Below are 115,406 nucleotides of genomic sequence, written 5' to 3'. Positions count from 1 at the left end.
ATCTTTAATCAGAGAATTTTGGCTGAGGAATTTTAAATTGAGTAATAGCTTTTAAAGGGGGCGTGGTCTAAGTCGCTAACGGGCGGGACTTATTCACTCAACTGAAAATCATTTTCCTAAAAAAATGAAATTTTAACATGGCTTTCCAAGAGATCGCAAACCCAAAAATGTTTTTAAGACTCAATCAAAAAATCCCTAAAGAAAAATAAAAAAAATAAGCTTTTAAAAGGGGCGGGGTCTATTTTACTTTTGGTACGTACTGTAAGGTCCTCGATAGATTGATACTGTGAAAGATAAATTTTTCATCAGAGAATTTTTGCTGAGGAATTTTAAATTGAGTAATAGCTTCTAAAGGGGGCGTGGCCTAAGTCGCTAAGGGGCGGGACTTATTCAGTCAACTAAATATCATTTTCCTAGACAAAAATTTTATCATGACTTTCCAAGAGATCGCAAACACAAAAATGCTTTTAAACTCAATCAAAAAAATCCCTGAAAAAAACTTTAAAAAATTTTGTCAAAAGTTGCGACAGAGTCAAGCTCCTCCCTAGCCATTCAGCAGTTTTTTTTATGTTAAATAATTATGCACGACTCCTTATGTAAATATTTTTACGGTATAGATTTTTCCTTTATTTCTGCCTTTTTTATCAAGTAATACTAAGAATATCTCTTGTTTATTATTATAGTTTTTTTTTAGAACTTATCACATCTAGAAAATTTCACATAATAAACTTAACTCGATAGTACCAACATTTTGTCAAAAAAAAGTAAAATCACAAGAAAAATCTGTTACATATTTTGTAAAAAAAAGAAGTTAAAATAAATAAATTGATTTTTTTTGTTCCTCGTTTCACATTATGTTCTATCTCTTATGTAATTTTCCATTTAAATCTTTTTTTTTCCTTAATTTACAAACACTTCATAGATTTTTTCCATTCTTTTCTTTTTGCTACCTCAAAAAAGTAACATGCATAGCTTTCTTTTCAAAAACAATTATTTGTAAAAAAAAAAATATTTATAGAGTCAAAAACGCTAATACAACGAAAATTACACAAGGAAGTATTGGGTTAATTTAATAATATAAAAAATATCTACTCATTGTCAAAAAATCCATTTGACTTACTAGCCCACGTTTTTCTCCTTCTCCTTTTCTCCTAAAATTAATTAAGCAATTTCCAATGATTTTGCTTTTGCTTGTTTTTTTCTTTTCTTTTTTTAAAAATGCACAAGGTCTTATCAATGTGTAAAATCCTATGTGTTAAAGAAATGGATGATAATGGCGTGCTCAATAGAAAGTTGCAATCTCATTCGCCTTCGTCCGTAAGTGCTTCATCGTGCTACTGCTCCTCCCCCTTCTCCTGATCCAGGTCCACAGAATCCCCTAATAACAGCCCCCTTTTGTCCCCTCACACTACCCGGCGCGCCCTCTACAGGTGAATATATCAGTCATCTCTACCTTTGCACAGAATCTTCCTGGCTAGGCCTACGGCCTGATCTCAGAGAATTTCACAGCAGCGACAGTATCGTGGGCGTGGGCCTCCGGTTGTTGGGGGCGGAGTCACTGGGGCAAAGTAGGCGTGCACCTTAATATTGGGCAAATGATTCTGCAAAGACAAAAAGCACAGACAAACACCCATTGAGCCATGCAACAAACCCCCAAAACAGCAAATTCTCATAAATACTTTCAATCGCCCTATTGCACTTCTCGTTATCAATTGGCAATCGTAGAGTTCTATCCTCTGCAGATTGTGGCACGAGATCAAATGATCGAGTGTCGCATCCGTTATCAATGGACAATTGTCCAATTCCAGCACAGAGAGACTTTCGGCAGCACAACTTCCAGCAGCCAATTGCCTTATTCCATCGTCAGTAATCAGTTCGCAATGCGACAGAGTCTAGGGAAAACATTTGCAAATTGTAAAACAGGCACGAAAGAAAAAAGTTCATATTGTTGCCCGAGTCAAAACCATTCAACGTTCAAGCTAAGACACACACTAAAAAATATTGAACAATGAAGCGGAGGCGCAAACCATTCACGAAAATCAAAAAGAGGATTTAGGGCTTAAAATCGTAACCGTCAATTTCTTGCTTATTAAAGACTTAGCACAATCTTGATCGAATTTTCATTATCAAGATTAATCTAAAAAATTGACAATGTACTCGAATTCATAAATCACTCAAGAGATCCCCCAAAATAGTTTCAAGAGTAATAAATATAAAATTGATTTCCGTACAAAAATTACTCATCGCTACATAACCGGTTCATTACCGATTTAAAACCGATTTGGACAAATTTATAAACCACTCAAAATATTTCTCTAAATACACCTCAGGGGTAATTTAATTAAACGTCGTACTGAAATTAGTTATCGATTATGAACCGGTTTATTACCGGTTTAAAACCAATTGGAATCTATTCAGTTTTGTAGGAAATTCCAAGACCTTTCCAACGAGCCCAAATATGACTGCATTCAGTTGATAAATGCGCTCCCTAGAGCCTTTTCAAATTCCTAAATAATTACTAAGCTAATCCTTTCTACAGTTTCTTCAGGGGCCCATCAAGCCTAACAAAAAGTGAAGATATTTTTCACTTTTCCTTGTAAAAATTTTGCAGGTATTGCACCGCGACTTAAACAAATTTTCTTGTATTATTTCGGCGAACATTATGAAATATGTATTTTTAGATAGCTTTTAATGCACGATTTCGAAATATATCAGACACCTTAGTTAATTCTCTTTAGGAAAAAATTAGCCAATAGTCTTCAGTGCCTCTATGCAAAAACGTATGGAAAAATGCAATGTCGAGAGGCCCCTGGTTTCTTATTGCGACATTTTCACAACATTGTTCGAAATATTTGTTCGAAAATTCGAAATTTAATCTATATTCTAGGAGCAAGAAAAACGTTTTGTGCATATAAAGTCCATTTTTATTTCGCAAATTTATTTATTTTCAGCCTATAGGTGGACATTTCGTCCATATACATCTATCACCGAAAAAAAATCGACATCGAATTTCCGAAGGTCAAAATTTAATTATTCTGGACGGCCTATTTTAACCGATTTGTTTAAATTTGAATTTTTTTCTGGAAAGGTCTTAAAATTTGCAATCGGGATGCATCGGTTTTTGTCGGTAATGAATCGGCTAATCGGACTTATCTTTCTTTAATATTTTATTTTTATTTTTTCGAAACTTTGTTACCGGGCTGGAGGTCAAACTATAAGAGATATCGACTTTCGATCTTCAGTGACCCCTCCCCCCCATAAGAGGACATTATCTCCAGACATTTCCTCCCTATTTCCACCAACCAAAAGCCACGATTTCTTTTATATTTGAATATTATTGAATTCACTAGGGAAAAAACCGTGCAATACCGGGAAAATTCGTGACCGCGGCTTAAGTTGCCAACTCTCGACTACACGACACTATCATGCCACCCAAACTGACGTGACAGCTACAGCCACACATCGGGTGGGAATTCAGTAACACCCCCAAGATTTTCCACCGAAATTTCGACAATTATGTCAGAAATTTTCCCCCTAAAATCCTCGATGATTTCAACCACGGAAATTAGGATGGAATCGCTGGGCAAATTACCCCGTTAAGGTATTAACATTTTCCAAAGAGTAGGGGAGACTGGGGCAAAAAGTCACAAAACGGATATTTTATTTTTTTTACAAGCTACTCGAGCTCCTCAAAAAATTTCTAATTAGCACAGTTTTATAGGAAATTTACCGCTCTACAACTCTGTGAAAGTCATTTTATTCTATTTTGTAAGGAAATATATTTAACGAGCCGTTTTGTAAAAAGTAATATTGTGATCATTCTCAAAAATTCTGGGGCAAATAGTATCAGGCATGAGATACTATCACATTTTGTTTCGCTTTTTTACGGGATTCCGTAAATTTAAGTAAAATACCTAGATTAAATATTTTCATAGGAAATTTATTCCTCTACACCTTTGTAAAACACCGTTTTCTATATCTGAAGAAAGCGCATTTTAAGCTATTTTACAAAAAACACACAAAAGACTGCAAATTGTTTGACCATTGCAAACAATAAGCGGCGACACATAGCATTGACGTTTCTTTTCACCGTGGGACATCAGAAATTGTTTCGGTTTTTGTTACTTTTTGGTCCATAGCTTTTGTTACTTTTTACCCCAAGTGGTCGTTTTTAATAAAAGGATTTCTGGAGAAAAGAATCTTTGTAAAATTCTAAAATAGATAGCGGTTTCGTATTCAAAGAATATCCAGATAATTTGGGAAATATTCACCAGTGCATCAATTTTGGAAAATAAGTAGGTAATAATTGTTATCTTCTGCAAGGAAAATATTTCAAAAATAGGGCTAAAAATTTCGATATTTTTTGTTTTCTAAATTTCTTGTTCAAATTCTAACAAACTTACGACATTAAAGAAGACCTATAGAGGCTATCTATGGAAAAAATTTTAAGCCGCTATCTTATTTATCTTGGAAGATTTGAATTTTAAATTTTTCGATGTGTAACTTTTTGCCCCAGTCTCCCCTACCCTTTGAATTCCCTAGGAAGATTTCTCTGAAAAATTCACTCGGAAAATTTAACTGGCTTCCAGTGAATTCTCTATGATTCAAGGAAAAATTTCATAGGGAAATTTCTAACGGCAATTCCTGGAGATTTAAAAAGGAAATTTCCTTGGGCATTACTGGAAGATTTCTCTACATTTTCCGAGGAAAAGTCTCCAAATTTTCCAGACTATTCCCAAAGATTTTCCAGGGAAATCGAGGGGAAAATTCTTTCCAGAGGTACATAAAATTACCGTGGCGAATTTAGGAAGAATTCTAGGGGAAATTCTGTGACAGTTAAGCTCATACTTCGGGCGAGGTGTATGTTTCATAAAAAAATATATTTTTGAAAAAAAAAAAAATAATACAAATGTAGTTAAATAAAATATAGTGCAAAAAATATTGCCTTCATTTTTTTCTTTTTTGTGCCAGGCATGAAATTCAAGAATTTCTTTCTCAATTAATACGAAAGGAAAAATGTCTTAAATATTAAAAAAAAAAAGTTTTTAAATGAAAGAAAAAATATTCAAAACTAAATGAAAATTTCAAAACTTTCCAAAAATTCATTAAAAATTTCATAAATTTCCAAAACTTCATTAAAAATTTTATAAATATCCAAAATTGCATGAAAATTTCACTTTTATCAAAAATTCAAATAATAAAACAAATTTTACAACAAATATCAGGCAAAAAAATGGTTTTAAAAATATAATTTGTCCATAAAATTCATGTGAAAACTTACCAATTTTTCGAGGCTTGGACATCCTGTCGCCAAATGAGCCAGCGTCAAGTCAGTAATTTGATTGCATTCCTCGAGATCCATCCTCTCGAGATATTTACAGTTTTTACCCAAAGCCTGAAATCCCAGATCTGTAAATTGGTGACATCCAGCCACCTCCAGCGTATTCAGCAGGGGATTGTGCTGAGCTAAGGCGATGAGTGTCTGATCGGTCAACTGTGCACATTTGGACACGCACAGTTGGCGCAAGTTGAGACATTTTTCCGAAATTTTCTGAATCGAAATGTCTGTTATGGACTGCAAGAAGCAAAACAAAAATATTCCTTTTTTTTCTCCCCTTTCTGATACCCATTTCTTTTTTAGCGAATTCCAAAAATGTTTCTGGCACAAGATTAGCTTTTGGTCACACTTTGATGTCATGAATTTGGAGGAAAGACGATTAAACTATCTCAAGCTGAGATTTAATCTATTAATAGGAACTATTACAAGTTTGAGAGAATGATCATTTAAACCAACAAAATGGCAATTAAAAAATCAAGAGAAAAAAATCTAAGATAATTTTCAAAATGACGCTTCTGTCTTTTTGTCTATTAATTCGCATATCAAAATCAAACTATAAATAATCCACTCGGTGCGACAAAACAGCGTTCGCACGTTTTAATTAAGCGGGGAAAATTCATCAAAATAAACACAAACTTCTGCATAACGCGTCGCAGAAAAACAACAACAGAATATTTGATCGAAAATAGCTGGTAAAAAAAAAACCTGGCGATATTTTTTAAGGAAAGAAATATTTACAGTGCGCCACAGATTGCTACGGACTGGATAATTTCATAAAACTATTGTAAAAATTAAGTTGGGCGTCTTTTCAATTGGATAGTTCAGATCATTTTAATGCAATTACACAATTCGTTGCTTAAATTAGCAATTATCACAACTTACTCATTGCTGATTGCTGATATAAGGGATAAAAAAACTATGACAATTGCTGATCCAAGCGACGAAGTGTCGCTTCGGTCGCTTCTATCACCAAGTGTCGTATAACATTTCTTTTTCATTTTTATATTTATATTTGAAATCAATTTATTTAAAATAATTATAAATGATAATGTAGATATTAAACAAAGTAGGAGCCAGGACACTACCTTTCGGTAGGTTATTTTTTGCAATCTGAACTTGCTTTTCTGACCACGAAACTTAACAAAGAATGTGTGGTTCTCTAAGAGAACCGCAATCATCTGAGCGAGACCGTAACCATTTGAGAGATTGCAGATTTATGAGAGGATCTATGATTTACTGTGTCAAAAGCTGCCAAGGGATCGACAAAGACTTCTCCTGTAATTTTGCCTTCCTTGAAACTATCCTCAATAAATTGAGTAAATGTTCAAAACTTAACCGGATCCGGATTTTCCGGAGTAGTATCTAGCTTGTTCTCTGATCAGCCTGTCCTCTACGACAAGTGAAATCCTTTGCACTTTCAAATATTTTGAATGGGTCCCGGTCAAAATCCGGAAAGCCAAAATCCCGAAAGCCAAAATCCCGAACGCCAAAATCCCAAAAGCCAAAATCCCGAATTCTTAACTCTTTCGTCTCTTTTGGGACTCTGGGTACCCATGGAAAAAAGAATTTTTTTGGACTATTTAGAATCGATAAAAATCCGATTCTTCTGGATAATTACAAACTATAAGGATGTCCAAATTTAGGATATTTTTTGCAGGATCCCAATTAATTCCTGAGCTTAGATATTTTTGGCCAAAAATCGTGAATTTTCGATTTTCTGGTTCCTTGCAGATATTGTGACTTTTTTGATATTTCTAGATCAGAATAAGGAAGAACCTCTCGGGGCCAATAAGTATAATAACTAACAATTACAGATTACATAAATTCGAAAAACAATTTTTTGGCTTGGTAGTGCTCTATTGAAATATCACTAAAAGGACCCTCTTCAAAAGCTTGATAGTACTCCGACGTGAAATTAGATGTCTCACAAGGCTCACAAGGCAGACCAGGGTAGGAATTCTGTAACTCTGTGAACGCTTCACTCGTGAACGATTAACTAGTAAAAGGTTCACGAGCTTCCCTTAATGACTGCTAGAAAAGTTATTCTGTAACTTGGCGTGAAGCGAGAGGGGAAGTGTGTTGAAATTTTCGGTAAATTTAAGATTTTCACCAATATTTCAACTTTTGGTAAGCGACAAAGTCTCAAGTTTGAAATGTAAAATTTTTAAAACAAATTGAATTTTTTTTTTTACTTTTTTTATAAGGAGTGTTGCTTGGAGCCTTTGAACAGTTTATCGTCTTTATTTTCTCTAAAATCATTCTTAATACATTTTAAAATGAATAAAAATGTAGACATAGCTTTGGTGCCCTATTTCGGCCACCTTCATTCTTTTAGTTCCTTGCCCTTCCGGAATTCTTCCAATGCCTTTTTCAGATCATTTTGCTCATCGAAGCGATATTTTAGTGTTATTTTTTGCATTGTATAATATCTAGAGTATGTAAAAACTAAAAATTCCTTGAAATTTGAGAAACAAAAAATGTGGCCGGAATTGCAATCTGGACGGAATTTTGCACACTTATTCTGTGTATTCTGTGTAGACCTAAATAATTATGAAAAGTACTAGAATTGAGTGTTACAAAGGATGTAGTGTTGGTTTTTAAGTTGAATATGGAAACATTTTTCACTGGTTTCACCAAGTGGTAACATTTTCACCAAAAAATTGTCAAGTGAAACACATAACCTCAAAGTGATCGTTTCACCGTGAAGCTATTGCAAGTTATAAAATCTCTTTTGCCATTACTTCAGTAAAGAATTCACCAATTTTGACAAGTGATCACTTTACAGAGTTACAGAATTCCCCCCAGAGATGTAGGCTAGTTAGTAGCTAGTTCGACAACCCCTTGGAATGCACAAAAAATTGACAGTTTTTTCTGAATGTCCTGATCGTCCTGATTTTTGTCCTTTCGAATTTTGAGATTTTCTATTTCAGATGATCAAAGAGAAAAAGAAAACCACGAAGAAGTACAAGACTTTACATTCGAGAGTACTTCATCATTGTTTTCTTCTTTTGACATCTAAAACTGTTAGGAAATCTCAAAGTTCCAAATTACACATGATTCCAAATTACCCTATCTTAGCTTAAAAGACGAGTAGGAACTTTAATGCACTTTTTCCATTTTTTTTTTCACTAATTTTAAAACTAAATGATTTCCGAAAATTAAATGACACTTAAAATTTTTTCTTCCGCATGAGGGCGCTGTTTTCTTCCACAAGTGGCGCTGCTAACTGTTCTCAAAGTTCCCAATTATTTTTTTTAATTCTAAATATTTTAGAAACTACATAAAAAATCATGAAAATTATCTTAGCTCACATGCTTTTTCGTTAATATTTTTTCTAGTGGATCTTTTCCATTCATTTGCATAATAACCAAAGTGTCACCAAAATCATCAAGTTTTGCAAGTTTTAACCTCAAAAGCGATGTAAAAAAAATATTACATTGATTTAATTGAAAGATAAAGACATGAATAAACCGTGGTTAAACGCAAAATAGCATAGAATTATGAGAATTACACTGAAAATCAATAAAAATCTCTTTAATTTAACATTACACTGAAAGCAATCAATAAAACGACTCCATGAGTTTATTATATCGTCTTTTGATTGCTTTTTCTCTCTCTCTACCAAAAATAAAATATTTTGCGCCTAAATGTTCTGCAAGTTTTACTTCAAAGAATAATTTATTTAGGGGAAGACTTTCAGGCTTCGGACAGACTCTGCCTTCGGACAATTTAGATTTTTCACAGATATTGTAATTTGTCAGAGATGGGTCAGATTCATTGAAGGAATATGGGGAAAATTTGAAGTGTGCGAAGCTAGAGTATGTGCGAAGCCTGAAACATCTGCATTATATTTTGTGAAAAAATGTACTTACATCACAGCTGTGTAGATTTAAGACCTCAATGTTGGGGCAGTAAGTAGCTAGACAAATAACTGCACGATCGTTAACTTGCTTACAACCTTTACTGCTGAACTTCTTGATTTTGGGACATCCACGAGCAAGGGCTTCAACCCCATTCTCCGTCACCAAGTCACACCACGATATATTTATTTCCGTCAAGCTCTGATTTTTTTTGTTCGTTCGTTCGTTCGTTTAGGGAGAAAAAGGAAACACAATTCCAATTACATTTCTGACTGACATGCAAAGAGTGGAGAAGAATATGCCAGAGGAGAAAATAAACCTACCGGGCAACCATCTGAAATTGCCTTAAGACTGCAATCGGAAATATTGACGCATGACTCTAAATAAACTATGGACAATTTTGGACAGTGTTTACTTAGCGACTGTATCGCTAAATCTGTGATTTTCTTGCAGTCAGACAAATCCAGATACTCTATATTGTGGCAGTGCTGAGCCAGAGTCCGAATTGATTGATCACCGACCGATTGGCATCCTTTCAGTGACAGTAACTTGAGAAATCCACCACATCTTTGGGAAATATTTTCAATCACTGGGCCCTTTAAGAAAAATACCCAAAGAATATTTTCTCACCAAATTAAAAACCAAAAAAAAACAAGAAAAACCCCTCCCTCTCACCTCAATATCTCGTTGAAAGTCAAACAGATCAATCTTCTGCCAATTAGAACCATCCAGAGCGAGTAAATTCCAGTATTTGCTCACCTGAGCACAACGACACAGCGACACAACATCCAAGTAGGAAAATATTCGAAAGAGAATCTCTTTGGGCAGCTTCTTTGATATTTCATCTTCGGGATCCAAGAAGTAGTTCTGCAAGGAAAACAATGATAACGACAACAACAAAAAAAAACCACCCAGAAACCCAAAATACATCGCATTGAATATAAAAGAAGTACATAATAATCTCAAGTTTCAAGTAAATGCATGGAGAAAAAAAAACCTAAAAACTCTACTTCAATGTCTCCCCAACAACAAAAAAATAACAACTAAAAAAAAAGAAGAAAAAAAAAACAATATTGCGAAACACTGAAGAAGTCAAAGACACGAGAAGAAAAGTAAACCTTCTGAATTGGCACTTTGCTGGGAGTTTGATTTACACAGAGAATTTCATTCGGAGAAAAAAACAAACGCGACGCCAGGTGAAAACGACTTGGCAGAATGCTCGAATTCATGCGCTTCATTTTATTACAATTTCTCTATCTTTCAAATAATTTTTACTTTTGTTTATATAAATAAAAATCCCACTGAAATGGATGAATTTTAAAGACAGAATTACACAGAAAAATAAACGTCCGCCGCCGTCTTATTAACCCTCTAACGGGTAAGATCGCCTCCAGGCGGTATTCACAAAAATCACATTTACAGCGACAATAAAGGTTTTATTTATTTGAAAGTGCTATAGTGTCCTCGGTAATAGTCTTATAAACATCTCGTGAAAGTTTGAACTCATTTTGACTCTTCGTTTTGTTGCTATTCCCAGTTTTGTGTGACAGGTCAGAGAAAAAGCAACAAAAAATATTTATGCAAAAAAACTCATTTCCAATTTCAAAATTTTGCGAAATGCGTGAAATCGTCACTGTTAGATCAAAGGTGTGCAAGATCCGTTTGAAATCGAACAAACGTCAAATGAAACTTGTACGTCAATGGTCAAAACGCTACACGAAAAAACTTAATTTGACGTTTATTTGGTTTCAACGGTTTTTGCACACCTCTGGTTAGATGCTTCGAAACAGGCGTGATTTTCGATTGACTTTTAGTTCTAAGTAAAAAATGTGCAAAAAATCATTTTAAATGCTCTAATAATCGTCTAGTATCGGTAAATAACAAAAGTATTGTGCAGTCCAGATTTTTCAGTTTTCAGAAGGTCTAAGTTTCTTAAAAAAGCCTTATGCAATGGCGAAAAAGTGTTTACAAAGTAGCGAAAAATACTAAAACACGCATTGTTGCAGGAAATGTATTTTCCCTACTAGATACCCAAAAATTCCCGGGAAGTCATCTGGTTCAATGAAGAGACAATGCTTCAAAGTATCTGTACATGAAATTTCATTTTATTTCGACAAAAATTATCAGAACTATAAGGGGATCAAATCTTAAAGTGTGGTATAGCCTATACCTCAAAAGTACTTTCGCATCATTTATCGTTTACCGGTTCTCAGCCGATTTAAACCGATTCATAAATCACTCAAAATATTCCACAAAATAGTTTTAAGAGTAATAAAATTGATTTTCGGACAAAAATTGCTTAACGGTTCATAATAAATTTGAACCTATTTATAAATTACTCAAAAAACATTACTGAAAATAGCTTAGGAATAACACAATTGATTTTTTGATAAAAAGGGGTGGCAAAGCGTCCCATGCTTTGCGAAATGCTCGAACTCTAAATTCTAAAGGGTGGCTGAAGATAGAAACTTTAGATTCTAAAGGGTGGCTAAAAAAATGCAACAACTTTCAGAGCGCATAGCTGTCAAACCGCTGGTGACAGCGGTTTTATATTTTGCATAGTGGTAGTTCATTTTATCGGTTAAAAGCCTACAAAAGCATTTTCGATAATATTTTGCAAAACGTTTTTTAAACCGTAATAGAACTCAAACGTGACAATTTAATGTCGGTATATTTTGCAGGAAATGCGGAAACAGCTATCGTTAGGGCTCTTCAAAACCCTGAATGCAAATAAACTTTCCATTTTCCGAAACATAACTTGGTACGGGGATACTAGTAGTATTTTAAAATGCTTTGGTGGAGGTCTAAAAAAATTGCTTCATTGCTAGTCATCGTTCATAAAATGATGAAGCAAATTGAACAAAATCTGCGTCACATCTGCAAACAAACGATCTGTGAGACGCATAGATCGCAAATAACAATGAAATAAATATTGTTAAAGGACCTCTATATGTAGCCTTAAAAATCCTGAAAAGGAAGAGATTTCATCGATCCTCAAAAAAAAGTTATGCTCGATCGACGAAGGAGTAAATTCGCTTGCACGTTCATGGTCAGTTCGAGAATGTCATTTTTTCTAATGAGAAAAATTTTCAATTGCGCAATTGATGTGCAAGCAAAATGATTGTGTCTATCTGAGGGAAAGATCATACGATAATTCAGTCGTTCGAATGACCAATGGAAGTCAAAGACCACCTTATTTGAAGGTCTAGACTTCCTTGACGACAAATTATCACTTTTCAAAACGAATGCCAATGTGTTTCTGGAAATTGTCCTGAAAGGAGTGTTGGAGTCGTGGACAAACCAAATTCTAAGAAGTAATGGAAGTTCGATCAAGACTCGACAACGTCGCGGAAATCACGCTCCAAACAAGATTTAGCTAACAAAAATGTTTCGCAGTTCATTTTGAGAGCACAATGACCTCAACGATTTTAGGATGCAAGATCGTTTGACTTCTCCAAAGAGGAACAATTTGTTGGTCAAGGTTAGGACTAAAAAGTAGCAAAGTGTCGATGAGCTGAAGGCAGCCCTTCCTCGTGAATAGCAGATGTCTGACATTCGTGCAAACTGCGATAGCACTTCCAACAGACTTAAGACCATAATTAAGTCAAAATAAGATCGTATTGAACAAAACCGATAATATTCTAAAATTTTGATGTATATATCATTTCTTCTTTAATATATAATGGAACTGGTGTGATGAGTTGATTATAAAAATTCCGGTGATCAGCAGTGAGAATTTCTTCACCTCAAGACTAAAAACACCTTTTTAATCTTGCCCAGAGCTTTCGGTCCGGATATGGACCTTCTTCAGTGGCTATAAAGGATATTTTATTAACATTTATATTATATACAAGGTCGTTATTTGGACAATTTCAAATTCACTCACTCGACTAAGACTATGTTTTTGTGATTTCTTGAGGATTCGTTCACTTTGTGGGAATTAAGGGTAAACATCACAGCAGGAAAAATCAGTTGGGAAAGTTTTTCCTGCTGTGATGTTTACCCTTAATTCCCACAAAGTGAACGAATCCTCAAGAAATCACAAAAACATAGTCTTAGTCGAGTGAGTGAATTTGAAATTGTCCAAATAACGACCTTGTATATAATATAAATGTTAATAAAATATCCTTTATAGCCACTGAAGAAGGTCCATATCCGGACCGAAAGCTCTGGGCAAGATTAAAAAGGTGTTTTTAGTCTTGAGGTGAAGAAATTCTCACTGCTGATCACCGGAATTTTTATAATCAATTTCTTCTTTATTTCAAAAAAGTTGAACAAAAAATGATGATAATATAGCGCTTTAGTTTGTTGCATTTTTTTCAGCCACCCTATATATACCTCAGAAGTGCTTTCGCATCATTTACCATATAGCGGTTCTCAACTGATTTGAACCGATTCATATATCATTCAAAAGATCCTCCAAAATTGTTTTAAAAGTATCGATTTTTGAATAAAAATTAGTTATCGGCTATGAATCGGTTAATTACCGGTTCAGAACCCTATTGGAACCGGTTCAGTTTTGTCGGAAATTCCAAGACCTTTCCAACGAGCCCAAACATGACCCCATTCGCTTGATAAATGCGTTCTGTAGTGTCTTTTTGACTTTTGACCTTGAAAAACCGTTATTAGGAATGATTCAACGCTATTTTCGTCTCAGGACGAAATGACCACCTGGATAATCTCTAAAACATATCCAAAAATGAAAAAAAAATCGTACGACGCGTTTTCGAGCAATCCCAAAAAACATGGTTTTGAAGGGGTAGGGGAGGGGTGGGGGAAAATGAGGGGCATGTTAACAATCCTTGGGTCGACTTATGAGGGATCCTCCTTAGGTCCCAAGTCGCTATCTCTTACCGTTTGGCCTCTAGAGCTGGCGACAGCCGGACGGACAGACGGACAAACAGCGTGACGATATTTCTCAGAAATTGTCTGAAACATGAAGATTTGTTGACAAAAGCGGTCTCCGGGGGGTGGAAGGTGGAAATTTTGGGGGGTGAAAAAATCGAGGGATTATATACTGGTCTCTCCCTGGAGTTCGAGCAGTAAAATATCGTTTATGAATCGGTTCATTACCGGTTCATAACAGATTGGAACCGGTTCTGACTTGTCAGAAATTCCAAGATCTTTCCAATGAGCGCAAATATGATACCATTCATTTGAGTAATACACTCTATAGGGCCTTTTTAACCTTTGAATTAAAAAAAAAAAAACACGTTATTATTAATGATTCAAGAGGATTTTCGTGTAAGGACGACATGTCTATCTAGACAACCCCTAAAACATATTATTTCAAATTATTTATTGATTTTCGTATACTGCTTTTGAGCTAAAGCTCTTGAAAGCAAAAATTTTGATAGATATCGGTGTTCCAGGAATTCAATGTTTGTGTGATAGCGGCCACCGCCGTCTTAGCGTTGGTACCCAACCTAATCAAACATATCCGAAAAACCACCATATAACCAAAAAACCAACATATCTAATAATAATAATAATTTATTGATTGATGTCCAGGTTACATAATATAACAAGCATGACTATACAATACATATTTTAACATAATGATTATCTTTGAAAATAATAAAGAAAAGCGCGGAGCATAAGAGTTGTTTAAACACAGGAAAGCTTATTTCATTATTTCAGTTACAAGTTTTTTAAAAGCATTTAATTCTTTAACATCATTTAGTTTAGGATTTTTTATTAGAGACTTATTGTAAGCATTGATTGCAGAAAACTTTATTGATTTCAATCGATATTTTGTTGTATTTATTTTAATGTTTTGTAAACTATTAATGTTTTAAAATTTAAAAAAATCTCACGACGCATTTTCTAGAAATCCAAAAAAATGATTTTGAAGAAAGAGAAGGTTAGGTACGAAAATGAGGGGCATATTAATGATTCTTGGGTGGACTTATGGGAGTAGGGGTCCCCTGAAGGTCCTAAGTTGCTATCTCTTACCAGTTCTAGAGCTGGCGGCAGCCGAACGGACAGACGGACAAATATCGTATCGTCCATAGAGCCAAAACGGATAGGATACGTTAAAATATTTTTTAAGGAGAAAGTGAAGCGACTTCAAATATTGAAATGTAATCGAATTTCCACAATGCATGTGTTTTTTATTTATTCACCGGAATGTAAATAAAATTTGGTGAACAGTTCTTAAGGCCCAGGATGATCTTTTTGACGAAGGACTGGAGTAAATAGTGTTTAGTGATGAAATACAGTGCTAGGGAGTGAAAAAATAAATTTCCATGATCAGCGAAAAACTCGAATCTTAGGGTTTCTTTTAATGAGTACATCTTGAACTTTCTTCTTAGATGTCCAACACCGAAATTGTCTGTGAAAAATGCGTGAAACTGTCAAAAATATGTAAAAAAAAATGAGATTTTCGACGAAACTCGTTCCCAATTTGTAGAGACCTTAAGAAAAAGGTCCCAGAAGCCCTTTCTATATCGGTACCTTTAACTTTTGAAATATCTCAAAGCCTGAGATCAATTACATATTGCTATCGCTTGAGAGTTCGAGCAACAAAATCCATAATAAAATTTTCTACAAAAGGAAAAGACTTGTCTGATAAAATATGTTCTTATTGGTTGATGTCTCGAAACGCATCATACTTTGCATATCAAAAAGGAAAAATTATTTTTCAATTTATCTTTCTGCTCTTCTCTCCCTTATTATTCCCCCGAAAAAAAAATTGTTTCGCACTGAAAATCTTTTCTGTACACCAAATAAAGTCAACAAACTTTGCATTTTCATCCACCAAACCCACTAATTTTCAGTATAATTCTATATATTCAATGGAATAGTTAATTTGGATGGAAGATTATGTAAAGCATGAAAAAGTTCTATGCACTGTATCCGTTTTGTTCACACAAATTTTCACTGTAGAAAACTTTTAATTGAACCACAGGGAAAATTGTTTGGCTTAGAAAATGGAATATTTAATTGAATTACATACTGAATCTTTTTTTCTTCAACTTGAACTCAATATTGAGTCAACTAAAGTAATTTAGATGTGTGATTTTGACGGAGAAATAAATTTTGTACAGAGGGATGCTATTATTTTAACGACCTTAATTTTATGTGATTAATTATTTTGGTTGATCTAATTGAAATGCCGCATATATTTAAATTTCAAAGATCAGCTGGTTTTTCATGGAAAATTTAGGAAAATTTGAAATTTAAAAAGCATACAGAACAAAGAATGTTATCGAGATCCCTCAAACGAGGATATCTGAAGACTTGGAAACATATTAATTTCCCAATTAAAAGCCTGTCAAATGTTATAAATCTTATTTTGTAAACAACTTGTCAAAATACGACATTTGACCGTTCAATTTAATTGAATTGTGCATATTCTCTAAAATATTTGTATTGAGGTACATTACCCTCAAAGTGTCTACAAAAAATCACGCTTAGTATAAACATTTCAAGATTTATCAAGGGTTAAAATTGTTTATTTGCCCTTTCTGTATTGATGATGTTTGATGACCTCTTGTATATATTTTTAATACGGCCTACAATAAATTTTTCTGTATTTTATTGCGAAAAGTTTCAACAAATGCTTCTGAAAAATAAATAAATTTGACAGATAGGATCGACGGGACGTTTCGTTAAGTATGGAAAATCTTGGAATCTTAGTTCTAAGCTAACACATTTTAAGTCCCACAAATGCATCGCGCATTTGAAAATTTTGGTATACCGAAATCAAAAAATCAAGATGGAGATGTCAAATCTGTCAAATGTCATGGAATTTTGAAATCCAAGACACAAACCATTTGGACTTCAAAATTTTTTAATTCCGAAATCAATATTTCAAGACGTCAAAATTCTTGTTTTCTAGAAATAATTTCAAGGACCTCTCGATGGCGTATCAAGATACTAGCAATTTCAATAGTTATTTTTGCAATAGATTGTTTATGTTTGAACGATATTTGGATGTTCAATTTAATAGAAACGTAGCATAAGAAGAAACATGCAAAAAAATCACGCTTAGAATAAACATTTCAAGATTTATAAAAAGTTAAAAAAAATTATTTGCCCCATTTGCTCTTTCTGTATTAATGATTATGACCTTTCGTATATATTTAAAACAGTCTATAAACAATTTTCCTAATTTGTATTGCAAAATTTTGACAAATGCTACTGAAAAATAAATAATTTTGACAGATAGGATCGACGGAACTTTTAAGTGTGGAAAATCTTGGAATTTTGCTCCTAAACTAAAGATATTTTAAGTTCCACAACTAATGCATAGCCTCAAAATATGAAAACTTGATTTTGGAAATATTTTACAGCTTGAAATTTTCAAGATTAAAAAAAAAATCGAGGATTTTGGTATTCTGAAACCAAAGAACCGAGATCAAGATGTATATCGAATCAGTCAAATGTCATGGAATTTTGAAATCCAAGACACGAACCATATGGATTTCAAGATTTTGAATTCTGAAAGTCTGAAATCAATATTTCATTATTTCGAAACGTTAAATTTCTTGTTTTTTTGTAATAATTTTAGGATATCTCGGAGGTGCTTAGAATTCCCAAGATACTAAAAATTTTAAGAGAAAACAACACCCCGAGGATACTTGCAAAAGAATCACATCTTGCATAAACATTTCAAGGTTTATCAAAGGGTCAAAATTTTTATTTGCGCCTATACTTTTAAAATATATTTCAAACTCAAATATTTAATACAGTCTTATAATAATTTTTCTATTTTTTGTAACAAAATTTAAACAAATTCTGCAAAGAATTTTTGTTAAATATGACGTTTCGTTAAGTGTGGAAAATCTTGAAGTATTCTTATCAAAGACATTGTTTCAGAATGTCTTTTCGGAAGTGTATTTGACAACTTGAAATTTTGAGTTTGATCTTGGCATCAGAATTGAGGCCATTATTGTTTAATTTATGATTTTTTACTGCTCGAATTAAAGAGATAGCAGTTATATAATCGACTTTTTCTTTTAACTTGTCACCGTCCTAGAGCTTAAACGGTAAGAGATATCAACTTACGGTCTTCGGCGACCACCAATAAAAATAAACGATATCTCTAGACGTTTTTTTTATTTTCTTTTATTTACAAATTCTTTTATTTTTGGATATGTTTTGGAGGTGGTTCAGGCAAACATTTCGTCCAAACATACCTATGTCCTAAAAAATCGCCATCTTGGATTTTGAAAGTCAAAGGACAAAAAACTATGGAGGGCATATTTTTCAACCGATTTGGTTAAATTTGTATTTTTTTGGATAGGTCTTGGAATTTCCAATCCGATTGCATCGGTCGCAATCGGTAATCAATCAGTTAAGTACCCGTAAATGACTAAAATTTTTAAATATTCCTTTTTTCTGTCCATAACATTGTTACCCTCTACAGGCGAAACGGTAACGGTTGACCGAAGGAACATTATTATTATTTTTATATCCCCCCACCCCCTCCACCCGTCCAAAACCATGTTTTTTTGGTTTTTCTCAAAAACGGCTCCAACGATTTCTTTTATTTTTGGATATGTTTTGAAGGTGGTCCAGGCGAACATTTCGTCTAAACGACCTAAAGAAATCGCCATCTTATATTTTCGAAAGTCTAACTGATCTTGAAATCAGTATAATGAATCGGTTGAATATCCGTGAGTGACTTATATTTCTCGTATTTATATTTATATTTCTATATTGTATATATTGTATAGTCCTACATGTTACTTTCTGTATCCTGGGCATGAACCAATAAACTTATTATTATTATTATTATTATTATTATTATTATTATTATTATATGCTTGTAACTCATGCCAGAACATTCTAAAATGATCACTTATTTATCAATATTTGATTTTAAACTTGCTTTCGTTATTTTTGAATCAATTTGATTTCTAGTAAGATCAGCAAGCACCAAAAGATCATGTGAAAAATTAATTCACGGAGACCTCATCTCGTGAGTTCGAGCATACCGCAAAACTAGGACGCTTTGCCATTTTTTTTTTAAATACAGTAGCCTTTCAATCGGGCACACGGTAAAAACTTTTGGACACTGACCAAAATATTGGAACAACTTTTCCTTGGAATAATTTTTTTTTGGAATCGATTTGCACCTTGAAAAGGTATTTTTTTTTGTTCCAAAAAGTTTTCTTTATAGTTTTGTTATGAAATGGAGTTACAATTTTGTTAGAGTTTTCCTTTGGAACCGTTTTGATACGATGGAATGTCTACAAATTTGAGTTGATTTCGTTTTATACAAATTTGTTCCTGAAATTTGGAACAGAATTTGTTGCACTCGGCTGTTTTGTTCCCACTGTCAGGAACAAATTGGTACATATTTTTTATAACAATTTATTCCTACATTTGTAACATATTTGTTCCAAAAATTTTCGGTGTCCGTGGACGAGGTAATTTTTTGGAACGAAATTGTTACTCATATGGGGAATCTTTTTGTTCCCATTGTCGGGAACAAATTCGTGTAAGAAATTTCATCTTACAGTTAAGGCCTATACTTCAGTCGAGATGGATTTCGGTGGCGAAAGTTCATAAGGAACATCAAATAAGAATCAACTTAAGAGTGTTTTATACAGACGCGTGCATGACGAAATCATATACGAGTGCTGGTAGCAGGAGGGGAAAGAAATCTCGAATTAAATAAGTGAAACCATGTAGCATGCAAATTGCCACAGATTTGGCGTTCTTCTCGCTTCGGTGACGGGTGACTGAGTGTGAGAGTAGGGATACGATTTTATACTAGACGAGCTATTTATAGGAACAAATTCGTTACTAATATTGGGTATCTTTTTGTTCCTCCTAGAAGGTACAAATTTGTTCCAAAAATTTTCGGTGACTATGGACGAGCTAATTTTTGGAACAAATATGTGCCGAAATTTTTTACCGTGCATATGGGCAAAATGTCATCCAAATTATCGATAGATTTGGACGTCAAATCCATTGTTATTTCCACAAAAAGCGCTCAATTATAAAGAATCATTATAAAATAAGAGGAACTTCAGCGAATTTTAGCAAATTTGCTTCATAATTAAACGTGAAAACTGTCAACAAAATTGTTCGCCTGATTGAAAAAGAACCGATTGAGTGAGAGTCTACTGTAATGTTTGTGCCCTGCCTATCAAAAAATCTTTTCAAACAACCGAACGCTTATATCGATTTTGTATCGTTCTGATGTTGTGTGGACGATGGATGGTGTCTGGACTAGAATAGGCCTTTATCATTCGGTTTTAAGTAATGTGTCTTGACTAAAAATCCCTCAAGATAATAAAATAAATAAATAAATAAAATGTTTTCGCCTAATTCACAATAATGGGACATTTTTTCCATACTGTTGTTCATAATAAAAAAAATTATTAATTACAATGCGATTCCAATAGTGCAAAGGAATTCAAACAAGGACACAATTTCGAGTTTGAAGAAAGGGGCTCAATTTAATAAATAATAGTTTGTCGTCTTTTCAGGTGGACAAACCTTCGTGTGGAGTTTTCATTTGGGTCAATATCACCCAAAAAACTACCCCCAAAAATCCCTCACGCAAATTTTCGTGTGTGAAAGGCGAGAAAATTGTTCAGGATTCCGCTGAAAAGTTAAATGATTTCCAAGAGATTAGGCTGGCGCAACATTAATGAAAATTTCATTGGATTTTCCCCATCGAGCAATCATTTCGTCGACTGGGTTTTTGGGGCCAGCAGCATCCCTGGGAAATGCGTCTGGAAGGATGGTGCTAATTGCTATTCCTTCCTCCCTTCAAGTCCGTAATTGAGTGATTAAAATGGAAATTTCTCTGTTCAAGAGACAACACACAAAATGGAATGTCCTCGGATTGCTGATAAAATAAAAGAGAGAGAAGAGCTTTTTGGCCCAAAAGACAAAGGATACCCCCCTCAAACGCATTGATTCATTCTCAAGCCACCCACACTCTCCAGGAATGCAAGAGAGAGCGAGTCTTGTCGTGCTTTTATTGCCTGTCTGGATGGCTTTGAGAAAATTCCCCAACTTCTCGTTTTTCCTTCCCCACCCCCACTCCCCCACGGCCATATAACATTTTCATTGCATTCCCTTTTTCTTTCGTTTGCAAGATTGGCCAATTTTTGCTGTCTGGACGAGCAAGTAGCATTTTTTTCTGGGTTCAAATACCCGAGAAAAGGTCAGAAATTGTGGGGATTCAGACAGCTGGGGCCACTGGGAATGAACCACAGGAGCCCCAGGCGAGAAAAATTCGGGGAAAAATGTGAGATTTCATCGGGAGAATTGCGTTCTTCAGTAATTTTCTTTGTTGTCGTTTGATAAACACCCCCCCGAATCAGCTGTCTTCATCGAAAGTCCCCACAGAACTCTGCGAGGAAAAGAGACCCATTTTTCCAACGGCTTTTTCACCCCAAATCACTAACCTCATATCTATGTCGATTGGTATAGCTCATCTTAAGCCCTCTTGCTATCACTTTTGGACACCACAGGTGTGCTGGGATGTTGCAATTGTTCACCAAAAACGATTTTTATTTCCTCAACAAACACACTCGCGATGGCTCTTTATTTTCTCTTGACATTTGCCTTTCGTTTCACTTTCTCTCCCTGGCGCTGCCGTCGCCAAAGAGTTTCCGCCTTCCCTGACATTTCCGCACATTTCGCCCTATAACCAAACAATGTACATAGGTGAGTCTCAGCGGAAGGCTCCTCGGAATTTGATCGCACTTCAATTTTTGAACCTTGAGAAAAATGACTAAAACCGAAATTGATTATACTAATATTTTTAGTTTTACAGAGCGATGCAACTTTATTTTGGTATCTTAAAGTAAGATTTCAAATTTTGAATTATAAGAATTTTGTATGAAAGATTAAGTTCCATATGGTGAGTTTATTTGTACGAGACTGCCATGCAAGCTAGGAGTGTTATGCCGAAAATAGACACAGGCTGATCCTAGAGAATACTCAGCTCGTAAAATTTGGCGGTAAAGGATCAGCCCAAACTTATCATACACTGAGGATTTTGGATCAAGGATTAGCATTTACAACGTAAATTTCTATTAAAATCTCCACAATTTAATTGCTGATAAATTTCTTAAGTGCAAAATCAATAGATTTTTTGTGCAGAAAGGTGCACTCTGACCTTCCCATTACTCCAATCTTAATGCATTTTAAGATTTTGCGACATTACGTACCATTACTCTTTATGTTTTTTCACCAAATTGACATTTCTAAAAGCACCCAAAAACACCCAAAGTGTAGCTTTTTATTTTCAGCATTGGGGCTGATGTCGCCTAATCCCCGTAATTTCACTAGACCTCACGATTTTAGAAGATCAGTCTAATCCTCCAAATTATGGGCTGTTCCGTGAGTGTATCGATACCAATCCTAATTTTTCGGGCTGATCCCTAAGCCGATCCCTGTGTCTATTTTGGGCTTTAGGGTGGAGTAAGTACTTTTGGCCACTTTAAGGTTTCATGTGATTATAATTTTTATAATCTTTATTTAAATAAAATGAAATTTTGTGCAAAGATACCTTAAAGCCGTTTCTTCCTAATAATCCAAGAGAATTCCCAATTTTTTTTGGATATTTTAGGGAAAAATGCATTTTAATAATAGAAAGAATAATAAATAGAATTTAATAAATAGAATTTTAATAAAATAACAGAAGAAATAGCTTTCGAAAACTTTCACGCATACACAGCACAAGTCCTATTCTTCTTATTTAACACCAATTTTATGTCATTATTAGAGTATTTTAAACGACTTTTTGCACATATTATATTTGATGTAAAAATCAGTCAAAAGTCACGATTGTTTTTACTGAAATCCGCGAGGTGTGCCACGTGTAAAATGTATGGGAAAATGAATGGCCAAAAGTACTTACACAGCCGAAAAAAGTAAGCTCTTTTAGCCACATCCGATTTTCATTTAATTTGTTAGAAAATCATATTAATGATGATATCACAATAAAATTAATTAATTAAGAAATGGACATTGAAAAACAGTATCATTAGAAATAGACATATTTCTGGCTAATTTTAGTTAAATTAAGTGCTAACCTTTATTGTTAACGGTATGTGAAGTTTTCAAATGAAATAATTTCCTATCTCGTGAACAAAAAGAGTTTTTCTGAAGTGTCTGCAAATGCTTCAATAGGAAACCCCGGAAATATGATTTTTTTGGAGAGATTTTCTTATTGTCCTTATTGTTTTAGATGGAAAATGAGAAAAGACCAGGAATAAGAACAAATCCTGCACTCAACAAGGTTTTGGAAGCCTTTCGTCGTGGTTTCACTTACACTGTTTTTCTCCAATTAGAAAATTTCCCTTGTCTCCATTTGAATTAATATGTTTCCAATAGAAGTATTTTACACTCGCGTATTTTTCTTGTATTTAAGAAGTTTTCAAATTATATTTAAAGAATTTTCACTAAAGAGTAACATTCTAGAAGAGTCAAGGAGCAAATTTATGTAATTCTCTTCAGAAAAAATATGAACTCAATGTGTTGAATCTTCTGTCAAAGTTAAAGCGTCCGGAAATGGCTGTGAATTAGGACATTTACCCTATAATACAAGAAAATGAGGCGAAAAATCACTTTACACCTTGTTTTCGATTTCTGAATTCCTATTCAAAAGCGCAAACTATGATCATTAAAAAAATATATTAATATATTAATATAGGTTCTTCTAGTATCCTTGCTAAGTTGTTAGAAAAGAGAAAATTTAATGATAATTGTCATTTTGTTATGAAAATCTGTGAAAATTGATTTTGGCCTTTTTTTTGACAATTTTCAGAAAAATTATAGAAAAATTCATTGAAGATATTAATATTTTATATGAGAATTATAATGATCTGATAAAAAATCCATAACCAAAATTTAATAATATATCTTTAAAATTTGAGATATAAGATTTATTTACTTAAATTATTTTCTTAGAATTATTTAAAGCAGACTTTGTTTTGGGATGGTTGGGGGGATGTACTACTTTCACATCTTAGGTGTGATTCTTTTTAAAGTGATTTGTGACCAATTTTACGTTCATTGCTGATGAAAATATATTTTTTACTGACCAAGTTAAATATTGATTGACCCGTAACATGTATTCTATAATAATTCTAATAATCTAATAAGCTTGAAAAATCTTGTTCTTTCCGAAAATGAATTTCTTCTGTGGCTTTTCTAACCTTTAATTTAGTGACATGATTTTACATGACAAATAGAAGAGGAATTGTTGATTAAAAAACAACTGAGAAAGTTGTAGTTATTGAAAATTTCTTAATTGTAAAAGAATTAAGATAAAAAAATCGCAGGGAAGATTAATAAATTGCTTTAGAGTGATATCCACCGACATCGCGGACTTCGGCATTGGAAGTCTTACGCAGTATCCGCTCAGTTTGGCTAAAGGGATTGTATCTGACAGCGCCCCCAAAAATCGCATTCCGTGAATAAACAAGTAAAACTCATCAATTTCGACGAATTTTCCGTGAAAATGGTAATTTGTGCTTTGGAAATTCTCCAAAATTGCTCTTAATCTAATTATAACATCTATCTCTGTGTCCTTTCAGGCGAATTACTCAGAAGATCAGCTGGCAGGTGAGTGAAATGGGGTGATTTGAGGGAATTTCTGTTAGATGACATCACCATAATATTCTCCGTTTGGGTGGCTTCACACGCGAAAAAATGCGTCATTTCCCGCGGAACGACCCACTTAATCGATAGAGTGCCTTTTGGAGTATCCCAAACTAATCAATAGATTGAAATTTAGGATAAATTCTTGTGGGAAATAACCTTTGTGTTGTGAAGCTTTGAACGTCCACGTCCGGGAACTTTTGTCTCGGGGCGATTTTTGTCGTCTGGCCAACACAATGACTCACCCGGACGATACTCTCGTCACTGCACAGCCAATTCATCATTGCAACTGACGATGGGGTCTGAAATAATTGTTGATTTTTTGGGGGGAGACGCGCGAAAGTTGATCTGAGAATGAGCAAATGCAGCTCAAGAGACAAGCAAATCAAGTTTCAGGCCTCTCCAATTGGAGTCCCACATTCCTTATAAGGTCTTACTGCAGTGCGTGATTCTGGCGGACGAATTGGTGACACAATTTGCTAATTGTCTCACTCTCCAGGGCGCTTTGGGGACGTCCTGGGGGCCCAGGAGTGGTCAGGAGAGGCATTTTCTGCTGCAATTGGGTCACTTTGATAGTTCACGGGGAACAATTGGCGGCAGATTGCCACAAAGAGCTGCCCTCGCTAACCATATTTTGCGCTATTTGATCGAAAATTTACTTGCCATAAATGGAAGAACCTCTTCACGAACTCGCGCGTTCAATCGGGCGCGATATTGTATTCCATCAAAAAGAAGAATGAAAATTATATTACACTTTCCGAAGATATTTTTAGAAATTAATTAATAGAGGAAATATTTAAAAGTTGCTGACAGGTAATTTTCTCGAGTGTCAAGATCGAGAATTCAAAGAAAATGAGATATTGCTAATTTTAGAAAGGTGTAAAAAAATCTACTCTATTTTTGCAATTTTTTTTTTGAAATTTTTATATAAACTGCAAAATTAAGAAAAAAAAAGAATTGTAAATATATGAACAAGAAGGATAACTTTAGCCAATCACAATCAAGAAAAATTCAGCCATTTTGAAAATTATCGATTCCCATTGGTTGATATTTTTTTTAGCAAAAATTCCTCCAATTTTAATTTTTTTATGAAAACAAGGGGTTAGTCATTGCGGGAAATTAGAACCAATCTGATCGGGTAACCGGGGTAACCCTCAGAAACATTAACAGAACCCATAGATTTTTTCGTTTGATCGAACCACTTTCATTTCAGTTGGTCTAATTTTATCAAGCCTTAATTTTCGCTTGAAAATAGAGTTATTGAAACAAACTAAGCTGAAGATTTGAATTACATTAAGCTTTAAATATTAAAAATCACCTAGAAAAGTGATTTGTTGCCGAAATACGAAAAATAATACAGTAGACTCTCTCAAATTCGGTTATTTGGGAACGAAATGTCATCCGAATTAAAGAGAAATTTTGGCGTGGAATTGTTTGAAATGCAACGATTTTTTGTGTACTAATATTAAGTTTATAAACTCATGTTTATGGTAAATTGGGTAAATTTCATGACTCCCCCTTAATAATGTAAAATCACATCATAATTGCTTCATTCGAAAACTTAAAAAAAAATTCGATAAACTTTCTTCAAATTTAACTGCTACCCAAATTAAAAAGTAGTCCGATTTTTTTTCGTTTTATGTCTAATACCGTTATGGTTAAAATTCTATTAGAAAAAAAATTAAAGTAAATAAAATATAACTAATAAAATTCCCTATAAATCTCAAAATAGGGTTGATAAAATATATTTTGGTTCTCTATGTACATGTACATATTTTCCTTAAAATTTGTTTCAAAAACCAGAAAAAGCTAGAGGTCCTCAACTTTCTTTTTATAAAGAATTACATCAGTTCAGTGGAATCGAAGCTAAGTCCAAAAGCAGCAGTAAAACGGTTAAACTTATAGACAACGATTTTAAATTATTACACATCATGAGTAAATTAGCCGATTTTGGATTATTTATTTCTGCGGAATTTGTATCCGAATTGCTGTAGATTTTAGATTTTCTCGCCTTCAATTATTTGAAAAAAAAATAGCTCGATATGGATAGGAATACATTTTATTATTCTTGGTTTCGCAGAAAGTCATGCAAAGCTTTTGCTTGAAATAACGCCCTCGATTTTGATAATTTTCTTTCATTCTCATTCTCGATTTGTATTTTGTATGTCAATACTTTTTTTTACAAAAACTTGACAACCAGCCACAATTGGCAAATCAATTGACAAAAACTTTGTCAACAATATTCTCTAGTAGGGTAAGATGGGATAATTTGGAGTTATGTCTAATTTGGAACATTCAGATTTACAAATTTCGCACAACTTTTGATGTTTTCTTTGGTTTCACGAAACTATCAGAAGGTTTCTTGTGTTTTTCGAAGCTTTTCTAACATTTTCGCCTTTCTCGCTTTTTCGGATTTTCGCTCAATGGCCCCTTTCTCAATCGGGTGAAAAATTTGCTCAAATTCGCTGTACAGTAGACTCTCTCTCAATTGGGCATTTTGAGCAAATGTCATCCGAATTATCGAGAGATTTGGGCGTCAAGGTCATTGTAAATTCCACAAAAAGCGCTTAATTATAAATAATCACGATAAAATAAGAGGAACTACTGCGAATTTCAGCAAATTTGCTTCAAAATCAAACGTGAAAATTTCCATCAAAATTTTTCGCCCTATTGAAAAAGAGCCGATTGAGCGAGAGTCTACTGCATTGGGTTTCTAACGGAGTTATCACACTTGCACATTAAAATTTTAATGTGATTCACATTAATTGTCGCATGTGAGCGTCCAAATATGTTATTTGTGTCTTTGAGTCATTAAATATTTGGGGTTTTGCTATTTATTGATAAAGAAGTGGACTTGGCCTGCAAAAATAAGTTTAAATTTACCTAAAGCATGAATATTTTTCACATTAAAAAATTAAAGAGAAAATCGCATTAATTTTTTGCATTAATGCTATAAATCAATTTACATCAAATTTTGCGGGCCAAGTCTACCTTTTTATCAACAAATAGATCAAATTTTGAATATAAAATTATTCAAACACACAAATTACACATTTGGACTCTCACCAGCGACAATTAATGTGAATCAAATTAAAATTTTAATTTGCAAGTGTGATAACATACAGTGCTCGCTTTCTAATCCGGTTGATTGGGAGACAAAATGACAGATGTCCGCTTCGTAATCCGGATAGATTTTTTGAATTTGTTTAACGTCTCGAAAATATAATACAGGTTTTTTTTGTGGAATTAGAATAAAAGTTTTAAAGAAGCTTAAAAAGACATAATTAGAGAATTCTACGCTATTATACTTCATTTATTAAACAAAAACATCACAGGATAATTCATTTTCATTCCTGAACACATATGCATACATGACCTCAAAATGATTTTAAATGTAACCGTCAATAACTCGTCCGGATTGCGGCGATCCGGATTAGAGAGCGGGCACTGTAGTAAAGTTTAGTGAAAACCCAGTGAAATCTTTCCAAATGTATCTCGATTTTAGTTTTTGTCAAGGTTTCTAGGATTTAGATAAACCTTTCAAATGCAATACTCTAAGATTTTTAGAAATGAGTAGCCCCTTAGTAAATGTGACAGGTTCGAGCACTCTGCGAATTCGCCTTCACCATGAATTTATTTGCTTTTGTGCTTTTTCATGTGAACCAAATCCAATCCAAAAATACAATTGCTATTGTAAATAAATGATTGCTGATGCAAAATAATTAAATTTTGTGGCCGAATGAAGAGATTTGCAAACGTTGCAGAAATGGTTGGAAAAATCGAGGGTTCGAGTGAGAATCATGCAGTGCAACTGACCTATTTGCCTTACCGTCGCCGGAGAAGGCAAGTGCAGCTTTTGTTGATCACTTCTCCTTCGCGAAGATGGTGGGCTGAATTTTGCGTGTGGAAAGGGAAGCAAGATCAGGCAGAATCTTACGACGAATCAATTTTATTGAGTTTCTGCGTGCGGGAGTGTCTCAAAGTTAATTTGCCTGATAAGAATTTTCGAGTGTTTGAGTGATAATTATCGCAATTTTTTAAAAATGATGTACATGTACGATCCACCGAACAAAAATAGCTTCTCTTCCGTTGAAGGTTTTTTTTTTGAAAGAGAGATAAAAAGAGATTGAAGTGATTTGGGGGTCTAATTTGGGGTAATGTTTTTTTTTGGGCAGAATTCCTGGAGGCTTTCAATTTGTTTGACAATCGCGGAGACGGGAAGATTCAACTGAATCAGGTGGGGGAGTGTTTGAGGGCACTGGGGCAGAATCCTACGGAGTCTGATGTGAAGAAGTGCACGCATCAGTTGAAGCCGGATGAGAGGATCTCCTTTGAGGTCTTCCTGCCGATCTATCAGGCAATCTCCAAGGCGCGTTCCGTCGATACGGCCGATGATTTCATCGAAGGCCTGAGGCACTTTGACAAGGATGCCTCGGGCTTCATTTCAACGGCTGAACTTCGGCATCTGCTCACCACGTTGGGCGAGAAGCTCACGGATGACGAAGTGGAGCAATTGCTGAGCAATCAGGAAGATTCCCAGGGCAATGTCAACTATGAGGAATTTGTCCGAATGGTCATGAGTGGTTAGAAAAAAGGAAAACATTCTTCCAGCAATTTCCAGATTAGCATTTTCATGCATTTCTTTCCCTCCCTGAATTTTTTCTTTTTTAATAAAATCACAAGTCCCAAAATTTTTCTCCCTCTCACTTCCAAATTCGAAACAAGGACAAGTATTAACTTCTTTATAATTATCAAATTGTGAATATATTGATAATTTTTATCCAATATTTTTTTTTACTTTTATTTCTATTTTTTTTTAATCCTAAATTTTTTATAAATAAAATGGAAGATGTCGATGCGGAAATCAGAAATCCCACTCGAATGCACTTCCCGCACTGAGATTCATGTCGGAAAGGTCCTGCACTAGCTTGAGATTTTCATCACAATGTTGGGAATAATCCACAGCCTGGATGCCGTAATTGGTCAGTTGTTCGCTGAGACTCGTGTGCTTGGTCTGCTTGAAAACGGGATGATTGAAGAGCTGCGAGACATTTGGGCGATCAATTGGTTGTCTGCAAGAGGCAATGAGACTTTCCTATTGATTCGCTTTTTTAAGAATTTCCAGGTTTGTTCTTCTGATACGAATTCCAATTTGAAAGTCGTGTTTTCTTTCAAACCCAAAAAAACCAATTGGAAAATTTTTAAATGGACTTCTATTCCTTTTTTCCCTTATTCAATTCCGTTGAATTTTGAAGTTAGATTGATGTTTTTTAGAATAAGAAGAAGATAAAAAAAACTTAACTTCAATATTCAAAAATTTTCAATTTGTCTCTCAAATGGACAACAGCTTCTGAAGAAATATGCTGAATTCATTTCCTAAATTCAAAAATAATTTTAGGTTATGTAAAGCCTAACCTTAAAAAAATTTCTTGAAGATTTTTTCATAGCTTTGCATGTTTCCCTAATTTTGAATTTATTTACATTCTTTCTAACCTCAAAAACAGAAAATAAATCTACTCTTTTTAAAATGTTTTTAAACTGAAATACCTGATAAATTCTGAAGAAAGAAGATTGGTTTGTTTTTAAATTTTAGAAAAAGTTGTATGTGTCTTTGAAGTTAGAAATTTCCAATTAGATAACATTCTTTTTCACAGCTAACTCATTTACATAACCTCAAATTATTCATTAAACCTAATAACCAATCATTGGATTAAGAAGCCCATGTTTCAGGGTGTTTTGAAAATTTTTCCATTCGAATTCTGAACAACTTTTTGAAGGTTATGTGTACAGCCTGAATCTTCAATTTCCGAGCTTAATCATTATGAAAATTTATAATTATCATAATGGAAATTGTGGTTATGTTAGGCCTAACCTAAAAAAATCGTACTTACAAAAATGAGGTGAAATTCTCTTCATTTCAGAACTGAATCATGTTCAAAAAGGTTTTAAAGGACATAACCTAAATTGAATATGTTTTTGCAACAAAATTTTAATGGTTAAAAGACAAAGATTTTAGATACTTTTACAAAAAGACATAAAATCCTTCGCGATGCTTTCAGAGGTCCAACGATCAAATTCACTTAATTGCAGCTATGCAATATTCTAGGCAAGAATTATTCTTTTGGGGAAAACTCCCGAAAAACAAATCCGGTTGCAAAAGTTAAAACTTTTTCCAAAAACATTATCAGCATCTCTGGATCTTCAAATAAGTAGCCCCATGGCCCCATGGCTTAAGTTCTATAATTTTAAAATAAGTGGATTTTTTAGGAAAATTTTTACTAAGAATGCTTCAGTTTCTGAAAAAAAAACTTACTATACTTAAAAATGGAGAATCTTCATGAACGAAGTTAAATCTCTAGTTTGAAGACCGTCTTAGCTGCGTTCCTGCTAATTTAACGTCTCGAACTCAAAAGGTCTCTCCCTCTCTCTCTTGGAAGACAGTTCTACTTCGTTTATTCTTTATGACTTTCTCTCTCGAAGTATACGCTTAAGTGTTAACTTTACTTTAAAGGATCAAATTTGCGATGAGAAACTCTGAATTTAGAATTCTATCTCTTATAATTTTCGAGATAATCGACTTTAAATTTTAATACTCTTGAAATTTTCTTGATTTTGACCTATTAATCTATTTTCGAAATTTTTCGTTTAATCGCGGGGAAATTCATTACAGAAAGAAAAATCACTTGATTTGGAAATATTTCTGGAGTGGAGAAATGTATTTGCAAATAAGTAAATTTTCTGTAGAAATGCGGAACTGCATCCAATAAAAACAGAAACATTTTTAGAAACATGGAAATTCTCCTTGTAATATAGAATCACTTTTATAAAAACTCAGAAACGCTACTAAAAAATGCAAGTGTCATTAAAAGAATCATGGAAACTTTATAACAAAACGGAAATGCTTACAGAAGAGTAGAGTCGCATTCAGGAGACACAAAAACGTTTCTTAAGTTTCTTGAAAGTTAATCCGGTGTTCGTCGGGTGGGAGAGGAATAGCCCAGAATAAAAATCTTTTCTTCCCACAAAACTGGGACAAAACTTCTTTTCTGGGAAGAAAAGTCTTTTATTCTGGGCTATTCCTCTCCCACCCGACGAACACCGGATTAACTTTCAAGAAGTTATTATACGTCGGTTTTCCTTATTGTTTCTAAATATGAAAAACGTGAAAAACTGTTTCAAGGAACACAAAAATCCGTCTATAAATTAGAAATGCATAGACGAAGCCTTATCTGTGCTCAAATGCATATAAAATACGCTGAAAATTTTTTTATAACATCAAAATGCTTTAAAGAACGCAGAAACCTGCATAAAATATATAGAAACGTATCTGAAAACATCAGAATCGTGTCTAAAAAACTACAGAAATATTTTTAAAGTTGCAGTTTCTGCATTTCACTCGCGCTTCTAAAAACGCGAAAAATTCATACAAGAAACACGGAAGTTTCTGGGTTCTAGAAATACAGAAAAATTTCTAGAAACGCAGAAATGTTTCTAGAAACACATTGAAATGTATTAGAGAAGTTGAAATTATTGAAATTCTTGTAAGAGTGCAGAAACGTACATCAAAATCATAGAAACGCTTCTGAAAGCATAGCAATGTTTTTATAAAACCAGAATCGTGTCTAAAAAACACAGAAACATTTTTAAAAATGGAGTTTCTGCATTTCTGAAACGTTTCTGAAACGTTTCAAGGAACTCAGAAATATTTCTGAAAACGCAAAAAAAAAACATTTTTAACTCTTTCGTCTCTTTTGGGACTCTGAGTACCCAAAGCAGCATATGAATGTTCTGTGAAAAATAATGTTTTTTAATTATTCAGAACTGATAAAAATCCTATTCTTGTGGATGATTACAAACTATAAGGATGTCCATATGTAGTAAGATATTTTTTGTAAGACCTCAATTAATTCCTGAGCTTAGATATTTTTTATTAAAAAATTGTGAAATTGGCTTACAGCATATATGCTGCGGTCCGGAAAGAGTTAAGGAAGATAATATGCTTCTAAAACTGCAGAAACGTGCAACAAAAATACGAAAACGTTTCTGCAAACTTGGAAATATTTTTATAAATTCAGAATCGGATCTAACGAACACAGAAATCTTTTTTAAACACGGTTTGTGTACTTCAAATACGCTTCTAAAAACTGCGAAAACGGATACAAGAAACAAGGAAAAGAGTTTCTCATTTCTAAAAATACAGCAACAGAGTCGCTTCTAGAAACGCAGAAACATTTCAAGAAAACCAAAAATGTTTTTAGAAACACATTTAAAGCCCTCGAAGCATAGAATACGTAGAAGAAACACGAGAATGTTTCTAGAAACTGGAAATTGTTTCTATAAGAACATGAAAGCGCTTTTATAAATTCAAAATCGCGTCCAAGAGGCAATAAAAATTCAGAAATTCATATCAGAAACTCAAAAATGTTACTAGGAAGGAACGCGGAAATAAGTGATTAAAACAATGTTTTTTTTTTATTCTGGACAGGAATGTCACTTTTAAAGGCAATTTTCGACGAAAATAAAAAAAAATGTTTCAAAGTGTCAGAAAACAATGTTTCTAGAAACAAGAATCACGTCACATGTCACTTTTTTCACTTATGAATTGCCCCTCAATTTTTCTTGAAACTTTTAGCACTGCATTTTCTTTTCAAAAAAACTGTAAAAAATTATTTAATTAAAGAAAAAGAAAAAAGGTCCTACCTTTGCATACAGACTTCTGCAAATTTGTGAATGTTGTCCGAGAGTTTCTTCTGGCCGTAGATCTGCCTGGTCTGTGCCATGAAGGTGTCCGACGGATCGAGTCCCTGGACAATCATATCCTCCGTCGGACACGTCGAAAAGTCCAGCAAAGTTGGCTGATTGCCCCGAATCTTCTCCGTCAGCATAAACGTCGTTGGCATATTGGCAAAGGGTTCAATCCCATTGCACAGCTCACAGGTTGTAATGCCTACGCTGTAGATGTCAGATTTCTCCGTGTAGCCCAGCAGATCCTGCTCCAGGAGCTCCGGAGCCAACCAAATGAGCCCCTTTGTGCTGTTTGCGGGCAGATTGTGGAGGCTCCGGACACGTTCTCCATGCGACAGGAGACTCGTGGCCTGGCGGAAGCCAGTGATAACAGCTCTGTCGTGATCCAGGAGAATGTGACTGGCACGGATGGCACGATGGATGAAGCCCTTCTTGTGCAGATACTCCAATCCATGGAGGATATCCTTCAAGATGAGCACGACTATCACCTCCGGGAAGCCTTTGGGGGGACAGGGGGTTATTTATTGACAAACTGGGGAGAGATTGTGTGTACCTGTGACGCAGGAATTGGTCATTGTGTCCCTGCAGGAGCGAAAAGGCATAAAAGGAGCAATCACAAAGACATCAAAATTGTCCACAAAAGCCGTGAAGAAGGACAAAATGTTGGGATGATTGAACTGTCGCATAATCAGTATTTCATCCTGAAACAGAAAACATTCTCAAATTAGTGAAAAATCGGGAGGAAAAGCGTGAAAATCGACAATTTTACCCTGATTGAAATACTCTCTTCCTTTGCTCTGTCCATCCGGAATTTCTTCATGGCCACCAATTGACCGGATGTGTGTTTGGCCAGATACACCGAAGCTATCCCATTGCAGCATGTTGCCAATTCAGCCCGGACTTCGTAATCACTGGGATTGTATCCGAACATTTTGCACAAATTTTCACAATTTATTTGTTTTGATTTTGGTGATTTTTGACAGTTCCTCCAAAAACTCCGCATGGCGGCGCTGCAAGACACAGAGTTGAACTAATAATTTTTGTTTGAGCACACTGAGGGTGCTGCGATCGCTCTAGTGAAATTTGCAGCCAGCGCCAAAGTTGTGATTTTCAGCCGTAGTTGCTTGCGAGCTCAGTGCGAAGTGAAAAAGCTATGAAAAAGCCCCCCAAACGGCATATAAACAGTTAAATCGTTGTTTAATTGAAAAAATTGCAAAAATTGAGAATCAACATGCCTTCAATAATGGATTATAATCTGTAAGTAACTTGATGAAAATTTCCCCTCCATCCTTTCGTCCTTGAAGCCTTTTGTTCGTCATTGTTCCCTTTTCACTCGATTTTGACCGTGAAATACCCTTCCGGGTGGCCTTTGAGGCAGTGGACTGCAACCTCAAAGTGTGCCTTAAGCCTCTCAGGTGGGAAAAGTGCAGGAAAATGTGTGAAAAGTGCGATAAAATAGGGTTTTTGTGAGATTTTTCGCTGCATCCTCCGCGGAGCCATCTTGCAATTTGTCATCATGCGCAAGACAGAGACCGAAGCATCAATTTCTATCTCCATCACCCTCATACTCATTGTTTTGCACATTTGTGCCACATTTTCCTGATAAAGGAAACGCAAAAAACTACTTTTATTTCATAAATTATGCATTTAAGAGTGAAAGAGATGCATAAAATTATGCAAAAATAATGCATTTTGTGCATTTTAATACCTGTGACGTCATTTAGAGGACATTTCCCTCAATGAGGCCGCAAGGGTGCGTTGGTGTGAGGAGAGGAGAAAGTGAAATTTTGTTTACCTTTTCCCGCCCACATTTGAATCCTTATCAGAAATCCCAACGTCTTTTTTTTTATCCTGACCAAATGACCAAATAATCACACCTGCAATGCAAATTTCTTTCTCTCACCTCAATTTGACCCAAACAGCCTGCGTGGAGGTTTTCTCAGTGGGATTAGAGGGGCGCGTGAATGTGTTTTAATTGTTTAGCTAGAAATGGTTCTAAAAATAGCAAAATTGCTGGCATAAACACCAAAGAGCAGAAATATTGAGACTCCGTACACGTTTGTGTAAAAAACGTTTTTATCAATTTCCAATGATAACCGTGCGTCTTCCGCGTGCTTCTGCTGCTCGAGGGAGAAAGTGTCTGGTGCATTCTAATCCAAAATGCCCAGAGAGTGAAAGAGTGGCAAGAACAAACACTAATAATTTTCAGTGGAAATTTCCACTGAAAGTGCAATTCATAGGCTTTTATGGCTTTTAATGCACAAAAGGGATTAAAGAGTGAAGAGTGCCCATTCGGGAAGTTGTCACTAAGCCCATTTTGTAGAGGTACAAAGACTGGAGATTTCTCTCTTCATCTTCTTTTTCATTCGAATTCTCAATCACAATTAACATTTTGCTGGCAAGTTGGATTGAACACAAAGAAGTTTACTTCATCGAATGATTGTTTTTCCATTGACACACATTCATTACTGCGTACAGCAGACGAAACTTCCAGAAAAAGCGTGCAAAAGACGATAAGATTGAGTCTCGAGATAGAGATGATGAAATTGCTAAATCTGTTTACAATTATTGCTCATGCCATTTGTACAAATATCAGTTGTATTCGTTCAGTAATAATTTACATAACTTTGGTTGAATGTAGTACGAAATATGCGTAACAATATCCGGAAACGGTTTCTATTGATAGACCCGAAAATAAAGGACCTTGGTTGAGGGTCCTTTATCTCTTTCGCGTCCTTAGGGTAATGTCATGACTCGGGGAAAAAAGTTTTTTTTGGGTATTTACATTAATTGAAATCTATCTGTTTGTGCACGACATCATAATAGAAGGATGTAAGATTCTTGGCTCATTTTCTCAAGACTCCAGTTAGATTTCAATTAATGTAAATAGCCAAAAAGAAACTTTTTTCCCCGGGTCATATATGACCCTAAAGACGCGAAAGAGTTATCGATCAGAAGAATGTTTATGCAGGTTACAGGTTTACGGGTTACTTACTAAATTACCATTTATTTAGAATAAATTAGGCCTCAAAAGCAATAGAAATATTCACATAAAAACCCTCAAAAATTACGTTTTGTGAGTTCAGTAAATGTTAGCACTGTGTCAGGAATTGAATTGGCTATAAACGAGCTTAATCGCCTTTGAACTTTAGTCGTAGACATAGTAGAGTGAAGTGGGGCATAGAAAGTGAGGTATCTTTGAAATTGGGATTTTTCACCGTGATATAATTTAGGTGCACGAACAGATTGAGAAGCTAAATTACATTATGATATTGCGTAATTCCACATAAACATAGAAGAAAAATTGCAATTTTAAAGGTACCACGCTTCCCCCTAGCTGTGGACATCTTCCTAGGGATGCTAGGTATCAACGCCCTCTGTAAGGTCTTTTCATATTGGAAGCAATTATCGTTAAAAAAATGCTTTTTTGAAGGAAATTGCCTGCAGCGCTGTATGCAGAAAAGTCAATTTTCTGTCAAAAATAGAATTTTTGACGAGAATTATTCTTAATGGTGCCCGTCAAATCATTGCTCTACCTGCCGATTTTACTCGGAGGTTTTTTGAATTCTAACGGTATATTCTAGTACATTTAGAGAAATTCTGTGGATTTTCGGCAGAATTTCTGCCTGAAAATCTGTAGATTTTCTGCAGAAATTCTTCCGAAAACCTGGAGATTCTCGACAGAATTTCTGTATAAGAAATCTGCATAGTCTCCATTGTCTCAACAAAAATATTATTGTTTTATCAAGAAACTGTAGAAGCTACAAACAAAATGGTATGCTCTACTTAACAAGCATTACCGATTAAACATTTTAGATGAGTAAAAAGATTCAAGACAAAAATACTAATTTCTTTAAAATCGCCAATGAAATGATACAAAAACACGAAATTTAGGTCGACACTCTGTTTAAAGTTTTCACTTCACTATTCTCTACTTATAACACGACGTCGCAGAATACTTCATTTTATATAAACACTGTGATATCACTAAGAATCACTCTATTGAATTTTGCACACTTCAGTGAAAAATATTCCATCTTTTCTGACAGAGCTGTCTGGAAAATCTGGAATGTAGAAAAATCTACAGAAAATCGTCAAAATATCTACAGAAATTCGTCAGAGTATGCACCAGGATTCGTCAGAAAATCTGAAAAAATATTCTGACGAATTTTGTCCCAAGCCCAAATAAAATTCGTAAGAATATCTACAGATTTCTCAGCAGATTTTCGGCAGAGGTGTAGATATTTTCTGCAGAAATCTTAAAGATATCTGACGAAATTATTTGACGGGTGTCTACACACTAGAAGCAATTTTCGTCAAAAATTGCTTTTTTTTAAAAAACATTCTGACGTTTCTGCCCACAAGAATTGGGGAAATTTTCTTTAAAAATGCATTTTTAAAGAAATTGCTCCTAGTGTGTAGAGGCATTAACACTAAATCAACCAAGACCCGGTCAAATTGAGCAGTTTAAAATGGGCATAACTTTTAAACGGTACAATGTCACTATCAAACTTTATGAATTTCGGCAGAATGGTGCTTCTTAAGCTGTGGTTACTTTAGCGGTTTTATTCACTGTAGGTAGTTTGTAGTCATCAGGATTTGTCGGATGCGACGTGTAGTAATTGGTACTTCAATATCCTTCCAGTATTTGAGAAGTTTTATAAGTAAAAGTCACCGCTTCGCAATAAATTTGTACCAATTCCATATCAGATAACATGGTATTACCTTTGAAAGTGCAGTATTTCCGTCCTTAGGAGTCCTATTTGTTGAAGAATTGATAAATAATGTTACCCAAACGACTCATCCTCTTCGTAAAAGCTTTTATTTTTACACTAATTCCCCTAGAGACTTTGATTAAGCCGTTTTCATTACATAAAAGCTTATGGCCTCTATCAATCACAAGTTCTAGTTTTCAAATAAAATTTTCCTACTGTTGAAAGGTTCCAATTTGAATAAAAAGATAGATTTGATCATTTTATTGTCAATATAAACCATTTCTTATTAAAGAATGGTTCTAGAAACATTAAAAAATAAAAATACCTATTTGAATTTCGCACTTTTTCATACTACAAAATTGAATTAACGGCCAGTATGCACGCACGGACGACAGTGAGTGCGGGTCACTACGATAAAAATGGATATTGGGTAGACCTCTACTTGACATAATAATACTAAGTTGATCCGACCCACCGACTACCCACATACCTAGTTCAATTTCGAAATACCTATTTGAATTTCGCGCACTGTATCATCTGAAAATTTATTAAATTTTCTTTCTAAGTGCATTAAAATTTCAAAATCGCCAAAAAGTGAGTTGGCTCCTTGTAATTTCCAAGGAGCGATATTAAAGCAAATTCCCTTAGACTCTTGTTTAGGAAAAAGGCTTCAATATCGACATAAATTTCACTAGTGTGTAGAGGCCATATGGTGTCCACACATTATGAGAAATTTCTATCAAAAATGAGCTTCAAAAAGTATCCTTCAAAAAATATCTCTACATATTGGTGAGAATTTTTGGCAAAAATATGAGTTTTTTGAAGAAAATTTGTCTAATGTGTAGGCAATTTCTTTCAAAAATCATGTCCAATTCAAGGTAATTTCCATGAAAAATTTTGGAATAAAGCCCTCTACACATTGGGAGCAATTTTTGACGAAAATTGCTTTTTTGATGGAAATCGTCTGCACTGCTGTAGGTGGAAACACCAAAATTCTGTCAAAAATATAATTTTTAAAGAAAATTGCTTCCAATGTGTAGAAGCCTTAAAATTCAACAGTCATTTTTGACAAAATTTTTGAAAGAAACCATCACAATTCGAGATTATTTTTAATGAAAATTTGTTGTTTCCTGCTGGAAATCCTGAGAAAAGTATTTGTGGAAGTTCCTTAGGAAAGTGTTCCAAAAATGTTAAGGAAGAATGTTTTTTTTTGGAGATGTCGTTCTTGATAGAATCCTATCTAGCTTTGATGGAATATTTCTTCTGATTTTGCTCTAGAAATTGCCGGAAGTTAATCGATCTGTAGGGGAATTCTGTAATTTTCTTGGCATTGTCACGCGTGAGTTCGAAACCTGTCAATGCCATTCGAGCTTTTTTTTGTCATATCATGTGAGATCGAAAATGCAATTCATTGAATTTTTAATGAAATCCCTTTACTTGATGATTTTATGAAAATACAGTACGTCTTGGTTGATTTGTTTAACAAAATTCATTGTTATTTGAATTGCCAGAAACCTCAAATATGTGACTTTTGACAATGCCACGTGAGCTGAAATGGCAATGTCACGTCTACAGAATCGCATTTTCGAAAAACCTCTTCTAAGATTCGAACAAAATTTGTCATATGGCATTGACAGAGCGTTACAGAATTCTCCTCCTGGATTCTGGATATCTTGAGGGTCTTTTGTGAAAATTCACTAGATACTATCCCAAAGGATTTCCATAAACACTTTTCTCACTTTTTCTAGCAGTGAAACAACAACATTTATAAAAAATTAATTGCAAGAGTTAGAAACTTGAGGAATATGTTAATCTGTGAAAAATTTCTGAAGGAAAACAAATCCAGTGGAGACATTTTAACTGCTCGAACTCTAAAGGTGTCTACACATTGAGAACAATTTTCGTTAAAAATTGCTTTTTTGAAGGAAATTGGCTGCAGTGCTGTAGGCAGAAACGTCAAAATTCTGTCAAAAATGCAATTTTTGACAAAAATTGCTCCCAATGTGTAGAGGCCTTAAGGCGTCTACACATTGGGTGCAATTTTTGATGAAAATTGCTCCCAATGTGTAGAGGCCTTAAGGCGTCTACACATTGGGAGCAATTTTCGTCAAAAATTGCGTTTTTGACAGAAATTTGACGTTTCCCCCTACAACGCTGCAGGGAATTTCCTTAAAAAAAGCAATTTTTGACAAAAAATGCTCCCAATGTGTAGAGGCCATAAGAGAGAGCAGTTTTTTTCTTCAAAAATTCTTTCAAAACTAGGATTTTTTCTTTCAATAATTGTTGAAATAATTTTTGACGAAATCAGCTCCAATGTGTACATTAAAACTAATACAATACGATTTTCGTGAATTATCGAGCATAAGTGGCATAAGTTTAAATTTTGCAGATATATTACTAAAGTTATCAAGTTCAGGCACATTTAATTTTTATATGTGTATTATTCTTACCTTTTTGAAGGGAATGGGATAAAACCTTTGTGTTAAGGCCTCTATACATAGAAAGCAATTTTTATCAAAAAATGCTTTTTTGTCAGTATTTTGACATTTCCACCTACAAAAATTACTAAAAAAATTTATTTAGATGCCTTTACTAAAGCAGTAGGGGAAAGTGCTCTCTCTTCGAATGTTCATGCCCTCGAATAATGTGAATTTCTTTTGTTTTTCGTAAGAAATTTACACTAAATTATCACGGAATTATCAACAATTGATGCTAAGCCAACGCATATTTAATAAAAATGTGTAAGTCTCTTAGGAAAACTAAAAGAAAATTCACATTATTCGAAGGCAGAAACGTTCGAAGTGAGAGTACTTTCCCCTACTTTAGCACCACGTTTGTAACAATTTAATAATTTGGCAAACCTTTCGTGATCATAATAAGATATTTAACATTGGATGAACTCTAAGATAGTTCTGACAATTTTTACTGCTCGAACTTCACAGAGAGAGCAGTATATATAATCCATCAATTTTTTCATCTCCTCCCCCCAAAATTTCCACCTTCAACCCCCCGGAGACCACTTTTCACAACTAATCTTTGCGTTTCAGACGGTTTCTGAGAAATGTACTCACGCTGTTTGTCCGTCCGGCTGTCGCCATCTCTAGAGGTCAAACGGTTAGAGATAGCGACTTGGGACCTTCGAGGGACCCCCTATAAGTCGACCCACGGATCGTTAACATGCCCCTCATTTTCCCCACACTCCTCCCCTACCTCTTCAAAACCATGTTTTTTGGGATTGCTCGAATACGCGTCGTAAGATTTTTTTTGCATTTTTGTATATGTTTTAGAGATTACCCAGGCGGTCATTTCGTCCTTAGGCGAAAATACTCTTGAATCATTCCTAATGACGGTTTTTCAAGGTCAAAGGTTGAAAAGACACTAGAGAGCGCATTTATCAGGCAAATGCTATCATATTTGGGCTCGTTAGAAAGGTATTGAAATTTCCGATAAAACTGAACTGGTTCCAATCGGTTCTGCACCGGTAATTAATCGGTTCATAGTCGATAACTAATTTTTATCTGATAATCAATTCTATTACTTTTAAAACAATTTTATAGGATCTTTTGAATGATTTATGCATCGATTCAAATCTGTTGAGAACCGGTAAATGGTAAATGATGCGAAAGTACTTTTGAGATATAGCACCTAAGTCACAAGTTCGAGCATTTCGCAAAGTATGGGACGCTTTGCCACTTTTTTTTTTAAGGAATTGATGCTTATTGTAATGTAATTTAGATTCGCAGGTGAGCTGAATTATATCATGACAAAGTCCAGATCCATTTACGAATAGGAGGAAAAAGTCCATTTTAAAATGTGCCCTAACTATTTGGTTTTATACTTCCACGATTACTTCTTAGATTTTATTTTTCTGCTCATTTACATTGTATTATTACCTTATTTAAATTGGCAATAGAATGAATCATTACAAGCCCAAAAACGTTCATCATTTAACCTTCTACTTTAGTCGAGTATTTGATAAAATGAAAATAATATTTCCTATGAACACATTTTTCATGTTGTTACCAGAAAAGTGTATAAAATCCTTTATTGCTATTTTATCAGCACTGTACGCAACTATTACGATTTAACCTCTGATCTTTTTCTGTTAAAAATACATTTTATGACTAATTGAAATGCCTTCAAATCACGACACAAAGACAAGAACTCCTGATAAGATAAAAGTCGCCTGATAGTGACGTTTCAGTAAGATTTTTTAACATTTTTCTTCAAAAGAAATACAGCTGCTGTATTGGAATTGCTTTTTCTTCTAAAACGTGTTCTTTTTAAATTGTTTGTAATGCATAACATTTTCTGCGGTTTGCATAGAGAAGAAATTACCGGTGCTTCTTTTCTGCATAAACAATTTGCTTCACTCAATGAATTTATTTATAAAAATTTGACTGATGACGTCAATGGGAAGTCGAAGAGATGTTTTAGTTTTCTTCGGTGTTTATCGTATATTTTGGATGTTTAGTTCAAACAAGAACAAGATTTCATTCAGTTAAAAGTTAAGTGGATAATTTTATTTATTTTTTTGAATTTGTGTTTTGGATTACCAAAAGAACTCTTGTCATCAAATTCTTGAGACTTTAATCATCGGATGTTTTTATTTAATTCAGAGAAATTATGCTGAGAGTATCAAATTCTACGAACATAAATATTTACTATTTGATCACAAGAATTTCCTCTTCCACTGAGAAAGAGTCTGCAAAGTGCCTCTGGGTTGTGGCCAAAAACGTCTCAAATTAATCTTGTACGATATGGAAAAATTCAACAAGGCTCTATTGATTACCTTTCTAATGATTTTTCTCCTTAAATTAATTTTCTTGTAACATGCAAGAACTTTAAGGTTCACTTTGGGTTCATTTCATACAGAAGTTCTTGAACTTGAAGATGTTTTTATTTATCTTTCTTGCTTTTTGTTGTGGAGACATAAACATTGAAAATGGCTAAAAGTAATTAATTACACAAAAGAAATGTACGTCAATTTCTCTCTAAATCCCAAAACACTCTCGATTAGATAACACTAAACTTTTATTGCGTTCAAAGTCATGATATACCAAAAAAAAAAGAGGAGACCAAGAAAGAAAAGACACGCCCCATAAGTGAAAGGTGTTTGAGCAATAAAAAAAATTCTATTAATATTTTTGGTCATTTGAGTGCCAAATGTTAATTTTAGGGAGTTTGAAACAATCGCCTCCCAATTGCGCAGAAAATTTCACGAGAATTTTTCCTGCCTGTTATTACTTCTTTTTGGCTTTTTAGTAAAGTTTTGGGGAAAATCACATTGCGTTGAAAGATGTTAGGAAAGAAAAAGTTGGGGAAAAAGCACGAAAATGACGTCAAAAGAATATAAAGAAATTAGAGGTGTAAAAACACTTGGCGCGCAAAGTAAAGGAAGTTAAATTGTTTATGCATTATTTGTCGTGAATCTTTCCTAGCAATTTATCAATCTCGCAAATTATCATCTTCAATATAAATGTTGTGCATTTAATGGGAATTGTTGCATTAATGGGATCATCCAGTCTATAGCGAGGAAAATTTATCCCATTATTTTATCTTGCAGTAAATTTCATTTTACAACCTATTTTTCTTTTTGGCTGAAAAACCGAAAAATTGTGCAATTGGCACAGTTTTTTGCTCATTCTAATGTGATTTCACAATTTATTGTCCTATTTGGCAATGTTTTTAACTTTTTAGACTATTTAGGGAATACTCAAATAGTTATAGAATTTATTTGAATTATGGTTCAAAGTTCAAATATATGGTGCTATAAAATCGAAGATATGTTCATATTTGAAAATTTCGTAATTGAATTTGATATAGTTTTTCAGCTCAATGGAAATCGCAGTAGTTTCTAAAAGATGTCCTCTTGAAGATTATTGTTTGGAAACAATTACTGCCCAATTAACATAATGAAATTTCCTTTTTAACCATAATAGCTAAACTCGAGGTTTGTGTCTCTAATTGTTTATGGTTTCATGGAAAAGAAATCTCACATGTTTTGTGCACTTAAATAGGGCTGAGTATGAGAGTAATTCCCCTATGCACAATAACTTTTATTTAGTAAACATGTTTTTGACATTTCAATGAGATAGAGCGAGATGACTATATTTGGATCTCACTCAATTTCATAGAAAATTTTTCACACACGTTTATAAACAAAAGTTATTGTGCTCTTGATGGCATAATGCCCAACGCACAATAACTTATTTTGTAAACATTTTTTGAGACTTTTTATGAGAGTGAGCAAGATCACTAGATCTAGATCTTACTTACTCTCACTAAAATGTGAAAAACATGTTTACAAAACAAAGATTATTGTAAATTGAGCATAAGAGAGAATGAAATCTAGATCTAGTCATTTTGCTCACCCTCATAAGGAGTTTCAAAAACTTGTTTAGAAAACAAAAGTTTGTGCTTTACGCCCAGCGCACAATAACTTTTGTTTGTAAACATGTTTTCAAAATTTACTGTGACAGAGAGCGAGATGACTACATCCCTGTTTCATTCACTCTTATTGAAATGTCAAAAACATATTTACAAAACAAAAGTTATTGTGCGTTCAGCATTATGCCCAACGCACAATAACTTTTGTCCGTAAACATCTTTTTTTTTAATTTTTTATGAGAGAGCGAGATGACTAGATCTACATTTCATTCACTCTCATAGAAAATTTTGGAAATATGTTTACAAACAAATATTATTGTACACTATGCATTATGCTCAACGCACAACAACTTTTGTAAGAATGTTTTCGGAACTGCCTATAAGAGTTTTTATTTTATTTTATTTATTTATTTAATTCATGTCCCTGTACACAAATAATACATTATGGGGCTGTACATAATATAATTTCTTTGGGCATTAGTTTATAATAGTTCGGCTTGCGTGAGAAGGAGCATAAGGAAAAGAAAACGCAGAAAAAATAAAAGAAAATAGACAATGAGCCATTACAGAATACATACAAACAATTACAGCAGTTCAGAGTGTTCTAGTATATAGTTTTTAGTATAGTAAGTATAGAGTAAGCGAGAGGACTAGATTTAAATCTCTCACTCTCATTGAAATGTCAAAAAACAAGTTTACAAAACAATATTTATTATGCCTTGGATATAATGCTCAGCGTATAATAACTTGTTTGTAAACATGTTTTTAAAATTTCCTATTAGAGTGAGCGAGATAACTAGATCTCTGTTTCATTCACTCACATTGAAAAGTCAAAAACATATTTACACAACAAAATTTGTTGTGCGTTGGTCATTATAAGCAACTTTCAAAACATGTTTACTAAATCAAAAGAGGTTGTGCTTTGGGTATAATGCCCAACGCACAATTAATTTTGTTTTGTAAACGTGTTTTTGACATTACAATGAGAGTGAGTGAGATCTAGATTTAGTCATCTCGCTCACTCTCATAGGAAATTTTGAAAAAAAAATTTTAAAAACAAAAGTTATTGTGCGCTGGGCATATTTTGTGCACACTATGACTTTACGAAAACATGTTTTCGAAACAGCCTATGCGATGAGCGAGATGATTACATCTAGATCTCACTCACTCTGACAGAAATGTCAAATATGTTTATAAAACAAAAGTTATTGTGTGTTGCTAAAAAAATTAACAAAAACTAATAAAAGAGACCGCTAAATAAATTTTATTGCTATGTAAGGCTATTAACGTAGAACAGTAATATTAGTATCAAAAATGAGTTTCAGAAAGTTGTTGGTTGAGATTTTTTACCACATTTTGTTCTTTTGACATTACAAAGCTGCAACTCGTAAATAACATCATAAAGCCACAAATTTATTTTTGATCCACAAATTTTATTGGCTGTGTTCAGTAAAAATCTTTCAAAGAGGACAAAGTCACTCCAAAGTCAAGTTAAACCTGTTCGAAAATCGACTGGAAACTAGAAGTCTGAAAAGTGTCTAAAGGCATTATTCCAAAAAGACAAGAAACTGTTTTAGAATTTTACATGGCCCATAGTATACTCACAGGTATTGACTTTAATAAAAGGATTCTAATGAGCTCAGTTAATTTTGCTCCAAATAAAGCGAAAATCCATTCATATTCACAAATTTTAATTTGTTAATTTCTCAGAAAAATTGAAAGTGTACCTTTTCAACAGCGAATTTTTCATAGATCGACCATATTTTCCAATAAAAAACACAATGAGGTGACTGTTGTTTATTCGTTTTGTTTAACATTTATGTCATATTTCTGGTTAATTTTAGTTAAATTAGGTGCTAGTCTTTATTGTTAACGATACGTGAAGTTTTCAAATGAAATAATTACCTATTTCGTGAACAAAAAGGGTTTTACTGAAGTGTCTGCAAATGCTTCAATAGGAAACCCCGGCAATATGATATTTTTGGAGAGATTTTCTTATTCTTTTTTATGGGAAAGGAGAAAAGACTAGGAATAAGAACAAATCCTGCACTCAAGAGCAACTCAACAACGTTTTGGAAGCCTTTCGTCGCGGTTTCACTTACACTGTTTGTCTCCAATTAGAAACTTTCCCTTGTCTCCATTTGGATTAATATGTTTCCAAAAGAAGCATTTTACGCTCGCGTATTTTTCTTGTATTTAAGAAGTTTTCAAATTATATCTAAAGAATTTTCACTAAACAGTAACATTCTAGAAGAGTCAATGAACAAATTTATGTAATTCTCTTCAGAAAAAAATATGAACTTAATGTGTTGAATCTTCTGTCAAAGTTAAAGCGTCTGGAAATGGTTTTGAATTTAGGACATTTACCTTAGTACAGGGAGTTCCGCTTTCAAAGAAATTCTCGGGACCGAAAAAATGTCCGCGAGTTCATTCCAGTGACACAGAAAAAATGCATACCCACAGGAGAGTTCTTTGGAATAAGTTACGGAAACCCCGTGATGTTATGCAGATAATTTTCATCGTCGAATTCGGTTAAATATCCGAGAATGACTTATCTTTCTCGTGTTTACATTTTTGTTTGTCCAAATGCTTGCAACTCATGCCAGAACATTTTAATCCAGGACCCTTGAAAAAGATTGTGGCGTTTTTATTAAGGACTTGTTTAATTGTTAAGTGTTTTAGTTGTAATGGGATCTTGGTCACAATAAGCCGATAGGCTTCAGACCTATATCAAGGGTAAGGGGGGGATCAAAAACAAAAAAAGAACATTTTAAAATGAATTTTTTTTGCCAATTTTTGATTTGAAATGCTTTAGTAATTTATTAATCAATTTGATCTCTAGTAAGATCAGTAAGCACCAAAAGATCATGCGAAAAACTAATTCGCAGAGAGCTCTATCTCGTGAGTTCGAGCATTCCGCAAAGCTGGAACGCTTTGCCATCTCTGTTTTTTTTAGACAAGATACATCTTAATGCTGCTTGCGATTGTGAAGTGTTTTTATTCCATTTATTTTGATAATGAAAAAAATCACATAGTCCCACACTGCCCCTGTCCCAAACCTCCCCGGTTTCCCCTATTAAGTGCTTTATAGAGAACTGTGAAATATTGGTACAATTTTGCCCGGTATTGTATCTCAATATAACCTCCAAATATTTTTTTTTATATAAATGTGTTTTGGAAATTGTTGAAAACAGTATTTTTACACGTTTTTACACTGGGGTTGTTCTAACGATTTTTCAAAATCAAAAATTAAAAACGTTCTGAAGAGCATACTTCTCAACCGAATCGAAAAAGTTTGGTTTCATTTGAAAGGTCTTCGAATTCTGAACGAAATTGTAGTGGTTGAAACTGGTTTAAAATCGGTTATTAAAGTACAATATTTTTTTTATTAATACTTCTTATATCTGAATTAATTTTTGGAGCTACAAGCTCGAGCATTCAACAAAACTGTCACACTTTGTCACTTTTTCATAAAAATGGACAGAAATTTGGTGATATACCAGATTTGTCTTCGGTCGAAATTTTATGAAAAAAATCTCAGAGAAGATTTTACAGTAAATTTTCCCAAATATTATTCACTTAGAGGGAAGGTGATGTGAAAATTAGCATCTGCCACTGACCGACATTGATGACGTGTTCGCAGTCTTTTAAAATAATGTCTTGCCACAATCATCAGCTCAGAGAATCATATGAAAACATCAGAAGGAATAAAATTTGCGACTTATTTATGCGTGTATGTGTATGTGAGTTAAGTGAATTGATAGACAGAGAAGAAGATATACTGTATTATATTGTTATAATATTGCGAAAAAGAAGGGCAATAAAAGAAGTATATTTATATATAGTCGAATTTATTATTCGTTTTGCAAAATTTGCTGTTTAGTTGAGATGCAAAAAAAGTAACAATATTGACTTTGGGTGGGAGTGAAAGAGATGAGCAGTACGATAAGAATTGACAATATAATTTTAATTAAAACAAAACCTGGATGCGATGAGCTGAGTGAATTTAGTCTTTGATCAACTTCTGACGAGATCAGTTATACTTGACTCTTGCGCCAAATAAGACTGAAGTTTTAGAAGCAGGAAAAAGACTTTAGTTTTTTTTTGTGTTTTGTTAACGAATGTTATTTCAGTGATAAAGTTACTAATTTGTGATTAAATATTCCAGAAAAATTTGTTTAATTGTTTTGTCATCTGTTTAAATTTTTTAAACGGTTCAATATTCTTTCAATTTCTTTTGTTTCTAAATAAAACAAATATTTTACGGTTTTATAAAGTGGTAAAAAATGGCTCTTCCAATGGATACTATTTGTATGATCCGGTGAGAATGTTTTTGTACTTCTAATATCTCTTTTTTGTGTATTATCACGTAAATATTTGTATGTCATATTTGTTATCAGGCTATTTTGATATCTTCACTCGGAAAAAATTGTACCGCAGTCTCATTGTTAATAGAAGAAGATATAGCAAAAAGTCAAATGAAATGACGCAGTTAGAATTTCTTCAAGATCACCAAAAAGATTTTTCTCATCACTTGCGTGGTAAATTACCGGGAAAAAGAGAAAGAGGGAGAGGTAGAGGTTTTTTCGTGAAAAGTGAAAGTGGAAAATGTTTGTTATATAAATTAAATATTTTTCTGACACAATAACACTGTAAAATTTATGTTGATGAGTGGAAAAGAGGATTTTTCTTCTCTGAGATACTCTCTTTTGAAGATAAAAATTCAAAAACTGGCGTGGCAAAGTGTTTTGACTTTGTTGAATGCTTGAAATCGTGACTTAAAGGTTGTACTTTAAAAGCAGTTTCGCATTATTTGTTTGGATTTGTAAAGTTGTTTTTGCAGTCAGCATTTCGCAGAGAACATTAATAATCGGTTTATAATCTGTTCGTAACCGGTTCATAACCGATTGGAACCGATTCTAAATTGTCGGGGATTTAAAGACCTTTCCAATGAACATAAGTTTGATCTAATCGGTCTAGAAATATGCTTCCTAGAGCTGATTAACTTTTGACCTTGGGAAAACGCTATTTGGATTTTTTGAAGGTTAAATATTACGCAATATTAAGTAAACACTGTCCGCCTTTAAGGCCTCTACACACTAGAAGTAATTTCTTTAAAAAATGTCTTTTAAAGAAAATTTCCCCTATCTTTACAAGAAGAAACGTCAAAATTTTTTTAAAAAACGCAATTTTTGATGAAAATTGCTTCTAGTATGTAGACACCGTAAAACGGATGTTCTGGGAAAACCAAATTCAGGACATTGACATTCTGGAAATTTTTCTGGAAATCACTGGAAATTTTACAGAGTTATGACAAATTTTCCACACTTTTGGCAGGATTTTTGCAACTTTTTGTACGAATTTGCCTTGAACCTAGGACAACGTCAGATTTTTTTTTATTAAACATTAAATTGGTTAGGGAAAGTGCAGTGTATTTGAATCCAGATCTCTGACTGCACCGTTATAATTCAAAAAGCGCCAAGTAATGATTCGACGAGCGCACTATATTTTTCGTCAATTACTTTATTTTTACGATAAAATACTTTATTCACATTTTAGTAGAAATTCACTTAACTGGCACGCAAATGTTAGAAGAACACTCAATAGATGGCGCTATCAATTCATAAAATTTATTTTTTAAGCTTTTATGGGCCTTTTCCATTGGGAAAATTTTCAGATTTTTGTAATTCCCAATTCGCATTAAAGCTCGCAAAAAAGCCCAGTTTTGAATACGAACATCTCACAGACATTTGTTTATTTTGGTTTAGCTTCTGGATAAAAATACATGAAAACAATCGAAATCTTCATGAAATCACTGCTAAAGGATATCTTTAATCGTTTGGTGCGCAAATTGACGCAGGGAAAGTGATAATAGGGGGTAATTGAAATCATTACCACTTTAAAATAGCAACGTTACCGTTTTCCGACGAACTTCTAACACTTTGCCCGCCTTTACCGTAAATCACAGTTCTGGGCACAAATCTAGGCGCACTGTATCCCCAATACAGGGACATTTTCTCACTGCACGCACTATTTTCACCTTCAAAGAACCCAAATTTACTTGAATTTCCTCTAAAAACACCTTCATTGTGAAATGAAAACAAGTTTTTTGTGGGAATTCGCTCAGCTGACAACTTATTGGGCTTATTGGCATGCAAGTATCAGAAGAAAACTCAATGGATGGCGCTGTTCCCCGTAGGAACAGTCTGGAAAACTGTTCCCAATTTTTATTTTTAAGCGTTTGTGCGAAAAAGTTCAACCAAATTGAACTTTTCCTCATAAAAGAAGCACCTTTTTTTCATATGAAGTTGAAAATTTTCTGAAAAATTTGTTGAAAAATTTCTCAATAGAAATGGCCCATTATGCGACAAAGTGTTACCAAATTGAGTGAGAGTCACTGTAAATTTTCTAATGACTCTGGCACACCTTTAAAATCAGCAAAATTTCATGAAATCTAAATTCACGTTCCTTTCCCTCATAAAAGCTTTGCACATGTCTGTCCTACTCTTTAGCACTCTTCTTATTCTTCTTTTGAACATCACACCAAATTAAATTTAGCTAAGACTAATTTTGAGTCTGAAAGAGGGGGATAGCCTTATGCAAATCTTTTTAGAAGGAAAGGAATGCGAATTACGTTTTTCGCATAAAACATTAAAAAAAATAATACAGTTTTGATGATCATTAAGTTGTTTTATAAGAGGTCGCCCGAGGACCCTAAGTTGCTATCTTTTACCATTTGAACTATATATCGTTACAGTCGAAAGAAACGGTCTTCTTCAGAAATTGTTTCGCAATTAGCACAGAATTTGGTCGCCTAAAAGTAAATTTCAAGAGGTCACAAAAAATCGGTTAATTACATAAGCTGCTTTATCTCTAGAGTTCGAGCAATTATTACCAATTGTTGTTTTCCCTGAAGAAGAAAATAAAAACTAGGAAGACGTTAAACCATGATGAGGACAAGAAATAAAAAGCAAAAATCTATTTTTGAATTTTATCATCTGTTGTATTTAGGAAGGATCAGTTGATGAATTTGTAAATAGATTTACAAGAACAATTTGTAGAATTTATCATGATATAATTCTAGGCCAAGATTTCTTGATGAATTTATAATGTTTATTTTGCTTTTGCAATATTAATTTGCTTCTTAAGTATATCTTCTTAACCTTTTTCTTCTTTTTTTTTGAAAAAAAAGGAGACAGAGATAATTTTTACAGTAAATCATTTAGAATAAATAAATATCATCAAGTGGCGTGATGAGATGTTTAAATGGGAAAATGGGTACTAAAGAAAGTCTTGCTATGTAACACCATTATGACTGTTGGTTGGTACTTTAGAAGAATTTTAAAGCTCTTTTTTCTCTGCAGAAGAGAGATGGTCTGATAACAAGGAAGTGACCAATTTTGCAATAACAAATGATCACTGAAAAATTCGTTAGGGTCAGGCGATTGTGGCAAAAATTGCTTTTATAGCGTACAAATTGAATAATAGCTGAAATTTGTGGTTGTGTTGGTTGATAAGAAAGAAATTCTCCGTTGCATTTTCTGGAATATCTACTAACATTTTTATCAGTGCCGGAGTGAAATTTGTGGAATTTTGAGTTCCAGACGAATTGTTGCGTCAATGAGAAATCAATAATATGGAAAATAGTCACTTTGAGAGAAAGAAATTTATTTGTATAGGGGATGTCGGGGTAACTTTAGGCACCATTTCTGCCACAAAATCTTTCCATAACTGTTGAAGGGTTTATCATTGTGAAATCAAAGTGTTTCAGAAGCAATGCATGAATTAAGGGTTTGGAGAAAACTTCTAACATTCTTTTGGACAAAGAAGACTTAAGTTTTACGACGGATACAAAATAATTTATAAAAATATATTTCTAACAATAATTTCAGAGGTTGATGCTTTACGGGAGAGTGAGGCAGTTCCACAGGTTTTCTTAATAATTTTTTACCCCTTTTTTAATATAAAAAATCATGCATATGCTTACTTTAAATTGCTTTACTCCACTCTCCCTTATGCCGAAAATAGACAAAGGCTGATCCTTGAGAATACTCAGCCCGAAAAATTTGACGGTAAACTATCATACAAAACTTGCATACACTGAGGATTTAGAATCAAGGATTAGCGTTTTTGTGTAAATTTCTATTAAATGTGCACACTTTGATTGTTGACAGTTGAAGTTTTATTCGATATCGAAAATTATTTCGAAACTAAGACTATTTCAAACCATAAACTTATCTCGGCTTATCACTGGTTTTGATTTTGCTTTTGTTTAAAAGGATTAGTAAAAAAAATAGAAATCTTAAAAATAATACAAAAATAAATGAAAATAGGATCAATAAAATTACTGAAAATACTCCTTTTGCCGGTTTTAACCTTTCTGCGCTGTATGCGTATTGAGTATTCTCAGGTATTCTCAGGTATTGAGTTTTCTCTGTTTTCTTATGGTTGTTTTTGATTCCCTGGTCTTTTCTTCCTCTTTTTCTCTTTTCTATTCTTTCTTCTTTTCGGATTTTCCTCTCCATCTCATCTTGTTTCTATTCTCATTATTATCGCCTGTTACCTTCAGTCTCTTGTTTCTGCTGGGCTATCTAATATATGTCTCCTGCATTAATCTATTTATCCTATAGATTTTTTTACATAATATTTTTTTATTTTGTATTAGTTTTTAATTAGGGTAAGTGTGCCAAATTTCGGCATAGTTGCATATAAGCACCGAAGTCCTCAGTTTGAAATGCAATATTTTTAATTTATATTGATTTTTTGTTACTTCCTTTTCGGGAGGGTTGTGTGGAACCTTGAAAACTAGTTTATCATCTTTGTTTTCTTTAAATCACTTCTTAAAATATTGAAAAATTAATAAAAATTTGAACATTGCTTTGAGTAGTATTTCGGCCACTTTGAGTGAAATACCGGCCACCTTTTTTCTGACCACCTTTTGTGACGCAACGGATAGAAAATTTCAAAACGTCATAAGGAACGAGTTTAATATTTAGTTTAATACGTTTATATGACCCACAAGCCCTGAGATCTTCCGTGTATTTTGTTCTGAAGACCTGAAGAGTAGCATCTCAAATTTACGCGCAAATTCCCGTAGCAATTTGCCCTTTATGAACTCTTTCAAGGTCTTTTCCACATAATCTTTTTCATAGAAGCGATGGTTTTTTTCTCTGGACATTGTAGAACTCAGAAATTGAAAAAAAATGAATAAGAAATTTAGGAAAGCAAAAGATGTTGCCGGAATAGGTAACACTAACTCACCGGAGAGACGCTCACAAAGTATATACTTTTTTACGCGAAATACAGGATCCAGCTGGGAAATTTTACCCGAAATTGAAGGATTGATTCAGTATTAACATAAACAGAAACAATCTTTAATGAAAACTTCAATTTTCATGAAAAACACCCAAGGAAAAGCTTTTGCACTTCACCACAAATCGTAAGAGAAACATAATCGATCTGTCACATTTTTTGTAAGACTCTTTCCACACAATTTTTCTTTACAACACAATTTAATTTCAAATTATACCTAAAATTTAACGGTCTTTGTGTTAATACATCCTAAAATGAATAAATATTTAAAAGCAAAATGAATTCATTGACTATTCGAAGATAAAATACATAATTTTTATTAATTTATTTCCATGGCCGAAATTACACTCAAAGTGGCCGAAATTAGAAGCTCGCCGAGATTTGGCACACTTCCCCTAATATTTACTTTATTCAATTCAATCTTTAAGATTTTATATTTCACATTATTAAAAATTCAGTTTTTTCTTAATGTTTAATTCCTAATATTCTATTTGTGTGTCAGAAATTCCCTGCTCTCCCCTGACTTATACCTTCAACATGATTTCGAATTGCAGGAAAAATATTTCCAAGCATCTTTCAGTGTTAATTCTTTTTAGTATTTTATTCAATTCTTTTTTATGTTTTCTTTACATAATTCTAAACATCGATTTCCCTTTTAGAAATTTTTGTCCAAGGTATGAGACTCAGTCGTTGTTCTTGACACTATTTTTGGGGGTGTTTAGTAGCCTTGTGACGTATGATGCAATTTCTGCTGAGGGTTGAAGAGGTTTTGGGGGAAAACAAAGCAAAGTCCTTGCGTTTGCTTGACTTCCAAGAGACCACCCTCCGAAAAAAAAATGACGCAAAAAACAAAAAAGAGTTATTGAGGGCAAAATGTCTGCGCGAAGAGTTGATTTGAATAATTGAAATTCAATCTAAATTTATATGTTCAGATGTTTTAGAGAGAGAATAACTTTTGAGGGATATCCAATTGAAAGTTTCTGCTGAAGAATTCATTCCTTTTGAAGAAGTCTGCAGGGAAAGACGTTGCAGAGCTTTTCTAATCTTTCCATTTTTTTTCTCTGTTACTTGCAGTGAACCAATGTTTAGTAGTAGTAGTAGTAGTAAGAGCGGTGGAAAGCGCTCTACTACGAACGGGATGGACCATGAGTCCTACTCCATCTCTCTCGGCGTAGGGCCTCTGTGGTAAGTTTGCTTTTTGGATATCTGTTTTTTTTTCAGGGGGGTTTTAAGGGATTTGATTTGATTGTGGGAATTGGTTTTAGGTACTCCTGATGTACCTACCTCAAGAACCGATCACGATAAAGCGTCCTTCTCATCCGATTGCAATCGCAAAACTTCACTTGATTCAACAAGCTCTTCAGAGTATTCAGACATTGACTACAATGATACAAGTTGCTTAGATAATGATGACTACGATGATATTTTGAAGAGAATCTTGAATAAGCAGCATCCTGTAAGGATTTCTCTGAAACTCTTTGTCACAGAGAGTACTTACAGCATATGGGATACGGTAAGTTTGAAATATTTTATTATATATTTTGTTTTATTTAAAGACAGAGAAATGTATTAAAATCTAGCACAGAGGTCAAATGATACGAGATATTGACTTCTGGTTTTCGATGACCCCTTCATTCCTTTAATTGAATATTCCCTAAAAACCTTAAACATTTTTTTTCTTTTTGTCTTATTCTTTTTTTTTTGAATATCTTAAAATCGATTATTCATTTTCGAATTTGTTTAACCGGAAAATGTGTCATCTTGGATTATTTCAAGGTCAAAGTTAAACTCTTCTAGACGTCTTTTTTCTTAACGAATTTTGTCAAGTTTTTATTCAATTTACAGGTTTTGAAACGGATTACCGTTTTAGCTTTCGAAATAGACAATTCCTATCAATGACCTTCATAAACTCCTTTAACCGATTTTCAAGGTCAAGAGCCAAAGACCTCTAAAATACTCATTTTCAAAGGAATATCTGTTGAAATTTTAATCATTTGAAAGGTCTTGAAGATTAATGAAAATTAAATCGGTTTTAATCCGGTAGAGAATCGGTAATGAACCGGTAATTGACCTTTTCTTCAAAAATTAATATAACAGCAATTATTTAGATTTAAAAAAAGACGGATTTAAAAATAGTGGATTTGAAAAGGCTGGAGAGAGAGAATTACATTGAAATCCATTGACGTTTTGCCGTGTCTACGTTTTTCCGTTTGACCGTATCTTAGCCTAAAGGCCAAACGGTACGAGATATCGACTTCTAGTCTCTGGTGACCCCTCCTTAAATTGAATATTCCTTAGAAACATGTTTTTCTTGCTCATCTTATTCTGTTTTTTGGAATATTTTCAAATCGATTGTTCCTTTTCAAATTTGTTTAACCGAAAAAGCGCCATCTTGGATTATTTCAAGGTTAAATATAAACCGTTAGGAGGTTTTTTGCCAAACATATTTTGTCAAGATTTGTTTCAATTTTAAAGGTTTTGAAACGGATTACTGTCTTTGAATTCGAGACAGACTATTTTGTCAATTTTCGTCAATGACCTTCCCAAATTCATTTACAGGATTTTCAAGGTCAAAAGCTAAAGTCTTCTAAAATACGTATTACTGAACCAATATGTCCAAAAAATTTATACACTTGAAAGGTCTTGAAATTCTAATCAAGTTTTAATCGGTTCTAACCGGTAGTGAATCGGTAATGAACCGGTAATTGACTTTTTATTGAAAATTAATTTTAATAGTTATTTTTTCCATTATTAAAGCGGTTTTCTAATGATTTCGGAACAGATTTTTCAATCGATATTAAACCAATGCACGTTTAAAAATATTTTGCATAGAAAAAATCGCATTTCGTTTTAGTGCTTTCCGTTCAAAACATTGTGCAATAAACTTGAATGATGACATCGGGAAATTTAATGTGCAAATTGCTGGGAAAAACGTTAATAATAATAATAATATTCTTCATGTTGTCATTCGAAGAGATGGAAGAATAATGATTCAAATGATTCAATCAAAAGAAGCACAAAAGTGACTCTTTCTTGTTATCTCTTGTTGACGACGCGCTCTATAAGTGAGAATTATTGGGGCTTATTGAGGCAAAATGACACGCGCAAGAAAGACATTTTGCTGACAATTTTATAGCTTATTTTCTCCTCACCCGGCTTTTTCCACGAGGCTGCTGATTTTCTTTTTTTTCTGATTAATTTGTCAGTTTCTTTTTTAAAGGGAATTTTCCAAAGTTATTTCACTTTTTTTGCATTGAAAGGCAATTATTTACAGAATTTAAATTATTCTTCATTCTGGCTAATTTGCCGCATAATTCAATTAATTAGATATTTCAAAGCTACATTGTGCAGAAATTGATTATTCAATGCCGCAGAAATAATTGATTCTAATCAAACTAATTAATCTTTGGGTTGGTTCAGAAGTTCTTGCGCTTTTTGAATAATTCCAGAGTCGTCTTAGACACTAAAATAAAATGCTTTAATGAATAAGTTAAAAGGAAAATTCGAAAGCAATTTAGTGAATTTTTGCATAAGAAACTGCCTATTTTAATGTTAATAAGAACGTTTAAAAAGAAATTTTTAATTCAAAAATTTCAATTTTTGAACATCTTTAATTTGGAATGCAAATAATGGAGAGTTCGTACTTGTTCTTTTTGGGAATTTAAAAATAAAAAATTATTACAAATGGTAAATGACTTCATAGAATAAAATAATCTCATGATTTTGATACACTGGCCTTAAGTTACTTTAAAATTGCAGTTCAATTATGTTTTTTTAGAAAAAGAAATATTTCGTGAAATGTTTTAACAGATTTTATCCAAGTCCCAAGGTTTGTTTTTTTTTTTTTAGATTTTAGAACTCACATTTTTGGTTAATTTCTTGAGTTTACTTAAGCTTTTTAAAAATAAAGCACAAAAGTGAAATATTTGCAAATTAAAAAAATGCTTTATTTTTATTGTAAAAATATTTAGTACATGACTGACTGTTCTAAAATCGATGCGTGACATTTTTATATTATATTATAGAATATTTTAACGAGCTACTCTTTTTGTACATTTACAAAATATTTACATTGTAAGTATTCCAAATCACTTATTTGCTTCAGCTATAATACAATTCAATTTCGAAAAAGCTCTCCTAAGATTCGAACCCAACGTGTCATATGGCATTGCAAGAGCGTTACAGAATTTCCCTCCTAAAGGGGAATTGTTTAACGCTCTGGCAATGCTTTATGACAAATTAGGTTCGAATCTTTTTCGAAAATACGATTCTGTAAATACGATTGTGTAGAAAATATTGTTGTTTACAAAATTATTGATGTTTCTGATATTAACCGGGGTGTAGGAAGATGTTCGGCCTTTACAGGGGAATTTATATATTTTTTTTTTTTGTAATTTTAAAGTTTGCGCAACTTTTTCAGTAACTGTTGTTTTTTAGGTAAATTATTTTTATGAAATTTGGAAAAATTATCAGGAATTTCCTGAGATTTTTAAGTTCATCTGTTATGATAACTTGATTGGGGGTCTCAGTGCCGCAATAGGCAAGACCAAGACCGTTGGTTCTTGGCCGGATGAGATCTCTGACTCGACTCTCACAGTTGTGAGTTCGAGTCCCGCTCGGTGCAAAGATCTGAATGTTTAGAAAAAAAAATTTGACTATGATATAACGTAATAAAAATGCACCGCCTCTGCCCAAAAAACTCCTGAGAGCATGGAAGAAGCATCCACATCACGGGGAAGACGCTCCTGGGCGGTGTACAGATGGACTTAGCGGATTCTTCCAACACGGGATAAAACATCAATATAAGATGATTACATTGTACAAATATCTCGATACGTAATAATAATAATAATATATAACTGCTCTCTCTTTGAGTTCGAGCAGTAATAAATTGATTACCCTTCCGAAGAGGTGGAATACGAATACCTTGAGCTCTGTTCTTCAAGAACTTGACAGTTTTCCATAAATTGGGACAATTGAAATTAAGTGATTTAACATGTGATTGCCAGTTATCATTTTCATGAAGGTTAATTTGTTCTTTTATTATTTTTTCAAGATTCCTAAGTTCGATTTTGAGCATTTGACATTTTTACTTTTTGCACGAAATCGAGAACAAGAAAATGCAGAAAAAATCTTGCAATAGCAGAAAATGTAGATTTATTTTTTTTTGATATGGAAATACTATTTCTATTTCTGAAGTTTACTTCGTGTACTAAAATAATTCGGTACTAAAACGTCATCGTGACTATTAAAAACTGAAAAAAATAGTGAATTTTGTTATTTTTTTAAGTGAGAAAAAAAAAGAAACAACAACAACGCTTACTGTTCTTGTCTCATTATTTAATCACTCCATAATCACTGAGTAGCTCTTTTGCTAGCTTTTTAGTGTGATATTTGATAAATTTCCCCCACTTTGTTCGAAAATTTACTATGAAAATTTGAAATTGAATTTGAATTTTTCGAACATCAACGACTTTTTATGCAAATAGGCGTCTTCTATACGAGGGGATTTCGAAATGTACCCCACTGTGCTATGCACCGGTGAGTCTCGGGAAATCTCCCCTAGTGGTTCATGTCTGAGATAAATTTTCTTTACACTCTGTTATAAATTCTCTAAGTGTGCTCTAACTAAAACTGGCAGACTTTCTATTTTATTTCGAAACATTGCGAACGTCAATCACAATGTTTTACAATCAAAGAATTTGTTAAAGAGTGGTAAAGTAAATATTTATGCCTAGAGACGAACACTTTATAAGGAAGGGGAGATGGGGCACCCATCCTCTATATCAAAACCGTCTTACTTAGTTTAAATTAATTTTCTAATTAGTTAAATATCATTTTCAGCTGACAAATTCCATAAATACACGAGGAAGTCTTTTTAACAATTCGACCATATTCTAATGAAGATTAAACGATGCATTCAGAAGAGTGATCGATACCGTATCCCTATTTCACTTTAGAACAGACCTGTGCTTATTAAAAGTCGTGTAGTATCGGAAATTTTGTGTTGATAGTTCTAGTGGAAATTGCAGATTGACGTTCTGGTAACACTAATCCCGCTTATTCACGGTTCCATGATGAATATTTTTGCGTCAAAAAGACATAGCAGAAATAAAAACTCATATAGAAAGAAATTGTCTTCTTGATATCTTTGTCGAAAGACGGATAGTTGTTCACTAAACACCCTTTTACTTGAATCTTCCGGAAATATGAAGAAATTTAAAGAAAATATCATTTCAAATGACAAGCTTCCTAAATCGCGCGCAATTCAACTCGAGAGAGAGAGAATCGTCGGTTGCCTCAGCAACTGTGCTAACTGCATCTGCTTTGTGTCTGCATTCATTGCAAACGCCGCACAGCGATGCGTTGCTTACAACGAATGCTGACACAAAGCAAATGCAGTTAGCACAGTTGCTGAGGCAACCGACAAGATAGAGACACAAATAACTCACTTGACAAACGTCTGGCGGCGCTGCGGTTGCAAAAAATCTCTGAAATGCGACAAAATATTTTCTTCTCTATTTTATCCTTATTGGCAGGCCGTGTCTCTTCTTGTAATATGTACTTTTGCATTCCTTATTAACCAAAATAGTGTTGTACAAAAGGGTTTTTCTCAAACCTATCCTGAATTTTGGGACAGCTCAAAAGAATATGAGTTTTCCAGCTCAAAATTTCATCTCAATGTTTTTGTTGTAATATCGACAATTATTCACAATTAACCCAAATAACTGTATTCAATTAAATTATTAAAAGGATTTTCTTGTGAAAATGACTTAACTCTAATGAATTAAACAATTTTCACATTAAAAACTTCTGATTTTCTCTACGTCAATTTTCGCGGCATTTCGAAGAATCCCAACTAGCACCACCAAATTCACTTCGGCTTTTATTTTAGCACAGGCCTGCTTTAGAAATTACCCAGCCGAGCAGTGCTTAAAAATACTGCTGAATCATTCCTAATAACGTTTTTTCAAGGTCAAAGGTTAAAAAGGAACTTGAGATCGCATTTCAAAAAACTCGCTGTGAAAGAACTAAGATAAGAATTGGAACTCAAGATCTTTCCTCAATTGGAACTCAAGATCTTTCAAGCTAACTAGTGTTTTTATGTTTCTCTCCATATTTTTATTTCTTTTCAACTTTGAGTCAAAATGAAAAAAAGCGCAATAATTTATAGACCAACTTATTTGAATAATCAGCAACCTTGTTTACTTGTAATTAAATTTGAAGCTTAGATGCTTAATCTCTGCTCATCTTTTTTTTCTTGCGTAGTTTGAGATGACACAATTTCCAGTGAAAATTTTCCCTTTGCGTGTTTTGTTATCAAAAAAAGAAGAAAAAAAAAGATTAATAATAAAGTTAAATGATGATGCAGCAGAGTGTTTTTGCATTGTGTGTGTTTTTTTTTGGTGGGCCGTTTAGATTCTCGATCGCAGCAGAAGTATCCTGTATGTTGCATTGCCATCAATTTTGCTGCCAGCAGCGTCAAAACAATCATTCATCTCCCTCCTGGACTTTGCGGAGGAGAAGCTGAAGTGCAACAGTGTCATTCTGTGCATGCAGAAAGATCGCGAGGATCGTGCCAATTTGGTGCGAACTTTTCTCTTTCTCGGTTTTCAGCCACTTGCGCCCAAAACCGAATTGGCTCCTCCGCAGACCATCAACGAGAACAACCTCTTTCTCATTTACAACATCAATGAGGAGTAGGATCATGTGAGTTGATTCCCTTCTCTCTGCCTTTTCCTTTTCTACCTTTTAGGGAGGGGGAAGGGGTTTGATTAGGGGAGGATGAAGTTGACCTGCAACATTTTCACAAACTTTTTTTTTTAAATCCTTTTTAAAGAAATATTTCATACTGAAACATCTTTTTTTTCTTCCGGAAAATTAAAATAAAATAAATAAATTTTACAAATCGCTTCACAAATTTCATAAATCTTAATTTTTTAACTTTGAAAAATATTGTACTATAAAATTATAAAGTCATCATTATCGAAGTAAAAAAAAATATTTAAAGGACAAAACTAAATAATTAAAAAAAACTTGTATCAGAAATGTATTTGCGATTTTGTAGTGAAAAGAAAAAAAAACAGAAATAATTATAATTAACTAAAAAGTAGCTGAGAAGAACGCTTTATCCAGAGGTATATTGAAGAAAAAAAATTGAAAAAATGTAAAAAAAAATATAAAGGGCACCAAAAATCGAAAAAAAATTATAAAAACCTAAAAAAAGTGGCAACCAAAAAAATTATCTTGTAGATTTATCAAAAAAATTCTTAATTTTTTCATTTAAATATCATTTTTTTTCTCTAAAGACTACTGAAAATTTTTTACACAATTCTCTGGGTTTTTTTCTCTGAAAAGTTAAAAACAAATTTATACATTAATTAAAAAAAAGCAATTATGAATTGTTCCGTGATTGAAAAACGTTTTTTTCTGTGTTTTAAGCCTTTTATCTCCCTTTTTTCTTAATTCTTTTGAGACTATTATTATTATTATTTTTTTTAAAGAGCGATGGCAGTGTTGGATTTTTTTCTGTAGAGTCTTTGACGAATAGAATTGATAGGAAAGTATTAAAAAAACAAAGAAAGAGAATCTTTAAAAGTGAAAGGCTCTTGCAGAAAAAAGAAATGTGCTGAGACGAATAAAATAATTTACAGATAGAATCATCTTCATTCCGTTTCATTCTTGAATAAAAAAAAACAAAAACACATTTTGTCACATTGAATTTATTTAAAAAATAAAATAGTTTGTTTTTTTATTAAATAAAAAAGAGTACCAGAAGAAAATCTTTCACTTTTATTCACTTTTAGACTTAATTTTTATTGAAGTTTTACAAATTGATAATGTTATTGGAAGAGAATTTAACTAAAAAGAAGAGGCAGGAGACAAATATGAAAATATCGCAATTATATGTTCTTATGTATATTGAAAAGAAGAAAAATCGCAAAACAATAAAGATTGATATAGAATACAAAACCCACAAAAATAGTCTTTTCATGCCACAATTTTGCCTTGAATGATGCCCCTTTTGACGATAAAGTTCAATTGATTGGTGATTTTATTAATAGCTTTTGCCAATTGCTCTTCCAAGGAACTTTCCAGCCAAATGGTGGATTTGTCCAACTAAATTCTGTGGTGATTGGTACATTGGGATGGTGAAATTTCAGTGAAATATGAGAGAAATTTAGCCACGACGCATTTCATGTTTCAAGCTTATCAACGATTTATCTTATTTTAAGAGACAAGCGAAATAAGCATGCCCCGTCAAATCATTGCTCTACCTGCCGATTTTACTCGGAGGTTTTTTTGAATTTTAACGGTATATTCTAGTACATTCAGAGAAAATCTGCAGATTCTCGGCAGAATTTCTCCCTAGAAAATTTGCATAACCTCCATTACTTCACAAAAATATTGTTGATTTATGAAGAAACTGTAGAAGTTATAAAGAAAATTGTATGCTCTGCTTAACAAGCATTACCGAGTACACATTTTAGATAAGTAAAAAAACTGCGAGCAAAAATACTAATTTCTTAAAAATCACCAATCGAATGATACAAAAACACGAAATTTTGGTCGACACTCTGTTTAAAGTTTTCACTTCACTTTTCTCTACTTGTAACACGGCGTCGCAGAATTCTTTATTTTATATAAACACCGTGATATCACTAAGAATAACTCTATAGAATTTTGCAAACTTCAGTGAAAAATTTTTCCATCTCTTCTGACACATCTTGTCTGGAAAGTCTGGAATGTAGAAAAAATCTACAGAATATCTACAGAAATTCATCAGAGATTCGTCATAAATCTGCCGAAATATTCTGACGAATTTTGTCCCAAGCCCAAATAAAATTCGTAAGAATATCTACAGAATTTATCTGCAGATATTCTGTAGAGGTGTAGATTTTCTCTACAGAAATCTTAAAGATATCTGCAGATATTATTTGACGGGGCGATATTTTTCACGTATTTCTTCAAAAACTTCATTGAAACACCATGGTTCGTAGCGCCATCTAGCAGAATATGTATAGAAAGTAAATTAATGGGTAGGTGTCTTGAATGAGCTCTCCAAAGAACAGAACCCAACCCAATATCTATTTCATCTGCATAAACTAAGAATTAAAACTTAAAACCGTTTCATTTAAAAATTTTAACTAAATTTTGCGTTTTTCCCCAAATTTAATAAGTAGTTAGTATAAGTAGCATTTGATTCTCGGGTGATCCACATTCCACACATGGAATTAAATCACTTCAAGCCTTAGTTGATAATTCCTTATCAAATTTAAGCTAATGATAAGCCTAGATGTAGGTGAGATTCTTAACTCTTTCGCGTTACACTTTTATTCAGCAAGTGAATTCATGTATAATTGAGTTTTTCCTAATGCTTTATGATCAATATAAAAGTCATGAGAGGAAAAAAAATTTCATTGCGTGAAAACTCGGAAAATCCCCGGGTCATATATGACCCTATTGTCCTCAAGGGAAGTGTACATAGCATTTTCAAAATCTATATCATGGGCTTTTTAAGAGTTTTTTTTATTGAAGTTATTAATTTGGCCAAAACCATGGCAAACTGGATTGTTTTGATGAACACTGTACTCCTGGTGTTCAAGGAATCTTCCTGGTAATCCCTTGAGCAGTCACTGTCACAATATTTTGAGTGGCATTTGGCAAAAATAAACTTATCCACATATTTATTCACACACAATACAATTGCACAATATGAGACGCTTGCAGAATACTCTAAAATATTGCAAAATATGTTATAATTCATCAGATATAAGATGAAGTATCCAGGAGCAAGATATTTTCCATCTGGATTTTACAAAGAAAAACAATGTCCCAACTGTCTCAACTACATTGTTGGCATGAAAACACTTTCATAAACTTTTCCCTTGCCGACAATAGGGTCATATATGACCCGGAAAATTCTACACGCTTTTATGGAAAATTGAGAGTAGTTTATTATATCAAAAGGGACAGATAATCCTAACCGGCTTATGTAGGTGAGATTCTTAAAGTGAGCTAACTCGGAATGTATGCAAATTCAATTTAGAGCTGAAGTTGGGGGACGCCATTCAGTTATATTAAATGAAATTAGTGAAATTATACAAATTTTGTATTTGAACCAAAATATCAAGGATTTGGATGGAGTGACAGAAAAGTGATATATGGATGAAATGTAGACCAGAATGTTCTCTATAATTTTGCCGAAGTACTTGATCTCATCGATTTCTCATCATCTCATCGAGGTTGTTTGTTTCTGAACTCGTTTTTTCGACCAGAGCGCCCCAAGTGTTCATTTGATGAACTTCAACTATATGAAAGAATTGTTGTATTTTGTGAGACTTTCCATTTAAAACTTTAAGTGTCTTGGTCGAGAAGAAGCAGTCAAATTGACATCTGAGTGGTTTCAAAGCGTTATTGTGGGAAAAGTCAACTTTTTCACATTGAAACGGATAAATTGGAGAGAGAGCGTAGTCTGAGCGGAAAATGATGTGTGGACGAAATGTAGAGACAAATGTGCTCTACAATTATGTCGAAGTAATCATCAAAATCGGTTCAGCGACAGTCGAGATAATTGAGGTTATGTGATATTGAAATTGGTTTTTCGACTGTGGCGCCCCTGGTGTTGGTCCCACGAAGTTCAAATATTCTAGAAAGTTGTAGCATTTGGTGAGATCTTTCGTTTAAGCCCTCACTCATCAAAATCGGTCAAATAGAACCGGAGATATGATTTTTTGAATTTCGTGAACTTTGACCCCTCATATCTCCGGTTCTGTTTTAACCACAGCGCACATTTGCACCATTTTGGAAACGTCTTAGACTTGACTACAACATTCTAAAATTTCATTAACTTTCACAAAGGAATTTTTGAGAAAAATGAGTTTGAATTTCGATGAATTTTGACGCTATCGCAGCGCCACCTGTGGTGACTTTTTGAACTTTCATCTGAAAGTGCTCATCGAGACGAAACCAAAAACCCAAAATTTAGCTCAAAATGTTAATTATTTAGAATCGGAGATAGAGGCCGGTCAATTTTCGAACTTTGGCCCCTTATAGCTCGGGTCAGGGGTTATCGATCGACTTAAGTATTTTTTTGTTTGATAGGTATAATCTGCGGCTACAACATACTAAAATTTCAGCCTGATGCACAATGAAATTTATGAGTTTTGATGTCAAAAGGGAAGTGGCGTTTCTCGAGATACTCGTGAAAATGAAAGGTTCACCGGGGATCCTTTGCAAGTATCCCTGTTTTGACATACATATATTTAACTCCGGAATAAACGTATATAAACAATGAAAAAGTCATCTTTGATGACATAATAATACAAATAACAATCACACAGCAATGTCGCACATCCGATTTTGGGAAAAATAAGGTTATAAAAAATAAGGGGAAAAATATGAAAATTTATGTTTACTGTACATGAAAAATTTTAATTTCAAAATTTCAAAACTTTTTATCGTCCTTCTTTCTTGAATCTTTTGGAACTTTGTATGTTGAAAAAGAAGGCTATGTAGGAATTTGAAGTTTTGGGTCATTTTATCTTGGAAGATATTGGATTTTGAGTTTGATGGCTTTATGCTACTTTTTGCCCCACATTTTTCTTGACGACATTTCATTTTACTAAAATCGTTAAAAATAAAATTATAAATGTTTTTGAAATGTATCTTAAATCTTTTCAACATTTATTTTTAGATTTCAACGCTTGTAGCCCAGATCATACATTGCTCGGATATTTTGAAGACGTGTGGCATTTGCTGAATTAAAACGAAAACGCTTGATATTATTTAAAGTACAAAACAGAGGGGCAATGTATCGTATAAAAGGTTTTCATCTCATCTACAACGTTTTAAATTTTAAAAGTTTATCACAATCAAAAATTAGGATTTTAAGATATAAGTACGAAATCCAAATTTCGAAAATGTCTTTTTCGATTTTACCGTTCTAAGCGGTGTTTAAAATGTTTAAAAGGAGTCACAATTTTAAAGCGATTTTGTATGATTCAAGTGTCGGTTCCATAGATTTCTTCGTGTTTCAAGTACTTTACCCGGCTGATGCAACGGGTGTAACATGTCTCACACTCTTGCAATATTAATAATAGAAGAATATTGATTTTTTTGTGATGGCATTTCGCAATAACTCTAGAACCAATTAAAAAGCGATAAAACATAATTATTATTGCAGAATCTGCTTTTTAATGGGATTTTAGAAACATAGAATAACGTGAAAGAATTTTAATAACCCTTAATTTCACACCGTCATTAACTACGCACGCATTCAAAAATTCATATTCATTCTTCATTCTTACTACCCTGATGAAACAAAAACTATCGAGAAACCCAAAGAACATAATAAAAGCGTATATAAATATTTCTTTTCAACGCTTATCTGAGGAATACTATAATTTTGCTTTTATGGAGAAAATTACTAATCGCATTTCAATGGTTTACTTAGGAACGTTGTAGTATTTCCGAGTGTGCCTTAGACAAAATGCTTTGCCGTATTGCTTCTGAATCTTCGGAAACTTTCGAGTGAGCAACAAGTCTAGACTTTCTCGAGATAAAAAGCAAAACAGATCTAGTGAAAAAATAATAAGTGGGGCAGTTTTATTAAAGCGTTGCCTTATTTCTTAAATGAAGTTTCATATGAGGATCGGCACGTAAGCTTAATTTCATTTTATAATTGCAGATCTGAATCTTATTAATTGCATGAAGGATACTTTTCTGGATTTCATTTTTTAATCAAGACTATTGCAGTAAGTTTAGAAGTATTATAATTGTGTTTGCTTCTTGATCTTCTACAATAATATCGTAAGTTCTATACCGTAGACTTCCTTAATTTATTCTATAAGAATAACCCTTTGTCAATTTAATGTTTTTTTCAACTTTTTATAGTATTATTCTTTGGTTCTAGTTTTTAGGTTCTTTTAAATTTTAGTACTTAGATTTTTCGTACTTTATTACGATTTTTTTCTATACTTGTGTATTACATTTAATAAGAAGTAAGTGATTTTATTCCGTCCGGGACCATTCGAAGTTACGCGTTGACGTTTGATAAGTTTAAAATGGAGGACAGAAGGAACAATCCAGATCAAGACGAAATGGATTTGCAATTTGCGAAGCGGACAATCAAACCAACCAATGGCTCTCTGCGCTTCATAAGAGCTTGCATTGCGAAGCTATCAAAAGATGATTTAAAATTTCTGGAGGAGGAATTGAAGGTCTGGATACGCGAAGACTTACGGAAAAATGGACCAAACCAGGCTCAAAACTACGGATTGCCCTACGTCGACGCTTTCCAGGAAATTCCTGAAGACGTCACCGAGATATCCGACTACTTAATGCGGGAGTGTGGAATGAATCTGGATTACTTAACAAATGCCGGATTGGACATGTGCCGCCAGATTTTCATGATGATCAAGCGTGGAATTCGGGAGCATAAAAAGGACTACGATAATAAATTTCATCATTTCGTTTGCAATGAATATGCTCGAATTGAACACTGTCCTTACCAAATTTAGGAAAAATAAATGAAACTTGAAGTAAAAATGATTTTTTTATTTGGTTTATTTTGGAAAGATTATAGAGCAATTTTACTTAGTATTTGGTTTACTTTTTTGAAATAAAATGTCAAATTAATGGGTTGAAAGAAGAAAAAACTAAAATATTTTTTGGAATTGAATCCGCCATCTTGATAAATGTATTTAAGAAAATTGAGAAATCATTTAGAAAACAGAGAACTGAATAATTAATCAAAATTATTATGAAAACTGCGAGAGAAAACCAAGAATATTCAGGAACAAAAATAGAAAACATAAAATTTTACTTAAAAAAACATATTTTATTCATTTTTTTGTACTTTTTATCACATTTTCTTTTTTTTTTATCAATTTTATGTATTTTATATACAAAGTCAAAATGACAAACTGCTAATCAATTCAATCTGAAGACAGTTTCATTCGTTTTGGGTTGTTTGTTGATGGCAAATTCAGAGAAACATCCTCCTCTTTGTCAGAAAGATCTTCTGGTTCAGAATCGGAGTCATCTTCTTCCGGAACTTCTTCAGATTCAGACTCGATGTCATCTCCTTCAGGATCTTCCTCAGCTTCAGGGTCGGCGTCATCTTCTTCCGGAACTTCTTCGGGTTCAGACCCGATGTCATTTTCTTCCGGAACTTCTTCTGATTCAGACTCGATGTCATTTTCCGGATCTTCTTGAGGTTCAGGTTCGATGTCATCTTCTTCCGGATCTTCCTCTGGTACAGGTTCGACGTCATCTTCTTCCGGAACTTCTTCGGATACAGGCCCGATTTCATCTTCTTCAGGAACCACTTCTGATTCAGACCTGATGTCATCTCTTTCAGGATCTTCCTGAGGTTCAGGTTCGACGTCATCTTCTTCCGGATATTCCTCATGTTCAGATCTGACGTCATATTCTTCAGAAACTTCTGCAGGTTCAGGTCCGACGTCATCTCTTTCCGGATCTTCCTCAGGTTGAGATCCGCCGTCATCTCCTTCAGGAATTTCCTCAGATTCAGGTTCGACATCGTCTTTTTCAGGAACTTCTTCAGGTTCAGGTCCAACGTCATCTCCTTCCGGATCTTTCTCAGGTTCAGATCCGACGTCATTTATTTCAGGAACTTCTGCAGGATCAGGTCCGACGACATCTCCTTTCGGGTCTTCCTCAGGTTGAAATCCGACGTCATCTACTTCAGGAACTTCCTCAGGTTCAGGTTCGACGTCGTCTTTTTCAGGAACTTCTTCAGGTTCAGGTCCAACGTCATCTCCTTCTGGATCTTCCTCAGGTTCAGATCCGCCGTCATCTTCAGGATTTTCTTCCGGTTCAGGTCCGACGTCATCTTCGTCATGAACGACTAAGTCCTCTTCATCCGCGTTGTGTGGATTTTGTTTAAATCTAATCTGCTGCGCAATAAGGTCCATCATTTCTGCCTCCAGTTTCTCCCTTTCCTCAACCATCTTCCTGATATAGCTACATTCCTGGACGTTACTGCACCTTCTAATGCAAACCACTCTGTGATACCGCTTGAAGTATTTTGCATCTCCCCCGTGGAAGCGATCGAAGATCATCTGGATTAGGCCTTCACCCATGCTGGACCCGAAATCCATGAATCTCAGTCCATGTTCTGATTCGTAACCGTAAGCGTTTCGTGGTACTTCGTGGGAGTCGAAGGTTACGTTGGGGACGCCAAAGCAGTCATCTCCATCATGGGGATCCATATCCACTAGTTTGTGTGCAATCCACTTCTTGTAATCCTCAACCAAGTTGGTCATGTCGTTCTCAGTGAGACCCTTCAGGCCCTCCTTGATGAACAGATGAGGCATTTCAAGACACATCATATCAAACTGATGCTCAACTCTATTGTAAAACTCGTTGATCAATTGCATGGACATCCCCACAGCGTTCAGACAAGGAAACATTCACAACAAAACTTTAAAGAAAAATTACTTGGGAACTTCGTTTTCCTCTTCAAGGAAAGATGTGAACTTTTTGATGGTCAGAGGACGTTTGAACATTTTTCTGCAAATTGCAACCCTTTTGTAGACTGCCCTTACAGGTTACTTTCATGGACTTCGGTTCGTTCCTTTGACCAATCAAAGAACAGCTTCGGTAGACGTCCCCACCTTTCGATCGTCTGTCGCTACCTGATCCTTAACTAATGGCGCGCTATTAAATGTCCGTCAGAAAATCAATTTCAATTCGTTTAAGATTATCGATCCTGAGATAAGGATTAAATGGGATTTTAGATTTCGTATCGCAAAGAAAGGTAAACTGTGAACGGTATAAACGGTATAAACGCTATGAACGGTTCCTCGTTTTTCGACCGTTTTCATTTTAATCACATTTTAGCCCTTCTTTTGCCAAAAAGACCAATTTGCATATTAAATGAGGTGCCTGTAGCCCTAATGAAAGTAAATATCGTACCGACTACCTGAAGGCGACAGGTCAATTAAAACATGGTTGACCTCGAGCGTCGGTTTATTGGTTCAACTTAGCAAGTTGGTAACAAAATTCTCCTCAGAAATTGTTTAAAATTCGTATTGAAAGCATCGCTTTAGGGTAAAAGAAAATGGAGGAAGATCCTCTAAAATTGAGAGATGAAGTGAAAATCCATCGGACTTGTAGTCAAGATACGGTCGTTATGGAAGATCAAGAGGACTTCGAGGAAGAAGAACCTTTGAGTCTCTTCAGAGAATCCCAGGAAATGTGCCCAGAAGACGTCTACGATGATTTTAATGAGAGCGATCACGAGGAAGGAGATCCCTTCGAGGGCTACGATTCTGATGAATTTATCATTGAACTTCCCCATGATATTACCTTTGAGGATCTTGATGATTACAGAGGCATTAAAAGGAGGATGAGTGGTGATGCTGAAGAAGTAGAACAACTCAGTGCAATTTTTGGAGAATTTCCCGCCAAAGTGATAAAGTTAGAGAAATAGCAGCAGTAAGACATTCCAAAATGAACATTGCAGAAAATTTGTAAGTCATCTGGAAGCATGTTGGGATAACCCCGAAGCGTAATAATTTAGTAAGATAGAGTCGAAAATAGCGCGACAATTGCAGAAACTCAATACATCAAGATGAGGAAATGTGACGGCAATAACTTGTGGAAAATATCTCGAGGGGAAACATATTTTGTTGGATGAAAAAGACCAACTTGGATGGTGTCACAGTTCAATGGAAAACTTTGTACAATTCAAAATTTTAGTAATAATTGACATGGAAATAGAATTTTGTCACAATGTATCTCAAATTTTCTCTTTTGGGAATTTTTGGTCTTTGGGAAAATTTGTCGCCAGCTTAAAAATACCCATTTGTGGCAATTGCAATAAAATCCTTCTACTTTAAATGAACATTTACGTGCTTCACTGATTTTGTCGTGGAATTTTGTGGTGCTGAAAATACCAAAAGATTTTTTGGGACTCGTTTTGGTGGCTCTTGAGAACATTTGTTGGTAAGTTGGCTAATTTGGAAAATACAGGAGGATATATTACACGTAGAAAATGGTTTTAAATTACACCAAAATAAATTGAAAAAAATTTATGGCCAGTTAAACAAAATATTAAGATTCGTTGAGAATAACTCGTTAGATGTGAGTAACGTATTTTGTTTTGAATTTGAAAGTTCTTTATGTAAAAAATTATATGTGACATTTGAAATGTCAAAATTTTCCTAATATAATTTTTAAGAAATTTGATAAAAAGAACTATATCTACATGTTTAATTTAATCCAAAAATATCTATTTTTGTAATTAAATAATAATATTATGATGCAATCTGACGTTTATATTTGACACTTCCGAAATCCGAAAATTTTACGAAGACTTATATAATTTCTTCAATTTCTTTCCTTAAATCGTTTCTATTAGCATTTTTTATGTAAATATTTTAGCAAGAACAATATTTTTAACATCAATAATCATAGTTTTGTGCAAATTATTAATTATTTTGTTTGTGATTAATCAAATATAAATATCTCACGACAAAATAAATCTTAACGAGCCGAAAAATGAAATTAAAAAAAACACTCTATAATGCATTCAAAAACCTAGAAAATTAGCGTTAACGCGTTATAGTTACTTTATTTAATTTTTTTCATTTAGTTAAGCTTGACCGAAACATTTTTCGTGAGGGTTGTTGGAATTTCCTCTTTTCAGAAAGTTAAATGCTCTCGTCTTGTGTGGGCGCTATCGGAAGGGGCGATGGGGAAAGGGAGTGGTATGCATAGTTAAGGAGTCTGCTAGTTCATAATTAAGGACTTTGTTCCAATGCAGAATTTTAGCTGACTACTCCTTCTCACAAAGGAGTTATAAGGTAAAATGCTCTCATTTTGCACGAAGGCTACCAAAAGGGAGGGTGAGGGGAGGGGCTAGTATCCATGGATTAAAAGTTTAAGTCATATACTGTCTCTATACCGAATTTTATCAAGATCACTACAGCCGTTCTAGCTCAATTCGTTGTCAAAACACAGATTTTTGGAAAGGATAGAAGTTTTTTCTACAAAGAATCCGAGCGCTTATCGTCCTGAGTCCCGGCTATTTTTTAATCTTATCTCAGTCAGAAAGAGACAGATTAGTCAGAAACTTGTGGAAATGTAATCTGATAATTATTTTGATTATAATCACGTTAAACCGTTAAGCATTTTTTGTTCTTTTACAAACATTTATTCGTAAAATTTTGTCATTTGTTCGTAAATTTTTCCCAAACAAAAATTTAGGAATAAATGTTTGTGAAAGAACAAAAAATGCTCATCAAGAGATCATGTAGCAAAGAATGTTTGAGAAAAAGTATAAACTTTTGCAAACTTTTTAGTAATAAATACGATTACCGAACATTTTGTAAGTCTTCAGCGGGAATTAACAAACATTTACAATCAATTTTACGAAATATTTTTTTTCTGTGTAGATCAGAACCGTTTTCGCATTGTCTAAATTACACAGACGATAGTGGTAGAAAAATCTTCTCTGAAATGTTCTGTAAGCACGGTGATTACATCTTTCTCGAAACGGGAACAATTTTGCATGACTTAAAATAAGCGAGTTTTCTTAAGGGGTTACATGGGTCTCTCAGGTCAAAAAAAAAACATTTTTTTTTTATTTTATAGTATCACCTCACTGGTAAATGTCTTAAAAAATTTCCCTTTTTTCACACGAAAAATCTAATTCACTAGGCAAATCTCACTTCAGGTCAAATGTACAAATCATCAGTAACGTGAATCAACACAATATTCAATGAGTATTCAATAATATCACTCAAAAAAACCGAAGAAACATTGTTAGTACTTCACCACAGCTAAATAAGAACTGAAGTAAACACGAAGTTCTGTCATATTTCTCGTAAGCAATTGCTCACACTGAATTTTCAACAAAGCAATTTAAACTCAATTCATATTCAAAATTTAACGTATTTAGTGTTAAAATCTTCCAAAAAGAACAAATATTTAGATAGAATTCATTGTTCATCAAATATTGGAATAAAAATCCATCATTTTAATCAATTTATTTTTAGTGTACAATTTTATCCTCAAAGTGACCAAAATAAGAAACTGGACAAAATTATGAGCCTTTCCCCTACTCTATTATTTACTTAAGGGGCTACATGGGTCTCTCAGGTAAAAAAAAACATTTTTAAAATTTTTTTTTTATTTGGTAGTATAACATTTGAAAAATATTTTCTGAAAATTTCAAGTCAATCGGAGTAAAACTCTCGGAGCGTGTTTTTCTCAAAACACGGTTTTACAATGTGGTAGTCAAGATTACTCAGAGTCTACTGAACCTATCTTTCTGAAATTTTGCATACTTGTTTTGAGAAGTATTATCTACTGTTTGAATTAAGGATTTGCACTTCCTTTAATCAGAACCATTTTTACAATACAAAATGTGTTGAAAAATAGGGTAAAATTGATACTTTTTACAAAAACTTTTGCCAAAAATACAAATTTTGTTTTTTTTTCAAAAATCCTTCGTTCATCCACGGGTCCAACTAATCCTCTAACAGAGTATATTTGGTTTTTTGATTTCAGATGAACTTACTGGGCGAAATCCTGCATATCGCAAGGTCTGTTTTTTGAGGAATGGTTCCGAAAATCAGCTACCAACGGTCGAATTTTCAAATTTTTAAATTTTTTTTAAAATTTTGTTCTAAAGTTACTCTTTCATATCCCAAAAGTTGTAATTTCTAAAATATTTTCGACATAATAAATTATTATCAGAAAAAAGGCCTATTTTTTGACATGAGAGACCCATGTAACCCCTTAACCCTCTAACGGTGTTTTTTTTAATATGCGAAAAAAGTTCTAAAACAATGTTTTCTAGGATAATTATGATCCAATAAAGTCAAAAAAAAACCATTATCTTTTTTAGTTTACGCGCTAGGTGAGAAACTATAAAATTTTTTTGAAACTCTTTTTGCTTCTAAAATTCACATTTTTAGTTTTTTCAAATTTTTTAAATAAAATATACAAAGTAGAATGGCATATCTTTCAATAAAAAATAAATTTATTTTAGTCAGATAACTTTAAATCGGTATTTTTATGGAAATTGGAAATGAGTTTTTTTGCACAAATATTTTTTGTTGCTTTTTCTTTGATCTGTCACAAAACTGGGAATAGCAACAAAACGAAGAGTCAAAATGAGTTCAAACTTTCAAGAGATGTTTATAAGACTATTACCGAGGACACTACAGCACTTTTAAATTAATAAAACCTTTATTGTCGCTGTAAATGTGATTTTTGTGAAGACCGCCTGGAGGCGGTCTTACCCGTTAGAGGGTTAAATAAAAAAGGATTTGAAAGTGATAGTGCTATTTTTCTGTTTCATACTTGAGATGACTATCCCAGGGATCTCTTTCTCCAGAATTTCCCCTTCTTTTTCCTCCACATTCCTTCAGGACTGATCACCTTCTGCTTCATCCATGAGATGAGTATCCTAGAGAGCTCCTTTTTCTTCTTCTTTATTTTATTTATTAGAGCTTCTTTTTCAGGATTTCTCCCATTTCTCCTGTTTGTCCTAGATTCTTTCGAAATATCAATAGGAAGTTTTTTTTTTATTTCGAAAGAGAGATTTCGAATTAAAATACCCTTATTTAAACAGGCCTTTAAGTGTCAAAGAAAAATCTCAATTAGATATTCGACGCGTAGAAAAATGTCACTTCCGTCCAAGTTGAGGATGTTATCATTTAGTCTCGGAATAATCATTTATCTCCGGAAAATTCCCCATGAGTACCGAGAGAAAAATAACATAAAATCCAGGGACATTGCACCCATATTGTCTGCTCGAGAGTTCAGTTGAAAAAAAAAAAAGGAGGATACTTTAGCATTTACAAGTCTAATATGCTAAATTTAATTTCAACAAAACTTTTTTTTCCAGTGCCATGAGACAAATTGAAAATTCTCGAGCGAAAGAAAAACATATCAATGATTGAAGTACTGTGGAGTGGAAGAGATGTTGAAAAATTGATTAAGAACACATTTAATCTATAATTCAAACACTGTCTTTCAATTGTTCTTTTCCAACTTTTTCCGTTTTTTTTGCTGTCGTTGGTGGGAGATGGTATAAAGTTTTTTCCTGGGCGGAAAAGATGGTAATTTGGGATTCCGCAATGTCCAAGAGAGGTTAATTATGACATGGAGACTATCATGTCAATGGTGAATTGACTTTAGGGGGAGGTGGGGTTTGGGGATCTTGGGGATTTAGGGGGAGGAAAATTGGTTTTTTTTTCTGGGAGTGAGTAGAAGAGGAAATGATTATCGGGAAAGAAGAAAAGTGATGGAGAAAGTAAATCGGAAGTGTTTGAAATCGAAAAGCAAAACTTTTCCCATGACTTAACTGAATTGTTGAGTATGTTTCCCATGGTCCAGGAAAGGATGGGATGCTGCTGGATGGGCGAATTACACCGGAAACTTTTCATTCGACAAGACACACTCATGATCATCTTTTTTCTGCGCTCATTTCAGTCCCAAACCACTTGGATACTGCAAGAATATCGGAAAAGAGAAGAAAATTGGTCCAGTTTTGCGGCTGTTTTTTTTTTTGCTGTTGTTGGGCTCTTTCGCAATGGAAAATGCCTGGAATGTGTGGAGAAAGTTTTCTTTCTTGGCTAAGAGAGAGAAAAAGGGAATAAACCAAGTCCTAAATTCCTCCTTTGCACTCCTTCTTGTACCACAAATTTTTCTTTTTGGCTTTGGCGAAGTGGGGAAACTTTTTTCTTGCTGATGCCAAAGTCCCAAGTTAAATTGATCCCGTAAATAATGCTTTAGTCCCTTTTTTTTCGAAATGAATAAAAAGCCCTTTTCTCTTTGGACTGAGAAAGGATCTGGGCAAAATACACAATTTCCTTTTCCCAAATTTCATCGACAAAATCAAATTGCAATTTTATTAAGTGATTTCTTATTGAAGACCAATTCTCTCTATTTAAATCATCCCCAAGAAATAAGATTTTCAGCCCAGTTTTTCTGCCTCACTGAATGCTTTTTCCACAAAAATGAAAAACACTCAGCAAATATGCTAATAAACTATCAGCGAAAATGTGTAAATTCCTCGTACAGAAATATTTATTTCCTGTATTTTTTTATCACCAAAAAAACTTTCAAATAATTGCTCTTAATTTGATTCTCATTCTTTTGCAAAAGCACCATAAAATTTAAGTTATTGATACTATTCATCCCCTTTCAATATTCCTCCTTTCACGCCATTCAGCATTGGCAAAACCCTTTTTATGGTAATGTAATCAAAAGGAAATCTACTAAATACTGAAAGGAGACAATTTAAATATCGTTCAAGCTGCGATAAGAGGAGACTGGAGGATTTTTATGGCTCTTATCTTGGTACAAAAAAAAAACTTTTCTCCCCTCACCACCATCGATGGACACAATGTGTAAATTTTATCCCTTTAGACCTCGAAAAATTGGTGGTAGTTAACCCCTGGAGGGTTTAAAATACTAAACTCTCCGAAGATTGATCTTAAGCTCTCAGTCGATTGTCTCATCCCTCCAATATTGTTCTCCCTTGTTGACACTATATTGAAAGATTCTTTTCTTTGGCAAACCCTCAACAAGATACTTTCGATGGCATCGCATTTACATCAAATTAAAGAACTTTCTCCCCTTTTTTTGCTCCTCTTTCAAGAGGATTTAACAGGACTAATGGGTTGAGGAGAAACAATTAGTTTTGAGGAAGTAGTTCTCAATTTTCAGTTCTTATTGAAATTAAGCAAATTAGGAAAGGAAATTTGTTTTAAAGGAAAACTATTTTAGAGTAAGGTCTTGGATAATTGTAAAAGTACACTAATAGCAATCCGAAAAAGTTAAAAAAACATTCTGGAAATGTTTATTTTACCCTGCAGTATTGATCCGACATCTGTGTAAATATTATGCTTTTTAGGTGTATTAGGGGTTAAATTTACCCTTTTTCATATAAATTTTACCCTTAAAAAGATGTAAAATTAACATTAAAAAATGTTGATATATTTTTACACCTAAAAAGTGTTAAAATTATGAGGAAAGAAAGTTAATCGCACCCTCTTTTTTTCTCAGTGTTTGAATCATTTTATATTCAAAATTTGATCTATTTGTTGATAAAATGGTAGACTTGGCCCGCAAAATTTGATATAAATTGATTTATAGCATTAATGCGAAAAATAATGCGATTTTCTCTTTAATTTTTTAATGTGAAAAATATTTATGCTTTAGGTAAATTTAAACTTATTTTTGCAGGCCAAGTCCACTTCTTTATCAATAAATAGAAAAACCCCAAATAATAAGTGACTCAAAGACACAAATAACATATTTGGACGCTCACAAGCGACAATTAATGTGAATCACATTAAAATTTTAATGTGCAAGTGTGATAACGCCACACTGACTGAGAGAAATCCGAAAAAGTTAAAATAACATTCCGGAAATGTTTATTTTACTCCGCAGTATTGATCCGAAATCGGTGTAAATATTATGCTTTTTAGGTGTATTAGGGGTTAAAGTTACTCTTTTTCATGTCAATTTTACCCTTAAAAATGTATAAAATTAACATTAAAAATGTTGATATATTTTTACACCTAAAAGGTGTTAAAGTTACGAGGAAAAATAGTTAATCGCATCCTCGTTTTTCTCAGTCACTGTGAGAACCAATAAAAAGAAATTAATCACTTACGATTTGTCCCACATGTTGAAAAATAATTTTTAAAAAAGAAATCGTTCTTTATGATAAAATCAATTTCATAAGAGTTCAATAAGATATTCTCTATAAAAAGATAGGATCTTTTTGTATTAAGAACTTTGTCATTTTGACATAGAACAGTATTGAATGGACCCATAGTATTGAGCTTAAATTATTGTTTAAATAGAATAAAATATTGTAGACTCCTATACAAGCTCTACCTTTTGTACAAATTTGAAAAAATAATTTTAGACAGTCAAAAAATTTTTTTGTTGTATGCGACACCGGTAACCCAATTGTCCTTAAGGGGTTACATTTACCAGAACGTCTAAAATTAATGGCTTATTGTTGTGTTTTTTTTGTGACTTTTGTAATGAATCGATCAATATTAAGTTTTCAGAGGTTATTAAATATTCTTAAAAACAATTTTTAGTTGTCTAAAAACGACGAATTTTTAAGGCACACCGAAAGAAAACGCACGATTTTTCTATATATTGTCAAACTTCAAACACGTTTTTTCTCGAAAATATTTTTTCAACCTCAATATTAAAAATTTTCAGGGTACCTCCTCAAATAAATTCTAAACAGAAGTGTACAAGATTATTAAGATTAATAAGCTATTGAATTTGTTATAAACAAATAATCCTCATTTTTAGTCCAAAAACTGTGGTTTTTCTTCAAAGTTCTTTCAAAGTTGCAGAATTCAATATTTCTTAACAATCGTGTGTACTTTTATAGAGAATCTATCTGAGCAACTACCTTGAAAGTTTCAAGTAAATCATATAAAAATTACTCGAGTCCTACTGCTAGACGCAGACCGCCCCAAAAGTATAATTTTAGTCCTCGCACTCTTGCACCGCCATTTTGTACTCAAAGTTAAAATAAAAAATCTTTTTCGTCTTCCTCAAGAAATATGTAATAACCATTGTAAAGTTTATATTGATCGGTTCATTAGCAAAATCATAAAAAATCACAAAATAAACTGTAAATTTTGGACAGTTTGGTAGATGTTACCCCTTAAAGGGGTAATGTGTCTTATAAAAAGGATTATATAACTCCGTTATTTTGTATTGTGATTTTTGGGGTTCAATTTCTATTTTATAAGTTACAATTTTTTTTCTATAAATAACAATCCTAGTCTTCAGACTAAAGGTTTAACCATGTTCCAAAAATTCTCAAAATCGCGAATAGCAACGGGTTTAATTACCTTTTTTGGGAATATAATCGATTGGCATTAGTATCCAATTCTAAGTTAGTATTTTCCAAAAAATCTCGATTAATATGAAATCACAGAAGTCAAGTCAATGGCTAAGCCAGGTCCCAAATAGACTCAGAGTGGTCCTCGAGAATATTTAACTTGAAAAATTTTTGATCAAATTTATTTTTGTTCTTTTTTATTTTGTATTAATTTAATCTTAGTTTAAGTCAGGCTAACTAAATCCAGTCTACCTTTAAATATAAAGAGTTTCTCGAGGACTTATGTCCTCTTTAGAGGTCGCTAACAGCCATTGGGCTAAGCGCTCCCTCTCTAAATCGCACTCTACACCCCCGTGCCTTTGCGCAAGACTTTCTCTGCCGCGACATATTGTATGCAAAGAAAAGATCGTTATAACGACAAAAGACTATACAGCCTAAGAAGAAGCATTTCCGCCGTTTGGCTTCGGAGGCTGGTTATTAACGCTGAGACGGCGGCGGACGCATGGTAAGGGTGGGAAATGTAGAGTTGAATAAATGAATTATTATTATTATTATTATTTAGGAGTAAAGGATTAGGTGAAGGGAATTTATGCAAAGGACATCTAATCGATGATCCTAAGCGCTTGGGATAAATCTTTACTATCAAAATTTACAAGCTAAATATTCTTAAGGATTAGCCTGAATTTATTAAGGCCTTTGGGTCTGAAGCTCGTATAACGTTCATGGAGGATTCTTAAAAGTTTAATTACATTTTGTTTTTTAAATACTTCATCTATCAGTTATCTAGATGATTTTATATATCTTCACGATTTTGCTTTTTTCAAGTAAAATTTAAACGATTTTAGTATGTTCAATTAAGCTAAAGGACTTAATGTAAGAAGAACCTAATTTAATGACAGGAAGACCTTAAAAGTAGCAAAAAAAACTAATCCTCACGTGATGTAGGGGGAAGTGGGGAAACTTTGCATTGGGGTATCTTTAAAATAGGTTTTTTTCTCTTATTTTTAATTAGTAATGAGCCTTATCATAAAGTAATTTAACTTCATAATTGGTTTGTCGAGTTAAATCGTGTCTTCGTAAAGTCCAGTTCCATTTAAAAATAAGAAGAAAATCCTATTTCAAAGGTACCCCAATTCAAAGGTGCCCCACTTACCCCTACGTCATGTGAGGATTAGTTTTTGCTAATTTTTTTTAAGGCATTTCTGTCATTAAATTAATTTCTTCTTACATTAAGTTTATTAGCTTAATTGAACTTATTAAAATCGTTTAAATTTTACGGGAAAAAAGCAAAATCGTAAGGGGAAATAAAATAATTTAGATGATTGATAGATGGTGTATTTAAAAACCAAAACGTAATTAAAAGCCAGATGCGTCATTATGTTATTTAGTTACCTACAAGCGAAATGTTCTTAATAAATACATAGAACCTTGTTTTAATTTTTATTTGGTAACATAGGGATGACAGGTATAATTCATTATTATTTAAGTATGATTGATTTTCCTATTAATAAAAATGTACTATTTATTTTCATTTTGGCAGAAATTTTACTTCAAAATTCATTTGAAAACTCACTTTAAACATCTAAGTGTAAATTTCCAGAAGGGTTCTTGAAATATTCTTTTGGAAAATATGAGATTGATATAAAAAAAAATGTAATTCTTAATTATTTTTGGTTTAAAACATATATTATTTATATTTAAAAAAATTCCGGGAAGCTGTTTGTAAATTCTCCAAATCCCATTTAAAATTTATTAATTTGAATTGCACGAAACATTTATTTGCTCTATACAAGTGCAATTGATTTATTTATAAATTTAAACATTGGGTTTTGAATTATTTTAAATTCGATGGTGTCCAACACTGAGAAAAAAAGAGGGTGCAATTAACTTTTTTTCCTCATAACTTTAACACTTTTTAGGTGTAAAAATATATCAACATTTTTAATGTTAATTTTACACCTTTTAAGTGTAAAATTAACATTAAAAGGGTAACTTTAACCCCTAATACACCTAAAAAGCATAATATTTACACTGATTTCGGATCAATACTGCAGGGTAAAATTAACATTTCCGGAATGTTATTTTAACTTTTTCGGATTTCTTTCAGTGAATAATTACGGGTAAAAAAATACAGTGTAAAATTTTCTCATTTTTACCAGAAAATTACTTCAAAATTTGATTGATTTAGGAAATTTATAGCCAATCTAACCGCCAATGACCAAAATTACAGCCCTTTGAGCCCCTTGAAATTTTCCCAGAGTCTCCATTGCTCTCTTCCTCAAATAAAAAGAAAATTGTATTTCCCGGAGTAACAAATTCAATAATGCAAGAGAGGAATTTAGCAAAATGAAAGTCGGATATTACAATATATCCCCATCGAAGGCCGGGAAAAAAACTGCTAAGCTCTTCACTGGCGTGTACCTTGATTTATTGATGGGCGTCCTCCACAGCCTCGGAAAATACCTTCTGGGCCCATTTTCTCTGGGATTTAGAAAGGAATTTTGTCGGTGGAAGAATGGGCGAGTGCTTAGGCAATTGGTTGAGCAACAAAAGCGTCAGATGGAAATAAAACCTGCAAATTAAAATGTTTTATATTTATTGAATAGGAAGATCCTGGTCAGAATAGGGTTGCTTCTCCAACAAAAAAAAAAGAAAAGAGAGGAGAGAAATTGATGGGCATGTGAAGAAGTTATAGAGGAGGAATTTATTGACCAATGTTGCGGGATGGCTATTAAAAACGTAACGACAAGAATCGGCCGCGATAAGGACTGAATTATGGGTATTGTGTGTGTATGGCAAGTTTTAGGGGAAGATTTTGCAAGTTTCAATTGCGAAACATGGGAATTCCGGACCAAATATATGTTGCTAGAGATAGGCTGGGCCTCCCAAGCATTCCAAGAGGCTTATTTATGTGCTCTCTGCTTGATCTCTTCGACGGCACACTCCATCCAAAAGGCACAGCGTACACCTCTCTTATTGCGCCATTTCGATTCTAGGGCAATACCCATCCCCAAAATACCCAAACGAAATACCCCCAAACCCCCAATATATCCAACCTCTCCAAATGATTCCCTCTGCAGCATCTCCAAATGCCTGAAATATTCCAATGGGGTTTGATTATTTCTTTGGTGCGAGGATTAAACGGAAAATGTGCTGTGTTTGCCATGTACAAGTAATCTCAACTATCTTTCCCCAGCACTAATGATTACACTCTAGGAACTCCACATATTTCACAAGCACATTGGGAATTGTTTTTGGTTCTCGATGTCGTTCCCGCAAAATGTGAATCTCAGCATCGTTTTGAGGTGGAATATGTCTATTGGAATCCATTCCTGGGGTGCGGTGTATTTAGTAAATGCTTATCGAATGCACTGAATTAATGGGTAAAATTCTGCGCAGAAACTTTCACAAATAAACCAACATTTCAGCCAACAAACTGATACTTACAACTTTGCAAAATTTAAATTTAAGACTTGAATGAGAGTTTGCTGTATCGTGGATATGTAAATGTTTTAGAATGCATTAACTAGAAGGTGAATATTTAGAGCTAAATACACTGAAAATCCACGGTCACAGTGAAAAAAATACTCTGAGCCTAGACACATACCAAATAGGCGTAGAAAACTCTATATTCCTAAGTTCAGCACACTAGCCCCTTCAGCTTTCCTGATTGGATTCTCCTTGCAAACACTTCTTCTTTCACTTTGAAAAAATAAATTATTAAGCACAGAGAGATAATAAAATTGCTTAGAGCAGCGTGACACCTAGTTTTAAGGTGTGTGTCTCGGCTAAATTTGAAATTCATAAAAAAATACCCAAGTAGCAAAAATTAGTCACTATGAAATAAATTTTAGTAAACGTTAAAAAGTGATAAAAACGAATTATTTATTTGCTGTTTCACCACAATTTTTAGTGTAAATTTACACAGACATGTATTTCAGGAAAATATGTAGGGGAAAGTACTCTCCCTTCGAACGTTCATATCTTCGAATAATGTGAATTTTCTTTAAGTTTTCCTAAGAGATTTACACATTTCTAATAAATAGTTAATTTATTATCAACTATTGATAATTATGTGACAATTATGTGGAAATCTCTTAGGAAAAATAAAAGTAATTCACATTATTCAAAGCTGTGAACGTTCGCAGGGAGAGTACTTTCCCCTAATACAAATTTTATGTAATGGTTAATTGTCTAGAGAAAATCAGGTCGCAATTACCAACTGATAACACAGACGTGTATAATTTATTACACATTTTGTGTAACAAAATGTGTAAAATCACACAGATTTCACACAAAACATGTAGAAACTATACATATTTACGAAAATTTACTTTTCAAAAAGTTAATTTTTTATAGTAAGATAAACAATTATATTTTTTAGTTTGTATGTGTAACGTGATTAAAATTTTCAAAGCCTTCTCAAAATGATAAGGGAGACCGGGGCAAAATTAGTCAAAGATTTTAATTATTAAAGATGTGATCTTTCAACAAAACACCGCGTTTTATAATGGTTTTATGAGAAGAAATTGAAAATTTCTTAAAAGTCAGCGCTTTGTTCGGGTTTAAATCCATAAGAAAACCTTATGAGTAATACTATCCAGTCAAATTTTCGAGGACTACTGTCAGTACAATCCAACTTTAGCGCTAAAACTACCATAAAACGGGTATGGAAGGAAATTACTGAAGAGCCGCTTCAAAAACTATATGTGAGCATAACAAATCACTTCTAGTGTGTTATTTTGAATGAAGATGACCGCATTGAATACAAAAAAAATTTTAAATTTTCATTAGGTTTTTATTAAAAAAATTAGTGGTGAACTTAATGAATTTTTGCACCAGTTTTGACGAAATTTGCATAAAATGGTTCTCGTGCACGCACGGATGGTAGTGAGCGCAGCTCACTACCATGGAAAAATTTGTTATACAGGCCTATATTGTACATAAAAATTTTAGGCTGATCGGATCTACACATGACCCACACCACCCACTTTATGAAAGTTTCTTAATTAAATTTCGCTGGGTGTATATTCATAATATTGATCAGTTTAATTTAAACACGTTTTTCATAAATTATGAGGAAAGAAACATTTCATTTGTTGGCAAATTCTGCCCTGGTTTCCCCTATTAGTGAAATATGACCAAAATATGACTAAAATATAACTTAAATCGCCAACGGGAAATACGACGTCAGAATTTCTAAAAGATTTCCATTACGTTTACACAATTTCATTGTTACAATTGAAATAGGAATACGCCAGACCGATTAAAGAGAAAAATCACTTCCGAGCCAAAGACTGTTTGGCAAAGTGTGTGCTTTTCTTTTTACGTAAAATTATATTTTGTCTTTTCAAAGCTCTATACGATATATGAGGATTTATTCCCTTTCCTCAGCTCTAAAAATTCTCCGAATTGAAAATTATTTGTGAATTAATGATCACACTAACATTAAAACTGGCGAAATGATATATTTTGATGTTATTTACGTGCACATCGGTGGCTCCATTCCATAATATTCTAAGTCGACTTAAAATTATATTACTTCAAGAGATATACGTTGTTCCTGAGACAGAGATCTAAAACTGGTGAAAATTTGGTGGTCATCCGGCGTTCGGGTAACGAGATATTGAATTTGTTCGAAAAAAATTACACGGGCAGCATTGGAAATCGCCAAATTCAAATGGCTCTCCGAAAAGTTGTCATTCTGAGGTAGAATAGTACGGAATGGAACCGTATGTAACAAGTAATTAACTTCAGAATACTCTATTTTGACAAAAATGTCTCATAATGTATAGAGGACCTTCATAGTTTCTGTTTGAAACATTAATTTTGATGATTGTAAAGGTAGGTCATGATAATGGTCATTGTGACGTCGGCATTTTGACACTAAAACTACATCCATTTTTGTTGCTGGTAAATTAGTAGAATTATAGTCATTTTGCTGACGAAGATCTAAAAATGTTCAAACTGTGTCTTCATGATGTAATGTCGTGCCTGAAATCAAAAAATGCCATTTGGGTATTTTTACACTAGTGGTGGCTCCTTTAAGGGTGACACTCAGAATCCCTTGAGTTAAAGCTACGAACATGTAATGTTACGAAAATTTGAGGAAAATACAGTCCATTCTGCAATAGTCTGGTTCATTAGCTAGTTGAAAAGTAATTTAGTTCAGTTAATTGTCCAGGATTGCATTTTCAGTACAATTTCTTGCTAATTCCGCAAGGAATGGCAATTATCGTGCAATCAAACGATAGTAATAAAAGTAAGTAAAGCGCCAAATTGAAATCCAAGATTTCGCCGCAGAATCCTCAATTAGTGAGATGAGTTGGAATTGTGGACGCTTCGAGGAAGAAACTTTTCCAGTTCTTCGCGCCAACATCAACATTTTCATTTCATTCTCAGTTGGATCTTTTTCCCAAGAATGCATTTTAAAATCTTTTTGGTTTTCTCAACTTGCTGTTTATTCATACTTGCGTGTTTAATTTACTGAAATATTTGAGATGAGACTCTTCTAATTGAACAAGTTTTAATTATTTGGCAAACATTTGAAGATGAAATTTTGAAATATATCCCAGTGGGAAATCGGTATTTGCATTAAGAATTGAACATAATCTTGAATATAATCCTGCAATTTGGGTTAGATTAACAACTTTTAAATAGATTTTAAATGATTCCAAGTCAATGAGATTTGAAACTGAATTTTAATTATGGGGTTGAAGGAAACTTAATGATTTCTATACAGAGGTTGAATGAGGCAAAAAGTGAACCTTCTGCCCAAGAATAACCTAAGAAATGTTCATTAAGATACATTTGAAAGAAAATTATTGGATTGAAATCTATAAATTTTAAACAAGGTAAAGTAAATCCGAAATCTGAAGCTTTTCAATTATTGTACCGAAATAATATGTACAAAATATCATAAAATTATTGTTTTTATATCTTATTTATATAATATTGTTTTTATTCAATGTAATTATTCGTAATGTAATAAATTTTTCGAAGAAAAAAAATGCCAAAATTAGAGAATATAATGGATGAGGCTAAAACCGTAACAATAGGGTTTTGGCAAAACCAGGAATACTTTTTAGCAGAAATGTTTATCTTTGACCTTAGAAAATATTTTCCCGATTTCAATGTTCTCAATCCTATTTCTGATTTCAAAAAAATAATTTAGAAGATATATTTTTTTTAAATAACTAAATCAAGAAATATTAAAAATATGTAATTCTGTAGGCCTACTAAAGTCATTTTTCAAAAAAAAAAAAATATCTGGAATTTAAAACCGAGAAAATTCGTAAATTATTTAGTGCGGTATTCTGCGTCTCTTAATTATTCCATTTATGATTTCGTTTGTTGCTGTCTTGAATTTTATGTATTTTAAATGTTGCCGTATACAGCCGAATAGGAACATTATGTGACCGTCGATCAATGATCCGTCGTAAGCGACTCTAGCGCCATCTATGGCGATGGAATTATAAAATTCGATTTTATAATTCCACTACATTTTAAGGTTTCAGTAATATTGATTCCATTTCAGATTCCATGAGAACCTTTCAAGTGATTCCATGGATTCTGCCAGAAAAATCTGTCAGTAAGTTCTGAACTTGAATACGTTGAATACCTTTAGGAGTCTCGCACTTAAGGAGTTACGTGGGTCAGGAAGACTGAAAAAACGGAGAAAAACAAAATTTTCTCTAATTTTTGCAGCATAATACAAAATTTATTTAATTCAAGCTATTTTTTCAAGAATTTTATATTTAGTTGATCAGAACTTATTCTACAAGACGAAACGTGGTGTAAAATACGTCAAAAATAGTAAGTATTTCTTTAAAAAATTTCTCTCAAAAATTCAAATTTCACTTTTTTCAATAATCCCTCGTTCAAGGACTAGTTTAATTCATAAGATAATAGGAAATATTTGGTTTTCGGATTGCAGATGAAAACTTCCAAGTGAATTTTTCTCCAACGAAAGTGTGTTTTTTTCAAAAAAAAATCTTTAAAAATAAGGTCTTAATTGTTGAATTTTTTAAATTTTTAAATAGAAATTTTAGAACGTATAGTTTGAATGCTGTAATTTTAAGGGTAAAGTAAGTATTTTGGTAAAAACGGTAAGTAAAAAATTCAATTGGTAAGTAAAACATCTAAATTGGTAAAAAAACAATTTTGTTAAGTAAAACATCAGGTTCGGTAATTAAAAATGTTGGAATGGTAAGTTTGGGAATAAAAAATCAAAATTGCTAAATAAGAAAAAAATTTGGTAAGTAAAAAAATTAAAATTGCTTAGTAAAAAAAATCAAAAATGGTAGGTATAAACATTAAAAATTGTAAGTAAAAAATTCCAAAGTAGTAAAATGTGCAAAAATTTTCCTTTTTGACCAAAAAATTTGCCTATGCCTCACAGGGTAAAACTAATAATTTATCAAAACACATAAAATTTCCCGAATAATTTCGGGAAACATAGAATATTTTTCTTTGCCTCAACAAACGATACTGATAACTTTCCAAATCTTTGAAAATTTCCCTTTGCCCCAAAGGACGAAACTCATAAATTCCTAAAACAGAAAATTTCTCTTTGCCCCAAAGGGCAGAACTAGTAACTTTACTAAACACAGAAGATCTTCCTTTACCCCAACGGGTGTAACTGATAAATTCTTAATTCTTAAAAATTTTCCATTGTCCTGATAGTGAAACACTTTAACATTTTAAATTTTTTTACCTACCAATTTTGTTTTTTTTTCTTACTTACCATTTTAGATTATTTTACTAACCAATTTATCGTTTTCACTTACCAATTTTGATGTTTTACTAACCAATTTTGTTTTTTACTTACCAATTTTGATTTTTTACTTACCAATTTTGATTTTCTACTTACCAAATGTGCATTTTTACTTACTATTTTTGATTTTTTTACTTACCATGTTACTAAAATACCTACCATTCTGCTGCAGCTTAATTTTAATATACCTAACAGCTTGAATTAAATATTTTTTTATGATGTTGAAGACAAATTAGAGAAACATATGCTGTTTTTTTTGTCTACTTTGACCCACGTAACCCCTTAAGTTTCCACTATAATATTTTCTTCTTATTTTTTTTCTTTTCTTGCATTAATTACCTCTGTTAAAAAAAAAAAACAGTATTAGAAATTTTGCATCAGGCACAAAAGCTCAAGGCATGGCTGGTAGAAAGTTTTTCGGATATGGGAGTTTCCGAATAAATAATTTCAGTTGCATATGTAGTAGCGATTTTACGGACACGAAAATTCTACTAAGGTAAAGTGCCCTAGCTCGATCGGTTCCTCGTCTTGACCGGTAGATTTATTTATTCAATTTATTTATATTTGCTATAATATTTTGCATTTGATCTAACATTAATAGGTCAATCTTTCCATGAATAATACGAATCAGTGACAATAGAAATTAACGAAATTTACCATGAAACATTCAAAAATTGACCCACTGGTCTAGTCGAGGAACGCGATCGAGTGAGGATACTTCACCTTATTCCAAAGGAAAAAGAATTGATTTCAAGAATTTATGTTTAAGAATGGGAAACTATTTATTGCATAATTAAATTTAATTAAACGTAGATCGTAATGTAAGCTTACAAACTGTAAATGAAAGTTCAAAGGGATCGTTGGAGAACCTTGCATTCAGCCAGGAAAAAAGAGTTTAAAATGAGTTTCGAGAATAATTATAAACAGATTATGAGTTGTAAAACCATTTTTGTTTAGCGGACAAATGAATCTTGTTAACATTTTGACAAACTTCTTTTTGTGAATTTGACAAAATTTGACAAAACTTTTTTTCAGAGTAGGTAGAGGAGGTTAGGGCTTCGAATATTCACGAATGATCTTACGGCAAGGGCTAGGCTGTCAGTTAATATTAATTTGCACAACTTGTTTCTACGCCGAAACAACAATTTATAACGTCGTACAATGTAAAATCAATATGTTTGCGGTTAAGTAGCAATTTGTAAAAGTCAAGTAATTGAGAAAATGTGACAAATTAGATATACTTAAATGATTTTTCCATTTTCCCTTGGAAACTAAAGGGGTATTCCCCGAGATGGGGTTGTGAAAAATGCGAAATTTCAATTATATCCATTTACCTGAAATGAGTCTCATTGCAGGAACATTTCGATCCCCAAAAACGTATCTACATTTTCACCCATGAACCCCTTTTTGATTTAAATTGATAGATAGGACGAGGATGAGGGTGGGCTTGAATAAATGTGCGTATAAATGGTAGGTACCATTATCTAGTCTCTGCACATTTATTTGCCAGCATCGACAGTAGAGTTCCCCAAACCCTGACCAAATGATGTTTTTCGGTGTGTTGAGTAGGTCTATCATCAGTCCTACACCCACCCACTTAGCCACATGGAAAGCCCACCCCGGAAGAGGGGCTTTTCACTCTGCCTATTCTCTCCATGCCCTGGTTTTCCCGAAAAATACTCCATGTGAGAGTGCAAATGAAAATGTGTTGATTGCCATTCCTTCTCCCCGTCGTCGAAAAAGCCCTTCCCCAACTTATATGTACTGATAGATCTGGGAGAGCCTGTTCCAATTGCATTTGGCTTCCTAGAATTGGAGAAAATGTTGCGTGTGAGAAACCCCCTCGATACGATCGACCTCTGGAAAATGTGTCAGTGTAAAACATTGAGTGATAGGGATGAGGAAGAGGTTGAAAATGACACACCCTTGTGGAATCATCATCATTAATTATAATTAATTTCAAATTGATTGATTTGAGCTCGTGTTAATTAAAAGTGATTGTGTACTCAACAGTGTTTTTCACATTTTCATCCCCCGTCAGATCATCCCCCTGCTTTGGTGTTTCCATTGGGGCAAAACCCAATGTATCTGTTTTGTGTTCTGTCATCCTCCCTGAACCCTCACTTGTTCCACTTTTCCCTCGAACTCTGTAATGTGGTGAAATGTAATTAAAATAGCACACATATGTATATGTTTGCAGTTAGGGAATTGGGGTGGATATGCGTAAAACCTCAAAAAAAATAACATTAACCCTTCTTTACGTTTGCTCTCACGCTTCATGGGATGTCATTGGTTCAGTGACCAGAAGAATTACTTGGCCAAAAGACAGGACAGAAGGGTCCTTCTCAAATAAATTTTGAAACTTTACATTACACTACTTCCCCCGACTATTAATTGGATATGGTCTCTTTACCCCTTCACCCCTTAAGAAAAGATTCTTATGATACTAAAGAGACAAGTCGATGTACCCTCATGTAGATGAAATCCTACCTGTCTTTACATGGCATCTTAACTTTGAGCTTTTCCTACAACTTATTCATACAGAGCTTTTCGATTACTCAAACTTTTATTAGAAAAAGACTCAATTCTCATTCAACTATTAGAAACTTCTATTGCTGAAGGTGAAAAATTTAAAACATCTGTTAAAATTCAACATTATTCAAACTTTTATTGTTCTATACTTTGCAGAAACAGAAGATATAGAAATTGTTGAACTTTTAATTGAAAAGATCACAATTCTCAGAGATTTTATTAAAGTTTTTAATTCAATGCATGAATATTACTCTGAAAATTTCTGAGAAGAGCTTGTAAATATATTATCATTGTGAAAACAGTAGTACTCACAGCCTAGTCTCGACTAAAAGGTAATTCATTTGCACAAATTGTCGTTGCTGTTTGAAAATTTCAAACTGAATTTCGAAATTTTAAATAAAATTTGATAAAGGGATCACTCAGCGATTTATGTTGGGAATTATAACAGAAACGCTAGTCCCCGGCGAGTGGCCTTCAAAGTTGAAGCCAATTTCTTACTTTCACATACAAATGCGTATGGGAATTTTTCTGCACTCGTGATCGTTATGCTAAATATTTAAAAAGTGAGAAGTTTTTCCGTATTGTAATATACCTTTCCGTATGGAGGGATAAATATACTAAATTTTTGTTTAAATAAATTTTTTCCTTGGAGCACTGTGAGCTGAGTCCGAGATCAATTTAGTAATTGGCTTCAAATAGCTCCATATAAAAAGGTCAAGGCGCTTGCGGAAACGGAATAATCTGAACCTTATCTTTTTGATTTTCCTTACAAAAAGTGAAGATAGAAGATAAATAAGAAGATAGAAGATCAAAAAAGTGAAGATAAATACATGTTGGCACATGATACACTTCGAAATCCGATCAGAAAATTGCATGTGACACCTTACGGAATTATCAAGAAGTTAGAGAGTGGTTTTCGTGAGTTTCCAGCGAGTACATTTGGCTAAAAAAAAGCAGCGTTTTCAGCATATTTTTGCTAAGTCGATCAGCAAAAATATGCTGACCGGTCAGCAGTTCTCGAACACAAAGTGCTAAGCAAATCTATCGAAATGGCACTGCCACGCGTGTGTCATTTAAGATTAGAAACGATTAGAAAGCTGAATTGAAATCGGTTAGCATTTGGTGCTCGCTGGGTCTTGAAACCGATTTTCAAATTTTACAAACTCCACTTGTGAGCAAATAGAATGTAGAGTTTAAATCCTGAATTATCCAGTTGTCCTAGGGAAATAAAGAAAGTTCAGAGAAAGTAACTTTTGGGTCAAAATCTCAAAAAGCCGAAATACGGAAAGGCTCAAAGTTCCGAAAGAGCTAAGATCCCGAATTTTCAAAAGTGTCATATCTAGTCGCACGACGCGTGCGACTAGTGCATACGCGTCTGTTGAAGACAAAGACAGATAATGTGTGGAACAATTTTCCAAAAGTATTCGGGATTTTGGCTTTTAGGATTTTGGCCTTTTCAGGATTTTAGTTTTCTGAAATCTGGCGTTCGGAATTTTGGCTGACATTGCTTAAAATTGATATTTGCTTCATTTAATTTCTATATTCGGTATTCGGAATATTTATTTTTTGGAATTTTCGATATTTTGGCCCATGTGGGGTTTTGGCTTTAAGGGGTTCCAAACCATTCGGGATTTTGTCTCTTTGGGATTTTAGCTCTACGGGATTCTGAATTACAGGATTTTGGTTCTTTCAGAATTTTGGCGTTCAGGATTTTGTTTGTCAGGATTTGAACAGAGACCCGTTAAGCAGTCTTGAGACTAGAGTTTTAAAACTGTTCACGGAGATCTCAAAATCTTTAATAGCGAGCAATTTTATTGCTTTTAGGACCTAACAGGTCATTTATCTTTAATAATCCAATCCTAAGTCATCCTAAGTTCAGCTTCAATTGCTCCACCCTCCTCATGCATCATGTCCTCGCCGACTCGCCCGCTGCATCCAGGCCACCGTCTGGGCTCCTTATGCATCCCCTTTTTCGCTTATCCCTTACTTAATCATAAGTTAAAATTTGGTCAAAAAATCGTAATTGATAAGAAATTAGAGCAGTTAAGTCATATGGCTAAGCCTTACGTCTGAAGCTCGTATTAGATTATTTGATCAATATTATTAGGAAATGTAAATAAATTGAATAATTTCACCAGCAAGCTTCAGAAATTGTTCGATTTGAGGGCACTTTACTTTATCGTTTCATAATAAAATCTATTTGCTTCATTTAAGATTAGTTGATGTCAAAATCAAAGCGTTTTTTTACATTCATATGGCATTTTTCAATATATTCATAAAGTTGACAACTTCCCCATTCTTTTTCTTACTGAAATATAAAAAGTAAAATAAAAAAATAAGTAAATAAAATGTAATATAAGATGGGTATCATTTGTATCTACCTTCAAATACATTCAAATTTGTACAAAGTTATATACGGTATCGTCCAAAAGTTTCTTGACAAAGCTATATTCGAGAAAGCAAGTGGAAAAAAATGCAAATGTGTTGTCTGTAATCCATTGAAGTTCACATGGCAATTGGTTGAGATCAGTAGCACAGACAATCAGAACCAGTGGCCCTATAGTTGAGTTGGTAGAGCATTCGCCTAGACAGCGAAAGGCTCCCAGTTCAAGCCTGGATGGACGCAGAAATTTTTTTCTGTATTTATTTGGGTGAAATTTGTGGAGTTGGGTTGGGAATCACTAGTCCTGATTGTCGCCTCTTTATGCAAAAAAAAAAAAAAACAAATACACTTGCGGGCTTAAGTACCAAGCAAGGAGATGTCAGTTCAAAAACACTCACAATGTAATCCATAGATGTACTTCATGTGTTTCAAAAAAATTAAATAACTTTATTTCATATCGAAAAAAAATTCCTAAGAGTTCAGCATTTTTCATCGGCCAAAAGTTTTTTGACATATTTAAAGGTATGAGTCAAATTGGACAAATATGTATAACGTACAACCATTATCCTGTCACCAGTTATATTATAATTTGCATTATAATATTAGTATTAATTATATTATAATTTATATTATATTTGCACATTTCTAAAGTTTCCAATTGTCCATATATGCGCGCAAAAGTTGTGACAAATAATAAGGAATAACCTGTTTTTTGATACTTTATAATCGTCAACTGTTTAATTTTACTTTATTGTTCAATTTTCTGTTCTCTATCAAATAGGAAACTTTTCGTCTCCTTTTCGGTAAGAAACTAGGCAAATAGGGGGAAGTGGGGCACCTCTGAATTAGGGCAGCTTTGAAATTGGTTTTTTTTTCTATTTTAAAATAGATTTGAGCTTTATCAGAATGTAATTTAGATTCATAATTGGTCCTGTTTCTTTTAAAAATAGAAGAAAAAATTCCAATTTTAAAGGTACCCCTCCTTTTCCCTATCAACAAAATTATTAATTCAGTGAAATAGTTTGGTTAATCCTCGTCAATTTTGTTCGCCGTCCTGTATAAAATACGTTTGGTCACTTTTATGTTTCCCTCGCGAGCCATCGATAGATTTGTTTGGGTGAGTGGCACAAAACACTATCAAGGGATAGGTATTGCTCTATGAGTTCTCGATGGATCAAAAAAGTCGCTAGAGTGTGGCTGAACCTCAAACTGATTCCAATGTGTATATTAAACCCGAATGACTTTATGGTATTTTGGTTTATTTGCCACACTGAGCAATTTTCGCGCATTTCAACTGAGCAGGAAGTGTAGGAGCCCCAGGGGGTCAGGCAAGGGTTGATTTGTCAAATGGACCCCCCTAGTCTATGGGAGGATATGGATATTTTTCTGCCACGGTGCAAAAAGATTTTTTTCATCGGTTTTTTTTGTTCTTTGGTCTTCCTCTTCGGCAAAAAAATGCCAAACATTGGGGCTGATTGTGGGGATGAGGGTGGCAAGGGAGGGTGGAAAAAGATGTGGCATACACAATAAAAATGAGTTTTATATAAAAATTTCGGATTACTTACAGTCCATTTGTTGGGATTTACCGCGTTTTATACTTCCACTTGGGCTCCCTTGGGAGGCGCTCTTTTTTTGTTCCTTCTTCTGCCTCAATATTTCCATCTCCCCTGTCCACCCCAACCCCTAAGACTTTTCCTTTTTTTTTTGGAGAAGAGACAACAAATGGTGAAAGTAAAGCAAAAAAATGTTGCTGCTTTTAATGAATTTCACCAAGAGTTAAGGGCTGGGGATGTCTCATAAGTTTCTTCAGGAGGGGCTTGGGGGAGCTCCGGTGAATGACACTGTGCTGGGGGTGTTTGCATGTGAAATGAAGAATCAAGAGTGAGGGATATTCAGCATGAAATCAGGTCAGTGCGAAAATCCCTGAAAAGTATCCCAGGAAGTTGCAGATGAAGCCAGGGTGCAAGACATCCCGGTGCTAGAGATGAGAAGGCATTGGGGGTTGGAGGTGAAACATGAAAGGGGAAAAATTAATTGGTGAACAACCCCTCGTTGGATGAATGCAATATGAGTACATGGCAGTTGTATAGCCACCGATATATTCCTTTCCTAATTGAACACTCGTATTTTATACCGCACATAGAGTTGAACACACCCATCCAACCCCTTTTTCCGCTTTCAGGATTTTTCCACTTCATCCCCAGCCTTGTGTCCCATATCCGGGCAACTTTTACCCTCTTGTGCATGTTGACTACACTTTTTTTTTCATTTGGCTACGCATGTGAACGCATGCTCTACTGAAATCCATATCTACGCACAATTAGAGTTGGTGGTTCAAAGGATTAAGGATGAAGATTAAGAACTTAAAGTTCGGGTTTGCATGTCTTTAAACCTATTGAAAGTGTACAAAATTATAAGGTTCTATAAAAATTTATCTTTCGGTTTATCCTTGGCTTCCCAAGAAGCAAATTAGCTGCCTTATAGAACCAAGTATTAGACAAGTCTTTTAGTGCACTTTTAAAAGACTTTAAGACAAAATTTTCTGTTGAAATTCCAATAGTAGCTCTTAAGATCCTTAAGAGTGCACTACTTTACTCATAGTAATCTCAGTGATGGAAGCAAGAGCGTTATAAGTAAATAAATAGATTTTTGGTTCTATATTGCCTTTCTTAGGGAATTCTACAAGACTATTTTAAGAAAAAATTGCTGCTTGGGTTATACGGGTTTCAGACTGGAAGTTTGTAGGATAATATTAGGGATTTTTTTAAAGCCTAACGGATACTTTGCCTTTAATATCCATCAAGCAATCAACTTTTTTTTTCTTAAATTCATTAAATTGTACAAATTATGTAACGGCCTATACGACTAATGATTCGGGATTTTCTGCCGTCTTGCCCGATGAAGTCGGTTGTGAAGTCGGCGGCAGCCGCAGATGACAAAAGAGAAATAAATTATTATTATTATTATTAAAAAAAAACTATCAACCTCAAAACCTTTGACTAAAAGAAGCTCATATAGGGGAAAGTGCTCTCCCTTCGAACATTCATGCTTTCGAATAATGTGAATTTCTTTTGTTTTTCATAATAGATTTACATTAAATTATCACGGAATTATCAACAATTGATGATAAGCCAACTAATTTAATAGAAATGTGTAAGTCTCTTAGGAAAACTAAAACAAAATTCATATTATTCGAAAGGCATAAACGTTCGAAGAGAGAGTACTTTCTCCTACTAAATTACTATTTTAGCTGAAAAGTGAAAATCGAAGTTTTACGGGAATCGACCTAAGAATTCCCATTAATATTCTTATCAAACAACTAACTGAAACTCTTAAAAAAATATATTAGTATGCAAATTGGAAGAGGTAATGTGATAAAAACTTCGTCAAACAGTTGAGGAAAATTTCAGTGTATCAAAGACTCGCATTTTGCTTGGTTTTCTCACAAAATTCTCCCCAAAAATATGAATTTAGTAAAATTCCTAATTCTTGGACTGCTCTTCTCTGAAATCTACGGAGATTTGAGAAAATTACTACGAACTGCCATAGAAGCAGAACTATATTCCCATCTCGATCAAGAAGAAGAGTCTGATCTCCTTTCAGAGATATTTACCGAGTTGTATCCAAAGTTATTTACTCAAGAAGGGAACAGGAGTAAAAGCCATTAAAAACACTCTTGGGAATAAAAAATTTTAAGTTAAAATTGTCTATTTCAGCTGATCCCTCAAGATGTGGGGAACATGAATACCAGCAGCTTTGTTATACCGATTGTGGGGAGTCTTGCAAACTTCTCAGGAAATTAAAGGACAAGAGGAAATGCAAGCAAATGTGCGATCCACTACCGGGTGATAATGAATACGGGAACTGCTACTGCAACTGGGGATTCTTTCGGGATTCTTCTGGTCGTTGCATTTCAGAAAAACAATGCTTAGCCTAACGATGAGAAAGTAGAAAAATCTATTAAAATTTCCAAAAATATAATATTTAGTACTGTTTTATTGGCAGGTGAAGTCGGGCACTTTTGAAATGGGACAGCTTTAAAATTGGGTATTTTAATTTATCTTCACAAACCAATTGTAAATCTAAACTACACTAAAACAAGTCTTAATTCATTTTGGAAATAGGAGAAAACGTCCAATTTCAAAAGTAATCCAATTCAAAGTTGCCCCACTTCCCCCTAATCCGAGAATTCTACAACAAAATTTATAAAAGATTCTTTTAAACTAGTTGAGCAGGATCTAATTTATTCTTAAAGACTTGGATTTTTTTCAAATGGTTTTCAGTTTCAGTTGGATGATGCAGATATTATATTATAAAACATTTAAAACTATTAAAAAAATATATATGTAGAAAAAATATAAATCAGTTTACTTATTTTAACTGTTCAATCTTTACAGCTCAAACTCAAAGACAGAGCAGTTATAAGATCCATTTTTTCGAATTTAGGACCGCTTTGGAGCTTAAACGGTATAAGTTATTAATTTCCAGTCTTCAGTGACCCCCAATTAAAAAAAAAACATTATTTCCAGATGTTTTATGTTCTTTTTCTCCCATCGACTCCAACCCCTACAAAACCATGTTTATAGGTTTACTTTGAAAACAGCTCTTATGATTTTTTTTTATATTTTCGGATATGTTTTAGAGATTGCCCGGGCGAACATATCATCTAAACATACCTATTACCCGAGTTCAATCACTTCAGGAGGCTCATTTCTTAATCAATTTGGTTAAATTTTATTTTTTGGAAAGGTACTGAAAGCTCTTTCTCGTGAGTTCGAGCACTTCGCAAAACTGGGACGCTTTTGTCATCTCGTTTTAGTACTAGAATGAGATGGGGTAATTTGGAACCATGTCCATTTTGGAATTTTGTGATTTTCACACTCTGTTTCAGATGGACAAAGAGAAAAAGAAAACCACGAAGAAGTACATTTGTACTTTTTCGTTGCTTTCCCCTTTTGCCATCTGAAACTGTTAGGAAATCTCAGAGTTCTAAATTAGACATGATTCCAAATTACCCCATCTTACCCTAGTACTAAATAAGAGAGTTGTCCGAAGTCTTCGATTATCCAAATTTCCACGATGTCTTAAATTCTAAATTAACCTAAAGATCCAAATCAACATTTTAATTGAAAATATGTAAAAAATTAGCACATGTACTAAAATCTATGGCACTAAGTATTACTTTATAAAGTTTCACACAATATAAAAAAAAATGGAGTAACACAATGTTTTTCAAAACCTATTTATTAATTGTTTCTTCTATATTCAAATATTTATTGCAATAGATCATTTCTCTTTTGATTTAGAACATGTCTGTTCTAAATGTTTATATAACTGTTCAGTCCGTATTAGGTGAGATTCTTAACAATCTCACCTACTATAATCCTAACAAAATTTCATGTCGTCCGATCGACCTCAAACTTGGCCAAAATGTGTTTCAGCACTTCCTGATCACGAATATATATGTGGCTATTTTACGTTCCCGGCAGGCCGGCTGGCCGGCCGCTCTTTGGAGCTTAATAGCTCCTAAACTAAAAGAGATATCGACTTGCGGTTTTCGGCAAAGGTTATATATCGGGTGAAAATTGCAACTTGGTGCATTGACCCCCCACCCCCCACCCCTCCTTCCGCCATTTTGAAGACCCCCCTTTTTTTGTTTTCTCAATAGCTCCGCCCCTATGGCATCGAGCAAGCCCAAATTTTAGTATGTTATAGCTAGGCCTTAGAGCTTTCCATCAATACCAAACTTAAGGTCCCCCGACCCCCCTGACCCGAGCTATAAGGGTCCAAAAAAAATTTCTTAAAATGGCCATAACTCCGGTTCTAATTGTCAGAATTTAAAAAGTGAGGGCTTTTTGGAAAGCTCTCGTGAAATGCCACTTCCCCTTCTAACATCGCAAGTTCATAAAACCACCGCTAGGGGCGCTATTATTAAAAAGAAAATTTTTAAATCTTAAAAGTTAAATAACTCAAAAATTCCTTATGCAATCGGGCTGAAATTTTAGTATGTTGTAGCCGTTGATTATACCTATCAAACAAAAAAAACCTTAAGTCGATCCATAACCCCTGACCCGAGCTATAAGGGGTCAAAGTTCGAACATTGACCGGCCTCTATCTCCGGTTCTAATTAACATAGCGACCTAAATTTTACCTTTTTGGTTTCGTCTCGATGAGCACTTTCAGATGGAAGTTCAAAAAGTCACCACAGGTGGCGCTGTGATAGCGTCAAAATTCATCGAAATTCAAAGTCACTTTTCTCAAAAACGGCATTGTGCAAGTTAATGAAATTTTAGTATGTTGTAGTCCAGTCTAGGACATTTCCAAAATGGTGCGTATGCGCGCTGTGGTTTCAATAGAACCGGAGATATGAGGGGTCAAAGTTCACGAAATTCAAAAAATCATATCTCCGGTTCTATGTTACCGATTTTGATGAATGAGGGCTTAAACGAAAGATCTCACCAAATGCTACAACTTTCTAGTATATTTTAACTTCGTGGGACCAACACCAGGGGCGCCACAGTCGAAAAACCAATTTCAATATCACATAACCTCAATTATCTCGACTGTCGCTGAACCGATTTTGATGATTACTTCAACATAATTGTAGAGGACATTTGTCTCTACATTTCGTTCATACATCATTTTCCGCTCAGACTACGCTATCACTCCGATTTTGCCGTTTAAGTGTGAAAAAATTGATTTTTCCCATAATAACGCTTTGAAACCACTCAGATGCCAATTTGACTGCCTCTACTCGACCAAGACACTTAAAATAGGGTTTTAAATGGAAAGTCCCGCAAAATACAACAATTCTTTGATATAGTTGAAGTTCAACAAATGACTACTTGGGGAACTCTGGATGAAAAAACGAGTTAAGAAACAAAAAACCTCGCTTATCTTGGCTTCTGAGTAATCGATGAGTTCAAGTTCTACGGCAAAATTATAGAGAACATTCTGGTCTACATTTCACCCATATAACACTTTTCTGTCAGTTCATCCAAATCCTTGATATTTTGGTTTAAATACAAAATTTGTATAATTTCACGAATTTGATTCAAAATAACTGAATGGCGTCTCCCAACTTCAGCTCCAAATCGAATTTGCATGCACTCCGAGTTAGCTCACGTTAAGAATCTCACCTACATAAGCCGGTTAGGATTATCTGTCCCTTTTTATGATTTTAATGTTTTTACTTATTTCTGCTCCCAGAGATTTTCAAAACTGGAATGGTTTTTTTTTAAATTATAAATTTCCATTTCTAAGTAGGCTTCTTTTAGTATATCTTTTACATATCTATGTTAATTAAGATGGTTTAGTACACGGCTGAATTAAATACTAATTTATTTGTTCCATTTTATTTTATTTTAAATCATTTTTAAAACATACTGATTTTAATGCGTTTTTATTGCAAATTTTTCTTAGTGTTTTTTAGTACAGGTAAAATGTTACGTGATATTCATAAATAAATTATAATGAAATTTGAATAAATTGTTTTTGGTAAAATTGCTTAAATATTTGATAATGTATTTCAAGATTTATTTTTACTTTTTTTTTTATTTTTTAAGCACAGGCTTGACTTGGTTTAGCACATGCATGTGCTAAATATTTTTATATTGTTTTAGTGTTTCTGAATTTTAATTGAAACTCATACTAAATCATCAGTACGTGTTCAACGTGATGCAATAGTTACAAATTATATTGGATTGGAAATAATGTTTCAATAGGTGAAAGTACCCAGCCTATGCTTCGTACGATCCTAAGCTTTGTAAATTTTTCTTATGTTTCTCAATAAAGAGGAAGAGAAGAGTTGTAGAGGAAAGTGTCTAAATTTAAAAATATATTGCAGTCACATTTATTGAGAAACATAGGGAAAATTTAGTCATTACGAAGCTTGGGATCGTACGAAGCATAGGCACTATCCTACTACTCTACCCAAGTTAAACAATTTTCAATGTAATAGCTCTATCAGATCATTTTAATTTGCTTTATACTTTTGCACATCTTATTTGCATTTAAATTAAAATTTTACATAATTGAAACTATTAACTGATAAGCTACCAATATAGGAAAGGTATATTAGTCCATAAATAAATCTTGTGTGGTTCTTTCTTCTAAGTTTGTGAATATGTTTTAAGATGACTTCAGTAAAATTTCTTTGGCTAGTTCTTCTGGTTGGTGGCTGTTATTGCTTTGCTCCAGAGCTGTATTTTGAAAATGCAGATTCAAGTGAATTGTAATTGATTTTGAATGGGAATTTTATTTACTATCAGTGTCTTATTTTCAGAATCTGCGGATCCTAAATGTGGACCTCATGAAAGTCCTCAGACGTGTTTCACGGATTGTGCAATTTCGTGTGACATGTTCAAAAGAGCATTGAAAAAAACAGGGGATTGTCCAATTACATGTGATCCGAAAGGTGAATCTGACTGCTACTGCAACTGGGGATATGTTTGGGATGTTACGCACAAGTGCATTTCGGTAGAGCGGTGCGTTAAGGCAAGGCCTTCGGACCTCTACATCTGAAGCCGATCAACTCTGTATGGGGTCCATTTAAGCCTTGAATATGCTGTGTATTAGATACTGAGATACTTTCACCCTCTTCTTATGTCTTTAATCCATATATACCTTTCCGTTGGACTGAGGGGGGCCGAGGGTGAATAAAACATCCCTTATACGGCAATTAACTTTCGTATTTATACATCTTATACCAGCACCATATTCAGCAGTATTCTCATTTAGTGCGTCTTTGGTAAATTGACCGATAAACACGATTCGTTTTCTCTCTCATTTGTGTATTTTTTTCCATCTTTCACCAAGCCCATTTTTCCCGGAAGCTTTGATAAAATGGGTCTGAGGGGTTCACGCGGAATTTGTGGGTGGCATTGAGTGGTTTTCCGTTCCAGCCGCTAACAATCTCATCCCCTCGAAAGTGCTCAATGACGCACTAAGAGCAGCAAAGTGGCTTAGTTGGTGTTTTTGGCAAAACGACTGTTAAAACTTCGCCCTTTTTCATATACCACCCACCCACCCTCATCCCACCCCAAAAAGCTCCTGGTAATTGTTTTGTTTTCCTCAACCGAAATCCGGCTAAAAGACGATATGGTTTCCCTTTCGATTTTGGGTGAGAAAGCTGCTGGGGAGTCAATTGGAGATTATTGTCGTGAGGAAAAGAAGAATTATCATTCACTATATTGGTACTTGAGGTTGTTTATGTCTTCTCACCCAGCTTAAATACAAGTTACCGGAAAAGCAAGAACCCCTATATCAAGCATCCCTTCCAGCCTACAACCCCCGCACAAGGAAAAAAAAACAGAAAGTCTCTCACAGTTTCCTAATCCCAATTTGTCATGTCTTTTAGTTTAACGCACTGTGAGAAATTGTGTGTTTCTGGCGGAAATCATCCCCAAGAAAAACGCAATGGAGATAATGAAATTTTAGGAAATTGTGTTCATCTGTATCAGCATTTATAAAACTTTCACTTGCCTCTATATCCTCTACTTTGTTGCTGTCGTGTTTTCTTCTGGTCCTCCCCAAACTCAACCGATTTTTTTTTTCTTTCTTAAACAATCCAGGAGATAAAAATACAAGGTAGGATTTTGCCAATATATTGTTGACTCCACTTTCAGGAAATTGCCTTCAAGATATTGAGGCATATCTTGGCTGGGGAGCGAATTAATTTAAATTTTAAATGAATTGAGGAAATACGATGTTTTATATTAAATTCCTGATAAGATTCATACATCTTCAAGCTGTTCACAACAACGAATTTCAGCAAGGTGACATTGAGAGAGAATTTTGAGGATCTTCTTTCCCATCCGGGTTTCCTGTTTTACATTAGATGGGGAAATTTTTCAAATAATAGAATTTTAATCAGATTTTGATTATAAGTGAGAGGGGGGTGAAATACTGTTGGTTGAACTAGTAAATGCTTGTTTTTCTTTTAAAGAAATCTATGAATAATAATTTTGTTTTCAATTTTACTTGTGTCCAACCTAAAAAACATAATAGAGAAAATTGGAGTACCTTTGAATTAGGGGAACTAAACCGTTAGGGGGAAGTGGGGAACCTTTTGAAGCTGGGGCACCTTTGAAATTGGGATTTTTTACCTATTTTTAAATAAAATTGAGCCTTATTATGATACAATTTAACTGCACAAACAGATTGAGAAGCTAAATTACATTATGATATGGCTCAATTACATTTAAAAATACGTGAAAAATCCTAATTTCAAAGGTGCCCCACTTTCAAAGGTGCCCCACTTCCCCCTACTTGATATAATTCATCTCCAAAACCCGATTGAGAAACTAATTTGCAATACGATAACGTATAATTCCATTTAAAATAGGAGAAAAAGCTCAGTTTCAAGGTATCCCAATTTAAAGAGACCCTACTTTCCCTTATATAATTCCAAAACCGATTTTTGTTACGCGTAATCGCAACTTTTATTCCATGGAGTAAGCGTTCTTTACGTTTCGGAATCGATTCGATTTTCGGAATAGATGCTCCTAGTGCTTTTATCATTTCGGAAATAATTCACGTAGCCCTTAAGGCTTTATTGACAAAGAACTTCATCATAACTCGAACCTCAAAATTTTTCAATAAAAACCACTATAAGAACTTCAATTTCAACTGACTTAAGGTGTTACGTAGATCATAAAGACTAAAAACAACATATCGTCGGTTCAGAAGAAGACTATTGTAAGTCCAAAATGTAAACTTTACAGGAAAGAGGTTTAAAGTTTGACAGCTAAAATTTATTTTCATTAATTTCACTGCAATTAGTATACTTTCAGCTTTTGAAACTATTTTATCATACTTACGCATTGAATATCTTCTAGTTAACACTATTTTTAAATTAATTTTAGCAAAATTGTGGGCAAAAAAACTCAATAATTGGGCAAGCTGATTTTAAGTTTTTTTCTTGTAACTTTTGCAGGAATATCTTAATCAACATAAAATTTTGTGGGGATATAGATCTAAGGTTTCTGCTTCCAATGATACCATCTTTTTATTCTATTGTAAGTAGACTTACAATAGTATTCTTCGGAACCGATGATATTGTCTCTATTTTTTTAATATGTTGATATTGATATTTATTCATCACAAACAAATAGTGTCCGCCCCTATTACATTTTTTGATAAAAAGAATTTGAAAAAAGGATAAAAACAGCAGAAAAAATACATGAAATGAAGAATGAGCAAAAGAAAAAAACGAACAATAGAAAAAAAACAAAAATTAGGCAAAAAGAAAAATAAAATGTTACTAGTTCACTTTTGACGGTGTCTTACTCGTCCTTAAAGGGTTGAATGATAAAAAGAATTTCCAGGCGGGAATGTAATTTAATATAGATTTATTCGAGAGTTGATATTAATTAATCGATTATATTTAGTTTTTAAATTTATTGTTTTAATCACATATTTTTAAATTTAAATGATTTATTTAAATGATTTAATCTTTTTCTAAATGGAAAAGAATCTTAGCTAAAAGCTTAAATCATTTACTATACTAAATGGATTTAATACAATTAAGATTTAAAACGATTGCTTCGGTTAACTAACTTAATGATTCCACTGCATTATAAGTTTGTTATTGAATTTTTATTAGTTATTTCTTACAAGATATTAAAAGAAGTTGATATACTGGCCTTTTAGTTTTCCAGAATTAATTTATTGTACAATAAATCAGTTAGACAACCTCTATCGTGCCATTCTTAACGAGCTATAACTTTTGCTTGTTACAAACCTAATGATTTCTACTTTTGCAATAAAGGTTTTTTTTTTTAATTTCTCCTGTAACTCAGATTAGGAAAATAATCGCGAAAATCAAGAAATAATCAATAAAGCTTGTGGATTTTTAAGATTTTAGGCTGACAATATATTTGTTTTTTCTTTTCATTATTCAGATATTGATTTTTATGATATCCAATAAGGTATTTTCTAAAAAAGTTTTTGTTCGAATATGAAGCTTTCGTATTAAATATTTTGTGCCATGAGGAATATAAAAATTTACACATCACAGATTTTCACATTAAACAAATTATATAATACATCTCAGATTTGCTATTTCAAAACGTTTCCCTTCGCAATGGTTTCAAAATAAACTACTTCCATGTGTATTTATTCATTTATTAAATCGAAAATAGATTTTACTGTATTCTCTGTTATTTATAGAAGTTCAAATTTTGCATATTAATTAATTGACTATGGTAATTTACAGTACATACAGCTCCATGTTGTACGTACGATTGTATAGGGATATGAATTAACAAATGAATAAATAAAAATTGTTATGCAATATTTATTTAATTCGCATTTCGTATTATTTTGCTGCTTTATCTCTAGTTTAAATATGTAAAGAATAGTAGATATAAATTTTAGATTAATAAATTATTTTTTAAAACATTCAATTTGATTTTATTTTTTGATTTTTGAAAAATTATATCAAAAATTCGTAAAAATTCAATTTTGGATCCCGTCTAATGCCCTAGACACATTTACGACTTAAGCCGAGAGACGACTTAGGCGAAATTTATGAAAATGTAGTTTATTTATTATTTCGAATAAAATTACGCTAAGCCATCTCTTGGCTAATCCTCAGGTCTATCGAGGCCCTAAAATTCCGTAAGCCAAAATCCGAAAATGCCAAAATCGAATGCACTCAGCTGGAGGCAAAGGGAAATTTTCTGTGTTTTGGGAAGTTATTCTACACATTATCCAGTGTATAATTTCAACTCTTTCAGGATTTTGGTATTCGCAATCTTGGTTTTTCGGGATTTGGGTTTTCGGGATTTAAGGCCTTTACACATTAGGATCCATTTTCGTCAAAAATTGGATTTTTGACAGAATTTTGACGTTTCCGCCTACAGCAGTGCAAAAGTTTCGTTCGACAGCCTTACATAAAATAGAAGAAGAAGAAGAAAGTTTCGTTCAAACAAGCAATTATTGATGAAAATGGCTCCCAATGTGTAGATACCTTTAAGTTTTTGAGTAGGGTAAAGTGGTACAAGTTGGACAATGGTACAATTTGGACAGAGCTTTTTGTCTTGATAAATTTAGTACTTCATTTTTATTTGTATATTTTTAATGCTTTAGTTTTATAATTTGGTTCCTTATGGTTAAAAACAAATTTTGTACTGTATTTATCAAGAAAAAAGCCATGTCCAACTTGTACCGGCGAATTGTCCAACTTGTAACACTAATTCCAAATTATATCACTTTACCCTATTTGAGTCTTTCTTCAAAAATCAAGGTACAGTAGACTCTCAATTTCGGGCATTTTGGGACCGAAATGTCATACGAATTAGACAGACATTCGGAGATCAAATTGTTTGAAATGCAACGATTTTTTGTTCTTTCGCATACTAATATTAAGTTTACATAGTCATATTTATGGTAAATTTCATGAAACCCCCTTTATAATGCAAAATCATATCATAAATAAGGCGAAACATGCCAAATTTGAGAATATTATCTTCATTCGAAAACTTAAAAATATCGATAAACTTATTTCAAATTTAACTGCTGCCCGAATTAAAAAGAAGCCCGATCTTAAAAGAGCCGAATTAGCGAGAGTCTACTGTAAATGCTAAATTTTAAATTTTCGTTTATTTACGGAAAATCTGATTCAATTTTATCGAGTCAATTACAAACTACAACTACTACACTCGAATAAAAAATACAGGAACATAAATTTTAAACGTGTTTATACCTATATTGGAGTTATACTGTATTCATATAGTTCCCCAAGAAGAAATAGGTTATAAAACGGTTTGTAATACTCAATTTTTAATGGGCTTATAATTGGCCTCACAGTATAGAATAAGTCTTAAGTCAGAGCAAGACCAGCAATTAGTTATAGGGTAGATTAAAAAATTATAATAAGCTTTTTAAGGCTTTATAATGAGAATTTTGGTTTTATACTTTTAGAAGTCACGGAATCTCAGCTATGCCTCTGATTTAAAGAAATCATATTGTTTTACTTAAAACATTTTACAAGACGTGCGCTATCTTGATTTCGAAAATAATCAATTGCCAAAATCGGGTCTAAACTAAACGATTTTGAAGTAAAAGGATTAAATTTTCTGTAAGCTTGTGACTAATTTTATTAAAGCTTTTCAAAATTTCCTTTTTCCTTTGGACTTCAGATACAATGATCATCATCAGCCCCCAAAAAGTCATCCCTTAATGTGACGAAAGTGCGAAGATGCGTGAAGGCTTAGAGGCCGTGAAGCGTATTAATTTAGTGTTTGGTCAATGTCAATTCGTCCATCAGTTATTAAATGAGAGATCTATCTTTGGGCTCTTGATGGATTCACTCGGAAATGGAGTGTAATGGGCAAGAGAGGGTAGACCAAAAGTTTTTTCTTCCCATCTTGCCTTGTCTTAAGAAGATGGAAGAGACAATAGATCCGATTTACCGCCTTTGTTTGGGATCATTGGTAATTATTTCCACTAATTTCCTCCCCCAGAAACTTCTTTTGGGGACTCCTCAATTTTTTTTCCATCACCACAGATTTATTGCTTTTATATCCAATGGCAATATCAGTGTCCAATTGTCGAGACGTAATCTCAGTCATTCTCTGGGTGAAATTGTATATGAAAGGGGACCATAAAATATGTTAGGAAAATTGCGTAACATGCGTGCAAGTATTGTTGGATTAGGGGTTTGAGATTTATTTATTGGGGTGATCAATTAAAATTTTATATTAATGTGTGAGTACCATAATGCAGTAAAATGGTGCACTTTTATTACACAAAATGTTCGTCTTCGAGAGGCAGGGCTTTAATATAGGCCCCCCGGTTAACGTATGTCGGGCGTATTTTATTGCACCCGGGAGGTGTTTACAGTCCTCAGAGGGGGATGATGAATGGAAGTGTGTATACATGGGGATACCTGTTTCAACCCCCATCTCCCAATGGAGTCCATGCCCATGATACATGGGCCTGAAATGCATTTGTTGAAGAATGCGTGACTAGGAAGGCTTTCTGCAATTGCACGTAAAAGCCATACATACCTTTTCATAAGTTAAAGCACAATGCAAGGGTGACATATAACCCCACAAGAGGGGTACTTTCACACTCAATTTCCATATTCGTTGTTTTTTTTTAATTCTTCATCTCTAATTGTATGCCCTTTTGGGTGGGTATTGCTTCTAAAATTAAATTAACCTTTTGATGAATAAATAAGTAACATGCACATATGAAATTAATGTCATTCGTAACTATTTTTAATTTCTTTTCTGTTTTTCTCCACCCTCATGCATTTCTCTCCACCTTCCAAGTGATTTTCGTGAAATGCTCAATTTAATTGCCACAGGGCACTCACACACGATACCATTGGTCTCATCGGGGGGTCAGTTGCATTGGAAAATTAGAAATGGGATCAAAGGTCCAGAAAGTCTTTGATGTGTATTGGTTTTTGGAATTTACTTACAGATTAATGCACTTGAGAGAAAATTATACACCAAATTGCTTTTAGTGGTTTGTTTAACTTAAAATTCGACAGAAATGCTATGACTTAGGTAACACATGTTTAAATCCCTATCATTTCACGATGGAGATTAGATTTTTGCAACGAGACTTTTAGAATGTTGTATTAGATGACTTTCTAGTGTATCCGGAGGTAAATAGGGGTCACATGATAACTTATTTTTGATAGTATCGACTGTGGATACTGGAAAATTTAAATGTTAGCTGCAATTTTTTATTACTTTTTGTAGTTTATCATTCTACCACAAATTTCACATAAACGGTTCACTACAGCTGCCGATCAGTCGATCATGGACACTGATTGGCACCGATCAGCCGATCTGTCACTCATTTTTCACTCACTGACCTTATTTGTTTACCCCTTGTTCTAGTGGCCTGAAAGAGGATTCGAACCTGAAACATTTGCCACATTTAAATTTGGATTTCACAAAAATCCAAATTTAAATCCTTAACGACGAGGCACTTTTTACGGACTGAAAATCAACAATAAAAATTAAACTGGGAAACATAATCAATGATAAGTCTTAAATCTAACTTTGGAATGTTCAACAGAGTCTGATTCGGTGTATTTTGTGCTTATATATGAACGATAGGGACACAAATAACCCAAAAATTTAAGTAATTTTTCTGACAATACCAATGAATAATATGTTTCGCTTTAATGAAAAATATTACGTATGAGTATTGTACTTTTTATCGCCAAAAGGGTTTTGTTTAAAAAATATTAGAAGTATAAAAAATAAATAAAATCAATTATGAATTTGAGAATTTAAAAATTCGCCATTTTTGAGCTTAAATATTTGCTACATATCAAATAGCTAGAGACTTGTAAAAAATATTCTAGATTCCTTCAACCTTCTTTTTTACAATTAGTACAGATATAAGAAAAAAATAACTTTGGATAGTCAGGAAAAATTATTTTCTTTATGGGACACCGGTGTTCCAATTGTCCTTAAAGGGTTAACCCAAAGAAAATCCTCTTAAACTTCCTTTATTTAAATTTACCTTCTGATAAATAGCATTAGTTTAAGAGTGACGAAATTGCTTTACTTAACAGATTCTTCAGAATACATTTCAATGTTAAAAACTACCCTTGTTTGTTTGCTAACAAGGATTCAGTCAAGCAGCGGATAGGTATAAATATTGGCCTTGCCGTGCTATACTATTTTACGTCGCGGACTTAGGACATCCAGGTTAGCAGCCGTCCCGTCGCCCACTGATAGTCCGTTACTTTAGGAAGATGTTCGGGATCGATCCCAGTGCGTTTCAAGGCAAGATTCATTGTAGAGGAACTTTGATCTCAGAGCAGACTTAGGACAATGCGACTGAAGTAAGTTCAGGATCTTGCCTGGATCTTACCAGGATCTTTTTATATGATTTTTCTGGCTTATTTCATGATTTACTTATTTTTTTGTGCACGCTGTTATGGGCAGTTTAATTCGATTAAAATCGGATTATTTGAATTTATTAATTGAAATCATCATCATCATTTTCATCCGCTTATCCCTATTGGGGTCGCGTGCCCATGACATCAAGGTTAACAGCCCACGCTTGTACCATCCTCCGCCACTTCAGGAAGATGTTCAGGCTGGATCCCAAGGCTCTTCAAGGCAAGATCCTGAATTTGATTCAGCCACCTTGTCCTAGGTCTGACCTCGAGGCAGACCTCACAATGGCTTGTAAAGCTTTTTCTTAACTCAGCCACAGGCGTCACAGCGCCATCTGAAATTCTGATAGTATAACTGGATCTGTCATGTGTCAGTTTGGTAGCCGAGAATGTTCAGAAAAAGCCTCGATTCTGCTTTCTCTATGAGTGTTCATTTCTACCAGGTTGGTCAGCAATACTGTCAAAATTTTAGTGAAATTTTTCTAAATAGGCATGAGAGTAGAAGTATTATATTCTATCAGTTAATTTGGCAGTTGACAGACACTGGGTACTTGCATATTAGTGATACTGCCTTCATTTGTTAAATACTGAACAGTTGTTGGCCCTGTTGGTAAAGAGAAGGTATATTTCGCAAATCATTATAATTGCATTAGGGTAACTCTACCAAATTTCGGCGTAGTTGCATGCAAGCTCGTGAAAAGGTATCGTGAAATCATTAAACATAGCTCTGGGTAATATTTCGGCTACCTTGATTCTTATACAGTAGAGTTCCGCTATAGTCCATATTTGGTTCCAGATTTGACACTTGGGTCGCACATAGTCCATGTCATTTTTAAAATTATCAACGACTTTTAGTATTGAAATTGCTTGATGGCTTTCACTTTCTTTGCGATTATGGTACTTGTCCTCGCTCTCTTCATAATGGATCACAATTATCACAACAACTCAATAAAGTTTGCGAAAAATATTAAAATATTATTGCATGTCGTGTACTAAAAAACATAACCTAATTTAAAATCAGTGTTTTGAAATCAACGGTCTATAAGTTGTGGACTATAGAGCGATGGCCTATAGCGGAACTCTACTGCAGTTTCTTGCCGTTCCGGAATTCTTCCAAAGTCTTTTTTACATCATCTCGTTATTCGAAAAGTAATTTTTTTGATTTTTTCATTATATAATCTGTAGAGTATGAAAATATCTAAAAGTTCATGGAAAATTGAAGAAAAAATGAAGTGGCCGAAATTGCAAGCTGGCCGAAATTTGGTACAGTTGCCTTAATTAAAATAGAAAAAATTAATTTCATTAGAATCTTTTGTAATTCGGATATTTTGAATATTGAATTATGAACGAATATAACTCAATACTGACTTTGTTTTTCAAATTCTTAATTTATGTTTTGTTATTTTTATATTATCTTATTGTTGTTTGATTTTTCGTATTAGGTTTAAAAAAAAGATCAACTTGATTTTTCATGAAATATAGAAAATATTCTTTCATTGTTTATTTATTTATTTTTTAAAATTCATTTAGAACCCCTTGTGCTGGTCTAAGATATTTTTCAATAGCAATTTTCTAATTAATAAAATAATAATAATTAAAGCGTAGAGAAAACTGGGGCAGTTTTTTTGGAATCTGTTTTTATTATTATTTTTATTTAGACTTATGTCGACTATTTCTTCAGTGGTCAAGGACCTTGTAGTAGGGTAAGATGGGTAATTTTGAATCTGGTCTAATCATTAGGGGGATGTGGGTCACCTTTGAAATCGGTATTTTTCACCTATTTTTAAATAAAATTGAGCTTTATCGTGATATAATTTAGCTGCACAAACACATTGAGTAGCTAAATTACATTGTGATATGGCTTAGTTCCACTTAAACATAGGAGAAAAATCCCAATTTCAAAGGTGCCCCACTTCCCCCTAAATTAAAAACATAATTTTGAAAAACTTTTTTGTTAATTTGACAAAAGTTTTCTAAGAGTAGTTTTGATGAAAAATACCGTCAACAATTTGATACAAATTACAAGGGGTAAAGATAACACCTAGCTTAGTTTGCAATAGGGCTTAAATCTACCAGCTTACGTACCATTCTTCTATTTTATGCTGATTTATTCACGAGCTTGAAAATACAATAATTTCAATCTATTTTTCAAGCATTCAGAACAGTTATGATAGTTCTTATTAATATATTAAGAATACCAAGTCTTTACAATGTTTGGAACGGTGGTTAGAATAACACATAACCAATATTTAGTTAGTTTAAATCCCTCAATATTGCTTTTCATGACCCCTTGACTGGAAATTGTTTTCCATAATGAGTTCATAATTCTTTTTCTCTCTTTTAGCAAGTCTGCACAAAACAGAAAATATCTCTAGCAAATGAATTGTTAATCATCGTGTGTGACTCATTTCACCTTTTTGTTGTGCACGAAGAATTTCATTTGACATTGAGAGAAAATTTTGCTGTTTTTCCTCTCATCCAGCCAGATGTTAACCATAATTCTGTGTCACCACGGAAAATCCCGATTGATTCGTGACATTTTCCATTTCTTTGGCCTAAGAGATAAATAAAGATTTTTTTCTAGAACGTTTGGTGAAGGAAAATTTCTTGTAATTTGGTGGATTCATCATGTAGGTGGCAAAGACTGCGATAAAATAGATATGAATTATTTTTGAGAATTTTTTCTCCAAATATTACAGGGTGAAAAGGATGCAGAAATGTAAATAAGAAATGGGTGAATAATGTTGTTCGTGTGTAAAATAAAAATTCAATTTTCTATTGAGATATTTCTCTTCTGGGCAGCACGAGGAAAGATGGAAAAATGTCTGCAATGCATTGGGAAAAATGTGAAGGAATATTTTTCCATGGGAAAAGGAGAGAAAAATACAATTCTTGAAGGATTTTCTCGTCGAAAATTTACCATTCCCACAGCACCTGCCTCCTGGTTCTTTTTTTTTTCGGACAGACAACAGAAAAGGGTTTTCTCTCTCTTCAACAATTTAATTCAGAGGAAAATATTTATTCTAACCGAAAGAATATGATGATACATTGAGTCTCGAAAAATTCCATTTTGATCTTTAATCCAAAAAAGGAAATTTTTCTTGGTACTTTTCCCCTTCACTGCTTTTCAATTCCTTCTTATAGTTTTCCTTACACAAAATTTTTCTATACACTTCAAGACACGGATGACACTTTTCCCATCCTTATTAGGTGAGATTCTTAACAATCTCACCTACTATAATCCTAACAAAATTTCATGTCGTCCGATCGACCTCAAACTTGGCCAAAATGTGTTTCGCCACTTCCTGATCACGAATATATATGTGGCTATTTTACGTTCCCGGCCGGCCGGCCGGCCGGCCGCTCTTTGGAGCTTAATAGCTCCTAAACTAAAAAAGATATCGACTTGCGGTTTTCGGCAAAGGTTATATATCGGGTGAAAATTGCAACTTGGTGCATTGACCCCCCACCCCCCACCCCTCCTTCCGCCATTTTGAAGACCCCCCTTTTTTTGTTTTCTCAATAGCTCCGCCCCTATGGCATCGAGCGGGCTCAAATTTTAGTATGTTATAGCTGGGCCTTAGAGCTTTCCATCAATACCAAATTTAAGGTCCCCCGACCCCCCTGACCCGAGCTATAAGGGTCCAAAAAAAATTTCTTAAAATGGCCATAACTCCGGTTCTAATCGTCAGAATTTAAAAAGTGAGGGCTTTTTGGAAAGCTCTCGTGAAATGCCACTTCCCTTTCTAACATCGCAAGTTCATAAAACCACCGCTAGGGGCGCTATTATTAAAAAGAAAATTTTTAAATCTTATAAGTTAAATAACTCAAAAATTCCATTGTGCATCGGGCTGAAATTTTAGTATGTTGTAGCCGTTGATTATACCTATCAAACAAAAAAAACCTTAAGTCGATCCATAACCTCTGACCCGAACTATAAGGGGTCAAAGTTCGAACATTGACCGGCCTCTATCTCCGGTTCTAATTAACATATCGACCTAAATTTTACCTTTTTGGTTTCGTCTCGACGAGCACTTTCAGATGCAAGTTCAAAAAGTCACCACAGGTGGCGCTGTGATAGCGTCAAAATTCATCGAAATTCAAAGTCACTTTTCTCAAAAACGGCATTGTGCAAGTTAATGAAATTTTAGTATGTTGTAGTCCAGTCTATGACGTTTCCAAAATGGTGCGTATGCGCGCTGTGGTTTCAATAGAACCGGAGATATGAGGGGTCAAAGTTCACGAAATTCAAAAAATCATATCTCTGGTTCTATGTGACCGATTTTGATGAATGAGGGCTTAAACGAAAGATCTCATCAAATGCTACAACTTTCTAGAATATTTGAACTTCGTGGGACCAACACCAGGGGCGCCACAGTCGAAAAACCAATTTCAATATCACATAACCTCAATTATCTCGACTGTCGCTGAACCGATTTTGATGATTACTTCAACATAATTGTAGAGCACATTTGTCTCTACATTTCGTCCATACATCATTTTCCACTCAGACTACGCTATCACTCCGATTTTGCCGTTTAAGTGTGAAAAAATTGATTTTTCCCATAATAACGCTTTGAAATCACTCAGATGCCAATTGGACGTGCCTCTACTCCACCAAGACACTTAAAATAGGGGTTTAAATGGAAAGTCCCACAAAATACAACAATTCTTTGATATAGTTGAAGTTCAACAAATGACTACTTGGGGCACTCTGGATGAAAAAACGAGTTAAGAAACAAAAAACCTCGCTTATCTTGGCTTCTGAGTAATCGATTAGATCAAGTTCTACGGCAAAATTATAGAGAACATTCTGGTCTACATTTCACCCATATAACACTTTTCTGTCAGTTCATCCAAATCCTTGATATTTTGGTTTAAATACAAAATTTGTATAATTTCACGAATTTGATTCAAGATAACTGAATGGCGTCTCCCAACTTCAGCTCCAAATCGAATTTGCATGCACTCCGAGTTAGCTCACGTTAAGAATCTCACCTACATAAGCCGGTTAGGATTATCTGTCC

General features: G+C 33.6%; 5 protein-coding genes across 5 annotated transcripts; 2 read left to right on the top strand and 3 right to left on the bottom strand.

The window, feature by feature from the left end:
• Positions 1 to 603: 603 nt before the first annotated feature.
• On the bottom strand, positions 604 to 21,786 carry LOC129800039 (F-box/LRR-repeat protein 20). The gene is made up of 7 exons (XM_055844396.1): positions 21,576 to 21,786; positions 9,874 to 10,065; positions 9,522 to 9,794; positions 9,211 to 9,399; positions 5,282 to 5,575; positions 1,680 to 1,892; positions 604 to 1,601 (listed from the first exon to the last, which is right to left on the bottom strand). Exons 1-7 carry the CDS (start codon positions 21,603 to 21,605, stop codon positions 1,494 to 1,496), a joined length of 1,299 nt encoding a protein of 432 aa, XP_055700371.1. The 5' UTR covers positions 21,606 to 21,786; the 3' UTR covers positions 604 to 1,493.
• Positions 21,787 to 24,493: 2,707 nt separating this feature from the next.
• Positions 24,494 to 29,565, top strand: LOC129800041 (myosin-2 essential light chain). Its single transcript, XM_055844398.1, has 3 exons — positions 24,494 to 24,643; positions 24,717 to 24,744; positions 28,956 to 29,565. The coding sequence occupies exons 1-3, from the start codon at positions 24,641 to 24,643 to the stop codon at positions 29,366 to 29,368; spliced, it is 444 nt and encodes a 147-aa protein (XP_055700373.1). The 5' UTR covers positions 24,494 to 24,640; the 3' UTR covers positions 29,369 to 29,565.
• LOC129799325 (putative serine/threonine-protein kinase STE20-like) lies at positions 29,566 to 34,800 on the bottom strand. The gene is made up of 5 exons (XM_055843132.1): positions 34,295 to 34,800; positions 34,079 to 34,226; positions 33,481 to 34,024; positions 30,328 to 30,337; positions 29,566 to 29,875 (listed from the first exon to the last, which is right to left on the bottom strand). The coding sequence occupies exons 1-5, from the start codon at positions 34,526 to 34,528 to the stop codon at positions 29,645 to 29,647; spliced, it is 1,167 nt and encodes a 388-aa protein (XP_055699107.1). The 5' UTR covers positions 34,529 to 34,800; the 3' UTR covers positions 29,566 to 29,644.
• On the top strand, positions 34,757 to 62,925 carry LOC129799324 (ornithine decarboxylase antizyme). Its single transcript, XM_055843131.1, has 4 exons — positions 34,757 to 34,782; positions 55,017 to 55,054; positions 55,208 to 55,455; positions 61,362 to 62,925. The coding sequence occupies exons 1-4, from the start codon at positions 34,757 to 34,759 to the stop codon at positions 61,644 to 61,646; spliced, it is 597 nt and encodes a 198-aa protein (XP_055699106.1). The 3' UTR covers positions 61,647 to 62,925.
• Positions 62,926 to 68,881: 5,956 nt separating this feature from the next.
• Positions 68,882 to 70,354, bottom strand: LOC129799311 (polysialoglycoprotein-like). Its single transcript, XM_055843064.1, has one exon. The coding sequence runs from the start codon at positions 70,352 to 70,354 to the stop codon at positions 68,882 to 68,884; it is 1,473 nt and encodes a 490-aa protein (XP_055699039.1).
• Positions 70,355 to 115,406: the final 45,052 nt, after the last annotated feature.

This window comes from Phlebotomus papatasi, chromosome 1 (genome assembly GCF_024763615.1).
Source record: "Phlebotomus papatasi isolate M1 chromosome 1, Ppap_2.1, whole genome shotgun sequence".
Taxonomy (NCBI): Eukaryota; Metazoa; Arthropoda; class Insecta; order Diptera; family Psychodidae; genus Phlebotomus; species Phlebotomus papatasi.
The sequence above is the reverse complement of the archived record's forward strand: the minus strand, read 5'-3'. Positions and strand labels throughout refer to the sequence as shown.

Excerpts from the sequence above, each read along its gene's own strand:
- LOC129800039 (XM_055844396.1), bottom strand. The coding sequence starts at position 21,605 with ATGAGCTATACCAATCGACATAGATATGAG. Across the intron at positions 10,066-21,575 it reads CCAATCGACATAGATATGAG|AACTACTTCTTGGATCCCGA; the intron begins GTTAGTGATTTG and ends TTTTCCTTGCAG. Across the intron at positions 1,602-1,679 it reads GTGCAATAGGGCGATTGAAA|AATCATTTGCCCAATATTAA; the intron begins GTATTTATGAGA and ends TTGTCTTTGCAG.
- LOC129800041 (XM_055844398.1), top strand. Across the intron at positions 24,745-28,955 it reads CTCAGAAGATCAGCTGGCAG|AATTCCTGGAGGCTTTCAAT; the intron begins GTGAGTGAAATG and ends TTTTTTGGGCAG.
- LOC129799325 (XM_055843132.1), bottom strand. The coding sequence starts at position 34,528 with ATGCGGAGTTTTTGGAGGAACTGTCAAAAATCACCAAAATCAAAACAA. Across the intron at positions 34,227-34,294 it reads AAGAGAGTATTTCAATCAGG|GATGAAATACTGATTATGCG; the intron begins GTAAAATTGTCG and ends TTTCTGTTTCAG. Across the intron at positions 34,025-34,078 it reads GACCAATTCCTGCGTCACAG|GCTTCCCGGAGGTGATAGTC; the intron begins GTACACACAATC and ends GTCCCCCCAAAG.
- LOC129799324 (XM_055843131.1), top strand. The coding sequence starts at position 34,757 with ATGCCTTCAATAATGGATTATAATCT. Across the intron at positions 34,783-55,016 it reads TCAATAATGGATTATAATCT|TGAACCAATGTTTAGTAGTA; the intron begins GTAAGTAACTTG and ends TGTTACTTGCAG. Across the intron at positions 55,456-61,361 it reads CTTACAGCATATGGGATACG|ATTCTCGATCGCAGCAGAAG; the intron begins GTAAGTTTGAAA and ends TGGGCCGTTTAG.
- LOC129799311 (XM_055843064.1), bottom strand. The coding sequence starts at position 70,354 with ATGTCCATGCAATTGATCAACGAGTTTTACAATAGAGTTGAGCATCAG.